A 144,179-nucleotide genomic window follows, 5' to 3' on the forward strand; every position below is an offset into this window, starting at 1 on the left:
CTCATTCCTTTATTCTGAGGCTGTGCACTTGGATCCTAGACTCTCTTACTAATGGAAACATCCTCTCTATGTTCACTCTATACAGGCCTTTCAGTATCCAGTAGGTTTCAATGAGATTCCCCCCCTCATCCTTCTAAACTCCATCGAGTACAGGCCCAGAGACATCAAACACTCCTCATACATTAAGCTTTTCATTCCTGGGGTCATTCTTGTGAATCTCCTCTGGACCCTCTCCAGGGCCAGCATGTTTTCCTCAGATGCAGGTCCCAAAATTATTCACAATATTCCAAATGCCATCTGATAAAGCAGTACATCCTTGCTTTTATGTTCTAGTCTTCTCGAAATGAATGTTAACAATACATTTGCCTTCTTTACTACTGACTCAACCTGCAAGTTAACTTTAAGGGAATCCTGAACTGGGACTCCCAAGTCCCCTTGCACCTCCAATTTCTAAATTCTCTCCCATTTAGAAAATAGTCCACACCTTTACTCTTCCTACCTTCCTAGAGATAGAAAGGGGCCCTGGAATACACATCTAGTGATCCTTAATATTGGCAGGACCGTCAATAGGTGCTTAAAAATGTACACAGGATGGTCTTTGTTACTAGCTGAAGCACAAAGTAGAGGTTATGTTGGAACAGTATACAACACTATTTATACCACAGCATTAGTAATGCATAGACCTCTGGTCATCACCTTATAATTGCACAGGAGAAGGTGCAGAGGAGATTTATGTGGATGTTGCCAGGATTAGAAAGTTGTAGCTATGTGGAAATAATGGATAGGCTGGGGTTGTTTTCATGCAACAGAGGAGACTGAAGAGAGACTTAATTGAGGTGAACAACATTATACAATATTATAAGGAGTCTAGTTAGAGTAAAGAGGAAGGACATACATCCCTTAGCAAAGGGGTCAGAAACCAGGGGGCATAGACTTAAGCTGGCTGGTTTGTTAGTGATGCTGGAGGAGGTTAAACCAGCTAGGCAGTTGGAAGTTGAGCAAAGATTCAAAAGTGATCAAAGCAGAACTAGAAATGGGAGACAGAAAATTATTGAGAAAGTTTGGAAGTCAAAGAAAATAAAGGTTAGAAAACAGACAAAAAAATCTAGTCTGACTGTGCTTAATCATTTTTAAAGGTTGATGAACAAGGCAGGTGAGCTGAGGACACTAATGGATGTATGGAAGTTTGATATCATATCTATTAACTGGCTTAAGGCAGGACTGGAAGTTAGACATTCCTGAGTTACAGGGTTTTCAGAGTAGAATTAGAGGGGGATAAAAAAGGAAGAAAGAGTTGAAATATTGGTTAAATAAACAATCAGCTCTGTGAGAAAGGAATCGAATGTTGAAGGATCATCAAATGAGGCAGCATGGGTTGAACTAAAGAACAAAAAGGAAGTGATTGTTCTGTTGGGAGTGTACTATGGACCTTCAGATAGACAGAGGGAGATGAAAGAGCAGATGTAAGCAAATTTCAAAGATGCAAGAACTCCATGGCAGTAAGGGTAGGGGATTCCAAATACTGTCCTACTGACTGGGATACAGTATGGAAGGTACAGAGGGGGCAGCATTTCTAAATTAATGTTTGGCAGCTATCTTTGTGACGAGTAGGAGTTCTGAAAGATTCAGTAAATACCCCTTGTCTTTTCGTAATATAAGTTACTGATTTAGACCAAGACATAGGGGAGATGATGGAGACATTTGCAGATGTCACAAAGATTGGCTACGTGGTTGACAGTGAGGAGAAAAGTTTCAGACAGGAAGATCAAAATGGTCCAATCCATTGGGTGAAAAAGTGACACATGGAACTAAATCCAGAGAAGTAGTTTGGTTATACATTTGGCAAGGGGCAGCAAGGTAAGGGAGTATACAATAACTTGGAGAATATTGTCTGGTGTGGCAAAATAAAGCAACCTAAGAATATACACTCTCGGATCATTAAAGCAAGTGAGACAGCTAAATAAGACAGATGGGATGTTTTCCTCTCTCAGCCACGGTGTAGGATATAAGAGCAGGAAAGTTGTGCTTGAACAGTGTACAACACTAGTTTGGCCACAACTTGAGTTACTGGATACAGCCTTGGTCAACACATCAGCACATTACAGGAAAGATGTGATAACACTGGAGGGGGTACTGAGGGGATTTACAAACCTGCTGCCAAGACTCAAAAAGTGCAGGTTTGAGGACAGGCATGAGAGGCTGGACTTATTTCTGTTGGAACAGAGGGAGCTGAGGGGATACTCATTTAGGTGTATAAAATTGTGAGGAGTAGATAGAGTTAATAGGAACGACCTATTATTCATAAGAAACTATATACAATAATAAAACTGTTTAAACCTTTACATTCGTGTACAGTTCAATTCTTAGTATTACCTTTTTATATATAAAAAACACAGCACTGATGCCACACGTGTGGTTCCCTGGGGTGATACCCCAATCCCATATTTACAACATTTGAGCAGCTTCCTCACCTGATCCCGCCCCTCCTTCTCCTGTGGCAGAAGAACCCGAAACTGTCGTCCTTCCCAGAAGGGTTAAAGAAACTAGTGGGGATGGCACAGATTTAATTTAATTGGTGGAAGTGTTGGAGGGAGAACCTTTTCACTTAGAGGGTGACGGGGTCTGGAACTCACTGCCTGACAGGGTGGTGGAAGCAGAAATCCCATCACATTGAAACAGCACTGTGGGCTTGAAGAGACATGATCTGCAGGGCTACGGACTTCGTACTGGAGGGTGGGATTAGACTAGGCAGCACTTCTTGACTGGCACAGTCACAATGGTCTGAATGGCTTTATGTGTTGTTAACAGTTAACCATTCTGTTCAAAATTTCTGTTCATCCAGTAAGTTAGAGGCAGTGGAAGGCACAAGAAAGATACTCATACTCAATAATTCTATCTTATTAAATTTAATGACCTGTCTGAGTTCTGTAAATTCTATTTGGTTCTTTATTTGTCTTTTACAGGCCTCTGCTTTCAAGTCTTTCCAGCAGATGCTCTCTGGCACCAACTGAGGCCAAGCAGAGAACTGCAACTAAAATAGATGATTTTCAACTCCAAAGCACTATAAATGAAGTGAAATAGTCAGCTACTGAAAGAAGATGATGATAAATATTTTATGCTTGTTCCTTCAGAACAGGTAGTGCAAGAGCATATAGATAAACAAGAAGAATCATTGGTTCAAATTTAAGATAGGTAATGGGGGTAATAGCCCAGAAACAATTTTCTGCAAAATTATTCTGCTGCAGCTCCTTTAATCTCCAGCAATGTCACTGTTGAGCACACAGCAACAACAGCAATATACTTCAGTAGCACCTTAAACATTGCAAAATGGCCCAAACTGATTTACGGGAGAGTTCGCAAGTAACATTGATACTGAGGCATCTAAGGTAATGTCTGAAGAGATTAACAAATGATCAAAGAACAAAAATCAAACTGCTGGAGGAACTCAGTGGGTCAGGTTGCATCTGTAGAGGGAAATAGATGGTCGATGTTTGGGGTAGAGACCCTTCATGAGGCAATATTTAGAGAAAGGTTAGTAGGTAGGAAGTGAATTCCATACCTTATGACATTAAGGTAGCAGCTGAAGGTACAGACATCAGTGTTGGAGTGATTAAAGTCAAGGATGGCCAAGAAGCCAGAACTGGAGGAGTACAGAGATCACATGGGTTGGAGGGTTGGAGGAGATTATAGAGGTAGGGAAGGTAGAGCTTTGGCAAATGGGGTTTAGAGTCATACAGCAGAGAAACAGGCCTCTTGGCCCACTGAGTTCACAGTGGGGACCAAGCACCCATTTATAATCCTACACTAATCCCATTTTATTCTCCCCACATTCCTGTCAATTCCCCCTAGATTCTAAACCTCAACTACACCCCAGGGGCAATTTACGTTGGACAATTAATCTGCCAATCTGCACACCTCCAGGAGAAATCCAGAGAATCCAGGAGAAACCCATGCAGTCACAGGGAGAACGTGCAAACTCTACACAGACAGCACCAGAGGTCAGGATTGAAAGTGTGTCACTGGAGCTAGTTATGCCACTGTGCTGAAGTGATGGAGAGTATTTTAAAATAGAGGAAAATAGCCATGGTCCATAAAATGTTGTGACCAATTTTAATGACTAGCTGGCTTTTCATAAAATTTCTACATTTTTCAAACATTATACTTATTGTTTGACTCCATATTAAATATAGGTGGTTGTGATCATGTCTGGCATTTTGTCTTAGTTTATTAGGTTAATATGTCCTCCTTACAGCCTTTCTATGCTAAAGTCAAGTCTGCAAATCTCCCCACCTCTCAGACTTTCTCAATAAAATGTGTGACAAGCTTGATTCCTTGTTTATTGCACCGATCTGACTCATGGTTACCAGGTACCCTTGCTCTTAATCAGCAAGGCTGTGGGTTGAAGCACCACTCCACTTGAGTGCAAGTGTCTGGCTGATGCACTCACTGAGAGAGAGCTGCATCACCAGAGATAACACCAGTCAGATGCCCTGTTAAACCGAGGCTCTGTTGCTCTTCTCAGGTGAGTCAAAAGATCCCATGACACAATTTTGAGGCTGAACAGAAGAGTTATCCTTGGTATTTTTGTCAATAATTATCTCTTAGTGAAACACACCAACTAAACAAAATCTGGCCACTATCATAGCCTGTTTCTGGGAGCTTGCTGTGCACAAGCTCACTAACATATTTCCTACATCACAACAGAGAGTTTGGAACATCCTACAGGTAGGAAGGCTCCAATCTTAACTTTGCCCTTCTTCTTTTTACCTTTGGAGGTTACTTACTTTTTACAGTGTGACCCTTCTATACAGTGGTATGGTTTGTCTGGAGGCTTTTACTATATTCTGGCAAGCATGTGTATGTCAGTGTTTCACTTGTTTGTCAAATGTCTCTGGCAGGCAGTTGCATTTTACAACTGAATCACATTGTGCAGAGCTGCGTGCTGGAAAAATAAGCTGCGTATTCCAATGGACTGGACTTAACCTACGTTCTCATCTTTCAGGTTGACCTGTTTGTCCTCCACTATCTGCTTTAGGAGTGAGCCCATTTGTAGTTACAAATATACCACAGACAGAAATAAGAAGCATTTTCCTGATCTGTAAATCAGCATTAAATCTCTGGACTTTTCTGTCTATCATTACGCTGACTAGCAGTTAAAACCTCCTCAGAATTATTCATCTAATTTAATTCAGTAAGTCCATAAAGGGCTGATACTGAAAGTGCTGTTCAAGGGATTGGGTAATATGCTGTTATCAGATTGTTTTTTCAGGATCTGGGGATTGTTGAAGAGACCAGATTTTAACTAACCATCCCCAACTGCCTTTGAGAAGGTGTCATAGAGTCATAGAGTTATACAGCACAGAAACAGGCCCTTTGGCTCAACTTATCCATGCTGACCAAGATGCCTTCCTGAGTTAGTCCCATTTGCCTGTGTTTGGCCCATATCCCTCTAAACCTTTTCTAGCAATGTACCTATTCAAATGTCCTTTAAACATTGTAATTTTACCTGCCTCTATCACTTCCTCTGGCAGCTCGTTCCATATACCCATCACCCTCTGTGTGAAAATCTTCCCCCTCTATCAGGTTACCCCTCAGCCTCCTACATTCCAGGGAAAAAAGCCCCAGCCTAACTACTCTTTCCTTATAACTCAAGCCCTCCAGTCCTGGTAACATCCTTGTGAATCTTTCCTGCACCTTTTACAATATAATGACATCCTTCCTACTGTTAGGTGACCAGGAACTGCATGCAATACTCCCAAGTGTGGTCTCACCAATGACTTGTATAATCATCACATGATGTCCCAACTCTTGTACTCAAAGCCCTGATCAACAAAGGCAAGTGTACCGATCACCTTCTTCACCACCCTGTCTACCTGTGTCTTGAACTTTTAGGGAATTATGTACTTGTACCCCTAGGTCTCCCTGTTCTACAACACTTTCCAGGGCCCTGCCATTTACTATGCAAGTGCTACTCTGGTTTATCTTACCAAAATGCAACACTTTGCACTTGTCCAGCTTAAATTCTATCTGCCATTCCTTGGCCTGCTTCCCCAGTTGATCTAGATCCTGTTGTAATCTTAGGTATTTTTCACTATTCACTGTACAACCAATTTTGGTGTCATCCACAAATTTATTAACCAATGTGGTAGTGGTGAGCTGCCTTTGTCAACTGTTGCAGTCCTTCAGGTGAAGGAACTCTCAGCTAGAGAAGGAGTTCTGAGATTTAGACCCAGCAATGATGAAGGAGCAGCAAGATATTTCCAAGTCAGGATGGTGAGCAACATGGAGCAGTAACTGCAGTAATGAGGTTCCCATGTACCTGCTGCCTTTGTCCTTCTTGGTGGTAGAGACCATGTGTTTGGGAGGTGCTGTTGAAGTGGTCTAGATGAATAATTGCAGTGCACTTTGTGGATGGTGCACACTACAGTCATTGTGGATCGGTGGTGGAGGGAGTGAATGTTTAGTGTGATTGATGGGTCTGCTTTGTCCTGGTCGAGCTTCTTGAGTGTTGTTGAAGCTGCACCCTTTTCAGGCAAGTGGAGGGTATTGCACCACACTACTGACCTGTGCATTGTGAGCAATTTTGGGCCACATATCTAAGGAAAGATGTACTGGCTCTGGAGAGGGTCCAGAGGAGGGTTACAAGGATGATCCCAGGAATGAAAGGCTTAACATATGAGGAGCGTTTGATGTCTCTGGGCCTGTTCTTGATGGAGTTCAGAAGGATGAAGGGGGATTTCATTGAAACCTACTGGATATTGAAACGCCTGGATAGAGTGGATGTGTAGAGGATGTTTCCATTAGTAGGAGAGTCTAGGATCTGAGGGCACAGCCTCAGAAAATAGGGACATCCCTTTAAAACTGAGATGAGGAGGAATTTCTTCAGCCAGAGGGTGGTGAATTTCTGGAATTCATTGCCATGGAGGGCTGTGGAGGTCAAGTCATTGGGCAAAGCTTGATAGGTTCTTGATTGGTAAGGGGTGTTAAGGGTTACAGGGAGAAGATGGGAGAACGGGGTTTAAAAAATCAGCCATGATTGAATGGCAGAGCAGACTTGATGGGCCAAATGGCCTGATTCTGCTCCTATATAATATGGCTTTGTATTTCGTGGAAAGTCCTTTGCCACAAGATTCCCAGCCTCTGGCCTGCTCTTGTAGCTGTAGTATTTGTGAATGTAGTCCAGCTGAGTTTCTGGTCAATTGGAGCCCCCCTAAATTGATGGTGAATGCTCCTTCTACATCAGTTTCAGTCATCAGGGTGATCAGTCCTAATGGGGATCCATAGACTCCCACAATCCACGTGCTAAGGGAAGAGAGGGCAGCAGTCAACACCCACCTATGACATGTTGGCTCTGGATAGTCCTCTCAGAAATCAGGGCTCTGACAGGAAAGAATCCTGCTTCTGGCTCAAAAGTTCCCTCTGTGCTTGCCAGTGACATCCCGTCCTTTCAGTTCTGGGATCTTGGCTCCAATTCTGCTCAGACTGTTGGCCTCCCTCTCTCTGCCTCAGAAAGGTGATTTCACACCTGCCCTGATCCACACATCCTCAGTGTCAATTATAGTTGCAGGGACTGGATACAGAGGGTGATTACAGAGGAGAGTGGTTAAGACAGACTGGGAAAGAAAGACTTCCATATCCGTTGCACCCTTCACCACGATCGGATGCCTTAAAATGCTTTGTAGCCAATGAAAAGCATTTTAGGAATGTAGGCAGTTGTAATGTAGGGAATTGCAACAGACAAATGGCACACAGCAAGCTCCCATAAACAATAGTGTGATTGTCACCAGATGTCATAGGGTCATACATCACAGAGACAGGCCCTTTGGCCCATCATGTCCAGGCTAACCTTCATATCTTTTGCGATGTTAATTGAAAGATGAATACTGACCAGAATACTGGGAAAATCTCCCCTGCTTTAAGACAGAGTCTTGAGTTTGTTTACATGGCTGAGAGAGTTGACAGGGCAACAGTTTATCTTCTCATCTGGGAGATGGCACGTCCAACAGCGCACACTTCCCAGGTATTGCACTAAGAGAGCCAGCCAGGGTTTTTTGTTTGCTCAGGTCTCCTGAGGTGAAATGAGGACTGGGCAACTGCACTCTGTATCTGGTTAATGGGTAAATGGCAAATGCTGCATTTGTTTCTGTGGATAGATGAAAAGTGTAGGGAAAATTCTTCATTTCCCTGTTTGGCATCCATCACCTTGATAAGCATACATCCTGACCTTGTCTCCTTGCTTCAGTGGGTTCCCATTCTATAAGGAGCTCAGCCTATTATAAGATGCCTTCAGGCCAATGCCTTCAAAGTCACTTGATGTTTATCCTGGCTGAAGCAGTCTAACAAGCACTTGCTGAAATATTAAATTACTTGGACCTGGGACTCCTGGTCAAACTTCCTGTCCCAGACTCTGTCTCGGCTTTAAAGATAAGTCACGGGTAGTATTTCTTCACTCTGAAACATGGGGATTGAACTGGTCAATTGCACTCTTGCCTCCAACTCAGAAGCTGCTGGTTTAAGTCTGAAGAGAAAGACTTCACTGCAAAAATCGAAGCCCCCTGAAGGAATGCTTCACTACTAGAATTGCTATCTTTCGGACAATGCATTAAGCTGAGTCCCTGGCTGTAGTGTTGCTATGTTACAGTTGTGCTGGTTCAGTACATTTCCTTCTTAAGAACGCTGTGTGTATTTTCCCTTTAAGACGATGTGTAGTTCTGACCATGCCCAAAATGTTGAGTGTGGCAACAGAGGGGAGCAGATACAAAGGCCAAACCATTGCCATTTAGACCTGCTCTCGTATTTGGGAGGATAGGTTCTTTTGGTACAATTTGAAGAACAGAAAAGGGGTTATTTCTGGTAACCTAGTCAACATTTATTCCTCAATCAACAGCATTAAAAGTTATCAAGTTTAGATGCTTGAGACTGTTGAAATTGCTGCATTTCCACATGACTGAGAGACTATACTTCATTGATTATAAAGAGCTTTAAGTGAATGCAAATCATCTTCTTTCTATTGTATCTTTGGTCTTTGCCAACATAGCCAGGAAAAGAAAACAAGAATGAATGATTGGCACTGAGTTCTGGCAGCAGCCTGGTTCAGGCCGACCATCTTAGACCCAATCATTGAATGTCCTGAAGACCTTATGGGCCCCATTTACTGCAGAAGCAGGTGCAATTTCCCACATGTCCAGCCAGTAGGCAAGGCACCCTGTGAGCCTCCTCTCTGCTGCATTGACTGTTTTTAATTTAACAAGTAGCTTCCTGACTTTGCATTTAACACTTTCCGCACAAAGCCCATTAATAGTCCTAGTCTGAAATATGACCCTGCACCAAAGGAGTAAAAGCCCTGTGTTATATGAGCAATAGTTGCATTGCTTTGCCTAAAATAAGTTAGTGCTTTCTTTTAAAGTTCCTGATATCTGACAGCAGTTGCAGTGTTACAGGTACATTCTGGCATTATGTTAAAGAGAATCAAGAGAAATGTGTTTTAATTTTAATAGGTAGAGCTAAACCTACAAAACCTCTTTAACATTGTTCACCTGTAATTCTTTATCCCTCCATTATTAATCTTTCAGATTTCCCCTTGACTTGTTCAATATTTATCTTGGTCAGATTTCATACATTATAGTAGGACCTCACTTTGAGATTTAGTTTGTTAGCTGCAAGACACTTCAGGATGAGAGGTGAAACCAGGAACATGTTCTTCACACAAATGTTGTTAATACTTGTAGTGCCCAATTACAAAAGATCAGACTCCACCAAAACCCAAGTCACATAGAGGAAGTGAACTTCTCGGGTTGCGTGGAGAAAACTGGTGGAAGCAAAATGTACAATTGTTTCATGACAGGTTTTGCAAGTATTTCTTTCTAAAATACAAACACAAGGAAAGTGATAAGAAGCACCTAAAATATCAAGAGAAAGATGCAGCTGGCATATCCCAATGACCCTGACCCCCAAGTAATCCAGGCTCAGGGACAGAGATATGAATCAGCTATAGAATGTATTTAAGCTTTATTCCATGGTCTACTGTCCTCTCCTATCAGATTCCTTCTTCAGTGCTACCTCTTCCACCAATCACCTCCCAGCTTCTCACATCATTCCCTTTTACCCCCACTCCTCTCTCTCCCCTTTTATTCTGGCTTCTGCCCTCTTCCTTTCCAGTCCTGATGAAGGGCCTCGGCCTGAAACATCAACTGTTCATTTCCCTCCATAGATGCTGCCTGACCCACCGAGTTCCTCCAGCATTTCATGTGTGTTGTTCTGTTTATATAACACCTTTAATATAGTAAATATCCAAAGGTGTATTATTAATCAGAATTTACAACCAAGGTCTCTCAGTGTCATAGGACAGGAAAGACAGGAGGACTCACTGTCAATCACAGCAGTGGAGGGTATCACAGCAACAACCCCTTCTTTCCTTATCTAAAGTGCATGTATGTGCATTTGCAAGCAGGTAATGTTGAGTTGACTCTTCCTCCTTAAATGGCTTTGGACACCAAGCATGGTGGCTCACGGGTGACCCACACCCCATGCACATGATTTGCAATTGTGACTTTCCATTCTGTTGTCTGATTGCAATGTTTATGTGGAATACCTGAGCTCTGAGTGCAGTCAGTATCAAAGCTATGGTGAGCACTGACAAGCCCCAATTTAATCAGAAGTATTTCCTTGGGAGGATTCCTCATAGAATGGCTGTCAGTGTGTCCAGCAGCATCTGCACTGTTTCTGTATCACAGCACAGGCAGACCATGGTGTACAGTCAGGAGGACCAGGTTGTGGAAGGCCAGATCTAGGTGAGACATTAGTTGATGCTTCATTTTCCTTCACTGAGGTGGATGGACGTCCAGAACAGCTGGCTGCTTTATGCAATGGGCATCATCTAAAGAGCTTGAATCTGCTGGCCAGATCTAGGTGAGACATTAGTTGATGCTTCATTTTCCTTCACTGAGGTGGATGGACGTCCAGAACAGCTGGCTGCTTTATGCAATGGGCATCATCTAAAGAGCTTGAATCTGCTGTTAGCTGGATTGGGAATTATCCGTTAGGTATTGCAAGAATTCCAGATCAAAGACACCTCCTAAATATTTGGATTGTCTACTGAAGTCAGAGAGCAACATTCCCTCAATCACCCTGGGGGTTTATTGTCTCTCCCTGGAAATTGTATGGTTTTGGATGGATATATTCTGTATAGTGGATTATGTGGCAGGGTGGCAGTGGGCAGCAAGTAGAGCCCCTGCCTCACAGCTCCAGCGACTGAGCTTTGATCCTGATCTTGGGCGCGGTCTGTTTGGACTTCTTACGTTCTCCCTGTGGTGATGTGGGTTTACCCACAGGTGCTCTGGTTTGCTCCCATGTCCTAGAGACAGGAGGATTGGTAGGTTAATTGGTCGCTGTAAATTTCCCCTAGAGTGCAGATAAGAGGTGGAACTGGGGAAGTTGAGGGAATGTGGTGAGAATAAAAATGTGATTAAATGGAGGGTTAGTGCAAACGGCGCGGCCTCGATAGGCTGAAGGGCCTCATTCCGCGTTGTACGACTCTATGTCTCCAAGATGGATGCACCTGTCATTCCTTGCTTGTTCGCCAACTGCAACCGTGTAAGTTTATTGTGTACAGAAATCGATGTGGACAGTCAGCCTACGTATATCAATCCTCTGCTGCTGTCAGTAAATCATGTCAGGTCCAGACTTACTGCTGCTTCTGGGACAGACTCATCATATTCCAACAGGTCCATCAAAATAACCAGCACTATACATTTGTTGTCAGGAGAATCAATTCACTTTAGAATCAACAATACACTCTTCAGCACTCTTTTGAAAACTATTTTGGCTAAAAATGATTTTATATCCTCTGAGGCAAAAAGAGATAGAATTAAATAAATATATACCGATTGCTCCATGATTTACAGAATGCAAACAGGAACAACTTATTTGACATCTGGAACACTTAAAAGGCTCAGAATCTGAATCTGAATTATTTATGGGCCTGGTGCGGAAATGTAACTGCAAGATTAATCCTTAATCCCGTAGCCTGCAGTATTACTGGTGCAGTGTATCCACCAGTAAAATCTTCATTATTCTTCCTCATCCTACCTTAGATTTCTCTCTGTAACCTACCAAAATAATCACATTGCTTTCGTGTGCAAAAAAAAAGCTGTTTTGAGAGGCACTGCGATTCTACTTGAAATGCAATAAAACAACCCTAATTGCATTGTAATAGGCAGATAATCACATCAACATTGAAACTGGGTGTGAGATGCGAACACACAGAAACATTCTGGCCCTCAGACTCTGCTTATCCGAGAGGCTACTCCGACATTTGGCATCTCAATACTTCCTTGCTTTCCACAGTTCCTTGCTGCTCTTACAGTTTGAATGACTGCTCACACAGCCCTATCCGCATTGCTCTCTTTGTTTTTCCAATGCTTCCTTGTCACCATAACCTTGTCTCTTTTGGTCTTTTTCAATACCTGCACGATTAAGGGGACTCTTTCCAGACCTTCAGCTCTGTTCAATTCCATGTCTTTACTGGACTTTGCCCCTCCCTTCCTCTCTCCCTTAATTGTCAATGTCCCTGTTTCACTCCACGCCTCTGATTGTCGTTATTCAAATGTGTGGACTTTGGGTGTCTCTGACAAGACCAGCATTTATTGCCCACCTCCCATTGCCATTGAGAAGATGGTGGTGAGACATTTTCTTGAACCGCTACAGTCCTTCTCTTGAAGGTACTCCTGCGGCGCTACAGGGGAGTGGGTTCTAGGAGTTAGAGCCAGTGACAATGCCGGTGATATATTTCCAAGTCAAGATGGTGTGAGACTTGGAGGGGACCTGCAGGTGGTGGTGTTCTAATGAGCCTTTTCCTCTTGTCCTTCTGGGTGGCGGAGGTTGTGGGTTTGGGAAGTGCTGTCAGAGTGGCCTAACTGCAGTGCACTTTGTACATGGTACACAATGCAGCCACTCTCTCTGAGTCATAGAGAGAGTGAATGCAGATAGGATGCCAATCAAATATTTATCTCCCTATTCCCTTCTCTTCATTAAAATGTTTTTATCTCTCCTTGCCCTATGTTCACTCTAACTAAATGTCCCCCTTCTCCAAGAACTTCAGTGCCCTTGTATTTAATTGTCCTTCCTCTCCAGATTCCTTCTGTTCCTCTCCCTAAAGATTTGCCTGCAAATCTCATTGACTTCTCTGTCCCTTCTAATCGAATGCCCAATCCTTATCTGTTCCCACAGCTCCCATTCTGTTCACCCTAATCCTCAGTCTCTTCTGTTCCTCTCTTTCTGATTATCTCTTCCTCTTCTTGCCCCAGCTAATTAAATTCGTGTTCCATTCTCTCTCTTACTTCTTCACTCCCCTCTTGATAAACATAACTCTTTACCTATCCGCACGCCCTCTGCTTTGGTCTATTTGTTAGCCTCCTTCTGCACCTATCCCTCAGTTCCTCTCTGTCTAATTTTCCCCTTCTTCCTCCCTTCCGACCCCCTTCGACCTAACTGTCCACCCCTTCCCAACCTGCCCCTCTGATAAATAACTGTCGGTCTAATTCCGTCTCTTGCACGCTGCGGTGTATGTTGGAGAGCTGAATTAACAGGATGCACATATCCCCCATGTCTTCCTGCCTTTCCCTGATGCTCTGTATTCCACGCACTATCCTCTAGTACAGCAAGGAACATGTGCGTCTGCCATACAGTACAATGTAAGGCAAGGATGCAAAGAATGGACCCCGAAGCAAGAGATAAGTATTGGACTTTGTATCCAGCCAGACTCTCTGTGAGCCGGGCTGACGACCACAGAAGCACCAGTCGTGCTACTTTACACAGCGGTGGTTCTCCCTGTGTAAACGCCGGGGAAAACATAAGGCGGGCTCTTCGTAGGAAGAGTGAGCAGATCGGCTGGACGAGAGCTTTGAGCGAGGACCAGCATGTTGGTTGCGGAGAGAGGGGCAGACAATGCACCAGTGCAGTGACTTCAGGTGTGTGCAGCAGGGGAAGGAAGCTGTCAATCATGTCAGCAAAGTGAAGTCATGCGAGAACTCACAATACATGGCCGATTAATTCAGGGAGGGCAGCCAGTGAGTTCAACAGATTGGAAACATGGGACTCATCACACGCCCTGGTGTGCAGAATCAACATCAGAAGGACACATGGATGCGTCGACTTGTTATATTGGAAGCATTGAGCATTGGTGGATATGGCAAGGAACATGAGTCTTGCGGTTGCATAGAAAGCATGGAAGGGTGTCTTAGAACAGTGAACATTGACAGTGATGGTGAGACTGCATCCGGCCAAAACAACGAGGGCATGAAAGATCCGTTCTTCTCACTAAAGTGGGTTCTAAAATGTAGAGCAACAAACAATCTGCCGGAGGAACTCAGCGGGTCAGGCAGCATCTGTGGAAGGAAAGGAATTATCGGTGTTTCGGGTCGAAACCCTGCATCAGTCCGCTGAGTTCCTCCAGCAGATTGTGTGTTGCTCCAGATTCCCGCATCTGCAGTCTCTTGTGTCTCTGCAAAATGTAGAGGACGCGAGCAAAACCATTTAACGTCGAAGAAAGGACAAGGAGTTCCATTTTGCAAAGTGGTACTGCAGCTGCAGGATCATTTCAACCCTAAAGCATCAGAAATGGTCGAGAGCCACAGTTACAGAAGCAGACTCGGAAATCAGCAAATGCATTCTCTCGCAGAAAGACCTGTCTCGCCACAGCGACTTCTTTAGGCAAAGAGCTCCAGGATAAAATTGCTCGTGGTTTAATTAATGAATAGACTCAATTAAATTCACTAAACAAACGGAGTTTCTATTTGATTTTTCTGCCGAATTGGGGCGGCGCAGTGGTGCAGCGAGTAGGACTTCGGCGACCCGGGTTCGATCCTAACCTCAGGTGCTGTCTGTGTAGCGTTTGCACGTTCTGCCTGTTATCGGATGGGATTCCCCCGAGTGCTCCAGTTTCTTCCCACCTCCCAAAGACATGCGGGTTGGTGGGTCCGTTGGTCAGTGTAGATTGTAGGCGAGTGAAGGAATCTGGGGGGTAGGGGGGTGATAGAAAGGTGGAGAGAATAAAAATGGGTTAGGGTAGAATTAGTGTAAAATGGGCAGATGATGGTTGGTTCAGACTTGGTGTGCTGAAGAACCCGTTTCCATGCTATATCACTCTATGACGGCACATCTGTGAGATGATAATGAGATCCATCACAAGACACGCTGGCAGTTTCCAGTGTTAGGGCGGGGGCAATACTTGGGCTCAGAGCAGGATCCGCAGCATTGAGACCACTACAGGCAACAGTGAAAAGCCGAGCAACTTCAAGAGTACCGACAAATGGCCAGTTATGGGTAAGGATACACGGCTACGTCAGTTCAGCCAAGTACCACCAATACAGTGAAATTGAAAATGTATTTGGGTGAAATATGGAATACTGTCGGCAGATGAAATGTTTCGTGTATCACACAAACAAAACCACCAATGGCTGTACCTGGCTACACTAATCGACTCACAGTGATGGGCATCAACCGGCTCAGGGAATTGAGGCTAGACTGGAGGAGGTGTCCTGTGTGGATGCTTTGAAATCAGGTCCAGACTCACTATTGTGAGAGTGTAGAAATATTCCAGGTCACCCACACGGTATTACATATTACAATGCCTAACTGGAAACTAAGCCAGGTAGAAAACCATCTCACTGTGACCCTCCACCTGTCCCACACACACTGAAGAAGCAGGTGGAAGAAGGGTTCCATAAACTGGAATGAATTGATGTTGTAGTGACGACAAGTCAGAGCGACTGGGTGGTGCCTTGGGGGAACAAGACTGTTTGACTATGGGGTGATTACATTGAACGGGCAGTTGACAATCAACAGAGCACACTGTCTATATGTGAAGTTGGCAGGAACCAAAGTCTTCACCAAAACAGATCTGTCATAAATACTGCTGAATTTGAAGAGTCAGTAATATCTGACAATTATTACATACAGGAGAGGCTTCATTCTCACACAAATCTACCTTATGGTGTGAAATTGACAAAGACCTTTCAAGCTTCAGTAGATACAATACCACCAAGTATAGCTCACTGCCTCTCTCATTGAGATGTACTAATAGCCGCAAGTACCAGAGAAGAAATATTTAAATATTAGAAAAAAGTGTTCAAGCAGGTACAGAAATACAATGCAATGCTCAAAAGAGCAAGGGTTCATTCACACAGAAGGAAGTAGTTTACCTTGGGCTAAAGGTTGAAGCAATTGGATCATAACCTGTCAAAGAAAATGTGGAAGCAATTGTGAAAACAAAGAAATGTGAAAACAGAAAGAAATGTGAAATGTATAGAGGAGATGTCAGCGGTAAGTTTTTTTACTCAGAGTGGTGAGTGCGTGGTATGGGCTGCCGGCAACGGTGGTGGAGGCAGATACGATAGGGTCTTTTAAGAGACTCTTGGATAGGTACATGGAGCTGAGAAAAATAGAGGGCTATGGGTAAGCTTAGTAATTTCTAGGGTAGGGACATGTTCGGCACAGGTTTGTGGGCTGAAGGGCCTGAATTGTGCTGTAGTTTTTCTATGTTTCTATGTCTATTACAGAACTGAGGTCATAGACATGGTGCAGTATCACATTAGATTTTGGCCAGATCTCACAACAGCACTGAGAAAAGACAAGAAATGGAATTGGGGCAAAAGGCAGTGAACAGCACATGACATGTTCAAAATTGATGAAGGCAGGGGGGTAGACATGGCTTACATGGACTTTAGCATGACTTTTGACAGGGTCCCATACAGTAGGCTAGTCTGGAAGGTTAGGGCACATGGGGTCCAAGGCCTGTTGGCAAACTAGCTTCAAAATTGGCTTGGTGATAGGAGGCAGAGGGTTGTGTTCAAGGACGTTTCTCTGATTGGAAGTCTGTAACCAGTAGTGTTCTGCAGGGATTGGTGCTGGGACCATTGTAGATTGCTACATGTATATAAATGACTTGGATGAGAATGTAGGTGGCCCACTTAGTAATTTTGCTGACAACACAAAATTAGGTGGTGTAGTAGACAGTGAAGAAGATTGTGAAAGGATACAGAGGGATGTGAATCAGAGGATGTGAATCAGTTGAAAAGTTGGTGGCAGGTGGAATTTAATCCTGACAAATGTGAGGTAATGCATTCTAGAACATCAAATAATAACAAGGTATATACAATAACTGGCAGGTACCTCAGGGGTGTAGAGAAAGACCTTGAGGTGCAAGTTCATAGTTCCTTGAAAATGGCAATATAGGTGCATAGGGTAGTGAAGAAGGCATTCGACATGCTTGTCTTCATAGGCTGAGGCACTGAGGACAAGAGTTGGCTTGTCAAGTTGCAGCTGTACAAAACATTGGTCAGATTGCACTTCTAATACTGTCTACAGTTCTGGTCATCACACCACGGGAAGCGTGTGGGAGCAATAGAAAGAGTGCAGAAGAGATTCACCAGGCTTTACTTATAAGGAGAGACTGGATAGGCTGGGTTTGTTCTCACTGAGTCGTAGGAGGCTGAGAGGTGAAGTTATGGAGGCTTATAAAATTATGAAATAAGGTAAATATTTAGGTCTTTATCCTAGGAAAAGAGAGTCTAAAACTGGAGGCCATAGGTTTAGGGCAAGAAGAGAGAAATTTAAAGGAGATCTGAAAGGTAAGTTTTTCACACAGAGTTGTGGATGTATGGAACGAGCTGCCAGAGGAAGTGGTAGAGGTGGGTACAATTACAGTGTTTAACAGACATTTGGACAGGTACTTGGATAGGAAAGGAGTAGAGGGATATGGGCCTAATATTGGCAAACAGGATTAGTGTAGATTGGTATCCCGGATGACATGGATGAGTTGGGCTGAAGGGCACATTCTGTTCTGTGAAGGGCCCACTCTGTGGGTCTGGGAGGTAAATGTTTGTTAGTTCACTCTGATGCAACACATCATGATTACCAGTGGATCTAATCTTAGATAGTGGTTCTCAATTTCCCTCACTTCTAGAGGATTTTATGCAACAAAATAGTTCTAAGCGCATACTTATTTCAGCTAGTGTAAATGACACATTATAGAGTCATAGACTTACACAGCACAGCTCTTTGGTCCACCACGTCCATGCCAACGTTTTTGCCCATCTACACTAATCCCATTTGCCTGCATTAGGTCTGTATCCTTTTGCACCTTGTCTATTCAAGTGCCTGTCTAAATGTCTCTTAAACGTAGTGATTGTATCTGATTCCACCACCTCCTCTGGCAGGGCATTCCAGATATCAACCACTCTCTGTGTAAAAAAAAACTTTCTCCTCAAATCTTCTTTAGGATCCGTTGCTCTCAACTTAAACCCATGCCCTCTTGTTTTTGATACCCCTATCATGGGAAAATCAATCTATTTACCCCATCTATGTCTCTTATAAGGTCAATGAGAATTGTCAAACAATCATCGAAGAAATAGATATTATTCAACTTTAACAACAAAATATCAATTCTCAAACTTTTTTGCCAGAGGTTATTCTCCTGTTGAGTTATTAATGTGTAAAAGACTCATTTCATGACTGAGTTTAGCTCAGTCAGATCTTCAGGGGAGAGAGGAAGAGAGGCAGTTGAGACAGAAATGAAATTATGACTCAAGTCATGACAACAATTCAAACAAAGTGACAGAGTTTTTATGTTAACACCACCTAGCAAACCTGAAAATGGGAAATAGGATGTTGTAGTGATAGTGGAAGTGTGGGCAGAAAGAGATACAGGAGCCGGAATTAGAAATCCACACATAAATCACGTAATTCCTACAGGAGAATACACAGGGAACATGGAAAAGCTGTGAGCATGTGATCCAGAGGTTGATCCAGTGGGGACTGTGGATGAAACGAGGCAGGAATCTACTGAAGTGAGTCAAGATACATTCGTTGAGTGTGAGTCTTCAGGCCACTCCTTGTCACCAACATATAATTGTCTGTTCCTCTTCCTGTCCTCTCAGTTCCTCTCTAATTCTCCCTCTCACCCTCTCCCCGTCACCTCCGCTGCCCTTCATGTCATCAGGGAGGAGGTACAGGAGCCTGAAGACTCACACTCAATGATTCAAGAACAGCTTCTTGCCCTCCACCATCAGAATTCTGAATGATCCACAAACCCAGGAACACTACCTCATTATTCCTTTTATTTTGCACTAATTATTTATTTTTGTAATTTAGAGATTTTTATGTCTTTGCACTGCACTGTTGCCGCAAAACAACAAATATCACGTCATATGTCAGTGATAGTAAATCTGATTCTGATTGTGAAAAGTACTCTTTATATAAAGGTATGTTAATTTTATGGTGAAGTAGGTAAGAGAGGTGGAATGGCCCACAGCTGCTCCTATTTAGACCGAGATCAGAGGGACTGAATCGTAGTTCTTTCATTGTTATTAATATTTAATATGTGTTTCCAATGAATCTAGAATCTACCTACATTCAATTGTTATCATCCTCTCTTATTTTAACAGTTGGGTATCAGTGGTTCCTTTCCATCCTTCCATTCTATTTACACCACCTCTCCTCCAATACATTCATTTGCGACAAATGTTATTATTTATTATTCTAAGAGATCTTAAATCCCTCACAAATGGAGTATTTGATACAGAAAGGAATGAAAAGATACTTTGATTTGATGAGATGAAGAGGGTTAGAGTAGACTCATGGGAAGCACCAACATCAGGTGGCACTTACTCACTAGTAACCTACTTACTAATGCCCAGTTTGGGTTTTGCCAGGAACATTTGGCTCCAGACCTCTCCACAGCCTTGGTTCACATATAGACCAAAGAGCAGAATTCCAGAGATGAGGTGAGAAGGACAGCACTTGACATCAAAGCATCCTTTGACCAAGGGTGGCATCAAGGAGCCCTGGTAAGACTGAAGTCAATGGACATCAAGAGGAACTCACTCCAATGATGATGGTTGTGGTTGTTGGAGGTCAATCATCCCAGCCCCAAGATATTGCTTCAGGAGTTCCTCAGGGCAGTGTTCGAGACCCAACCATCTTCAGTTGCTTCATCAAGGACCTCCCTTCTATCATAAGGTGGGGATATTCACTGATGATTGCACAATGTTCAAGTCCATTCACAACTCCCAGCAAATGGAGGAATGGGATTGATGGTATTGCATTGAGAAATGGCATAGACTCAATGCATGCCTGCATACAACAAGATCTGTACAATACTCAGGTACGGGCTGATAAGTGTAAAGAAACATTCATGCCACAAAGCTGCCAGGCAATGACCATCTCCAGCGAGACAGAGAGTAACCATTTTACCCTTGATATTCAATGGCATTACCAACATCACCATCCTGACAGTCACCATTGACCAGACTGTCAACAGGACCAGCTACGTAAATAATGTGGCAACAAGAGCAAGTCAGAGACTGAGTATTCTGTGGCAAATGACTCACCTCCTGACACCTCACAGCATTTCCACCAACTGTAAGCCACAGGTCAGGAGTGTGATGGAACACTCTCCACTTGTCACTGAGACCAACACTCAAGAAGTTTGACACCATTCTGGACAAAGCAGCCCACTTGATTGGCACCTCACCCACCACCCTGAGCATTCATTCCCTCTACCACTTGTACACACAGGTTTCAGTGTGTTCTATCTATAAAATGCACTGCAGTTACTTGCCTAGGTGATACTGACAAAACCTCCCAAATCTCTGACCTCCACCATTAAGAAGGACAAGCAGGTGCACGGGAACACCATTACCTTCAGGTTCCCCTCCAAGTTGAACACCATACTGATTTGTAAACATTTGCCGATCCTACATTGTCACTGGGTCTAACCTCAGAAACACCTTCCCTGACAGCGTTTGGGAGTTGCTTCACCAAGAAGGCAACTGCCTGCCACATTCTCAAGGGGAATTATGGATGGGCAATAACTGCTGGTCATGCCACCATCATCCATAAATGTGAATTAAAAACAAGATACCTACTCTCGAAAATACATAAACGTGTTGGATTATTTAACACTCCAGGGGAACAAGGAAATAAACGGAGGAGGGCTGCTCTAATTGTGAAGAAGTCTTTCTCTATTGAACCTGGCTTTGCTAATTTTTTATCTGGCCACAATGATCTTGGCTTCCCTTCCCCTTTCAGGACATCTACTCCAGAATATATGGAAATTATAGGCATAGATGTTTGGTGTGTTCGATAGTGGTAGTACTTAGATTTCAGGTGATTTACTTTCATTTATTGGTGGCAGCTCTTGTTGAAATATTGTATAATCTTCCGCAAGAACAGTAAAGAGAAGCAGCTGACCTACCCCAGGCCTCTTCTGTGCCAGTTCCCCATAGCCCTCAATTCCTTAATCTTCCAAAATTGAATCTACATCCTCTTTGAGTGGAACTGTAATGATTCACAACCTGACTGGACATCAAGAATATTGATTTTGAACCTAGCCTGTTTCTGCTGATTGGAACATCACAGGGGTGTGGAGGGCTTCACATGAATTGTCGAGATAAATCTCCATACATTGAAACATTACGTCTTTTGGTCCTGTATCATTACAATGTTTCCATCTCATTCCAATATTTTCTTTGCTGCCAGGAATGTGTGTGATTAACAGTGACTTTGGAGAGAATGCACTCAGTCATATTCATAACCTCTGGCAACATCGAAAGAGGCTGTTCGGCCCATTGAGTTTTTGCCAGCTCTCAATGCAATCCCATCAATCCCATTCCTCCACTTATTTCCCTGAACCTATTCTCTCTCACATGCCCATCAACTCCCCCTGATTCTCCTGCAAACCACCTAAACTCGGGGTAATTAACCTAGCAGCATGTCTTTGGGAAGTTGAAATCAGAGGGCCTGACAGAAAGCCACATGGTCACAGGAAGAACATGCAAACTCTTTACAGACAGCACCCAAGGTTAGCATTGAACTCAGGTTACTGGAGCTGGGAGGCATCAGCACTATTTGTTTTGCCACTATACCACCCAGTGCCATAATGATGACCCTTAACCAGGGAATAGTAACAGATAATCAAGAAAAAAGTGACTACACAGAAGAATATATTAGGCGCTCCCTATGAAAGAGTTGGTGGACCACTGGTGTTGTCATTAGGTGTCAACTGTAGCTTAGCAGGGAGGTTATAGTTATAAATCTCACCAGATAATTGACTGCATTATCTAACCTGACCCTCTAGTGTGGGAGGATTGTACTGATGGTAATGCCGTCAGTATGGATAAGATGTAAAACTGAAGCCCCGTCTATTTTCTCAGGTGTACATAAAGAATTCCATGGAGTGAAGAATTGCTACCTTGCCAACAATTCTCCCTCACCAACATCACTAAATTGGCTCACATGATCATTGTTGTCATGTTTGAGAGAACTTCCTGTTTGCAAATTAGCTTTCAATCGAACTTGGTTGGAACATTTAAGGAATAGTCATGAACAATGTTCCTCAGCTAAAACCTCTTAACCTTACACCTGTGGGATACATTGGCCCAACTGAGTAGTCTGTTGGACAACATGACAATTCCTTTCTGTTCAGATTAATAAAGGATGCGCTACAATATACTTCATAGATTACACTCACAGGGCATTATTCCTATGGTTCAGCCAACTGAACATAAAATTGTCATATAGCATTGCAGAGTCTGCTTTTACAGGATTATTTTTTATACAATAATGTCAGATCAAATATGCCTGTGTTAACCGCAGCCTGCGCCAGAGAGAGAGTAAATTTCCACTAGTATGCCCTATAAATATATCCTAGCAACCCACTTTAATAGAGCATGTGTTGCATCACAGGATTAATCCATTTTTGGTTGATCCATTTTCTCTTACTTCAGTGCTGCAGTCCTCCCACTACAGAATGCCTCTATCACCTGTGCCCTGGTCTTAATCAACCTTCCTGACAAGCTCGTCCATCTGTTGATAACTTAACATGTAAAGCAATACTTCCTGGAGCTTGTCTTTGAGTTGTCCTTCACAATCCCAAACCTTGTCTTGCTGCTTTGATGATCTCAGAGCGTTGTTCTAGGCTTGATTTCCCAATCAAACATGTTAGTATATCATATCTATTTCTGACATCAGCTATCCTTACCGTCTCCTGAACAAAGTTGTAAATAGTGTGGTATAGCAGTGTGTAATTTCACCTATTAGGACTTAGACAGGAATCGTGTGTCTATCATTAGTATGAGGCTCTTTCAGATCTATTTTCTTTCGCTTGCCATTGTAAATAAAACTGGTTTCTTACTTTTGCCTTCAAATGAAAGAAAAATCCCTTAGAACCTGTCACTGATGGATTTAAGCCAAGCTGCTGGTTTAGGATAGTAGATCTCTTGTGGAGTTATTCACTGTGGATCAAAGGTTAAACTGCCATCAGTGGGAGGCTATGTAAATTCTCCATTAGATGAATTTAAAATCAGATTTATATCAAGATTTCTCAGACAGTGGGTGAAGCCTTTGCCTATAAAATAACCAGTGCATTCCTCAACCACTGAAAAATCAAAAAAAGGCTTTCATTTATGAAATACTTCTCACATCATCCCACAGCCAATAAAGAAATTTTTGAAGTCTACTTGATGTAAGTTATTGTTGAAATGTAAGAAATAGAAACCAGAATGTTCTACTTAAAATATCACTTTAAAGGTGGGACTTCTATTTGAATTATTTTATTTCTTCCAAACTTTAACAATAGTCCAATCCTTCTGCCATTGTAACGGTCCAAATGAACAATAATTATTTTCTTTATCAAAAATGTCAATAAGTCAGCAGCTGCAGCCATCTAAAATAAGACATTCCTCTCCCTCACAGGAAGAACATGCAAACTCTTTACAGACAGCACCCAGGGTTAGCATTGAACTCAGGTTACTGGAGCTGGGAGGCATCAGCACTATTTGTTATGCCACTATACCACCCAATGCCACAGTGATGACCCTTAACCAGTAACAGATAATCAAGAAAAAAATGACCACACGGAAGAATATATTAGGCAGCAACTGTAGCCATTTAAAACAAGACAGTCCTCTCCCTAACTCATTGGCTGACTCCTCAGAAGCCTTCAAAGGCCAGTCAGTAGTTTATTTATTAACTATTTTTATGTTCGAAGGTATTAAGTGCTGCTTTTCCTTGGGATTTTTATCCATTGGAAATTTCCCATCAATGCAGTGAATCGGGAAAAGGTTCTAATGCCCAACACCTGTGGTGAATGGCCAACTTTCCAGGACAGCTATGAAAAGCAATCATGGAATCATACAGGACAACCAAACAGCAGCAAGTCATTCCGGTCCTTGACCCTGTTCTCTAGAAGGGCTCTTTTTTCCTTTATCTGGGATTTCCTCCCCTTTTTCTATTTCTATTAAAAGGCACAATGATCTCAGCTTCCCTTCCCCTTTCAGAACATCTACTCTATAATATATGGAAATTATAGCATAGGTGTTTGGTGTGATCAGTAGTGGTAGTATTTAGATTTCAGGTGATTTACTTTCATTTGTTGGTGGCAGCTCTTGTTGAAATATTGCATAAGCTTCCGCAAGAACACACAGGAAAATAGAAGCCTGCCCCACTATTCAATATAATCATGGCTAATCTACCCCAAGCCTCAACTCCTCTTCTGTGCCAGTTCCCCATAGCCCTCAATTCCTCATTCTTCCAAAATTTTACCTATATCCTCTTCAAGTGGAACTGTAATGCCTGACTGAACATCAAGAATATTGATTTTGAACCCAGTCTGTTTCTGCTGATTGGTACATCACAGGGGGATGGAGGGCTGTGGGGATTGCTTCACACCCGTGGATATTGAGCCAATTAAGATGAAAAGGTGGCACTGCAATAGGCATGATGGACAATCCTTGCAACAATTAAATGGAAAGAAAATTGGGAAAGGGGCACAGCTCATTGCTGCCTCAAACTATTGCCTGAGAATGCATGACTTGACTACTGAAAATTACATGGAAGATACTGCACAGAGACAGCCTGGTTAATCCAACCAGCTCCAGTGTGACTATCTATTCCAACCTCTCATTTCATCAACTCCTTCTTTCCCCCAACCACTCCATCCTCTCTCTATCCACTCCCACCTGTACTTATTTCCAACAACTCTTGCCCTCTTTTCATCTACTCCATCCCACTCATGATTGCACTCCCAGACCCTCTTCATCCACTGGTATCAACTTCCACCTTCTCCTGATGCACATCCAGCCACACATCTTCAGCCAATCCCACCAAGTAATCCGATCCTCCCATTGTGTGCTCCCACCTACTCCTTGCACAGTCCCAACCACTCTTCACCAATTTCCAACCTCCCTCCATCCACTCTCACCTACACCTCATCTACTGTCGCTGACTCCTCCAGTCCTCTCCTCAGCCACGGCCACGCTCTCTTCATCCAGTCATTGACCACTCCAGTCTCTCTTCAGCCACTCCCACCTACACCTCATCCACTGTCAGCCCTCCAGCCCTCTCTTCCTCACTCAGTTCGTCTATTGTGCTTAATCCCTCTGGCCATCTCTTCATCCCCTCCCACTCACTCCCAAACCATTCACTCTTCATTCACTTCCAACATCCATTCATCCAATGCCTCCATCTATGCATCCATTCCCAACCAGTATCTTCATCTGCTCTAAAGTATTCTTCATTGTTTCTCATCCAATACCATCCAGCCCATTTTGCTCCTTTCCATTTACATCCTCTCATTGTCCACTCCCACCTAATCTTCACCATTCTAACCCTCTCTGAAACTTCTGCTCGTTCTGTAAGCACTCCCACCCACTCCCATTCAATCTACTCTTCATCCACTCCCATTCTCTCTTGATCCACTCCCACCCCACATTTCTGTGGTGCTTATTGTGAACTTTGCCTGCTCATTTGCTGTGACGATTGTGTCTATTCAGGCAGTGGGACTGGCTAGCCTTGCATTGTTCAGTGACATGATCTTAAAACATTTGACTTATCAGGTATCAAACTCCCAAAGTATCTCACTGCCTCTAATCAAAGAGGCTGTCGTTATAATGAGCAGTTTGTAGCAGCAGTTGAATACTTACCTAGGAAATGTCAGATCACTAAAGTGCATCCTATTGGTGACACAGTGTCTGGTGCAGTCCTTTTTGTTTGGCTACAATCATCATTAGAAAGCTTATTAGCCTTTTGAATAAAATCTGAAATTGTTCCCTTGTGTTAAATGCCTATCCTGATATTCTCTATATTCAAAGTAAAAATAATTTCCTCCCATGACGTTTCACAGGTTGAAATAGAGCAAAAAAAAATTACTCTGAATGATAGTTTGGTGCTTGGAGCACAGCCATGGCTTTGTGGTCACTCTCTGAGTCTGTTCTTCATGTGTTCAGGACCCATGCCAGAGTCCTGAGCACTAAGTTTAGGCACGATGAGGTGGAGCTCCATTGTCAGAGATGCCATCTTTCAGTCTGCACTTTCAGATGGATGGAAATGATCTGCAGTACAGTTTCAAAGAAGGGATCCTCCCTGCTGCCTTTGACCAGGAGATTATCTGGTCATTATTACACCACAGTTGATGTGCAAAGTAGCTGTTGTATTTCTCCGACACAGTAACACTTCATTGGCTTTGAAGCAATTTCTGATGTCCTGAGGTTTTAAAGGTTTTAAAGAAAGTCTTTCTTTCTTACTATCCCTGATAACTATAACTGATTATCATGGATATATTATCTGTAACTACAACATCAAAGTAAGACTTGCATTTAGATGGCACCTTTCATAACTTCCAATTTATGGCCAATAAAGGGTTTAGTCACCATTGTGATTTAGGAAAAGCGGGAGCCAAAGTGTGCACAGCAATATCCCACAAATACTAATTAAAGCAGTAACATCCCGATAATCCCCTTTTAAGTTCTGGCTAGTGATGCAGCGTTGGAGTGACTATTGCCCCAATGGTTGTTCTGTCAGGGTTTGTGCACCTCCCCGAACTTTAATTTCCAAATGTGGCAATAAGGGTCTGGCGTATCTCTTTGCTGGAATATTATGTCCTTGGATTGAGGATGGGGGAGCTGGCATGACATGACTGCAGGGTGTGCTGATCTTCATGCACTTCAGAGAGCACGCAGGGCCTTGGTTTAAAGAAATAAAGAAGCGAAAGGCTACAGATGCTGAAATTCTGAAAGAAAAACAGAAAATGCTGGAAATACTCAGGCAGCATCTGTGGAGAGAGAAACAGAATTACTGTTTCACATCAATGACCCTTCATCAGAGACAGAAAAAGAAATTGTTTGTCTCTCCACAGATGCTGCCTGGCCTGCTGAGTATTTCCAAAATCACCTGGCTTAAAAACATCATCCCAATGATGGTACCTACAAGAGTAATACACCAGGGTAGCCTCAAATTTTGTCCACAGGTCTAAACACATCCCTTCTGAATCAGAGGCTGTTACTTACTGTACAAGAACTGAAACTAAGCCAACTGTATATTTAGTTAAATTACATGCAATTTTCTCCATTGATCAGATGATCAAAACAACTTATCCCCACGACAACCCTGGCCTTGCCCTATCATAGATACTCCTTTTGTTCCACCCATCCTGATCCCCACCGTCTCTGCAAATTAAAACTAACTTGTTTTCTCTCTTTCCTGCTTCTGACAAAATGTCCACAATGTGAAATGTTCTGTTTCTCTCACCACAGATACTGCCTGACCTGCTGAGCATTTCCAGCATTTTTGCTTTTATTTCAGATTTCCAGCATCTGCAGTTTTCTTGTGATTTTTTTTAACGTTCTCCATTTCCTGAAGACACTGAGTTATGTTAGAATACAGTTCAAACAAGCTGACCTCTCTTTAAGCATGAGGCTGCATGATATCAATGTGCTAGTTGACTGTGTGGGGCTTCACAACTGAGCAGGAGCCAACCACTGGTAATGATCTGGTTAGTAACCATTACTGGCTACTGTACAGTTGTGTTCAGAGTTAATCTTCCATGTTTCAGCAAGACTGAACCTCATGAGGAAGTCACCAGAGTCCTGTGTTACTTATGCTCTTAGATGGACTCAAATAAACAAAGAATAAACCTATTTCAAATTAGAGCAGTGACGTCTTCCCACCAACCACTGTAAAGCTAGAGCCTCTGGTTATTATTCCAGTCTGTGGGACCTTGCCATGCAATATTCACTGCCATACTCTCAACATTGCAGTGGTGACCACTTTTTGGTGTTCTTCATTGCCTACAGAGGTGTTATGGCTTTCCTGTGGTGTTAGGAGGTGCTAATAGAAATACTCTGTCAACTGGAAATTCCTTCCCGTGTATAACTCAGTTCCCCTTTGGCAACACATTTATTAACTGACCAACTACTTTATTAACAATACCCCTCATTCAGCTATTCTCAGATACACACACGAGCAACAGACGTGGCTCTCTGACCCCCTTTGCTAATTCTTGTGAATGTTGTGTCTCTAATGCTATGTGCTGTGATGCTGCTGCAAGTAAGTTTCTCATTGCACCTCTGCATACATGTGCTTGCTCATATGACAATAAATTCAACTTTGACTTTAAAGTTGTTAGGATCTTCAACAAGTGAAAAAACAGACAAGGCAACCCTTGTTCACCTTAGGTGGCCAACAGAAGTCCATGACAGTAGCAGGAGGGTAGGTATAATATAATGATATAAGGGACCTACTTCTTAACAAACTACTTTGTGCTGGGGTGGGTTGAAAAGGATTGTATGTTTATGTGCAGGTGAAAGGAGGCAAAATTTTTGTACGCACTTATGGAAAGCTCCCACTACTGGCAAAGTTAACATTTATTGCCATTCCTAATTGTCCTGGATTGGTATGAGTTCCAAACCAAATTAGGTGCTCAGGAAGCTTTGGCATCATTGTTGTGAGCCTGGAGCTGCACCAGACCTGGGGTCAATAACACGTCTCCTCCCCTGAAGGATATATTTGTTTTAAGACAACCGAACCATTTCATAATCAACATTAATGACACCAGGTTTCAATATGAAATTCATTCATTTATTTAAATTGCATGAAGGAGGGACTTCATCTCCCTACTTTCCATCAATAATCAAGGTCCTTGAATTTCTAAACCAGCATTCAGTTACCTTGTATTTATTGGTTTTGGGTTAAAACACAGGTAGAGTGGTGCAGCTAGAAGAACTGCTGCCTCACAGCTCCAGTGACTTGAGTTCAATCCTGACCTCCAGTGCTGTCTACGTGGAATTTACACATTCTCCCTGTGACCGCATGAGTTTGCTCTGGGTGCTTCGGTTTCTTCCTACATCCCAAAGACATGCAGGTTGATAGGATAATTGGCTGCTGTAAATTGTCCCTAGTGTGTAGGTGAATGGTAGAATCTGGGTGAAATTGATTAGAATGTGGGGAGAGTAAAATAGGATTATTGTAAGGTTAGTGTACATAGGTGCTTGAAGGTTGGCACCGATTGGTTGGGCTGACTTCTATGTTTCTGTGCTGTATTTCTCCTCCCTCTCTCTCTAAAATGGTACAGTTTGTAGACTGGGCATTGTTATTTTGTATAAGTTGCCAAAGTTGTAATCTGAAATGCATGTAAGTGGGCAGACCCAACCACACTTACAGTGCCCTCTGGAGTACTGCAGCCTGCTGGTATGTCTGGAGATTTCCCCACAACATAACCAAACAGGTTCTTTCCTAATGGGTAAATGCATGCCACACTGATGGTGTCTCAGAGCTACAGATATTCTTCACTTCAGCTAGGCTGGAGGATGTTATGCTTCAGTTGCCTGTGTCAGATCCCATCTGGTGCTCAGTTTTTGGCACCATTTCCTAAGCTGAAGCAATGTATCCGGCTTAGGAGGTGGGTAGCGTAAATCACCAGATTGACATCGATATACAGCAGGTTAACTTATGATGTCAGACTGTAGAGACTGTTATTGCCCTGAGTGTAGGGATGATGTGATTGAGGTGTATGAAATGTTAAAGAGCTCGTGGACTGACAGATAGGAACACTTTTAATACCACCCAATAGCAAATTGTGAAAGAGGAGAAATCAGATTTTGCCCACCTACATAAACATCTAAGGAGGATCTCTTCCACATGGTACTGGAAAAATGGAATCCTAGCCCCACAAAAGGCAATGGATGTTGGGGGCAAGAAGGTTTCATGGTGAGATAGATGGATGTTTGTTGTGTGAAGGAGGGAAGAACCAGGGAGCTAAGGTAGAAAGATGGAGCAGCAGCATGGTCTAGATGAATGATGTCATGGGCCCAAAGTGCTGAATGGCTTCTTGCTGACAGCAAGAACATTGCATGCTTTGCTTCTCCAGACTGTGTCAAGAAAACATCTGGTTAGCTATAGAGGGCTAAGTGGTCTTGGGCTGGACATGGGGAAACCAATCCTCTGCTTTCAACATTGATTACTATCTAGTCACCCCCTGATAGGCTGGAAACTAATAAGAACACGGTCAGGCAAACATGGATCCCCTACTCCTCAAAGTTCATGATCAGGATAGGAGAGAATAACTGGAGAGGCGGAAGTGCAATGGAAAGCAAAATATTTCCAAAAAGAAGGAGGTCGCTCACTTTATGACATGTAGGATTATGTGATACTTCCTCTTTAAGAAGTGAGCATCTAAATATAGTCTCAATAAAATGAAGTCAGCACTGCTGCAGTTATAAGTTCTGGTGAAATGACACCGAACGAACATGCAGTGAAGTACAGTACTCTCCCGTGCTACAGAAGGTTTGCATTCATAGAAAACCATATATGTCATGATTTTCTGTAACGTGAACCCTTGAAAAAAATTGATAAAATTTATTGTTTCCTTTTGTTTAACTATTTTTTTCACACATAAATTCAGTAAGAGTGAATTTAATTCTGTATTGGAAATTTTTTGGTAGTGATTCATAAATCCCAAAATGGTGAATTTCCATTACCCGAACTGCTGTGACGCGGGATACACTGTATACTGCAGGAAGGAACTTGACTATGTTAGGCTTCACACTGAGCAGAAACCAATCAGCAGTAGTGACCAGAGCAGCAGCCACCACTGGAGAGGAAGGTGTTACACTTAGAATGGACACCTGCGTGGAATGGGCTGCCAGAAATGGTGGTGGAGGCTGATACGATAGGGTCTTTCAAGAGACTGGTAGATCGGTATATGGAGCTGAGTAAAATAGAGGGCTATAGGTAAGCCTAGTAATTTCTAGGGTAGGGACATGTTCGGCACAGCTTTGTGGGCCGAAGGGCCTGAATTGTGCTGTAATTGTTCTATGTTCTATGAGAGCTGCAATTCAAGCCTTAAGGAAAAAAAAGAGGACCTCAAGAATGTGTTGAACTTTTACTGTATTATAGGGTAGATGAGCTGGCATCAGTGGAGGATAGATAAATGACAGCTTCATTGGGCAACTTCACACAACGCATTGAACTTTTAATGTCAGCTTTCAACTTCAACCTTTAATATTCCAAAAGTACTTCACAGGAGCATTATCAAACAAAACAAAATGGAACCAAGATACACGAGGAGATATTGCAGGCAGATGACTAAAAGCTTGGTCAAAAAAATAATTTTTAAAGAAGAAAGGTTTACAAAAGTATTTCCAGAGCTTAGGATCCAGCCAGATGAAGGTGCAGCTCTCAATGGGTGAGCAACTAACAGCACTTCAATGCCGATCATTTTCCCCATCTACACTGATCCCACTTGCCTACATCAGATCAATATCCTTCTATTCTTTGCCTATTTAAGTGTTCTTCTAAATGCCTCTTAAACATAGTTATTATATTTGATTCTACCACCTCCTCTGGCAGTGCATTCCAGATATCAACCAACCTCCGTGTACCCCTCAAATCTCCATTAAAATTCCTTCCTATCGCAGTAATGCTATGCCCTCTAGTTTTTGATAACCCTATCATGAGAAAAAGATTCTGACTATCTACCCTGTCTATACTTCTTATCACTTTATATGCCTATATCAGGTCACCCCTGAGCATCCTTCACTCCAAGAAAAACAGGTTTAGCCCATACAATCACTCCCCATAACTAAAATCCTCCAATCTGGGCAACATCTTGATGAATCTCCTCTGCACTTTCTCCAGCACAATCATATCCTTCCTGTAGTGTGGCGACCAGAACTGCACACAATACTCCAAGTACAGTCTAATCAGTGTTTTAAAAAGTTGCAACATAATATCCCAACTCTTATATTCATTGCCCTGACCAATGAAGAAAGACATGCCACATGCCTTCATTACCACTCTATCTACTTGTTTTGCCACTTTCATGGAATTATTGACAGACCCCTAGGTCTCTCTGTTCATTAATATTTCTTAGTGACCTACCATTTACTGTATACATCCTATTCCTCTTTGATTTCCCAAAACACAGAGCCATCTGTTCCATCTGTCAATGCTCTGCCCAACTTTCCATCTGATCCATATTCTGCTGCAGTGTTCAACAACCTCTCTTGCTATCCATAACGTCAGTTTTTGTGCCATTTACAAACTTGCTAATGTTATCTCCTACGCTCACATCCAAGTCATTTTTTAAATTTTTTTTTTATTTACAGCGTGGTAACAGGCCCTTCTGGCCCAACGAGTCCGCGCCGCCCATTTTAAACCCAAATTAACCTGCCCGTACGTCTTTGGAATGTGGGAGGAAACCCGAGCACCCGGAGGAAACCCACGCAGACATGGGAGAACGCACAAACTCATTAATATATATCACAAAGAGGAAAGGTCCTAGTACCAATCCCTGTGGTACACCACTGATCACAGGCTTCCAATCAGAAGGGCATCCTTCCACCACTACCCTCTGCATCCTTTACCAAGCCAATTTTGGATCCAATTAGCCAGCTCACCTGGATTCCACCTTCTGGAGCAGCCTACAATGCAGGACCTTGTCACATGCCTCACCAAAGTCCATATAGACCACATCTACCGCCCCGCCTTCATCAATTGCCTATGTTATCTCCTCAAAAAACTCAGTCAAATTGGTGAGACAGGAGTTCCCTGCACAAAGCCATGCTGACTATGACCATGCTGATCTTGCGCCACAAGCAAGCTGATGGATTGTTGGTGAGTTATGAGGGGTTTGCTTGAGTGAACTGTTGGCATTGGCAGGAACCAGAGTGGACAGATTTAAAATAACTGGTTAAAAAAAAACAAGGACAAGGTGATAGTTTACCTTGCAAGTTGTTACTAACTGGAAGTAGTAAATCGGAAGTAGGTTCAACAATAACTTTGCAGATCAAATTGTGCATTGGGAGAAATGGTACTTTGGCCTTCTCAGTGTTGGGGAGGGAGAACTGCAGGCAGAAGAGGGAATGGGACTGAATGGGGCACCTTCACAGAGTCAGAAAGGATAATGATGGGCTGATTGGCTTCTCTGATTCTGTTATAGCAGAAATGAAAAGTTTAAAATCAGAATTACAAGAGGCTTACAGGGCAGAATCTTCGTGACTAAACTTTTAGCCAGTTCTTGCCTCAAGAGTTTGAGAAAATGTAATGTGAAAGTATTAAAAACATTGAAATGGTCAATAGCATAAAGTTCAGCTCATCAGGTCTTTCCCCAGCTGAAAAGAGTTGTCTAAGATCCTTCTACATCCCTTTAAGAGACTTTTCTCACAAGGTTTCATTTCTAACCAGTCCAGAAGAAGGGTCTCAACCTGAAATGTCAACTGTCCATTTCCCTCCACAGATGCTGCTTGACCCACTGAGTTCCTCCAACAGAGCTCATTTCTTTGCTCCAGATTTCAGAATTTGCAATCTCTTGTGTCTCTGTTTCTATCTTGCTGGACGAGTACAACTATTTTGGTTTGTTAAAATCAGAATACTGCCTACAGAAACATACCTAATCTGATGTGAACTGTCCACTTCCCCCATCAGTTGACCATTTGCCTTTGTACATTTTAAAATAATGAGCTGGTTCTTCCATCAGGAATATGGAACGCTGACTGCAGTTCTCCCTCCCAATCAATGAGAGGCCAAAGCACCATCTTGACTTGGTACTTAAGGTTCACTCTGTCTCTATTGGATGCTTTTTTCATCCTTAGACTGTCAAGTGTAAAACCCTGGGTCTGGATTGTCAATTCCATCCATAGCCACATCCCTCTAGCTTTGCATCCCTCTTCCCATCCTCATAATATCAGTTGTGGCTCATTGAGTAAGACTGCTTCCGAGTCAGAAGGCTGTGGGTTTCGATCTCACACCAGAGCACAGATGTCTGGGCTAAAACTGCATACAGAATTGAGGAAGTGCTGCACTACTGGGAGATGCAGTTAACCTGTAATGAAATGTTAAAGTGAGTTCCTATCTGCTCCGTAGTGGATGTGAGAGACCTTCTGGCATTTGAAGAGGAGGGACAAAGTTCTTCCTGGTATCCAGACCAATATTTATCCTCAGGTAACATTACTAAAAGCAAATAAAGGAAACTGCAGATGCTGGGAGTCTAAAATAAAAGCAGTTCTGATGAAGGGTCTAAGACCCAAAACAATAACTCTGTTTCTTCCCTCAGATGCACTCTGATCTACTGAATATTTCCAGCGCTTTCTGTTTTTACATTATAAATCTAAAAGCATATCATTTGTTGGATGCCATTTCATACATTGCAAACATGACCACAATCCAGAAGTCAGATGAAAGTATACAGAGATATCCTGCGAGGGAGGTGAACGCTGCAAAGGTAGTATAGTTAGTTTTTCATGTTCCTTTACCCTCAGTCTCTGACTTTGACTATTTAGTTTATACCTCTCTCATGACCAGTTGATGTGCAGAACAGGGCAACATGGGACTTTGGTACCAGCTGAAACGTTTACCCACAACTTTGACCCAACACGACCTCACCAATGGTCTTCTCGTCAATCTCTGTGACAATCTCTACAATTTGTCCAGTTTCTTCGTCTCCCACTTGGAAATCGCCCCTTTCCCCGCTAACCTATGTTGTATGCCAGCTGTTCAACACTCTTTGTCCTTATTTCCCTTTCCTCCTTTCCTCATTCCACTCTATCTCTGTGGACTCCTTCAATCTCACATCCCACTTCCACAGAGGCAGAGAGTCATAAAGCACAGAAACAGATCCTTTGGCCCATTCAATCCATGCTGACCATCAAGTACCAACAGTCTGGTTCTTGGACTCTGGATTTCCCATGAGACTGAGGTCTGCCTGCCCTTTCAAATATATGACTACTGACCAGTGGCTCTGGCATCCACCATCATGAAGTGCTTTGAGAGGCTGGTCATGGCACGCATCAACTCCAGCCTACCAGACAACCTGGACCCATTGCAATTCACCTATCAGCGAAACAGGTCTACAGCGGATGCCATCGCCCTGGCCTTACGCTCAGCTCTAGAGCATCTGGACAGTAAAGACACATACGTTAGATTATTGTTTATTTACTACAGCTCTGCCTTCAATACAATAATTGCAAGCACGCTTGTCACCACACTCCGAGATCTAGGACTCAACACCTCCCTCTGTAACTGGATCCTTGACTTTCTAACAAACAGACCGCAATCAGTAAGGATAGGCAGCAATACCTCCGGCACGATTATTCTCAACACTGGTGCCCCACAAGGCTGCATCCTCAGCCCTCTACCCTACTCCCTATACACTCACGACTGTGTGGCCAGATTCTGCTCTAACTCCATCTACAAGTTTGCAGATGATACCACCGTTGTAGGTCGTATCTCAAACAGCGATGAGTCGGAGTACAGGAAGGAGATAGAGAGAGTGGAATGGTGTCATGACAACAACCTTGCCCTCAATGTGAACAAAAGAGCTGGTCATTGGCTTCAGGAAAGGGGGCAGTGTACATGCACCTGTCTACATCAATGGTGCTGAGGTCGAGAGGGTTGACAACTTCAAGTTCCTGGGCGTGAACATCACCAACAGCCTGTCCTGGTCAAATCACGTAGATGCCACGGCCAAGAAAGCTCACCAGTGCCTCTACTTCCTCAGGAGGCTAAAGAAATTTGGTTTGTCCCCTTTGACTCTCACCAACTTTTACCAATGCACCACAGAAAGCATCCTATCTGGACATACCACGGCTTGGTACGGCAACTGCTCTGCCCAAGACCGCAAGAGGCTGCAGAGATTTGTGGACACAGCCCAGCGCATCATGGACACCAGCCTTCCCTCCTTGGACTCTGTCTTTACCTCTCGTTGTCTTGGTGCAGCAGCCAGTGTAATCAAAGACCCCACCCACCCGGGCCATTCTCTCTTCTCTCCTCTTCCATCGGGTAGAAGATACAGGTGCCTGAGGGCACGTACCACCAGACTTAAGGACAGCTTCTACCCCACTGTGATAAGACTATTGAATGGTTCCCTTATGCAATGAGATGGACTATGACCTCACAATCTACCTTGATGTGACCTTGCACCTTATTACACTGCACTTTCTCTGTAGCTGTGACACTTTACTCTGTACTGTTATTGTTTTTACCTGTACTACATCAATGTGCTCAATGTAACTGCACTGTGTAATGAATTGACCTGTACAATCGGTTTGTAAGACAAGCTTTTCACTGTACCTCGGTACAAGTGACAATAATAAACCAATACCATATGGGGTATTATGTTGAGAAAGATCCAGGGATCTCCCCCCCTTCCCCATGTCCCTGAACTCTGCAATTCTCGAAACAACCTTCAGTCTAATTAACCTGACAACCTGTAGGTTCCTTGCCTTAGTTCCTCTGGCAACTGGTGCAGTCAGTAGAGTTCGTGCCTCACAGCTCCAATGACCCGGGTTCAATCCTGACCTCTGGTGCTCTCTGTGTGGAGTTCTGCACATTTTCCCTGTGATCATGTGGGTTTCCCCCAGGTGTTCCAGTTCCCTTTCACATCCTAAAGACATGCTGGTTCATATGGTAATTGGCCACTGTAAATTGTCCCCTGTAAATTGTCCCAAATATGTAGGTGAGCGGTGGAATCTGGGGGAGGGAGTTGATGGGAATGTGGGAAGAATAAAAATGAGATGAGTGTAAATAGGTTGGTGCAAATTCCATGAGTGGAAGAGCAAGTTTCTGTGGATGACAATATGGCTATCAGTGTAGCCCAGTAGACAGCTGTTCTGCTCTGAGCCAGAAGGTTGTGGGTCAGATCCTACTTCAGCATGCAAGTTGTGTTGGCCCTTCTACTGCAGGACTTTCTCAGGTAACATCGTGAAGTTCTGATGCCTTCACAGGTGGATGTTAAACTTTCCAGCGTACTGCACTTCAAAGCAGAGCAGCCCTGGTCAACTAACATCACTGGCAGAGGTGAGCTGGACATTTATTTTATTGATTTTTTTTTAAGGTCCATGTGTCACAACAATGGGTACATGTGCAAGGGGTTCCACTGGCTGTTAAGAGATAGGAGACCTTGGAAATGCTTAATGTTTGAGGGGCGTTTGAAGTCTCTGAGCCTGTACTCATTGGAGTTCAGAAGGATGAGAGGGGATTAATTGAAACTAACCAGACACTGGATAGAGTGGATGTGGAGAGGATGTTTCCAATAGCAGGAGAATCTAGAATCCAAGGGCCCAGCCGCAGAATAAAGGAAGAACCCTTCAAAACTGAGATGAGGAGGAATTTCTTCAGCCAGAGGGTGGTGCATCTGCAGAATTTATTTCCACAGAGGCTGTGGAGGCCAAGTCACTGGGTGTATTTAAGGCAAAGATTGATAGGTCGTTGATTGGTAAGGGGGTTAAGGGTTACGGGGAGAAGGTGGGAGAATGGTGTTAAAAAAATTGAATAACAGAGCAGACTCGATGAGCCAAATGGCTTAATTGTACTCCTGTATATTATGGTCTTATGGACACTCTCAAGCCCCTGTCCCTGTTCAATCCCTACATGTCCCCTACCACAGCTCCACAAGCCCTACCGTTAAATAGCTTGGAGGAATTCTACATTAAAGACACTTACATCAATCTAAAGTGTTATTGACGCCGACTGAATTAAGAGGAGTGGAAGATTCCTCTTGGAAGTTGGCCTGTATTCAGTACAGTGAAGATCTCAGCACTTGTTAGCCATCACCCTTTCATCTTTGGACTTAGGATCCATTGTATACACCAGTACAAAAGGATGGGGACTGAGTGAGTTTGCCTGACCTCTAGTCTGGTGCTCAGTTGTTCATTGGGGGTTGTCTGAGACTCATCAGTAACACCCTGAATCAAAAGATTGTGAGTGCGAGTTCCACTCAAGCAACATAGGCATGAAGATTTAAGCTGACTGCTTGCTGCAGTGCAGAGGGAAAGCTGCAGTGTCAGAGATCTCTCTTCCACGTGAGACTGAGGCCTGTCTGCCCTCTCATATTTATATGGTACTATGTTGAAGAAGACATGGGGAACCTCTCCCTGATGTCCTGGCTGACGTTTTAATACTCAAACAATATAATTCGTACACTGCAGTTTCTGGGATCTTGCTGTGCATAATTTGGCTGCTAGATTCCCTGATACTTGACAAGTGGTTGCACTTCAGGAAATGCTTCATTGGCTTTGGGGCATCCCAACAGGTGTAATATGGATGTAGGTTTTGCTGATCTTTGTGTCTGATGGTGGGGGAGACTGCGGATGGACTGTCTGTCTCCTGCCTGCTGCTTTGAAGGAATAAAATGCAAGAACAAGGGAATGTTGAGGGACACTGATGGATGAGTCACATCCACCACTGTAGTACTGCAGCCTTATGTGCCAATTCAACAGATTAATCGTCCCTCTCACTAATCCTATGGAGAAAACCCCACATTTCCTATAACCAGTGATGCTGCTGTTGTTGAGGCACAGGTCAGCAGAACATTCCAGCTTTTTCTAGAACAATCCAGCTGGAGGAATAAAGTTATAGTATCAGTATATATTAATTCTGATGTTGCTGCTGTGCCTGGACTGAATGTGTGAATGCAATCTCGACTGCTCTGCTTGCAGTATTTGCTGCTTATTAACTAATGAGTCCACAAATAACTAGTGAGAAAAAAAGTTGCAAGCTAAGATGGGAAAATAATTAATGGCACCACAATTTCATCAAAAAGCAAATTAGTTTTATTTTTCTCCTCCTCTGATGAAGATACTGCAGTGTATTACAGTTTGCAGCAGCTTTCCCCGGAGACCAAGGTTCACACACGAGCTGGGTACTGAGTGCCCAGGCTAGGAGTATCGAAACTCAACCTGAACCTGATACACACATTGTTCTGTTAGACACTGCAGGGCAGCAGCCAGCAGCTGGAGTCCTGGTTCATTCCAACCTTGCTGGTGCTCTCATACCACTCTAGACCAGGGCTTGAACACAAAATCCAGATTCCCACTTCAGTCTAGTACCAAAGCAGTGTCTCACTGACAGCTCATCTTTAGTAATAGTGACCACAAAACTTGAAGGAAGCCTGACCCCCTTACTCCTTCTGGGTTATATGTGTTGTGACTCCAGACCCACCAACCTCTGAAACATTCCAGCAAGATACCTCAGTTTAAGGACAATAACTATTGGATAAAGGAGAATGAACAAAAAATGTGGGGAATGTAGCAGCTAATTTGTACACAGCAGGTCCCCACAAACAATGAGCAGGTAATCTGCTTCTCAGGGCTGTTAGCTGAGGGATGGAATTTGGGCAGGACATTGGGGTTAATATTCAAACGTGTGTTGTGGCATATTTTACATCCACCAGAGGAGTAAGCTGGTCCCTCATTATAACATCTGATCCAAAACTCCTTTCAACCTCTTCTCTTTTATGCTCACATCTCTGAAGCAAGGTTGCTCCCAGAACCTTCACACTCAGAGATGGGACTGCTGAACCCACAGTGACATTCGCATGAAGAATTAGTTGGCATTTATGTTGACCCTTGCGCAACCTCAGCACATCCCAGACCTCACTGTTAACAATTCAAGAGATAATTTTGTAATGTAGGCTGTGAAAAGTAATTTGCACACACAATTCCACAGGTCCATGAACAGAAACGAATGTTGACCAAGACGTAGTGTCGGTCAATGGGTAGCACCTCACTAAAGGGAGATGTACCTATCCTGGAGGAGAGGAATCAATTAGAGCTGAAATGATGGTAGAAATCTGCATAAAGATAGCTTACATTGCCAAATATGTAATAAAGTCTACAGCCAATGTATGTTCTCGTGTTTCAGGCAGGGTGATTGCTTGTGACACATAGCCATTATTTCTAACCACAAGAATAAAAAAAATACATTAGTTCTAGAATCTGAAGTGTTGCCCTGACAACAGTCTCCCAGTAATTCATTATCATTCGGATAAACATCAGTTTCAGAATCAGAGGGATGACAATGAAAAGTTCGAAGCTTGGTGCACATCTGAAAACATCAGAGTTTGCAAGGTAGTGGCAAGTGCTTGCTGGATTAACAGCCTAACCCCAAAACTCCCCAACCTGGTCTTGCATTAGTCAACCACCTGTAGGATCGAATGTCAATACAAGCTTGGGACAGTGATTCCATTTTCTGGCAGTTATGTACCTGATGCTTAAAAGGGCCACACACTGGTTATTGACAACTTTGTTTAGATTGATCAGGATACAATGTGGGAACATCTACAATTCTGCTGGAGAAAAGGATGCTCATCAAAGACAGCATTATTCTGCATCCAACAGATATGCCTTTGTATCAACCAGTACCTGACCCAGAAGAGTTTGAAATTGACAATGATTGGTCAAGTGGTGCCCGTTCCCCAAAACACTTGGATGCAGATTCAAAGTCAAACACATGTAAAATTCAAAACCATAAAATGAAATGGTTTAGAATTACTCAGAAGGCCAGTGTAAGAGTCTGGAAAAAAGTTGATTTTGAGGACCTAAGATTAGAATGCAGCAAAATAAAATGGACAACAATATTGGCAAACTTTGATGCAGACTGCAATGAGGAAACATTTATAAAGATATCACCAGAGGTTGGGAAAAATATATATGAATAAAAAGGAATGAACTATGGATGAATAAAGAGAGAAAGAAAATTTGAGGGCAAGGAAGAGCATATACTAATGTTGAAGGAAGATTAAAGATGCAGGAAGGAGTTTATATTAAGAATGAGGGTGAGGGAAGGGAACCATATTAAAGATGAAGGCAAGGAAAGGAGATTATATTAAGGATGAGCATGAGGAAAAGGGTTTATATTAAGAATGAGGGTGAGGGAATGGGTTGCATTGCATACACAGCAGGGGAGAGTTTGACAACTGTGAATTTAAAGACAATGGCAGAGAAGTCATAAAATAATTACAATGGCAAAGATAAACAAGAAAATTAAATTACCAGGGAAGCTAAAACAAAACAGTTAAATATTCAATGAACATGTAAATAATAAAGGGAAAATCTGGATATGAGAATATTAGTAGAAAAATAATGGAATTCCCACCATGAGAAGAAAGTAGAATAACATCTAGAAATCAAAAGAACTAATGAAATGTCAACATGTTTCAAAGGAGTATGCCTTGTTTAACCAATTCCTTTTTTTTCATAAAAATTCCCTTTTATTAGAAAATTACAAGATCAGATCTTAATTGGAAATTAAATGGAGTAATGGAGCAAAGGGATCTGAGAATGGACTATCAACAAGTGGAAGCAAGCACAAGCTTTTATTTCTAGACAGATTGCTTTGCAAGGTGGAGATATGATGATACAAACTAACATCAAACCTTGGCAACACTTGGTAGATTGTTCACAGTTCAGGGTGATAGATTGTGGGAAAAAAAGTATATGGGCACTGGAAAGGCTAATAAAAAGCTACCAGATCTACAAGGATATTCTTTATGGAAAGGATGTACTGGCCAGATCTGTTTTTATGGGTCCTCCTCTCAGTCAATTCACAGTCTGACTGTCAATCAAGGCACAGGGAAAAGCTCCCAAGGGCTTATTAAAGCATTATAGCTTACTGACGTCTATAATAATCTGTTAAAAGATCACAGTCTTAATTTAAAAAGAAACAACAGATATTGGATAATTTCATTTTTTCAGGAAATCTCATTGTGCCAAAGTCCTTCACAGAAATGGTTTCTAAGAGCATCCAGTCTCAGATATAACAATTTTCACACTGAGTAATATGGTGGGCATAAGTCACAAAGCCAGATTTTAGGGAATGCTTTATTTTTTTAAGGAGGAACTCTTCCCACACAAGTCTTGTATGACACATTAGTAGGAGTTTATTCTTCTATTGAGGTAATTAGGAGAACAGCTTATTTTTAAACAGACAGCAGTTCAATTATATAATTTTCCTATATAAAAATCACTTAAAGCTAAAAATAGAGAAAACATTGACAGAATAGCATTCAGGGTTCTTAATAGCTCTTAATTCAATCATTTTAACACCTCACTCTGGTGTCAAATCATCGTTTTATCTTTAAACTCTGCCTATTGAAAAATATTTATAAATATTCCATCATAGCATTCGCTCTTTATTTTCTAATGCGCTGGAATGTTTTGGTTTATTTTCAGAGTCTTTATTATTTTGCAGCACCTGTTCGTTTTTTTTTAAACAGTGGTTTGCTTTCCGTGAACCATAGCCTTTTTTGGTTTAAAGAGTTCTTTGCCTCTTTTCCTTTCTCTTATTTCTCTTCTTGCCTTGTTTAATTAACTGAGACTGTTCATTTACTGAAACTGTCTGTGAAGAACAGCAGTCATTTGTAATTTCTATATCACAGTGACTGCTTCCTCATTCTTCCTCCTGGCTCTAAGAGTGGCTTGAGGATACTCACCTCTTTTGGTGTCTATCATTCTGTGAACCTTTAATACGTTCTGTTTCCTTCCTGTTGATGTTTTGACAAGGTTACAAGAATCCACCATCCTATTTCTCAATGCTGTCTGCCTCACTGTACTCGCCCCTGTGATTTTGTTCCTTCTCTCCTCCACCCCTCCATCCACAACCCTTCATACCCACAATGACATCATCTCCCACTTGCCCTTCAGGCCATTGCTCCTATTGGCTCAGTCCCAAGCCACGCAGGATCATGTGATCTGGAAGGCAGCGGGGTTTGCCCCCCAAAGACTCAGGTGGGGGGGGGGGGGGAGGAGGGTGAAATGGTGGTGAGAGCGGACGTAAAGGAGATCACCCGGCCCAACTCATCACCTGAAACGGTGCGGCTACAATTAGAAAATTCTTTCAGCGCGGCGCCTATTGACTGTGCCCTTTCTTTCACCAAATGCTGGCGTTCCCAAAGTAAATAAGGGCTGATGTTCGGAACTGTGATATCCAACAAGAGGGAACCGTACAAAAGACTTTTATTTTAACAAACCGATCTGCAACTTAAAACACAACTTAATGGCTCCATTCAAACGTCAAGATTGAAGATAAATGCAAGCTCTGAGATATATTTTACATTGGACTCAAATAACAGTGCTGTTTCGTTAAATATACCGGCAGACCCATCCATTTCCATTGACCCTAATACACACGCATTCTATACATAGAGAGGGAGAGTGAGTTTGGTGTATGTTCCCCTGATTAAGCTAATCGTCGGCTTGGACATTTTACGAATCATGTTTTAATTTTGGCGGAGATGATAATTTTCTTACAATAATCCCAAAATAATCGGTGCCTAATGTTATTGATCTGGAGTTAGAGAGAGCACTCTGCAACTTCAGCACGTTTAGTCAGCATTTGTAAGGGGAGCTACCACCACAATTCTGATTTTTTTTAAAGTTAATCTCAGCTTCACCTTCACGCTGATTCTTTTAAATAAAGGCTTTGCAATATATGTTGCGGTTTCTAATTTATATTAAATGAACGTGACAGCTAAAATAGTCAGCAGCTCATAAATAAGGGAGGCAAATCCCATCTGATAAAAAGGTGGGTAATTGTATTAAAAATGTTTCAGATAACGGGATCAGCTGGTACCAAACAGTCGAGAACTCCCCGCAATATTCTGCGTTTCACCGCCCGTTATTTAACACCGAACCCAGCTTTCGGCTGCCTAACTTTTGCTTTTCCTTGGCTGGGAAACGCCGGGCATTTAAGAATAATGTTAAGCATCTCCGGCTGCTTTAAAAGAAAATGTGTTGCAAAAAAAAAAGCAGGTTGATATCTTTTTTAATTAAAAGTGCGCAGGGCTGAAAGCCACCTTCACTGCAAACACTCGCCTTGCGGACACTAGAAGACCAATTCCACTCCGACCGTTCGCTCACAAAGTTACCGGATAATTTAGCAGATTAGGAGATGGCTTGTTTATTTTGGTTAATTTTTGGCTCACCTGCTTCGCCGACTCTCTCCCTCCGCCTCTTCAGACGGAGAGTGGCTGTGGTGGCGAAATGGCCCGAGTATTCCTTCTTTTCCAGTGAGCTGGAAGCATTTTAGGGACGGGGGCCGCTCTCGGGGAAGAGTCCGCTGTAAATCCCGCATCAAAACTTTGAGACTGCTCGGACCTGCTCATGGTAACACGTCGGACCGCTCCCTGGGGTTGGCTACAGAGGAGACACAGGGTGAATCCATGGCAAAGCTGCCCGTTCAGCGTGCGGCCGTCTTTCGGGAGATGCCACAGTTCCCGTGTGTGTGTCGCATGGTTGGACTTGTCAATTTCACTTGGAGTTTCACTTGGCGTCGCGGCTGGAGCGCAACCCTTCCCTCTCCCTCTCCCTCTCCCTCTCCGCTGCACAAGCGCCCAGAGTCTGGCCGAGCCACACTGTGAGGTTTTTATCCGTGCCCAGCGCTACCTGATCCGGCAGGAACCCATCGGATCCGGCGCACGGCACTGCGCATGTACACACACACACACACACACACACACTCCGACTCTGGCCAGGGTGGCGAAGCTAACGCCGAGAAAACTCCCGAGCCGGCTGCTGGGATCCGCAGTCCGTCATCCCGAGCGGCGCCGGGGCTGCCGGCTCCTGTCCGTCCGCACAGGATCCACGGCAGCGGAGTGGGACTCACCAACAGCCCGCCTGCACACTTCACACACGCATCAACTCAATATACCCTGTGTACACTCATCGACTCAACGCACCCTGCTCATACTTAACTGAACGCACCCGGCTCACACATATCAACACAACACACCCAGCACACACTCATTGACTCACCACACCCTGCTCACACTCAACACAACCCATATACACTCATCGACTCTGCACACACTCAGTTCAACACACCCCGCACACACTCATTGACTCAACACATGCTGCTCACACTCAACTCCACACACCCGGCTCACACTCAGCTATTCGGCACACCCCACTCACACTCATCAACTCAACCCACCCTGCTGACACTCACCAATTCAACCCATCTCACTCACTCTCAACAATTCCACATCCCGCCACTTACAGTCATCAGCTCAACACCCCACTCACACCCAAATCAATACACTCATCACTTCAACACACCTCAGACACACTATCAATTCAAAATGCCTTGGTCACACTCATAATCTCCACACACCCAGTTCACACTCATCACCTAATACACCTCACTCAAACTCCTCAACTTTATACTCATCAACAAACACCCCAGTCATACTCATCAACCCTACACATCCTGCTCACACACATCAAGTCAACACACCCTGCTTACACTCATCAGCTCTACACACTGTGTTCACACTCATCAATTCAACACCTTGAACACTTTCATGAACCCAATACACATTGGTAATATTCAACTGAACACAGTCACTCACACACATCAATTCAAAACACTCCACACACTCATCGACTCAACACACTTCACTCACACTCATCTACTCAATATACACTCATATTAGTCCCACTCTCTCAACTCAATATACACTCAGACACACATTCCACTTGCTCTCAATCAAGTCAGCACACAGCCATGCACAACCTACTAACAATCAACTCAGCACACACCCAGACATTTATCGAATCAACCCTCATGCACACTCTACTCACATTTATCAACTCAACACACTCATATACACCCTGTTCACTGAACTCAACACTCATATAATCAGACACACTCACGTGTGTGTGTTCACACACATTCATAGTCCACAACCTCACACTCTGAACACCATTGTACACTGATAGACACTCATGCACAATTGTGCATACTCATTCATTCCCATATCCTCACACTGTCAACGTGCATTTCTACACAGACACTCCCACCTTCACATATCCCAGAACAAACCAATACTCATTCCATAAAATTACATAGCACATACCTGTAACTTTCATTATATCACACACGTGCCTGTAAAAATCACACAAAATCTTAAAACACACATGCACAATCCAACATACTTATACATACCTACACACCCTCCATATACAGATACACAACCCATACATTTTTACCCATTACAGAAATAAAAGCACCATATGTAAACCCTCAGACACCCAAATTCCATACAGGTCTGAAACACATACACAGTCACTGATGCACTCTCCATACATATTACACTCCACACAGACCATCAAACATATCACACAGAACCCTCATACATACCCTTCACAAATTAATAATACCCCAGGTTCATGCATAACCACAAACTGTAACACACTTCATGTACATTAAATTGGCTGTAAATGCCCCAACCCCATGTGCATTCTGTTGCTGTCTCATTACTGTACCCCCAAGGGTATGTTCTGACTATGTGAACATAACTCAGCACCAACAACAGTGGCCTGAGTAAAAGGCCAAGGTGGCACTATACAGTATATACTCTCCTTAAACATGAAATTATTTAGCTATCATTCACAGAGATTCAACACAGACCGTGTGAGAACTCTGCAAATGGAGATGTTTATCAATTTTTAATGTGACTTATGCTGATGTCATAGAAAATCTGAAGTAGGATCTCTGTGGGGATGTTAAAAAAAGCAAAATGACTGCAAAAATATGTTTCTTTGCCAAAAATGCGGTGATAATCGAGCCTTTAAGCAGTGTGGAAGCAACGGGGAACTTCTGTACCTATAAGGTGGGGATGGGGCTGTCAGTACTGAGGTGCTTCCTCAGGACAGTGGGAACGATAGCAGATAGTAAACATCTGAGAGTGCGAGCATGATTCACTTAGCACCAGAAACAATCAGGCAGAGACACAAACCAGGCCATGCCATTCCCTTCCTCCGGGGAATTACTGAGTTTGTCCCAGACTAGCAGTCAGCTTGTATTTATACTGGGATTATGGTATTGTCAGAAAACATCATCCCTTTGCAATAACTGGTGAACAGGATCACCTAGAGCCCAGTTCTGATAAAGGGTCTTCAACCTGAAATGTTAACTCTGGTTCTCTTTCTGATGCTGTCTGACCTGCTGGGTGTTTCCAGCGTTTTCCATTTTTATTTCATATATGTAACACCTGCAGTTTACATGGATTTTCATCTCTAATCCTCCTGATCAAAGTGTTTTCTTAATGTTTGTAATGACAATGGTTGAAGCAGCCAAAGAAGATGGCAATCCCTTGGTAACTACACCGAGATTCCAACACACAACTCACCTCATGCATGCTTTTCATGTCATGTTTCTAATCCTCATTAATCAGGGAATACCCATCCCTCCCCACACTGTTCCCTCAAACTCCAGCACCATGTGCACCTCCCCTGTACATAATCCACTCAGAATCAAAAACTGATTGACCTCACTGTAACAATATTCAGCAGTACTTAGTCTTGACACACTAACTACACCACTTTATATCTCAGTGTCATTAATATTATTAATATCATTAATAACTTTAAGCCATTAATATTTCCTGCAATGTAGGTGGACATTGCAAGCTGTAGGTATGCTCCATCATTTGCAACACACTGCCTTCCAGGACAGAGGAGACTGCTTGGCCCAACATCCCTATGTTGGCTCTGAGTAAGAAACACTGATTAATCCCACAACTCTGCTCTTTACCTGCACCCATGTAATTTCTTTTTCTTTCAGGCATTTATCTTTTAGAGATTATGAGGGAAGCTGCTTCCAGTGCTTTAACAAGCACTGCATTCACATTGCCATAATGCACTGCACAAGGGAAATTTATCACGAAGATACAGAAAAGCAACATAAGAGCAAGACTAGGCCCCTAGTCCCTCAAGCCTGCCCCAACCTTCAATATGATCATGGCTGATCTGCCCTAGGCTTCAACTCCTTCTCTGTGCCAGATCTCCTTTTTCCACTTGATTTACCTCTCAATTCTTTTGGTCTTAGATCACTGGAAGCAGTTCATCTCTATCCACACCAGCAAACATGATATTGAATCCACTTATTAAAATCTCCCCTTCACTCTCTCCATTCTGAGGAGAACATTTGTATCTCCACCAGTTCCCTTGAAACGTTTTCTTTGACTGTTAATCTTTATCCATCTTCAGCCCCTCCCTTGCTGTACCAAATGAGCAACAGTTTAATGTTCACCCAGCTCCCTCGCTGTTGAGATGGTGGAGACTCTATGAGCTGCCACACTGTTGGACCATCACAGCGAATTCTTGTCTATTTATTAACGACAACTTGCATTTAGATGGTACCTTTAAAGTCATAGAACTTTCCAAGGCATTTCACAGGAGTGAGATCAAACAATATGTGACACTGAATTACGTGCAGTGATATTAGGAGAGGTGAGCAGAGGCTTAATCGGGGAGGCAGGTTTTAAGGAGCGCCTCAAAAGGTGGAGATAGTTAGAGAGGGAATTCCAGGATATGGCTGGTGAAATGACAATATACAAGAAGTTGAAATTGGAGGAGGGTAGGGATTTCAGTGAATTGTGGAGCTAAAAGAGGATAGAGAGGTAGGGGGGAGGGAGGGGAGACTGGATAAGATGACCTCGATCCAGTGTCAATGAAGAGCACAAGTAAAGATCTTTGAAGTGAGTTTCTAGAAGTACCTTTGTTTCCAGGTGTTTTACTCTTTTAATTTTTCCCATGGAAACTGGATTAGTGGTGGGTGGGAGTTAAGGTCAATTAACACTAAATTAAGAAAAAATCCATTTTCATTTCAAACAATGTTAAACTCAAAAAACAAGACACTAACAAGGCACATCTGAAGTGCATGACAACTGAATTATTAACACAACCACCACTCTTTTGGCCTGAATGTTAGTACTATATGTAATGCAATATGCTCCAATAATCACAAAAATCCTGCCAGGTTATTTTAGCAGGAAAATACATTCATAATATTTATGAATGGACTATATTGCAAGATACTAAAATTAAAGTATGAAACAACAGATCCCCACCATAGTATCATAAATATTCTAAAAGAAACATGAATTAATTGCTTCTGCAATGTAGTTTTGCACTTTGTGTAGTGAGCAATGTATTGCAATCTATGGAATGTACACATCCTCTTAATAACGTTGCCACAGTCATTGTGAATCCTCAGCTTTACAGATCTATTGTCCGTGCAGCCCCCAATCTTTAGTTTGAGTAAAGTGAGAGCATTTGGGTTTGTTTTTACTTTTACAGACAATGGTGGAAAAACATTTCTACATTTTTTGCCGGCTCAAAGAGGTTTACCAGTGGAAAAGAAATACTTTTAAAAATGAGTTTAAAAGTCCCTAAGAACGATTGATCACAACAAGTACCATTGGACAATTTGACCACTTGTTCTTCCCTTATTCAGCAGTTGAAAAAGACATCACATTTCAACTAGCTTTGATGAAAATATTACAAGTCAATAAAAGCAAACATCACAGGCAAATGGGGATTGCTGACAGGAATCATCTCAGGGCACCGGCATAACATGGCATTGGGTGCCCTAACCCCTAAACCTAATCCTAGCCCTAACCCTAACCTTTCTACTTTGGTCGCAAATATCAGGAGGGGAGTACAGCAAATTTATTCTAGCATTTTCTTTCTGGCCCTGTTTATTGAGGATGGGAGAAATTCTTTTGGGAATAATCATACTGAGCATGACAACATAATAGTGAGAAAGATTTGCATTTAAATAGAGCCGTTCATGGCCTCTAAATGCTTTACAGCCAATTAAACACTTTTTCAAGTGTACTTAAATGTTCTAATTTCAGATACACAGCAGCCAATCTGCACAAAGTAAGTTCCCACATACAGTATTGTTGATTGAATGGTAACTATTGGCCAGGACATTAGTGATGCCTCTTCTGCTCATCTTCAAAAGAGTGCTGTGGGATATTTTATATTCACCTGAGAGGGGAGATTGGGAATCTGACGGCACTACATTCCCTCAGAGGCAGTCTAGAAATGTGAAACCCTCCACTTTACCCATAGTGGGGGCAACCTCACGTCATCTGGGCTTGGTAACATGTAACATTGGTCATTGATAGGACTTGAAGCCAGGTTTAAGAAGTGCTCAGGTAGATTAGCTGGTATCCCACTCATTCCAGTCACTTAGTCCACTCTCCCACTGGGACAGAGGGATGAGATGACTGGCACAAAATGCAACAAACATTTTAAAGGTGATTCAAGATGATTCCTCTGTTAAAGGTGATTCAATTCAAGATCAAAACTCATTCTCAAGATGGTGGCAACCAATGGTGGAAGTACATTACGGTGTGACTTTGACTTTGTGCAACCCCCAAACCAAAGTACCATGTACCATATTTCCTTATGACATAGAAAGAGGCCATTTTGGACCATCAAGTCAATACTAGGTCACAGAACAATCCCTTTCCCCATTAATTTTCCTGTAACCCATTCTCTCCACATTCCCACTAACTCCCCCCAGATCCTATCACTCACCTACACACAAGGGATAACCCGGCTTCAAATCTGGTCCCTGTCTGTAAGGAGTTTGTACGTTCTCCCCGTGTCTGTGTGGGATTCCCCCAGGTGCTCCGGTTTCCTCCCACATTCCAAAGACGTACAGGTTAGGAAGTTATGGGCATGCTATGTTGGTGCCAGAAGCGTGGCGACACTTGCGGGCTGCCCCCCCCAAAATCACTACGCAAAAGTTGTATTTCACTGTGTGTTTCGATGTACATGTGACTAATAAAGATCTTATCTTATCTTAATTTGCAGTGGCCACTTAACCTACCAAGCTGCATATCTTTGGGATATGGATGGAAACCTGAGTACTTGGCAGTCACAGGGAGAATGTGCAAACTCCACACATAAAGCGTCAGGATCGACCTGGGTCACTGGAGCTGTAAGGCAGCAGCTCAACTTACTCTTCACTGAATGACAACAACAACTTGCATTTTTATGTGATGAAGTATCCGAAGATGCTTTATCGGAACGATATCAAACAAAACATGATGCCAAGCCACATAAGTTATATTAGGGCTTGTGAATATATTAGACTGATCAAAGGGATGTTCTGTTTAGAAAAATCTGGTAAGAGGGAAAATATGGTTGGAGAGGCAAGGAGGTTTAGGAAGGCATTTTCAGAGATTGGCAGCATCAGGCGTCAATCATGAGAGATCACACTGGGAAACATGCGAGGGACCAAGATTGTTGAACACTAGTGCTTCGAAGTGTTGTGGTAGGGATGAGTGAGGCCATGGAGTGAGGCAATTCTTACCCAGAAGCTAATGCAGGTCATTAAGCACTGATGGATGCTTTAGAATATGAGCGGGAGAGAATGGGACAACTTGAGGTTTGCAGACACTGTGATGAGGAAGGCCGCACAAGAGTACATTCTAACAGTATAACAATGTAGTACAACATGGTTGACATGTCTTTGAACCTTAGTTCGTTTTTCAGAGGGGGCTTCCTTCTTCAGTTCCAGGTGCCACACTATAGGAAAGACATGATTAAGTTAGAGAGGGTGCAGAAAAGATCCACGAGGATATTGCCTAAATTGGATGGCTTGAGTTATCATGAGAGATCGGATAGTCTGGGTATATTTTTCCTGGAGAAAAGGAGGCTTGATGAAAGTATATAAAATTATGAGATGCATAGATAGAGTAAATAGCCAGCATCTGTTTCCCATAGTCGGGGAATGTATAATTAGAGGGCATAGGTTTAAGGTGAGAGGTTTATAAGGGATCTGATGGGTATATTTTCACACAAAGTAGTTGGTATCTGAAATGAGCTGCCAGAGGAGGTGGGGGAGGCAAGAACAGTAACAACATTTAAGGGACATCTGGACAGGACTTGAATGAGCAGGGTGCAGAGGGATATGAAATTAATGCAGGCAAGTGGGATTAGTATAAATAGGCATGATGACTGGCAGAGACACGCTGGGCTGAAGGGTCTATTTCTATGCTGTACAACTCCATGACTCTATGTCTTGAGAGAGTACATCTCAATTAGCTAATTGTCACTTGTACACAATTGTCAGCCCACTTCTCCAAGGCAGACTGACAGTATATTTGTTTTAGTAACACAGAGTACAATCAAAACATCCAAATAAGCATTCTCACCACATTCTACTCCACCCTGTCCTTGTAATTGGCAAAAGTAAACTCACACTGTTCATGAACTAATTTTCACACTCACACACATACAGACACTCACTACTGCGTACACACACATACCTTTTCACACACAGACACATGCACTTGCATGTCTACACATGCACATACCCAGGCGTTTGTACACAGAGGCACATGTGTGCATGCACAGACAAATAAATGTACATACACTCGCACAAACACAGCATTCACGTTTGCACACACGGAGGCAAATACACTTGCATGGGCACAAATGCACAGGCACATACAAATGCACACATATGCATCCACTGACTAATGTACATCCCAAAGGGCAAAACGCTTTTTGGTTTAAAACAGACAAAATGTCTCAAATGTGAAAGAGAAGCACTCTTTCCTTTTTTATACAAGCAATATAAACAGAAGACATTTTGGGTAGACCACAGAGACTGTAAGCCACAACCAATCTGCTCTATTCCCACTCACCCTTGGTTCAATTATTGACTCTTGTCATAAAAAATCTTTGCAAAAACAAAACACTTTAAGTCCTTAAATGCAGTGCTTTACCACCCGATCTTAATCTTGCTTTTCTAAGCAGAACTTAACCTGCAACAATCAAAGGAAAACAAAAAAAAAAGTCACGCAGAAGCACATATTTGATATAGGTGCAATGCTTGTAGTCCTTAATAATAATAATTAGATTATATAAAAAAGTCTGGCAGACACATTCCTAACTCGCCCTATTTGCTGAGTACCCGTCTGATGCTGACTGTCTGCCAGTCTTTGGCTTTGTGTAACTTCAGAAATAAATCTACAAAATGTAGTTTTTAAAAAAAAAGCAAAAGTTACAAACCTGTGGTTTGCTGCTTTGCTGTGGGGAAAATTGGTGTTGCCTTCAACTCGATGTGAAGCACTCTTGGTGCTGGGGGGGGGGAGGTGGGTGGTGGTGGGTGCCAGAGTGGTGGTGGAGGCAAGAGGGCGGAGGGTGGGGGGGTGGGGGGGTGGGAATGGTTACGAATCTGCTCGATCAGGGACTGGGAACAGCAGATGTGACTGTCAGAGGCAGTGAGGACAGTGAATATCATTAACTCTTTAGAAAACAGCCACAAGCCTCAGGAGAGAGAAAATAACCGTCCCGTACAATTAACCATGCACTGACACTGATCTTGTCCCCCCCACCACCACCAGTGAGCATGTTAACCCACCCCCCCTCACCACCAGGAGCACATCCAACCCCCTCCCCCTCAAATCCTGCCACCATCTCTTCCCCATATAGAATGAATGAATGTTTGATCTTATTAGCATTGTGTTATGTATTCTGCTCCTGGCACCAATTAGTCTGGGAGCAGGAATGTTGCTTCTCATTTCTGGTTCATCAATTCCCTGTTACTATAACAGGACTGGGAAGGGGTGGGACTCCTGTATTGTGTTTCTGATTGATAATTTCTCAGACCTCATTATCTCCATTCCCAATGTCCTACCTTTTTGATCCAGTTACTTCGATCCAGGGTGGTACTAACTCCCCCCAGTATCTCGGAACCCATCTGACCGAAACACGTCCCTGGCCTGTAGCTGTTGCCAGTCCTGATGAGGTTCCTGCAGCTGGTTAACTGTGCTGCCAGTCTCAACGAGATTCTGCTCCAAAAGAGTCAGGGCACTTGGGCAAAAGTGGATTTGAAAAGGTGATGGTAGTGATGGGGATGGGATGGAGGTGAAGGTCATGGGGAGGGGGTGGATGTGGGGGTGATGGGTGGAGGTGGGGCCATGGAGAGGGGGTGAATGTTGGGGTGATGGGGAGGGAGTGGAGATGGGGTGGGTGATGTGGGAAAGGGTGCAGATGGGGGTGATGGAGAGGGTGTAAGTTAGGGTGGAGGTGATGGGGTGGAGGTTGGGGTGATAGGGAGGGATGGAGGAAGTGGGAGTGATGGGGAGAGATGGTGGAGGTGGAGGTGGGGGTGGATGGGGAGGGATGGAGGTAGAGGTGGGGGTGATGGGGAGGGATGGTGGAGGTGGAGGTGGGGGTGGATGGGGAGGGATGGAGGTAGAGGTGGGGGTGATGGGGAGGGAGTGGAGATGGGGTGGGTGATGCGGAGAAGAGTGCAGGTGGGGTGATGGAGGGGTGGAGGTGAGGGGGAAGGTGGTAGGATGGAGGTGGGAGTGATGGGGAAGGATGGAGGTGGAGGTGGGGGTGATGGGGAGGAGATGGAGATGGAGTGGGTGATGCAGGGAAGGGTGGTGTTGGGGTGATGGAGAAGGGGTGGAAGTGAGGAGTGATATGAAGGGGTGGTGGCAGTGGAGGTGGGGGTGATGGGACAGATACAGGGAGGGGCTGGTGTTGTGGGTGGGAGTAGGTGGTGATGAGGGTTTGGAGGTTGGGGTGGTGTGGTGACCATGTGTTTGGGGGTGTCAGGAAGGACTAGAGGTAGGCATGGTGTGATGGACATGGGGGGCTGCAGGGAGGAGGCATTGGTGTGGTCACTTGAGTGGGGGGTGATGGGTAGGGTTGGAAATAGGGTGATGTAATGGGAAGGAGAAGAGTGGTGGTGGGAGGGGAGGGAGATGGGGGTAGTGTGGTGGGTGGGTGTGGTGGTGGCGGGGACTAGGAATGAAAATAACAACAAGATAGGAACAAGGGGAGACCGTGTATTCCTCTGACCTGTTCCACCATTCGGTAAGATAGTAAATCTGTGACCCAGCTCCACGTGCACCTTTGCAGATAAGTACTCATGTATCATCAGTCTCAGGTTTAACCCTAACAGTTGATGTCAGCATTAACTGAAGATCACAGATCTGGAATCTGAAATAACTACAGAGAATGTCAGAAATACTCAGAAGGTTGGGCAGAATATGTGCAAAAAGAACGAAGTGCTTTCCATTGATGCTGCAGCACCTGTGGTGTGTTTCCAGCTTTTTCTGCTTTTAGAGTCATAGTCATTCAGCTCAGAAACAGGCCATTCAGCCCACCGGGTCTGTGCCAACCATCAACCATTTACAGTAATCCTACACTAATCCCATTTTTCATGTCCCTACATTCCCAGAAAACTCCCCACAGATTCTACCACCCTACCTATGCCAGGGGCAATTTACAGTGGCCAATTAACCTACCAACTGGCACGTCTTTGGGATGTGGGAAGAAACCGAAGCACCCACAGGAAAGCCACTCACCCATATATTTTAATTAACAGCCTAATTGCAATTTGTTGCAGAGAATTACAGAACTCTACAACCCTGTGCATGTAGCAATGCTTCCTATCTTCACCCTGAAAGATCTGGCTCTAATATTTAGCCTGTATCCTTTGGTTCTGCACCCGTCCCCCCAGTCAGCAAAATCTGGCAAGAGTCCTGATGCGGTTTCAACCTGAAACAACAACAATTCCTTCCCCCCCCCCCCCCCCCACAGATGCTGGATTGACCTGCTGAGTTCCTCCAGCAGATTGTTTGCTAGCAAGAATATATTTGCCTGACACTGTACAATTGTGCCAAGAGAATATTCGTTGACATCCTTGTTGGAGTGGAATGGGTTAATGGTAGGGTTGCCAATGTGTTCTGCTGGTGAGGAGTCTCAACTGTGGCATAATTCGGACAATTCAGCCACGTATATTTCACGTCCTACCAGCAAATATGATTTGGAACAACGTGGTATGCATGCAGCCAGATTTCTGACTGGTTATGCCAGTGGACAATATTCCTCACTGGGACCACAGACTTATAAAGCTATCTCATTGTTCATACAACAAAAACAATGCACTTCGTTGGTTCAATATCAGTTACCTGAAACTAACAGGGTTATCCTATATCGACTGAGTTTGGTTGAACTCATGTCATTACATCCAAACGCAATGGCTCTCCAGTCTCCTCTAATGTATAGCCCAGGTTTCCTTGCCTTCGAAATTCCGATCAGTTCTCACTTTCAGCTCAACAAACCATTTTTTCAAATAAATTCTCTGTGTTTCTCTTTGTAATTTGGTTTTAAGTATGAGCATTCAATCAAGCTTCAGCTCTCCAACTCATCACCACAGAGAGAATAGCAAGAAAAACAAGGGTATTGTATTGCCAACTGACCTTAAACAATCAGATTGATCTTATTTTAAGAGCAACAATGATAAGAAATTGTGATATTTAAAGTACAGTTAAAAGCAGAAAATAGCCACGTAAAGCCCAATGTGATTAAGGGTCATCTTCGAGATACAAGTATAGAAATTGTTGTTGGTAGTCTTTGTGTACAGATGCTTAACACACTTGTATCAAATTCCTTCCTTGGCTGTTTAGCAGAAGTGTTAGCCTGTTTTAAAATAAAGAGATGTCAACCAATTTTAAAAACCTGTTAGCACAAATCAGAGAAAAATACTATATTTGAGGTGAGCAAAGACCTGTTTAATTTGCCCAACCATCCCGACAAACCATGCCAACAGAGCAAGTAGAGATGAGATTACAGACAGATGGGATTGTCCAACAAAAAGCTCCTCTTTTTAAGAATGGGCAACTTACCTGAGTGACTTCACCAATGTAGATGTGAAGCATGTGGATGTCGTCAAGCAACCTCTCAGCAAAGTGTCCTATTTTCCTGATGAGCTGCCTTTATATTTTAGAAGTCGATGACATCAACAGGAAATAGAAAGACAAGCCTTCTCTTTCCCCTCCATTCAACCCCACCCACCTCTCCACCCCCCCACCCCAGTGTACATGTACACATTTACATCCTTTCTATTCCAAGTTTAAATAGCCAGGTACTTTAAGTGCAGTGTGAGCCATAAACCCAGAAGTGGGTGTGGTATTGGCAGGTGGTGCCACAGAATTGGATCAGGTTGACTGCAATGTGAGATTTCAACCAATTAGACTGGAAACTCTTCACGGGTTTGGTTGCAAGTATGTTGTGAATGGGAACAAATGAGCTTTCAAAACAGCAGAGAAGAGGGAAACAGGAGGTTTACCTTATGCACCTGTTGTGGGAACATTCATTGTGGAAGATGAGAGAAAGTTTGCATGTTCTCTTTTAATTTGGGGGGGGGGGTGGTGTTTGAGAGCCCGTAAATAGACTGAAACGCTGTATGGTCTGATTGAGTGACAGGAATGGGCGTTGTGTGTAAACAATGTACTTTTTTTGTGAAACTAATGTTAGGCAGGAAGATTATCACATATATTTCTTAGTTCCCTTGATACATGATCCTGCCTGTCCTCAAAATAAGAAGACAATGCATGCATTGATCCATTACTGCTGGTTAATGGTCTACACTGTGCATTTAAAAGCTCGAGAGGGCAAGAGGAGAAAGCCATTCTGTCTCCAAACCACCATGCCCGAATGGAATTGGTTGGACTTGGTTTATTAATGTCACATGGACTGAGATATAGTGAGAAGTTTAGTTTTGCATGTCATCCATGCAGATCATTTCAAAACATAAGTACATCGAGGTAGTATAAGGGAACAGCAGTAGAGAATGCAGAATATAGTGTTACAGTTACAGAGAAAGTGCAGTGCAGATAGACAATAAGGTGTAAAGGCCATGGCTGCTGCCAAGTAGATCTCGAGTATATTACCTGTTAGGGTGAGGGATGTGGAAGTGAGGTACAAGTTCTAGTCATTTTATTGATAGAATGGAGCAGGTACAAGGGATCAAATGACAAAGCACCCTATCTCGTGACCCCATCACACAATCCTCATGATGGAGTCAGACTATGCATCTCTCTTGGGGCATCAGCCAATGATGTCTTGGTTATGGAGCAACATGTAGCCCTTTGAAATAAAGCGAGAAAATGATGGAAGCACACAGCAATACATGGAGAAAGATGAACATTTATCAGAACAGTTCCAATGAAGGACTTTTGACCTGAAAGATTAACTTTATTTCTCTCTCCATAGATGCAGCCTGCCCCGCTGAGCGTTTCCAGCATTTTCTGTTGTTATTTCAGGTTTCCAGCATCTGTGGTGTTTTGCTTTTCGATATATGGTTATTGTCTGAATGCAGATACCGAGCAAAGCGGGAATTCAATAAAAAATACAGCCAAACTCCAAAAGAGTTTTTAAATCAATTTTTGCGTAACATCTCAGACCTGCTGCCAAATTTGGATATTTACTCTATAGCAGCTTAAGATGAAGATTAGAGAAAAGCCCAATGATGCTGACTCAAGCTAACGTACACCTCAACTTGGGTAAATATCAATTATTATATAATTATATGAATGCATCAAGGTTTCCAACATACAGTGTCTATATTACTGGCAGTAAAACACTATGGGAGGTTCTAAGGTCATGAAAGGTGCTGTGTAAATGCAAGTTATAACATACAACATTCTTACAGGACTTGACAGGGTGGATGCAGAGTTGATCTTTCCCATGGAGACACAAGAGACAGCAGATGTTGGAATCTGGAACAACAAACAATCTAGTGGAGGAACTCAGCAGCTCAGGAAGCATCTGTGGGGATGCAGAGTTTTGACCTGAAACATCGACAGTTTCTATCCCCCAACAGATGCTGCTTGAACTGCCGAGTTCCTCCAGCAGATTGTTTGTTGACCTTTTCGATGGCTGGAGGGCAATCTCAAAATCATAGGTAGTTGACCAATCAGGGCTGAGAAGAAGAGAAATTCTTTCACCCAGAGGCAATCAGAATTCTCTGTCCAGGAGAAATTTGGAGGTTTTAGAAGTGTGTATATTCAAGATAGATTTAGATAGACTTTTGGATATTAATCAAGGAGGATGGCAAGAGAGTGGTGTGGAGATAAAAATCAGCAATTATCTAATTGAATGGAGGAGCAGGCATGAGGGGATGAATGGTCAAGTCCTGTTTCTATTTTATGTACTTTTTATTATAGAGTCATAGAGTCATACAGCACAGAAATATGCCCTGCAGCCCATTGAGTTTGCACGTGCCATTAAGCACAAATCCTACACTAATCATCTCCCCCCAGATTCTACAACTCACCTACACTAGAGACAATTTACAGTGGCCAGTTAACCTACCAACCCGCACGTCTTTGAGATGTCAGAGGAAACCAGAGCACTCGGGGAAAACCCATGCAGTTACACGAAGAACATGCAAACTCCACACAGACAGCATGGGAGGTCAGGATTACTCTACTATCTGCTTCACAGTGACATGCTTCCTTCTTTTCTTCAGAGCGATCGGTAGTTAGGTCCCCTTGCTTAAGAAAGGGTTTACTGACATTAGAGGCAGTCCATGGAGATGCTCTAGGCTAATTCCTAGGATGAGATGGTCGTCTTATCATGAGGGGTTAAGGAAATTTATATTTTTGAAGTTCAGAAGAATGAGGAATAATCTTATTGAAACATATAAGATCTTAAGAGGGTATGACAGTGTGGACATTGAGATGTTTCCACTAGTGTGAGAATTTTGAGTAAGAGGACATAGTTATAACATAAAGTGGAAGTCATTTAAAACTGAGGTGTCTTGGAACTTCAACTTGCAGAGGTTGGTGAATCTCTGGAATTCTCTACCCCAGAGGGTTGTGGAGCTTGGATCATTGGAGGTCTTAAAAGAGGAGATAGAGAGATTTTCTTTTGAAAATTGATGGCTATGGGGAACTGGTCAAAAAGAGGAGATGAGACCTGGGGCAGATCAGCCATGATCATACTGAGTAGTTGGGCAGGCTTGAGGGTCAAGTGGCCTACTCTATTATATTCTGGTTGAGAATAAATGCTCCAGATTCTTGCAGAAGATACATTGAGGAAAGCCAAGGAGGTGGTGCTGATAGCCTCTTTTCACTTTCAGTCTCCAAAGGTGATTGCTCATTGAGTGTCCAGCAGATTGAAACTCCTATACATGTCTTGAAGTGCTTGACAGGTATTCCCTGGGATTCAACAATGGTGCTCCAACATGGTGCAAACAGGAATTTCACTGGGAATCTGCCTGCTGAACTTGCCCCCAGGCTACTCCTGATGCAAGAAAAGCAATTTCAATCATTTCAATTAGAATGAGTGACTGCCAGGGACCAAGGTAAATTACTTATTTTTAATTAATTGAATTTACCAAGCTTGCTTTTGTTCTTTTTAATCACCTTGAATGATGTTAACTTTTAATTTTTTTTAAATGCTGTTATTTTTTTAAACTTCCCACTAGCTTGATTAACCTTCAGCAGTTTATGAAAGGGGACAAAATCAGGGGCATGACTTAACCAGTTGTCAAAGATATTTTCTGCATTTCTGTGGGTTTTTCTTGTTTTCTTGTTCTGCTCCCATTCTCCTACCTTTGTTTTGCTGATGGGGATCAGGGTAACTTCCACGTGGGGTCCATGGAAAGGAGGCACCAACCTAACAGTCTGGGTGAACAGCTCTTACTCATTGAGAAGGTTACTTTTAATTGTCTGAACTCTTTTTGTTCTTGTACATTGTTGTTCATATTGGCCTCTCAGGTACAATCTTCATTTTTACAGCCATCAAATCACAAAGTCAAACAGCACAGAAACAGGCCCTTCAGTCCATCACATCCATACTGACCTTTCTGCCCATCTACACTAATCCCATTTACCCATATCCTTCTGTGCCTTGCCTATTCAGATGTCTGTCCAAACGCCTCTTAAATGTAGCGATTGCATCTGATTCTTCTGCCTCCTCTGGCAGCGCATTCCAAATATCAACCATTCCCATCCCATTTAAAACTCCTGCCTCTTACAAACCTTTTCCCTCTTGCTTTCATGGGAAAAAGATTTTGACTGTCTGCCCTATCTATGCCTTTCATAATCTACTAAATATCTACTGCCTATCTACTCTCTACCTGCTCCACTCAGGGACACAGTTCGAACTCAGGTTCCCCTTGCCAGCTTACAACTGGCCTGGTCATTCACGGGCCAGTCTGCCTCAGACATGTTAATATCACATATAATGCGATACAAACCGGCGCAGCTTGCCGATGCCCTCTGACTGCCGCTTTGAATGGAGGAGGCCCTGCCTTCAACTGCAGTCCCTGAGGCCCACAGCAGTGACAGCCCTCCTTCCTGTTGAATGGCTGGGATCCTCTTCCCAGGAGCTTTCCAGGCCCAGTGATCTCCAAGGTAACAGCTTAAGCCCACAAATACAGGGAATGGATTCTTAGTCCTGGTTGGCAGACTGGGCACTGGCTTTGCCCTACCAGTTGTGCCTCCACATCTGGCGGGAGGAGGAATATTGCCCTCAAGCCTTGAGCTGCAGTTTTCCCACAAGTCTTCCTGATCTGGCTGTACAAATGCTAAATCATAGCTTGTATTGATAAAATCCTCCTATAGCCACTTCTGAGAAACTGCTTATGAAGTAGCTTGCTAATTTATTAAATCATCTTCATTGAATTACAGTTACACAGACCAGAAATGGGTCCATGGCCCTCTGAGTCTGTACTGACCATCAAGCACCCAATTACATTAACTCGACATTGATCCAATTTTTATTCTCCACATATTCCTTTCAATTCTTCCCAGATTCTACCACTCACCCACACACTAGGGACAAACTACAATGGCCAATTAACCTACCAACCCACATCCATGATGGAGGAAACCAGAGCAGTCAGAGGAAACCCACGTGGTCACAGGGAGGACATGCTCACTCCACAAAGACAACAGTGGAGGTCAGAATTGAACCTGGGTCTCTGGAGCTGTGATGCAGTGGCTCTAAAAGCTGAGCCACTGTGTCACCCCCACTCACCCCTTCCAAAGTACAAAATATAAATCCAAAAAGACCATTGCACTAAATAGAGAAATGAAACAGTTCTTTTGATTGGAAGGAAGATGGAATGTAATGATTTATTTCTGATGAAGGATTATTGCCTGAAACATTGAGTCTGTTTCCCTCTCCACAGATGCCACTCAATCTGTTGAGCATTTTCATCAACTTGTGTTTTATTTCAGATGTCCAGCATCTGCAATTCTTTGCCTTTGGAATAATCTAGTACTGGACTGTTGGAACACTGACAAAAAAGAATGAGTTACTCATTCTAACTTCCCAAAATGACTGATTGTGCAAATTGTCCTAACTGCCTACTTAGTTTTACTGAAAAACTGAAGAGCTCACCCATTCTTAGTTCTTGCTCAACACCCATCTAGTTAAAAAAGTACAGGAAATCTAGGAAATGCATCCAAGGGGTTATAGATAAATGAGTGGAATGGGAAGTTCATTGACAGATCCAATGTACCCAAGAAGGAGACCTGGGGTAGAGTTGGTGGCATTGAGGGAGCATCAGGATAGGGGTACATAATTCAATAAACAATCTGCTGGGGGAACTCAGCAGGTTGAAAGGCATCTGTGGTAGGAAAGAAATTATTGATGTTTTGGGTCAAAACCCTGCATCAGGACAGGACAGTTCTGATGCAAGGTTTTGACCTCAAACATCAACAATTCCTTTCCTCCCACAGATTCTGCTCAACACACTGAGTTCCACCAGCATATTGTTCGTTGCTTCAGATTCCAGCATCTGCAGTCTCCTGTGTCTCCAGTGGTAGATGGTGTTGATGTAGGTGATGTCTAATCACCAGGCACTTGACTGATCAATAGCGGTGTACAGAGAACTTGCCACAAGCATGGCAGTCCTTCATGCAACCTCATTTCAGACTCAGCTGGTGAAATGTATTCCATGTGCATTAGGAAGCCAAGATCTTAGAGAGGGTGCAGAAAGCAGTTACAGGAATACTCCTAGAGAATGAGGAACTTGAATTAAGTGGAGAAAACAGAGGAAGTGAACTGTTTCATGTAGTGCAGGGAAGGTCAAGGGGAAAAATGAATGGAAATGTTACAGTTTTGGACAGGTTTGATGGAGTTTACAGAGAGAAGGCATTTTCACTTGCCTTGAAGTTGTTTATTGGTGAACATAGTTTAACCGTGATTAAAATAGAGGAAAATATTTAAGCTACATTGTGTTATGATAGAATTCATTTCCTGAAGGGTTGGTGGGAGCACTTTATTAAAAGGCGGAGGATAAATTCTCTGAAGGAAATAAGTACACAGCAGAATGGGCAAAGAGAAGGAGCTAGGATTGATTGGGAATTTCTTCCAAAGGCTAGCACAAGCAAGATGAGATGACTCACTTTCTGTGCCGCATGATTCTATGAATGCATTAAATCTAAGTGCAGATGGAACACAAAATCAATTGAAAGAAAATCCAGTCTCAATCTCTCAAGCAAAGTTTCAATTCACAGCAAATTCTCAAAACGATCTATATGAGAACCACACCAGGAGCTTACCTCAGAACAAACCAAATCCAAATTCAACAAATCCTGGTCCATCCTAAATCTGAACCAAAATCACTGAAAGTAAATCAGTCTCAGTCAAAACAGTCCAAACTTTTCCCAAATTTATTCCAAACCAAAATCTAAATTCAATTTATGCCAGGTACAAATTCAATTTCAATTTCAAATTGCAATCATACCAAATCACAATTCAGTCCACTTGCAGATTGAATCAATGCCAACTGGTAGTTCAGACCAACCAAAACCAAGACTCAGTCCTTTTTAACCCTCAAAGCAATCCACAGAAATTCAAACTAACTCTTCACCCAATCCCAATCCAAACTCAAACTCAATTTAAATCAAAACCAAATTCAATGATAGTTAGAAATACTCCAATTTAATAAACAAATAATGATTAATCCAAGCTGGATCCAAACTCATTCTAAAGTTTACATCGGCAAGTAGTGAAAACTCAAAGCAATTTCAAACTCAGTTTGACCTCACTCCAGGTTAAATCATATTTCAACATAATTCAAACATACCTTGACCGGTGACACATGCGTTCACCGCAACTGATCCCAATTCAGATCAGTTCTCCGTCTAAGTCAAAACCCAGACTCAGATATAATAAGGCATATTTTCAAACAACATGCTTAAAGATGTAATATATTAAAAACCCATATAAATCTAATATAAACACAACTGAAAACTGATTCTAATATAAATCAAAAGATGTTGCATCCAATTCACCTCAGAACTTAGTCAAATTCAGTCCTCACTTGAAATCCATTTCAGTCCAAATAAATGTCAACTTCAATCCAAGCCATGTAACAATACTCCAAAGACAATCCATAACACATCCAAAAAGAATCCCCAGCAACTCTAAAGCTAATCTAAAGTTAAAATATGAATTAGAAATAAAGCTAAAACAAATTCAAACTCATTCAATACCAAATCAAACCATCCCAAAGTCAAATTCAAGGCACGATAAATCTGGGTTTAAACTCCAAGTCAAATCTTTCTCTAAACCACATTCAACCATAGAACCATAGAACCAATAGAACCATAGAAACCATACCGCACAAAACAGGCCCTTCGGCCTACCATGTTGTGCCGTCCATCAGACCACCCTCACACTACCTAACCCCTTCCTCCCGCATATCCTCTATCTCACATTCCTCCATATGCCTATCCAACAAGCTCTTGAACCTGTTCAATGTATCTGCCTCCACCACCAACCCAGGCAGTGCATTTCCCATGCACCAACCACTCTCTGGGTGAAAAAACCTCCCTCTGACATCTCCCCTGAACCTCCCACCCATAACCTTAAAGCCATGACCTCTCGTCTTGAGCATTAGTGCCCTGGGAAGGAAGCGCTGACTGTCTACTCTATCTATTCCTCTCAATATTTTATATACCTCTATCATGTCTCCTCTCATCCTCCTCCTTTCCAGTGAATAAAGCCCTAGCACCATTCAACCCACATTAAATCAGAAAACCTAATCTAAAACCACACTAAATCAACAAAATCTCCACATTCAATCCCAACCAAATCTAAATTAACCAAATCCAAACCAAATCTCAATCAGAATTCAAATGATGCAGATCAAAAACAAATTCATAAAATAGATACATGGTCTAAACCAGGGTCAAACTGAATCCAGGACTTCATGCATTTAATTACAAAATCAACTCCCTTCAATAATTTTCCCTATTCATTTAGATCAGGCACAAAATGCCATCATGGTCCTTATAGACAGTGGTCTTAAGTCTCATGAATATTTACAGACTTCCTGATTGACAGTCACCACATTCTTTTGTCATGACAATTAGCCATGCTTTTCTCCACTTTGTTACAATTGGAGTCCTTGAGATTTGGAGTTCTATTCCTCTGCATTTCAGAGCTTTGAGGCATACACATCTGGTCAGATGACGGAAGCTGACTAACTATTTGCTTGGCGGGGACCTCAATGAACATGAAGTCAGAAGGAGGTCAGCTGGTTTGCCTTCCTACTTCATCACTTTACACTTTAGGTCAAGCAACCCTACTTATTGGCCTTTCCATCAATTGGTTTTCATCCCAAGCAAAACATTTAAATCCCGGTCCAGATGAAGGGTCTCCACTATTTCCCTCCATAGTTACAACCTGACCTGCTGAGTTCCTCCAGCTCCTTCCTGTGTTGCCTTAAATCCTACAGCATTTTCATTGTCTACTTGGACCTTTCAGTTCTGATTTGATCTTTCAATTTAGTCCTGATGAAGGGTCTCAATGAGAAATGTTGACCGTTTATTTCCCTCCAATAGATGCTGCCTGACCTCCTGAGTTCCTCCAGCATTTTGTGTGTTGATCCAGACTTCCAGCATCTGCAGTCTCTCTTGTGTTAGCTTTCAATTGCTGCGTTCCTCCTTGGTTAGTCCGCCGTACATACCAGGCAGAGATTTCTGTTTTGCATACAAGTTTCAGGCAGTTGCTGTCAAATTTAACCTTGGGTGACAGCACAATTTCGACACTCAAAGTCTGTTGTAGCATAATTGATATTCATTTCCATTGCAGCTGATCTTGTCCAATTTGGAACACCCAGCCAAATTCATCCCCATTAAATATTTGCTGCATTTTACAGTTTCATATTCCATACAGTCCACTGTGCAAGAAAATTCATGGAATGTTTGCTGTTAAGTTTGCAAATTGGCCCAGTTGTCTTTCTTTGCACCACTCATGGAAACCTGCTATCAGTTCAAAAGTCTGTGCTGTTTTCTTTTCAATATGATATTAGAGTAGATTTAGCAACATTTTTACCTGTGCATTCAGGGACAATAGGAGTTGCATCTTCCATTAGTGAATTTACAGTGATAATCTTTCACTGCTAGTTTTGGAGTGCATGAGTACAGCCTATCCTTTTTATCATGGTTCTGTAGAATCTTTACATGCAGTTTCTGTTACTCATGCATCTTTGTGTGGTATCTATGATGCTAGTTCTGCTTCTCTCACAGCTTTCCCACTGCCACAGCTCTATATTGATGCTTCTGTACTAAATCAAATGGGCAAGCATTGCCTCCTGTGCTCCAGCTTGCAGACATTCCTAACTCGTGGTGTCTACCATACTTCCAATCATGTAGAATTTGAAAAGCTTGCCTTATCCATCCCACATTATTTTGCCATTGTTTCAAGGGTTTTATTTTTGACACTTAATATTTTGCTTTGGTAAAATGTGTCACATTGATGACCTGGCGGGATACTAAACCAAAGGTCTTATCTGTGCTTCTGGGTAGATGAGATCATGTGATGTCTCGGTGCCTTTGGAGACATTTATCTCAAACCAGCAGATTATCTTGCTAATAACACATTGTCTTTAATGTCCATATTGGATTCTATATTTCCTGCATTACAGCAATGTCCACATGTCAATATGTAATTAATTAGCAGTAACATACTTTGGGAGATTCAGAGTATGGAGAAGGAAATGCTACATAATGCAAATCCTTCTTTCCAGCTGATTTCTTACATTCCAGGTGCTTTCATTCAGTTGCAACCTAGTTAATTCACAATTTGCTGTGGGCGAAATGGGAAACGCTAAACCTCCCCTCGATTACTATTCTTTAAATGAATTTACAGGAACTGAATATATTATGACTCCTGAACCAGGAGCCAGCTAAGAGTCAACCACTTTTACTTTGGTGGGTCTGACTGAGTTAGGGTTTTCTTTTCTGAAGGACATTTATGAACTGGAGGGGGATTACAATGTCCTAGCAATTACCATTGTTAAAATTGGATCTCTGTAATTCCAAATGTATTTACTTGCTAAATTCTTAACCTTACTTAAAGTTAAATACCCACCATGGTCAGATTTGAACATGTGCCTCTGGGTAAGTAGTCTGGAACTGGCTGCCAGTCCAGTAGCCTAACTACTACACGACTGTACCAACTCAACTGATTGGTTGATAATCAGATAACCCTCTCCAATTTTTGAATCCTTGCCATGATTGGGGTTAAATAAGTCTGGAAACCAATTCCAGGGCTGTCAAAATGTGTGGGCAGTCACTGATTGTTGAATATAATCACCAATCCTTTCAGTTTAACAGAAGGCATGAATCTAAATCCTATGCACCTTAAAATTAGAATCTGTAACTATTAGTATACCAATGCCTGATCTCTTTACATGAAATTCATTCAGCTATTGGCTTTGCTGTGGCTTAGTGGGTAGCTCTTTTGCTTCTGAGTCAGCATGCTGTGGGCTCAAGACCCATGCCAATGGTTTGAGCCCTTAATCTCAGCAGATACTGTAAGTACAGCACTGAGAGAAAGCTGCCTCATTAAAGGATAGTGTTTCAGGTGTCATACCAGTGCAATGATCTTACAATGTCCTTTTGAACAATAAGCAATTCATCCTGGCCAATATCTTTCCATTCACTAACACTTAAAGACTGATTACCTGTTCATTATCACACTTTTGTGGGAGCTTGCAGCTTGAAGGTTCTCTGCTTTGTTTCTTTTTTTTTAATTTTATTTACGGTGTGGTAACAGGCCCTTCCGGCCCAACGGGTCATTAACCTACCCGTACGTCTTTGGAATGTGGGAGGAAACCGGAGCTCCCGGAGGAAACCCACGCAGACACGGGAGAATGTACAAACTCCTTACAGACAGTGATGGGAATCGAATATATTACAACAGCGCTATACTGCATTGCAATACTGCATTTAGGTATAAATGGATTTGAGGTACTCTGAGGTTGTGAAGGGAACTATTAAAAATCCTAGCTTTTCCTTTTAGCTTTGTGTGTCTACATTCACCTCGTTCAACTTCAGTTTCACTGGAACAGACAGCTCTTGTCTGGGAGGCAGAGGATACCTTCCAATAATTGGTAGCGATTCTCATAAAAGAGTTGCAGGCACATCCCTCGGTTTTGATAACAATGAACGGCTTTACAGAAAGGATACGGGGGCCAGTCCACGGCTTGTATGTTCGCCCATTAATGCTGTGCTCAGTGTCTCTCACACAGACAGAAGGCAGATTTAACTGAATCATGCACTCCCAGCCACATTATATAAAAGTGTTTTTTCTGAGGTAGGTTTAAATCAAAAGGGAGTTTAATTTGACGTGACTCACACATACTTAGGTACGAGTCTCGTTCCTTCTTTGTCTACTGTGTGCTTTTGATCCTTTTTTGCATCACGGTTAAATTATACCGCTATTATCTTGTTTATCACTGTACTGTTTATGCAGTGCTCAACGTTGCCATTCCACCACCAAGTATTTGACGTGTATTTTTTGATTGGCCTAATCGGCTAAAATTTTTCTGACTTCCTTTGAACTTACACCCTTGCCCTACATTACAGAAAATGTCTGATGCAATCTCTATGTCATTCACTAACAACAACTTCCATTTGTATCGTGACTTTAACATTCCAGGTGCTTCTTCTTCATCTTCTGCTTCTTAGACGATCCCTTGAGATTGACAATTTACTTCCACTCTGGTTGTGGAATGTGGAAACCACAAACTCTTCCACAGATAGGATAGGAAGTGGTTGATGGGGTGGGTGCACAGGTAGTTTGTGAGGTGCTGCAGTCCTTTCACTGCTCATACAAGACCTTTGTGTGCACCTGATGTGTGGCCTCAGGATCTCAAAACCCTGCCAGCTGCTCCTTCCCTACTTTGAATGGTCATAGGCCAGAGATTCCCAGGAGCGATGGGGACATTGCACTTCTTCAAGGAACCTTCACAGGAGTGTTATTAGACCAAATTGATATGGAGGAACAAGAGGGAAGAGCAGGGCAGGTGGTTGAAAGGCTGGTCAAGGAGCCAGCTTTAAGAGCAGCTTAAAGGAGAAGAGGTAGAGAGGCAGAGAGTATTTCAGGGCATTGGCCAGCTGAAGGCAGGGACACCCATGATGAGCAATTAATGTCAAGGCTGCTCCAGAGGCCAGAACTGGAAGGGGCACAAATATCTCAGAGGTTTATAAAGCTAGAGGATTTTTTGATTTACTCATTTTTGGGATCTGGGCATCACTGACAAGGCTAGCATTTATTGTCCATCCCTAATTACCCTTGAGAAGGTACTGGTGAACGGCTTTATTGAACTGCTGCAGTTCTTCTGGTGAAGGTACTCCCACTGTGCTGTTGGAAAGGGAGCTCCAGGTATAACTTAGATTCTGTGTGTTGTCTGTACCTACATTCCTTGTGATGCTGCTGCAAGCAAGTTTTTCATTGTACCTGTACCTCACCGTACTTGTGCACAATAAACTCGACTTGATTTATAACCGGCGATGGTGAAGGATGAGTGATATATTTCCAAGTTAAGATGGTGTGCAACTTGGTGCGAAATCTGCAGCCAGTAGTGTTCCCATGCACCTGAAGCTCATGACCTTCTTTGGTGGTAGAGGTCATGGGTCTGGGAGGTCATGTGGGAGTAGCCTGAGCAATTAAACACAGGGCAATTTGCAGATGGCAAACTCTGATTACAGAGATTACAGGGATAGGCGAAATAGTAGGATCAGAAAATAAGGAGGGGAATTTTAAAATTGAGATATTCCTTAACCAAGTGCCAGAGCAGCACAATAGTGTAGCTGGTACAGCTGCTTCCTCACAGCTCCAACAACCCAGATTCAATCATGAGCTCAGGCACTGTCTGTGTGGAGTTTGCACATTCTCCCTAAGGCTGTGTGTGTTTCCTCCAAGTGCTCGGGTTTCTTCCCACATCCCAAAGACGAGCTGGTTGGTAGGTTAATTGGTCAGTACAAATTGCCACCAGTGTGTAGGTGAGTGATGGAATCTGGGGGGGAGTTAATGGGAATATGGGGATTAGTATAGGATTAGTTGTAAATGGATGCTTGATGGTCGACATGAATTTAATGGGCCGAAGGGCCTGTTTCTGTGCTGTATGACTTTGTAACTGTGGGTCAGCGAAGATAGGAATAATGGGTGAAGGGTTCTGGTGTAATTTAAGACTTGGGCAGTAGCTGCATCCCTTTCTCTCTTTAGAATTATCAATCTGACTAAATGCACTCCTGGAGGTTTCATTGCATAAGCAAGGAGTTAGACAACGAAGAGTGAGAATGTAAACTGGGCTAGTGTTCCCCAAAAATACTAGTGGTTAAGAGGTAAATTGACTGTGACTTTTAGGATCTGGAAAGGGATGAATAGATAAAGAGGGAGGAATATTTTCTACTGGTGGGAGGGTCTAGGGCAAGGGGACATGGCCTTGAGTTTAGAGTCAAGATATTTAGGAAAGAATCTAGAAAACACTGCTTCACTTGCTGGGAAGGAGAAATATGGAGATGTCTGCCAAAAAGAGCAGAGGATGTTTGCTCGGTTAATAATAACAGACCTAAGTTTATACCAACTGTTATATGGGCAAGGAACCAAGGTGATTGAATCAAATTTGGAAATTAATCATTCATGATCTTCAATGAACAACAGAACAGTCTAAATGGGCTGAATGACCTGGTCCTGCTCCTATGCTGTTGTGAGGTCCTCCAGCCATGATGCCTTGTCTTTTCTACCCTCTTTTCCGGTATATTTTTAACAAAGCAACTATAAAGAATAGTTTCTTAGCCCCTTCCAAACCCATGACCTCTACCAGCTAGAAGGGCAAGTGCGGCAAAAGCATGGGAACACCACCACCGGGAAGTTACCCTCCAAGCCGCACACCATCCTGACTTGGAAATATATCCCTGTTCCTTCGATGTTGCTGGGTCAAAATCCTGGAACTCCCTCTCTAACAGTATTGTGGGTATACCCACACCTCAAGGACTGCAGTGCTTCAAGAAGGCAACTCACCACCACCTTCTCAAGGACAATTAGGGATGGGCAATTAAAAGCTGGCTCAGCCTGTGAAGCCCACATCCCTTGAATGAATATTAAAAAAAAGAAAATGGAAAAACACAATAATTTGTGCCTTCTGATGTTTCTCCTGGGTGCAGCCTTCAGCCACATTGAGCCAATTCATCTTTAATTCTTGGAAATTACAAGACAATCCTAGAGGGCTGGCAACGCCCCTCTGTCTGGACTTCTCCCATCAGGGTCAGGAGTCTCCTTTCCTGACTCCATGATATTCTGATGTATAATCCTTCTAGTACATAGGAATTGTAATGAAATAAGATCTGGAAATTAAAATAAAGTTAGTCATAGAGTCATAGAGCATGGAAACAGGTCCTTTAGCCCAATACGTCTATGCCGACCAAGATGTCTAACCGAGCTAGTCCCATTTGCCTTTGTTTGGCCCATATCCCTCTGAACCTTTTCTATCCATGGTACCTGCCTGTAATGGTATAAGTAATGGGAGCCATAAAACTACTGAATTGTTGTTAAACAATCCACGGGTGCACTGATATTCTTCAAGGAAGAAAATTTGCCATTCTTGTCTGATCTGGTCTATATGTGGCTTCAGCCTTACCAATGTGGTTGACTTTTAAGTTCAAGGGGCAGTGAGGAATGTAAAGTCATGTAAGGCACAGAAGGCACAAAGGCTTGATGGATAGCTTGGCAGTTCTTCAACAGTCTCTTTCTGCAGGCACTTCCTCTGTTCTCATTCAGGCTGGTAGATGAAGGAACATATTCACATCCCCTGAATACATTTTGTTTGATGTTTTGTCCTTTGTTATTGCACATTGCTGACATTGAACCTGTCCTCTGAGGTGAGGATGGAAGATTGCATGACTGTGTTGTGATGAGAAGCAAGGTAGTTCCTAGTTTTCTGGGCAACATTTGTTCCTCATTCAACAGATTATCTGGCCAGTGGGAGCTTCCTAGGAACAGACTAAAATTTCTTCTCTCAGAGGGTGTGAATCTCCAGAGTGGTGGAGGCCGGATCATTAGATATATTTAAGGTGGAGATAGATAATAACTTGAAAGATTGAGGAACTAGGGGTTATGGGGAACTGGCACAGAAGACAAGTTTTGAGGCCGGCATAGATCAACCATGATCATATTGAATGGTGGAGCATGCTTGAAGGGCCAAGTAGTCTACTCCTGCCCCTATTCTCTTGTCTTCTTGTGTTTTAAAGTAGTTAAATAGTTGTAAAGAGCTCTAGCTTATTCTCAGGTCATGAAGCATGTCATATTAATATGTCATTTATCTAATGCAAGGCCTCCTCAATCTTAAAGAAGTTATTTTACGAATAATGTGGTTGGATCCCAGTAGGTGATGTTTATTTAATTTTTTTTAAACAGCTTATTTTCTGCTCAGTGAATGTTCCAGAGATGGCTTCTGGTAGCAATGAATCATCAGCTTCCGCTACTCCCCAGTCTGCCTCTCCCTCAGGCCTAAACTGATTTGCTTGTGATTTTAATACTCATAAGCCTAATGCTCACATTTCCTTGCACACTGTTCCAAGTTGGTCCTACCCTGGTTAAAAGGAATAGGTTGATGTCTGGTTAAAATAAGGTTTGGAGGAATTTTGCACCTAAAATCACAGAAAGTATCCTCTCAACATTCACGTTCTGTTATGATCTTCCCAGCTGCAGCAACCTATTTGCAAACAGTTGCTCACTGCACCCTGGTTATACCTCTCCTCCAGTGCCTAGTAAAGCAGTGAGAGTGTCAACAACCATCAATGCAGCAACATTACCGACGATGATGGTGATTGCCAATGGCAATAGCCATCACTTCTGGGTTATATTTTCAGCAAGGTTGAGGAGAATCCTCATCAGAGTTTTCAAGGCACTAAACATTGATGGAAGCAAATGATTTCAGATAGCAGGAGAACCCATGACTAGGGAACATCAGAAAGAAAGTGGGAGCCAGACCTTCCAGTAGGACCCCTAGGGAACAGAGGATGGTGCAAGTTTGGAATTCCTCTGCAGGAGGCAATTAACTCAGAGTTGTTCACTTTAACTCTGAGGTTAACAGGTTTGTATTTAGCGAAGGAACTTAGGCACATTGGAAGAGTTGTGGAGCTGGAAGAAGGCCACGAATGGATGGATAGGGTGAATGAACAGACTCGAAGGGATAAATGTCTCAGTTTCCTGTCTCTGATTCGGTTCATGTTGTGGGTCCTTGCAACTGATCTCAGATTAGATTAGATTAGATTAGACTGGTTTATTGTCATATCCTCCAGGGTGCAATGAAATTCCTTGTTCACATGAAGCCCACAGAGTAAACAATACAATAGTAATAATAAATACAACGACAAGCGCAAAACAGCAGAATGGTGGAAAGACTGTAGTCCAATCTGAAGTAGTGCAAAAAGAAATGCTAACCAAAGTAGCAGAATAACTGAGAGAGGTAGAGTTAAGAGTCCAAGAACATGGCAGCACCACCAAGAAGAGGAACCACAAAAAGTGGTTCAGGAGTTTGATAGCAGCGGGGAAGAAGCTGTTCTTAAGTTTGGATGTCCAGGCTTACAAGTTCCTGTATCTTCTCCCATAAGGTAAAGAAGAGAAAAGGGAATGCCCAGGATGGCACTCATCCTTGACAATACTACTACCCTTCCTGATGCAACACACCATGAAGATGAACTGGATGGAAGGAGGTGATGAGTGATGGACTGGGCATTAGTTACCACTCTCTGCAGGTTCCATCGGTCCAGGGCAGAGCAGTTACCACACCAGGCTGAGATGCAATCCGTCAGGTTACTTTCTATAGCGTATCTGTAGTAGTTCAAGCGAACCCTCGTGGACATGCCGAATCTTCTCAGATGCTGAAGAAAGTAAATCTGCTCTTTCTTGATCACCGCGTCAGTGTGGAGGGACCAGGTGAGGCCACTGGTGATGTGGATGCCAAGGAACTTTATAATCTTTATACTTTGGCTGTGTGGAATGTGGGATGTTGGGCTGAACTTTCCTTAATTTCCACCTAGTCAGCAATAAGGATCCACTTCAGGCCATGGAGAGAGTGATAGAGAGATACAGCACAGAACCAGACCCATCAGCCCATCAAATCCACACTGACTATCAATGACCCATTTACACTCATCCCATTTTATTCTTCCCACATTCCCATCAACTGCCCCCAGGTTCTGCCTCTCACTTACACACGAGAGGCAATTTACATTGGCCAAATAGCCTATGTCTTTATGAGGTGGGAGGAAACTGGAACGCATGGGGGAAATCCAAGTAGTCACAGGAAGAACGTACAAACTCCATGTAGGCAGTGCAATTTTCCCAAGGTGAGGATTGAACCTGAGTCCCTGGCACTGTGAGGCAGTGGCTTTACTAATTGCTCCACTCTGCCACCCATAAGCCTCCACCATGTTGGTGCCAAATATTTTCCTATGTTGGCAACATGCTCCGACACCCCATTTTCTTTCAATTTTGGTTTGATCTCTGCTTGATCCCTTGAATTGAACGACAAAGGCATTGTGTCAACACACATTCAATGCCAGTGCAATTATTGTTCGGGGAAATTATTCAGGGGAGTCAGGCAAATGCAGCCCACAGATCACTTGGAGGAGCACTGTCCAGAGTACTGGTGCAATACCCACAGAAAGCGACTCCATATACAAGGTACTCAAGCCTGCCAATAACTGCAGTAACTGCTCTCACTTCTGCTCCTGTTGGCATATGTGAAGGGGTGTGCAGATGGTTAGACCACAGATGGTGGAACTGGGTGAAGGCAAAGACTCAAGGGGGTGAATGTCTCATGTTCCTGTCTGCCATTTGATACTTGTAATTGATCTACACACCTCTTCCCATGTCCCATTTTCTTTCTACCCCTAATATCATTGCAAATGGTAAATCAAAGCATTCTGAGATAAGTATGTAAGCGCACAGCTTCCACGTCATAGAGTCGCAGAATCACACAGCATGCAAACAGGCCCTTCAGCCCAACAGGTCCATGCCAACCACGATGCATATCCAAGCTGGTCCCATTTGCCTGTGTTAGGCCCATAACCTTTCTTATATATGTACCTGTCCAACTGTATTTTAAAAGTTGTTATTGTACCTGCCTCAACCGCTTCTCTGGCAGCTCTTTCCATGTATGTATTATCCTCTGTGTAAAAAAGTTGCCTCTCAAGTTCCTATTAAATCTTTCCCCTCTCACCTTGAACCTAGGCCCTTTAGTTCTTGATTCCCCAACCCTGGGAAAAAGACTGTGTGCATTCAACCTATCTATGCCCTTCATGATTTTATACACCTCTATCAGATCATCCCTCAGTCTCCTACACTCCAAGGAATAAACTCTTAGCCTGTCCAACCTCTCCCTATAATTCAGTCCCTCAAGTCCTGGCAGCATCCTTGTAACTCTTTTCTGCATCTTTCCAGTTTAATAACATATTTCCTATAGCAGGGTGACTAAAACTGAACACAATTCTGTTCACTACCATCTTGTACAACTGCACCATGATCTCCCAAATTCTATACTCAATGCCCATGTGAAGCAGACTGCAAGTGCAGTGTACTATATGTGTAGCTATAATGAGTAGGTGTATAACAGTGGAGTAGGGTGTCATACAGTGGAGTATATAACAGTGGATCCTTGGGTTTAATGGAAGGATGTGTCGCTTCTCACACATCCAAAGTTTCAGTTATCACCTGTTACTGAGCACAAACCTAAAAGGGGTTTTCCAATAGCACATGGACACAGATTGGGCAGAAGTACCAGAGGGGAGATGGAAGAGTCTTTCTTGTCACAGCCAGTTATTGTGATCTGGAACATACCGTCTGAAAGGGGGTTGGAAGCAGGTTCGGTAGTAATTTGCAAATGAAGAGGATGTATAGTTGAAAAGCAGCAGTCTGGCAAAGCTGTGGGGAAGAGCAGGGGGTGTGAGACTAATTGGGAAGCTCTTTCAAAAAACGGGCAAAAGCAAGATGGGCTGAATGATCTCCCTGTGTGCTGTAGGATTGTGGGAGTATTTCCCTGAAGCAAGCAAGCTCCCATGGTCAGAACAGGCAGGCTCCTCCTGGCAGACAGGGGGACCATCTGGGTTTGGGCAGTGTGTCCAGATGAATCACAGGCAAGTCGGCAGTGCGACACTCAGGAAACCCAGCGACAGGTTACAGAAGGAGCAGGCGAGCAGCAGTAACACGCCGCATCAGTTCCTGGACCACAGGCAAGTCTGGCAGCACTGTTGCCTTTGGTAGGAGTTTGACAGATGACACTGTGATCTCCTGTCTTCCCATCTCAGGACCCCAACCTTGTGCACGGTACTCTCGGTGAGCTTTGCATTTCACTTCGCTCCTTTACAAGGATTGTGCGACTGCATCAGGGTCTGAGGATAAAAAGAAGAAGCTTTCAAGAGGAAAATGAGGTGAGAAAAGGTTATTCTGATAAGCAAGATCAGTGTGTGTTTAATTGATGTTTATGTTAAGAACAGAGACAGAATTGGTGGCACCTTGACTTGTTAACTATTTACAGTGGTGCTTTCACTAGGGACCACCCGTCAACGAAGGTGTAAAATAGGGATCCCACAACACATGGTGGAAGATTCGATAGAAGGCTTCAAGAAGGACTTAGGGCTATACTTATTGGGGTGGGGGGGGAAGTTGCCCACTTATAGGACTAAATAGTCAGCTGTCTTTGAGTCAGCACAGGGACTATGAACTGAATGGACTCTACCAGACAGTGATTCTCTGACCCACACTTCCATCACCCATGCAATCCCAGGGAGAATGTGTGAACTCCACACAGCCAGTACCTGAAGTTAAGATCGAACTGGAGCACTGAGACAGCTGTCCCAATGTGCCACCCAATGCAATGGACAGCTTTTCTTCCTCTTCTTTTTTTTCTTTTTCTTCTTCTTTTTCATTACCCCTATCAGTACCCCCATTAGACATTCTCTTGAGATAGAAAGTGACTTGATTTCACTCTAATTCTGTGGGTTCTGAGATGACTGATGAGGCTAATGTGGGAAATGCAGGCTCTCCCACAGATGGGGCAGGATGTGCCTGTGTGGTGGGTGGGTTGTTTGAGAGCTGGTCAGCTCCTGTTGTAGCTTACACAAGGCTTCTGTGTGTTCCTGATTCACAGACTCAAAGTCCTCAATGCAATCCCGTGTGGTCCCGCTCCACTTTGAATGGGATTGGGCCAGAGGAGCCAGCGCACATGTTTCAGTTCTTGAGGCATTGAGCACATCCTTGTATCTTTTTCTCACCTTCCCATGACAGAGCTTGGAATACACTGTCTCTTTTGGAACACTGGTATTGCATATGCAAGCAACATGGCCTGCCCAGTGGAGTTGACTGACTGTAATTAGAGCCCCGTTGATGAGGTCATTGGCCTGGGGAAGGATGGCAATATTGGTTTGTTTGTCCTTCCAGTAAATTTGGAGTTATTGTGTGGGTAAAACATTGGTGGTATATTTCCAGCAATGTATGGAGTCTGCTGTAGATAGTCCAGGCCTTGGAAGTATGCAGGAGAGCAGGGATAACTGCTGCCTAATGGACCATAAGGATTAGGTTAGGATTTGGGTATCCAAATACCCTTTTTCCTCAATCAACCAAAGATTTTGGCCAATGCGGGAACTGCAGACTCTTCCAAATTGAACACATACCGTATAGGCAGCACTGTTTTCGATAAAAGCGCATCCCATCTGAAATGTGCAGCATGCACGGTATTTTGCCTTTTGTACTGCTCAGAAATGCAATGAAAATGCCCAAATTAGGCAGTCCCTCTGCAGAAGAACTCCTTAATGAATCATAAGATAAGGTAAGATAAGATATTTATTTATTAGTCACATGTACATTGAAACACACAGTGAAATGCATCTTTTTGCATTACTGAGAATGTGCTGCTGGCAGCCTGCAAGTGTCACCACTCTTCCGGCGCCAGCACAGCATGACCACAACTCCTAACATGTATGCCTTTTTGGAATGTGGGTGGAAACCGAAGCACCTGGAGGAAACCCATGGATACACACGGGGAGAACGTTCAAACTCCTTACAGACAGCGGCGGGAATTGAACCCGGGTCGCTGGCGCTGTAATAGGGTTATGCTAACTGCTACACTACAATGCCGCATCGGCAGAAGCTGGTGAAACTCTCCCACTCTGCTTCTCCTGTGTCATGGAATGTTGTTCTTTATCTAAGGCCAATGCCAGGTCTCCTTCAGTGGCAAGGTACCTTCTACATCACATTGTTGTTTTGACCAAAAATCCCTCCAAGACCAACTTATATTAAGTCTATGAATCAGAACCACTACTTGACCAAGCTCCATGAAACTTTTGTATCTCAGACGGATTTTGCCAACCAAAAGTACAAGAAGTAGTTCAGCTTTGGCCAAAGTTCAATGCTGGAAGAGGAGTGCAATGGGTTGCTGATCTTCTGGTGCCCATTTAAGTTCAAGTTTATTGTCATGAATATTAATACCCAGGGTATAAATGCCATGAAAATTAGCTGCAGCAGCACAGCGCATTACAAACATGATGAATGTAAATTACATACATTTAAATTAACATAAATTATATATAACTTACATGACAAAATAAACATTATGACATTAGTGCAAGTTGAGGGAAATATAGCCCAAGGTTGAATTAGGGGTTTACAGGTCTGTTCAAGAATGGGGAAGAAGCTGTTGTTGAACCTTGAGGTGTGGGTCTTCAGACTCCGGTACCTCCTGCCTGATGGTAGTATCGAGAAGAGGGCATGGCTCAGATGGTGGGGCCTTTAATGAGATATTCCTGAGGCATTGCCTCTTGTGGATGTCATTATGGTGGGGAGAGCTCTACCCATGATGGAACTGGCTGAATCCACCAAATCTCTGTAGCCTCTTGTGTTCCTGTGCATTGGAGTTTACATACCAGGCCGTGTTGCAACCAGTCAGAATACTTTCCACTGTACATCTGTTGAAGTTTGTTACAGTCTTCGATGACATACCAAATCTCCTTAAACAGCTAAGAAAGTAGAAACACTGGTGCACCTTCTCTATGTGCTGGGCCCAGGCTAGAACCGATGAGTAAAGATAAGTTTCTATCCCAAGTGGTTCCACCATGCAGGTACTGTAGCAATCAGGAAAATTTGCTAGTCTTTATTTGGAAGCAAAACTGAGAAAGTTTTGTTGCCCTTTGAGTTGGACTTTAGAAACGCCATACCTGGAATACTGTGTACAATTTGGTCTGTGTACTAAGGAACAATAATCACCTTGTATTGAAGGCTAATTTTGAAATGTTTGTGAGGAGAAAGATCAGAAGGGGCTATTATTCATTGGCATTTAGAAGAATGCTCTTCTGTGTAAAATCCTGAAAGTTTGCTTTCTCTGGCTGGCGAACATAAAGCTAGTGATACACAAGAGAGACTGCAAATACTAGAATCCGGAGCAAAAATCAAATTGCTGGAGGAAGTCAGCAGGTCAGGCAGTATCTATGGAAGCAAAGGGAAAGTCGATGTTTCAGATCAAGACCCATCATCAGGACTTAGATTTAGATGTAAAGCAAAGGTTTGTAGTTCCAGGCCAAGGGAACAGACATTTAAGAGTAGAAATCTCTTGATTGGTGGGTTGTGGATTTTTGGACAGCTCCACCTCAGAAGGTTGTGGATGTTCAATTGTTCAGAACTTTCTAGACTGAGATCAATAGATTCCTGGATACAAAGGGATTAAAAGAGACATGGGGGGAGGAGGACAAGAAAGTAGAACTGAGGTAGAAGATCAGTCATGAGCTTATAGAACGGTAGAGAAGGCTGGACAGGACATGTAGTCTACTGTTTGTAATGTTCAGGAAATTTGCATCCGACAAAAAGCAGTAGGTGCTACGTCAATTAATATCCTTATATCTGAGATCAGTACATTTTCACCAACCAAGCATATAATAGGGGATAGAACTTGAGCAGGTGACAGACATTCAGATGTGTATCAGTTGTGGACGAATGGTGGAAATAACTTGACGGACCAATGCCCTGCTTTATCTCCCTGAGGTGTTGTGGTGACTTTCATGGGACAGGTTTTGAGAAAGATTAACATAGATAGGTACTTGATGGTTAGCATGGAGATGGTGGATCGATAGGCCTGTTTCTGTGCTGTATGACTCATTGACTCTAAGGCAGAGGCTGAGGGGAGACCTGATAGAGGTTTATAAAATTATGAGATGCATAGATAGCGTAGACAGCCGATTTCTTTTTCCCACGGTCAAGATGTCTAATTGTCTAATACTGCAGGGTGTGCATTGAATATGAGAGGGGGATAGTTTAAAGGAGATGTACAGGGCAAGTTTTTTCACACAGAGAGTGGTGGGTGCCTGGAATGTGTTGCTGGGGTGCTGGTGAAGGCAAATACCATATAGGCATTTAAGGGGCTTTTAGATCGGCACATGAATGTGCAGAGAATGGAGGGATATGGACCATGTGCAGGCAGAAGGGATTAGATGTCATTAGCTTCATTAGTTCAACACATCATGGGCTGTAGAACCTGTTCCTGTGCCGTACCGTTCTATCTTCTATGCAACACTTTTCCTAGAGGAACCAAATGTTCAACTCATTTTTATAACAGGAGTAAGCGTGGTCAATTTAGATGTGGACATTTTGAGGGTCTAGAGGTGAACATTTTGACTTTCATTATGTGGAGGACGTTTGATTGGTCCACTGTGTACTGGGAACATCGCATTTTCCAAACATGTTCTTGGATTTTCTTGACTTTAATTTATTCAGCAATGTTTCATGGAAGGATATAATAATGCTGTCACCAGGATTATAGGTAAACTGACTGACACTTGCTTAGCCTCCTGCCATTGCCAGAGGGGAAAAAAAGTAAAGCTCACAGCGAGCTGGTGATGTTTGACTCTTGCCCACAGGCCTGCTTCCAGGCAAAGGCTAAATCCATCCAAAGCTTCCTTGCTGAGCCTGGAGTTTTACTCTGCTTACCATGGCCCCCAGTCTTTCTGCACACATGTCGTAGTGGGAGCGGCCTCTGTTGGCATCCCTCACCAGAAAGGTGCCATCTCTGTCCACTTGCCAAAGTGCCTATGTTTAACCATAGTGCCTATAAAATGATGCCCTCTGTTGGAATGCTGCCTTACTTATAAAGAGCAACACCAGTAAACTCCTACATTACACAGCACACAAACAAGCCATGTGGCCCAGATGGTCCATGATGGTATTTATGCTTCACACAGGTCTCCTCTCAGCCTCTCCCTCCCACTCTATCAATGTGATCATCATGTACTTGTCCAACTTTCCCTTCACTCTGTCAATATCATTCACCAGAACCACTCACTACTGGTGCATGCTGTCGATGTACCCAAGGAAATCAGTCCCATATTCTCACCGCTCTCTGAGTAAAGAATGGTCTTCAATTCTCCATTGGGTATTTTGCTAACATATTTATAGTCCCTATTTCTGGTCTCCCTAACAGTCTTTACTGCATTTGCCCTGTCCACGTAATTGTAAAGACCCCTCTCAGGTTACTTCTTGGGCTTTCTTTACTGGAGGAAGGAGCCAAGCCTGTTCTACCTTTGCTGGCGGATAAACTTTCTTCTATGGTTTCAGCCTTGTAAATCTTCCCTACACATTCTCTCATGCTGTTATACTGATATTGCAATATGGAATCCCAAGCCACGAACCTATTCAGTGATAGCAGCAACGAGCTGGGTACGATGGGATTGTGGGTCAGAGGGTCCATTCAGCCTACTATCTCCATGCTGACTCTCCCTAAGAGCTGTAACTCTCCTCTGCTCCTTTTCCATAGCAATGTGGCTTTCTCCTCTTGGAATACGGACCCAATCCCTTGCTAAAAGTTTCCACTCAAATCTCTTTCCATCAGCCTCGGCTTGCAGGAATTATTATGGGATCATGGAATCACTCCCGCAAATAATTATTAACAAGTCAAAACACCACTAATGCTGGCTCTGTATTGTCTCACACATTAAACACTAAAAAAAATCCAGGGAGCCTGTTAGTGTTAATGCATCAAATTACTCAATGTTGATTTACACTTAGCATGTGTGTTAACTGTAACACAAGGTAATTTTCACCCGCATACAGCTAATTTTAAACCTAATAATACCAGGACTCAGAGTAATAAAGTAGAAGCAGCTTCAGAGGAGAAAACAATGGTTATCTGGTTAAGCCAAAGTTTGTGGCTTGTCTGAGTAATACCAATATGACTCAATAAAACGTTGAAGACTCTGTTGCCTACTGTGGCAAATCCAGCAGGTGAATCCTATGACTAGCTGCTGACCAAGATGTTCCCAGGTATTATATATGTTCCTTTAGTCACTCCTTCATGTATTTCTCTAGGTTTTTGCCCTCAGCTCCAAATGCCCCTTCAGGGTCAGTTCCTCTTCCTCAAATTAGCCTCACCCCTGATAATAAAGGTAGGATCATCCCCAAACAGTCTGGCCTCTGTGCTGGAACAATCGCTTCACATAATTGGCCAGTTTCTTCCTCCATACCAGGATTTGGGACATCTCCAGGCACATTGACCAGTGTAGGTCTCTCCATCTGTGGAAAGAGAAACAGAGTTAACATATCACCTTGAAGACAGTTCATCTGTTTAACTCTGTTTCTCTTTCCATTGATGCTGTCTGACCTGCTGAGTGTTTTCAGCATTTTATATTTTTATTTCAGATTTGCAGCACCTGCAGTATTATAGGTTCTCATTGAACGATTCTGTATTGGTCTTAGCTTCTCTCAGCACAGTGGAGACAAACCACATCACATCTTAAAACCAGCATATAATTGCTAGATTATTACATTCAGAAGTTCCCAAAAGGTCAGAGAGACCTTCAGCTAGTATGAGTTAACACTGGACCGAGAAGCCGAATTACTGGCTTTCAGAAAGGTTTTAAAATAGAGCATTATCTGAACAGTATTCTTTCACAAGTCATTGCAAGCTCTAGGAAGCTCTATCAGCATGCCTTATAAATGTGGAAATAAGTACTCTCTGCTGTAAACCATTTGAAACAGCATCATAGCTTTAAATTAGGAGTTGTATGAGAATAAAAGACCATAAGAAATAAAACACGTTGACTGCACAGCCCCACAAGCCTGTTCCAATTTCATCAAGATCCTCTGCCTTGTTCTTTTTCCTACATAATCCCCACAAACCATACTTCCAGAAATCTAAAAATCTATCAACCACAGCCTTGAATACAGACAACCACAGGCCTCCAGTGCAAAAAAATTATGACGGCTCAAACTGTCTGACTTCTGGAGTCCCTATGAACCTTGATCCTCGATTTTTGAACCCTTTACCAGGGAAATTCCCTTTGATTCCAGACTCCAATCAGAGGAGACAGCCCTTCAGCATCTGCCCAGTTAAACCCTCTGGTAATCTTACATGTTTCAATGAAGCCACCCCTCTTTCTTCCAAATGCCTGTGATTTTAGGATTTGTCACCCATTCTCCCTTTGTGGGACGGTCCCCTTGCCCCTGGCACCAATCTTGGGAAATTTACAGTCCGCTTCCTTCAAACCAAATAAATCCTTTCTTAGGTCATCTTAGGCAGCCTCTTGGGATTGAGAGGGACTTGCACTCTGGTCCAGTGGGTTCTGAAATTACTGATGAGGCCAATGTGGTACCAGCAGACTCTCCCACAAATGGGCAGGTGGCTGGGTAGTTTGAGAGGAGTGCACTCATTCCACTGTTTCAACTGGGCTCCCATGTGCTCCCAATGCACTTGCTTTTCAGCATGTTCCACCTCCACTTGGAGCAGTTATGGACCAGGTGATGCTGCATTTTTTTCAAGGAGCATCTGAGCACATCCTTGGGTATTTTCATCTGTTCACCTGGTAATCTGTTTGGAAGAGAACACCTGTTTTGGGAGGTACAGAGACCAAAACCACGCACAGTACTCCATGTGTTGCCTCCTCACAACCCTATACTTCCTTACTCTTTCACACCAATTCCATTTGAAGTAAGGCCCATTGTACCATTGCCTGCAAGTTTAGTCTTGGCTGATAGCGTTAAACACACCATGCGATAAAACCAGTGCAGTGTGTGCTGACTGAGAAATCCATTCTACTGGCTTCAGTGGAAAGACTGTGGGATCAGTAGACAGGAGGTTGATGCTACTGTACACCTTACCAGCTGGGCATCAAAGGCTAGACAGTATTTTCTTCTAAATTTTTCTGTGAACTTTCATACTAACTTACTCGTCAGAAAGGTTATTAAGCTTTTGTGTATCTCTAGCATTATTTGTTCTTCTGTCATTGTCTCGCATCTACAGTATTTCACTTTCATAGAGTCATACAGCATGGAAACAGGCCCTTTGGCTCACTGAGTCCATGCCAACCATCAAGCATCTATTTACACTAATCCTACATATCCTATTTTATTCCCCCTCCACTTTTGTCAACTGCCCCCATATTCTACCATTTACCTACATACTAGGGGAATTTACAGTTGCCAATTAACCTACCAACCAGCACATCTTTGGAACATGGAAGGAAACCAGAGCACTGCAGGAAACCTAGGCAGTCATGGAGAGAATGTACAAGCTCCACACAGACAGCACCAGATGTCAGGATTGAACCCAGATCACTCTCATATTAACTTCTTTGCTCCATGTTCCAGTATTCCTTTAGCACAGACATGTAGGTATCCGACTACTTAAAATGTGTGTATTCTCCTAATCTTCCTACTAACATGAATAACCACATTTTCCCAAATTATACTCCAACTTGTACCTTCTTGCACTTTTGCCTAACCTGTCTATGTTTCCTTTGCGTTTGCTTAGTTTATAGTTTATAAAAGAGCTGAATCAGCACCAGTTCTTCAACCAGCAACCGCCTAATACATGAACATCAAGACAGGTTGGAACTGAGGGAAATGTCAGTAGAGTGAGATGGCTGGAGATGTAAGGAGCTTTGAGTGGCATATAAACTAACCTAATCTTGTTGGGCCAAATTGCCTGCTTCTGTGCTGTAATATTCAATGCAATTTTAGGCTGACAATTTTTGAAATTTAGAAGATTAAGAAAACACCTGCAGACGCTGGAACTTTGAAACAAAAAAACAGAAAATGCTTGAAACACTCTGCGGGTCAGGCAGCATCCAGAGAGAGAGAGAGAGAGAGAGCAACTCTGTTAGCCTATCAGATCCAAAATCCTTCATTGGTGGCAGGAAAGGCAAGTTAGTTTTAGGTAGCAGGGAAGGTGGGAAAGGGATGAGTAGAACAAAGGGAATATCTCTAATAGCGTGAGACCAAATGGATTAATGTGGCAGCCAGAAGTGTTAACTCTGGTTCTCTTTCCACAGATGCTGCCTGACTTGCTGAGTGTTTCCAGCATTTTCTGCTTTTATATTAAAGTTTGGGTTTGAGAGTTCAGTTTGTTTCTTACAGTGGTGGGGAGCTCCTTCCCTATTAGCCTGGACTTGAATTAAAGCAAAATCCCTGAGATGAAAGAACAGTGTGCCAACTCATTCTGATGCTGAATCAACTTCATTGTTATGTTATCAAAAGTATGACAGAAAATAAAGCCAGGGTTAGCCCGTGCCAATACAGGTGCACACATAACAAACAGATCAGTGAAATGGTGACTACATGATCGAGCAGCTAACAATCAGTCCTTTGATGACTGATTTTCCTTATTATTTAGCAAAGTGTTAATCTATTCTTTATTGGCTAACAGCTACAAGAATGCGAATCAATAGAACACCCAGCGGAGAGACAGATTTGTGAAGGAGAAATACAAATGAGCCCAGGCACATTCACGAAGCAGAGTCTGAAAATCAGATCAGCCTTCTTATTGCTTTATAGGGTCCTGTTACTGGTATTTTTCATTATCCAGCTGGCGGCTAAAAGTGCTAAGCAATCAGCTGAGTGGTTTACACAGTTTTTGCTGCCATCAAACTAGTTACAATCAATTAGGTGTGCCTTAATGACCAGGAGAAGCCAGACTTCCTGTGAATGGTCTCAGGGTTCAAACCTCCAGCTCCTTCCTCTACATCTATCAGGATACGAAGATAGCAGGAGGTACCGCTGCCATGGATGATCATGTTCTCTTGCTTTACAATTCCATGTCAAATGGCTGGGTGTGATGTGAGCAGTCAATGTTAGTAGCTGTTAGGGCTTATGGAGAAAGAGACAGGAACAAACAAAAGCAGAGCAGATGGAGAGACTAAAAGATTTGTCTGGGAAACAAAATTCCCTTTCTTTGTCCATTTTTGGGATATTAGGCAAGCTAGCAGTTCTTAAAGGACTGTGGAAAGTCATAGAAAGGGAGAGAATCACAGGACAGTGCAGCACAGCACCATTCAGCAGTGTCCTTTTTAGTCTGACTTGCATTTCATAGCTTCTATATGCCCCCTTGTTTGTTTGCATGCTCTCTAACTTGCCCTCAATAATCTATTGGCTACATAGACAACAGGATCATGTGAACAAGTCCGGCCTTACCCTCTCAGAGAGATTCCCTTCATCCTTCCTCCACCTTCTCTGCAACTGAAAACTGATGTCTTCTCACTTTCCCAGTTCTGAAGGAGGGTCTTCAACTGTCACATTGACTGCTTCTCCCTCCACCGATGCTGCCCGACCTGCTGAGTGTTTCAAGCATTTTTTGAATTATTTCAGTGAAGCACACAGTTGAAAAAGTTGAGAAAGTTATCTAAAGGGAAATGACCATTCCCTTCTTTGACTCCTTGAGGAGAGAAGGGAGATCTGGGAGGGAGTGGGTATAAGGACAGGACAAGTGCACTAAGTGAGAGAGGGAACTTAGAGCAAGGGGAAGGGTGCGGGGTCTGACAAATGGGTTGTGGGCTAAACTATGAGTGTTCTGTATCCATCTGTGCATGATGGCAGAGTATGTGTGTGGGTGGGCAGAGTGTGTGTGGGTGTTCATGTCCATTATATGTGTGTGCCAAGTCCATTCTACAGAGCCATCACCGAGGGATCTGCTTGCCAATGTACCAAGACCTCACTTTGTTAACAATCCCACATTAAAAGAATTCACAGACAGGTACCTCTCACTCCCCATTATCGAATTTTAGACATGGATATTTTAGAACCCACGTGGACAACAGCAGCAGCCCGACCATGGATGAGGAACTCATATCTTTGATGGCAACATCACTGTGCTGAGTGAGACATGACAGGCAGGAGATGGCCAGCTCAGAGACAAGTTGAGCGCACCGCTGCCTGGTGGAAGAGCAAACTAGATGAGGGATGTTGCCTTCATGCTGTGGGCTTCTCAATCAACAATGATGTAGTCTGGTGACTACTCGTGCAATAAGTCAACATCTCATGAGCATTCAGCTCACTCTAACACAAAACTAGCATGTTAGATTTACAATGAGGCCCAACACAAGCTTGAGGTACAGCACCTCATCTTCTGTCTGTGGACGATGCAGTCTTTTGGTATTGATATTGGTACTGGTTTAGTTTTGACACATCTAGATGATACAGTGAAAAGCTTTAGTTTGTGTGCCGTCCAGTCAGATCATGCCATACATAAGTACATCAAGGTCATTAAAAAAAAACAGAATGCCGAATATAGTGTTGTAGCTACAGAGGAAGTTCAGTTCAGGTGACAGATGAAGTGTAAGGGCCACAGTGAGGTAGATTGGGAGATCAAGAGTTTGTCTTTAGCATATAAGATGTCCGTACAAGAGTTTGATAACAGTGGGATAGAAGCCGTCCTTGAGCCTGGTGGTACATGCCTTCAAGCTTTTGTATCTTCTGCATAATGGGAGAGGGGAGAAGAAAGAATCGGAACGGGAGGGGTCCTTGATTATGTTGGCTGCTTTCCCGAGGCAGCGGGAAGTGTAGGCAGAGTCAATGGAGGGGAGGCTGGTTTGTGTGACGGACGGGGCTGTATTCACAACGCTCCTCAATTTCTTGCGGTCTTCAGCAGAGCAGTTGCCATTCCAAATGTGATGCATCCGGATAAGATGTTTTCTATGGTGCATTTGTAATACAATTTGTAGCTTGATTTCTGTCCATATCACTTGTCCATCTGTGATTTTGGCTCAGTTTGTTTGTCTGTTTTTCCTTTATTTTCTTTTGGGATTAGTGGACGTGCCCAGCCTGACCTGCTGGGCATGTCTTCCTGCTCTGCATTTTGCTACTCCTCCACTCTTTAACCTATGTTGTTTTCTCAATGTTCTCCCTCTCTAACTGCTCCCATTCACTCACTGACCAGATAGTCCCGTATACAGCTTTTCCCTATGGTCACCCTGTTTTACCCCATTGGTGACATTGCCCCTTGCCACTCTGCCTACAGCCTAACAAGTTTCTTTTTTCTCCTTCCCAGTTCTGATGAGGAGTCTTCGACTTCAAACATGAACTTTGTTTCCCTTTCCACAGATGTTGCCTAACCTGTTATATATTTCCTGCACTTTCTGTTTTTATTTTATATTTCTAGCATTTGCAGTTTTTTTTATTTTCATGCAATAGTCAACAACTTGCCCCAAATGTAGAAACTATGGATGCAACCAAGGTGGATTTCTACACTGATCTTGAAAAAGCTCTGGCTCAGATCTCAGAGAGAGGGACAAACTGATATCCTTCACCTGGATCCACCTATAACCTGCCGGCTCTTGCTTCAGCTCTTCCCTCCACCTTTTTATACTAGCTATCTCCCCTCTGTCTTTCCAGTGCAGATGAAGAGTCTTGACCCAAAACATCTACTGTCCATTTCCCTCCATAGATGCTGCCTGACCCATTGAGTTCCTCTAGCGCCTTTGTGTGTTGCAACTGAACATCCTGGGTTACTTCAGCGCCAGACTTGGAAAGGACATTAACCACAATAAAGGTGTGATTGGCAAAGAGGGAGGTGAACTTCAACAGTGTCCTCCTTCCAGAAAGATGCTTGAAGTTTGGCCTTGTTATAGCCACCAGCGAGACAAGCACAGGACCTGATATCAAAACCCTCAGTCCAGACACTGACCTGTTACTTATATCTTCATCAGGGTGGGAGACCACAAGACATTTGCATCACCCAAGCCATGACATGTACCGATGACTGTTGGACCGACCAGTGCCTAATCTAGTCTACCATCTCCCATAAACAGTGGCCACAGAAATATATCAAAAAATCATTAGTTTTGAAGTCTCAAGGACCTTCTCAGATAATACATCACAGGCCTGACAACCCCCAACCAACAGGAGCCATAGAGTGTCCTTAGGGTCTGGACTGCCCTGAACTTCCTCATAATGAGCATATTTGAAGAGTCTCTTGACTCTTATATCAGAATACACCTAGGCTGGTTTGATGAGAATGGCTGGGTTATTGAGTTATTGGACCAGAAGCTCCATCATTCCTAGAGGGGAAAGAAACAACGCTACAGGCACCTAGAAGATACAAGAGCCTGAGGGCACGCACCAACAGACTTAAGGACAGCTTCTACTCCACTGTGATAAGACTATTGAATGGTTCCCTTATACAATGAGATGGACTATGACCTCACTATCTACCTTGTTGTGACCTTGCACCTTATTGCACTGCACTTTCTCTGTAGCTGTGACACTTTACTCTGTACTGTTATTGTTTTTACCTGTACTACTTCAATGCACTCTGTACTAACTCAATGTAACTGCACTGAGTAATGAATTGACCTGTACGATCGGTATGCAAGACAAGTTTTTCACTGTACCTCTGTACAAGTGACACTAATAAACCAATACCAATACCAATACCAAACAGGAGACCTGTGACCTAAAGAGAGCAGGAGACGTGTTAGCCAAGACATGTGCAGATTCTTCAACAAGGTTAAGACCATCTGTAGTCCAAACCCATCCTGCAGAGAGCCAATGATGGAGGAAGAGCTTATCAAGGACAGAGAGATATCACTGCCTAAGGGAAGAGCACGTCAAATCACTCCACAACTGGGATTTTTACTTTGATGAATTCTCTACCTCGGAAGGTTGTGAAGGTTTGATTACTGGAGGTATTAACAGGAGAGGTAGGTACATTTTTGAAAGACCAGGGAATTGAGAGCTTTTTGGAAATGGAACAGAGAAGGAGTTGAGGCCTGGGGCAGATCAGTCATGATCACATTGAATGGTGGAGCAGGCTTGTGGGGCCAAGAGCCTACTCCTGCTCCTATATTCCCCTCTCTGACTCCAGCAAGCTATCCACCGTGACCTTGGCACTACCCCAGAACAACAAGTAGTTGAAAAAGCCCTCCTGGAGCTGACAAATGCTGGCTGAAGTACTGAAACCCAGAGGAGGAATACTTTTGGCACAAGTCCATGCCTTCATATCCCTCAGCTTGAGAGGATCTCAGAGACTCTTTAATCGTGGCCACATTTGAGGAAGGAAACAAATGCAATGACAGAGGGAAAATCATTGCCAGGATCCTGCTCAACCTCCCCTTCCAAGGGGCTAAGAAACTAAAGAGAGCAGGAGATGTGTTAGCCAAGCTCCAGCCCTAGTCTACAAGCTGCAGTATGCTGGTAGTGCTTGTGTGTATGTGCACTCAGTGGCTGGATGCTAAGTTGTTACTGACTTATTCACTGAGGTGTATGAGAGGACGGGACCTTCATTAAACACTCAGAAGAGAACACTCCTACCTACAACATCCTCCTATAATCAAAAACTGCAATAAGATGCTGAAAATAATGGACTACTTTTCATGCCTTGGGAGCCACCTCTCAGTGAAGGTAGTCATTGACGATGACATACTCTGGCACTTTCAGTGCACCAACGCAAAATGTGTTCATTTGAGGAAAAGAGTGTTTAAAGACCTCAAACCCAATGCAAAATTCGTGATGTACCAGGCAGTAGTGAACCCTGCCCTCCCATAGGCTTCTGAAACTTGGATGATTTATAGCAAAGCATTGGAGCAATGCCACCAACCCTGTCTCCAGAAATTCCTCCATTTCCACTGGCAGGACAGGCGAACTAATGTTGGCACACTTTCCCAGGCCAATGTTCCCAGTGTTGAGGATCTGATCAGGCTCAATCAATACCAGTGGGTGAGCCATATTATCAATGTGCCTGACACCAGGTACTCCAAGCTCTGTCACAGCAGCAGATTACCAAGAAGACAGGGGAACCATTGAAAAATGTTCTCAACGCTGCCTTGGGGAAAAAAAAGGTAACACCCTCACTGACACCTGGGAATGGCTGACTCATGGCCACTCAAAATGGAGAGCGAGTAGTCAGGATGGCACTGAGAACCTCAAGTTTCTCTGAGGGGAGCACACAGAGGAGTGCACAATATACTAAACCACACTACCAGCATCTCCCTGTCTGCGTGGGTTTCCTCCGGGTGCTCCGGTTTCTTCCCACGTTCCAAAGACCTACAGGTTAGGAAGTTGTGAGCATGCTATGTTGGTGCCAAAAGCGTGCCGACACTTGCAGGCTGCCCCCAGAACACTCTACGCAAAAGATGTATTTCACTGTGTGTTTCAATGTACATGTGACTAATAAAGATATCTATCTATCTATCTATCTATCTATCTATCTATCTATCTATCTATCTATCTATCTATCTATCTATCTATCTATCTATCTATCTATCTATCTATCTATCTATTTATCTATCTATCTATCCTGCCCCTCCTGAGGCAGAATCTGAGGACCCCAGGAAGGGAAACGTAACGCGGAGCACAAACAAACAGCTGCAGGAACTCAGCGGGTCAGGCAGCATCTGTGGACTACATCTGTGGACCGCCAGATGAAGGGTCTTGACCCAAAACATCGACTGTCCATTTCCCTCCACAAATGCTGCCTGACCCGCTGAGTTCCTCCAGCTGTTTGTTGTTTTGCTCCAGATTCCTTCATCTGCAATCTTTTGTGTCTCTTGGGAAATGTAATATTGGCTGTTAAATGTCATTGTTGTTCTAAAGCTGTACCATCATTGAAGGATTAGATCTACACCCCGTGTTGTACATGTAATACAAAGAGATCAGGAGAACAATCATGGCATAGACAATCATAAAGAACAATAAAATATAAAAAAAATCTGTAGGTCCAACGATCTCTTAGTAAATGAATATAATATAAAAGAAAGGAAAGAAAAAGATTTATTATATATATAAAAGAAAAGAAAGAAAAAAAATCCCCAAATCAATAAGAAAAATTATAAAAAATATATCAAACCAAACTAAACAGAAAAATTTCAAAAAAAACAAAAAAAAAGACTGGACTAAAATTTCTCAGTAGAAACAGAGCAATATTATGTCGTCAACTCTGTTCCTCTAGGTTGGAAAGTTATTGAAAGGGGATATATATCATGTGAAACTGTTGAATAAATGGACTCCAAATATCTTCAAATTTAAGCGAAGGATCAACAGTACCACTCCTAATTTTTTCCAAGTTTAAAGATGATATAGTTTGAGAGAACCATTGAAAAGTAGTACGGGGTATTGGATCCTTCCATTTAAGCAAAATGGATCGTTTGGCCATTAATGTAACAAAGGCACCTGATACTATCAAGAGGCTGTTGTAGGCAGCCTGGCAAAGGAGGCTTTCTGCCTTCACAGGAGTCCCTCCTCCTGCTTCAGGACATCAGGTACCTGGGAGGAGATTACATAGAATGTTGTGTCCAAGGTCAAGAATACCTGAGAGTGAATAGTAAATGTCCTGTGGCATTGGTGGAGATGCTTGTGTAAAGATACTGACTGACATAGAAACTCATCTTTCGAGCAAGCTGCAAGTTTATTGTCATTTTCCTTGTCCTTTGAGGTGCAAAATCTGGGCAGGAGTGAGATTGCAGGAAGAATTACCCACCACTTAGAAACCAGGCAGATTGGCATCCGTTGAAGGGTACAGCTGACCACTGAAAAGTAAACATGTGTCATCTTGTCCTCTTAGTGCATTTGGCTGCAGCGCATTGCAAGAGACTGCACCGTGTTGCATTGATTGCATTGCAGGAGATTGCATTGCACTAATTATATTGCAATTTATTGATTGCATTGCGAGAGATTGCTTTGCATTAATTTCATTGCAATAGATTGCATTGCATTAATTGCATTGCATCACATTGATTACATTGCATTGCTGAGCAAGAGATGGATACTACGGGACAGGAGACCTGGGAAGAGACAGCTATGGTCACAGAAGGGGCAATCGAGTGCTGGGTGCTCCAGGCAGATGAAAGCTGAGAACAGGAAAGGGGTTGTTTGGGGCAAAGAAAAGGGGCTATTTGCATATTAAAGGAAGCAAGGGGGTCTTTTAATGATGTACGTGTAAAGGCCAGAAGGCAGCCAGTTGTCCCCCATTCCTTAAAATTATGAGAGGCATAGATAGGATAGATAGTCAGAATCTTTTCCCCAGGGTAGAAATGTCAAACAGCAAAGGACATGCTTTTAAGGTTGGGGGGGGGGGGGCGGGGAGATGTTTAAGGTGATGCAAGGGGCAAGTTTTTCACGCAGAGAGTGATAGGCGCCTGGAATGGGTAGTAGTGGAAGCAGGCAATCTGGTGGAATTTAAGAGGCTTTTAGAGAGACACATGAATATGAAGGGAATGGAGGGATATGGATGATACACAGGAAGAGGACATTTAGTATAAATTGGCATCAAGGTACAACATTGTGGGCCGAATGGCCTATCCATTGCTGTACTGTTCTATGTTCTATCTCAGTCCTGACCAAGGAAGGGTGATCCAGACCAATCCACTCTCTGGATATTGATCGAGGCAATTACTGGTGACAACACAATAGGACCTTTCTTTCTAAGTGCACCGAGCATTTCTGCCCTTAATAGCCTTTCCGGCAGAATGTCAGATCTCACCTCAGAGTGAAAGTACATTTCCTCACCTCCCTGGAATCTGTCCCCCAGCTGCTTTAAGTCTACGCTGGGCAGGAAGCAAGATTCCCAGGATGATTTACCACCATCAGAAAACTGCTGAAGGAAAGAGAGACACTGAACGAGAAGAGAAAAATCAGATATAGTACCTCATGAGGACTATTCCTTATTGTTTATTTATGTGGAAGCACATGACCACAGTACTTAAGGATTAATTGCTTATTAGTTTCTTCTCTAGGAGAGAAGCACAAGCATTAATAATTCTTTTCTCAGCTACTGTATACCTATCACTCCCCAGATATGAGACATGTTGGTAATTTTCATGAAGACAATATCAGTAATTAGGTGCACTTTCCATGTAAATTGTGAGTTGAGAGACAGTCCATCAACCTTTTTCCATTACAAATCCCAGCAGGGCTGAAGAAAAACGGTCCCTCCAGTCAGTGCCACCTGTCTGTGTATTACAAAGCCATTCCTTCTCACTGACAGGCAAACAGCCCCAGATTTTAGCATTGCTGTTGCATCTTGAGGCCAAGAAGGACACGTGGTCAAGCTGTTAGTCTTAGTGGGCTGCCTAGATGTGTATCAAGAAGCCTCGAGGGCCATGTGCATAGTTGAAACCCACGATTGCACTAACAGCAGTATCTACTATCCTTTCCAAACCTTCAGGCCTGTGAATCTTAGCTCAAACAAGGCCAAATATAACTGGCTTGGCTGTTGGAGCAGGTACAACAAGTCAAATTGACCCTATTTCTAATTTTTCTCACAGGATGTGGGTGGTACTGACACTGTCAGCATTTATTGGCCATTCCTAATTGCCTCAATTCTGAAGGGATTCAACCAATCACATTGGTGGACATGGTGTCACGAGAGGCAGAAGTGGTAAGGATAGCAGATTTCATCCCCTGAAGAACATTAACATATCGGATGACCTGTCCTGAGCCCAGCACATAGATGCAATCACAAAGAAGACACGCCTGCATCTTTACTTTCTTAGAAGATTAAGCAGGTTTGCCTTGTTACTAAACACTCATACAAACTTCTACAGCTGTACTGTTGAAAGTATATTGACTGGTTGCATCATGGCCTGCTACAGCAATTCAAATGTGCAGGAACGTAAGAAGCTGCAGAGGGTAGTGGACTCAGCCCAATACATTATGGGCACATCTCTCTCCACCATCAAATGTATCTACCTGAAGATACTGCCTCAAGAAGAGAGCATCTGTCATCAAAGATCCCCATTTTGCAGGCTATGCTGTCTTCTCACAGCTACCATCGGGCAGGAGGTACAGAAACCTGAAGTCCCACACCACCAGGTTCAAGAACAGTTACTTCCCTTCAACCATTTGGTTCTTGAACCAACCTGCACAACCCTAATCACTACCTCAGTCTGGCAACACTATGACAACTTTGGCCGCAATGGACATTTTTTTTTGTTCTAATTGTGTTCTTCTTTGCATAATTTTGTATAATTTATGCTTAATTTATGTTTTCCTTGTGAACGTTATGTCTCATGATTTGTGCCTGCGATGCTGCTGCAAGTAAGTTTTTCACTGAACCTGTGCATACATATACTTGTGCATATGACAATAAACTCAACTTTGACTTCGATTGATGAACCAGATGGGTTTTAACAATAACCTAGTAGTGGTTGCAAGCTATTCCCAAATTTTATTTTAGTGAATTTATTTAATACTCAGATCTATATTCCCCAGCTGGAATAATGGAATTTGAACTCATATCTCTTGGTCAATAGCCCAGATCACTGTCTTATCAGTTTAGTAACTTAACCACCATAGTCCTGTGCCACTTGTGCTCTCTGCTCTATTGTGAGCAGAGCAATAGAAAGTGAGCAGCAGGTGATAGCAAGCTCAGCTCCCATGACTGGGGCTGGAACTGGGCTACAAGCCATGCTCAGTTGCAACAGCAACTTGCCTTTACTAGAGTAAAATGTCGCATGGTGCTTTGCAGGAGCAACTATCAAATAACATTTAAAGCCACATTAGAAAGAGATTTTCTGGGCACAGTCACGAGCTTTAAGGAGAACCTTTATGGAGGAGGGGAAGGTAGGGAGCGAATTTCAGAGCTTGTAGCTTGGACAGCTGAAGGCAGGACCATGGATGGTGGAGTAGAAAATGCTGGAAGTGAGCAGGAGCACAGATATCCTGCATGGTTGTAAATGCTGGAAAAGATTCTAGTAGTGGAAATTAAACCTCTCCCTTTGAGGTTAGAGTGTGCAGTCCACAAATATATTGGCTCAGTCTGCCTCAGAATTCCTCACCACACTTTTGTACACTTGAGTTCTTCAGAAATGGTTTTAAATTCCATGCAGTGTGGCAAGACATTAGGAGGTGAATTGCCTTGAACATCCATTTATTTGCTCAGCTGCAATACCCCACATGGAAATTCATTCCCATTTCTCTTTGCCAAGGTACTCTCTCCCCCCATTGTGTTTTGCCTAATGAGAGTCATCAGCAACTTAAGACATATGATCAAACAACTTCCTATTATGTGACACCCTTCCTGCAGTTTTTAACAATGTTAGATGCACATATCACAAAATGTTGATAAACGAAGTAGAATGTATAATTTCACTATTCTAAACCGAATCTAAAGTTCTTGCAGTCTTCTGCATCATGTACACCTAAATGTTGCCATTTTTATAACTATACTTGACCAATACAGACAGGTCACATCCCAATTATTTTTTTAAGATCTTTATTAGTCACATGTACATCGAAACACACAATGAAATACATCCTTTGCGTGGTGATTTTGGGGGGCAGCCCGCAAGTGTCGTCACACTTCTGGTGTCAACATAGCATGCCCATGACTTCCTAACCTGTACGTCTTTGGAATGTGGGAGGAAACCAGAGCACCCAGAGGAAACCCACGCAGACACGGGGAGAACGTACAAACTCCTTACAGACAGTGGCCAGTTTTGAACCCGGGCCACTGGCGCTGTAAAGCATTGTGCTAACCACTATGCTACCGTGCCGTCAATGAGCCTGTGTCGACATTTAATTAGATCAGAGCTGGTCTGAATTCTTAACTATCGCCTTTGGTCCAATAACCTTCAACACCTTTGCCAGACAAGAACAGACCACAACAAACTTATAGCACCTCGTGTAATATACAAGAGACAGAGAAATAATGGAAGAGCAAAGGATCTTGTTATTGACAGATCAGGTAGTAACATAGAAAGTAATTAAAGAGAGAAAGAGTTAGGGACAGATACAGACAAAAAGATTTGAAAGGGGAGTTGATTTGCCATCAGGAGAACTAATGGCTTAATGATACACTAAAATTCCAATAATCCAATGCCATGGGACCTTCGTGGTCCCAAATTAACAGATTTTCTGGACTATTGGATGTTACTCCTATGAATACCCAAACACACTTTTATTTCACATTTTAAACATAATACACAGTAGTACAATAAGATTTCCACTGAACCTAGTGAGGCTAAAGCAGGGGACATATACAAGCAATAAGGAACCCTGCTTTGGTTACAGACCTCCTCATCTTCCTGACCCATTGTAATCCAGACTCCAAGCCTGTCCTGCCACACACCCAGCCCGTGGTCTGGACCCCTGTCTCACATTCCAGACCAATGAGGAAGTCAGATGCCAGACTATCATGATGTCCAAACAATTGGACGCCGGATTATCAGAGTATTATTCTCTCACTGGACTGCTTGCAGAGTGAAGCTGTGGTAACTATGCCAAAACACACAGTGTTCTATTCAGCAGTGTTCTCTGCCAAATCCAGTAGCATCATGGAAAACACACTGTTTACTTTGCTCTTCATTTATTTTGTCAAACCAGAGCAAGTTCATTATACTCAGGTAGGAGAGGGTGTGGAACTTAACCTGCCAACCCCTGATGGTTAAGTTCACATTGAATGGCAATTGACATTGCCACAATAAGAGGGTAAACTTACAGTGAATTGGGTAAAGGTGGACTTGAGCAGGAAGCTATGAATGCCTATTGGCACTTATTGGCATGCGAAAGGATGCCCCCTCAAAAATATTCACAAAATTGGTCAAACTCAAGTGCGCAGCAGCAGTAGGATGTTCCACACCCAGAAAGAGGCATAAAAATGTCTACTGCAAAAACCCCACCCAATTCAGTGTAACTGCTGACAATTGGAAATGATAATTGGTAATTGGTTTATTATTGTCAAATGTACCAAGATACCATGAAAAGCTTTTGTTTGCATGCCATCCAGACAGACATTCCATCGAGGTAGTACAGAAAGAAAAACAATAACAGAATGCAGAATATAGTGTTACAGTCACAGGTAAAGTGCAGTGAAGGCAGACCATAAGGTGCAAGGTAGATGTGAGGTCAAGAGTCCACCTTATCATACAAGAGGACCATCCAATAGCTTATAATAGCGGGATAGAAACTGTCCTTGAGCCTGGTGTACATGCTTTCAGAATTTTGTATCTTCTACCTGATGGGAGGGGGAGAAGAGAGAACATCCAAGGTGGGAGGGGTCTTTGATAATGTTGGCTACCTTTCTGAAGTAGCAAGGAGTGTAGACAGAGTCCATGGAAGAGAGGTAGGTGTCAGCCTTTAAAGGCACACACTCCAAGACAGCCTTTAAAGATATTCTTCATGACAGCCTTTAAAGGTACACTTACCATGGAAATCTTTAAAGCTGCATTCTCCAAGCCAGTCTTTAAAGGCACACTCTCCATGGTAGTCTTTAATGGCATACTCTCCATGATAGCCAGACACATCATGGCTGCTACTGAGGAGAGAGAGGTTGCAGGGCAGAGGGAGCCTCACAGAAAAGGATGTAGAAGTCCCAGTGAATGGAATACATGTCCGGGAAGTAGAGCAAGATAGGAAAGACACAGGGAGATCATGGAAGAGTGTGGCAGGAGGTGGTTTGAGTTGCTTCTGTCTTTTCATTGTCTCAATCGAAATTACTAAAATGTTGAAATTATGGAATGAGTCACCAGAGCAAGTGATAGAAGGTGGGTAGAATTATGTGTAAAAGACATTTGGACAGGTTCATGGATAGGAAAGGTTTAGAGAGATATGGGCCAAATGCAGGCAAATGAGACTAGCTCAGGAAGACAGCTTGGTCGGTATGGACAAATTGGGCCGAAGGGCCTGTTTCCATGCTGTGTAACTGTAACTCTATCTTTCATTCATTTTCTAAGACGTTGGAGAATAGTTGATTGTTTAAATGAGCAAAGGTATATTGTTTATGAAAGAAATTACATTAAAGTAACACTTTGTGCAGTGGTGTGGTCTACAGGAAAAGGTGGCCTCTTGTATTTCACATATCCACTGAGTATTCCTTCCACAGAATTGGCCTTGTTTAGCACCAGGTATATTGTGTCCAACTGGTACACTGAATCTGCCCCTGTCTCTGTCCCAGCACAGCTTATCACTTCCGCTCCGTAGACTTCCCATGTCCTCTTCATTGTGCACTGTTTGTAGAGATGACTTTCCAATCCACATTCCCACACACAGGTCAGTCCTTTACCAGCCTCTCACATTACCACCAATAATACTTGAATCATCTAATTCCCTCAGCCGCACCTTCCCCATTCTGTCTTTGTCTCATGCCTCACCACTTGTACCTCCTGTTGTTGGCCACTCGACATTCCGGCCTGGCTTGAGAGAACTTCGCAGCTTTGCGCATCTGCATGCATCTTTCTAGAGTGAAGTCTATCTCTCATAACAGCTGTTGGTTCAGGCTGGACCAGAGTCCACAAATCACCTGATCTCTGAAGAGCAAATCCTTAAAATCTGATAAATTGCAGTTATCTGCTAACAGTCTTAGCTTCATTAAGAAAATGTCAAAGGATTCTCTCTGCTGCAGGTTGCAAGTAAATAACTGGTAATGGTGAACTGTTACATTTTTAGGTGGGTTGCAATGTCAAGTGATGCAAACAATGAATTCTCTAAGGTCTTAGTGGAGTCTTTTAGTGTACAGTACAACTTTCTCCCCTGTGACCTCTAATGTACAAGAGCCTGCTTTGGTTTGTCTATTGTTACCAGCTCACTATATAGTGTGAGCTCCTTCAGGCATTGTCTCCAACTTTTGGACAGTTTACTAGCCTGGAGATCCAGTGGCTGGGCCACTTTATTTTCCCCATCTCATGCTCTCTCTCTTGAATCACGTAGCTTATACTCCTTCAAGGATTGTAGAATATGACCTTTCCTTTGTACATTGTTGCACATTCGGGACCCAGTGAACATCCACATGTTATCTCAATTGGGAGGCATCATACCAGGCATTATCCAAATCAGACACAGCATCCAAATTCCAAAATTCCATTAGCCAGCACACCAACACAACAATTCAGTACCTTATCTCATTCATTCTCCACAATACTGGAAAGCCAGTAAATTAATCTATTAAAGATACGTCATTCATGAAAGAACATACAAAACAGCGTGGTCTATAGATACAGTCAGCTTCTTAGCGAGCATACCTGGCATGGATAGTGTTGTCTCTCTCAAGAGCTGGTTTTCATATCTGTGACCCCCACTGCCCATGAGGAAGAGGAAGGTCTTCTGCAACTGGTCAGGAGCTGAACTTGAGAGTCCCATCCATCTGCATGGTCTTCCTCCAACTTCTTGCTGCTTCAGCCTAACTGGAGGAGGTGAAGAGAACTGAATAATCTTTACTGCTGGAGGAACTCAGCAGGCCAGGCAGCATCCATGGAGAAAAGCAGGCAGTCAATGTTTCAGGTCAGGACCCTTCTTCAGGACCAGAAGGGTCCTGACTCGAAATGTTGACCGCCTGCTTTTCTCCACGGATGCTGCCTGGCCTGCTGAGTTCCTCCAGCATAATAGTGTTTTTCATCTAGATTCCAGCATCTGCAGTCCTTTGTTTCACTGAATAATCTTTTCCTGATCCTTTCTTTGGAGGCTTGACCTCTGTGCGGGGAGTGGAGAAACTAGGCCAATAGTTGGGTGAGAATAGGGATGTGGGGTTGCAGAGAGCAGGGCATGATTTAGATTAGTTTATTGTCATATGTACCGGGGTACAATGAAATTTCTTGTTCATGTGAAGCTCACAGACTAAACAGAGCAACAAAAGTGCTGCTTTAATGTAATTTCTTTGATAAACAAGATATCTTTATTCATTTAAACAATCAGATATTCTCTAATGTCTCAGAAAATGAATGAGAGTCATGGAGTGATACAGCATGTAGACAGGCCCTTTGGCCCAACTCATCTATGCCAACCAAGCTGTCTTCCTGAGCTAGTCCCATTTGCCTGCATTTGGTCCACATCTCTCTAAACCTTTCCTATCCATGAACCTGTCCAAACGTCTTTTAAACGTTGTAATTGTAGCTGCCTCTAACACTTCCTCTGGCAGTTTGTTCCACATACCCACCACCTTATATGTGAAAAACTTGCCTCTCAGGTCTCCTTTAAATCTTTTCCTCCTCACCTTAAATCTATGCCCTCCAGTTTAGACTTCCTTACTCTGGGAAAAAGACTGTGACAATCCATCTTATTATGACTTTATAAACCTCTATGAGGTCACCCCTCAGCCTCCTTCGCTCTAGGGAGAACAGTCCCAGTCTATCCAGTCTCTGCTTATAGCTCAAGCCTTCCAGTCATTGTAACATCATTGTGGATCTTTTCTGAACTCTCTCCAGTTTAATCACAGCCTTCCTACAGATATCAGAGTTTTCCTGGTGCAGGGCCTCAGAATCCACTACCTGAGACCTAGTTATCACTCACTCCATTTTGCAGGACGTACATGGCAGACAGGGCCTTGAGGTTCTTCAGTATCAAGAAGCGTGTCCATGGGTGAAGTCCAGTGGAGGAGCAACTACAGATGATGTGGAAAATCGGATCAATCTCTTGGAATTCTGAACACCTTTCTTAAATTCATCCTTAATCCTCTCCGATCTAAAGAGTATAATCACAGCTTCTCTACTTCTTCATGTCACAGATTTACTTTAATCGCTCCTTATCTATGTGCTTAAGCTGTTGCACTGATGATCAATGTAGCTCTGAATAATTGCTAAACCCAGCCTCCAAAACTGAATAAGCTGACATCCCAGTTGTCCTGGAACACAGTATCCACACAACTGGTGATCCTGTACACCAGCAAGTGAGCAGTTTTAACTCTGGCACAAAATCCTCTGCACTTCCAGAAAGGTAATCAGCTAAGCATCAAAAGGTCTTGCAGTTGAGCAAGTCCAAGAGTCAGAGAGTAGTGGCTGACAGCTCTGGGAAGTGAATTAATAATTAAGAGGCAGAGGAGAAAGTGGCAGGTTGCACTCTCAAGGCTGACAATACCTGCAAGTCTTTTGTTAATTTATGATTTTTTTTTGCAGCTGTCTTTTAATATTTTGATTCACTGGATGGGAGAGATTGCCATTTTTTACCCTCTCTTGTTCCTGTAAATCAAATGCACGAAAGTAAAAGTGGAAAGTCAATAAATCATTAATGGCTTTCCAACCCGGATCTCTAATTAGTTCAGTATTTCTTTGGCTCAGCATTGGGTTTAGCTGCCCTGGTAAACTACCAAAGTGTTAGAACTAAACAACGGGTAAAAGCAATAATTAAACCTCCAATGGCAGTATAAATAGAGAGATACAGCAGCTTGGGAATCTTCTTAAACACTAACTGTTTAATTTTTCAAGATCATAATTCTGACAGGATATTGAGATAAAGTGATTGCATAATCCCATCTTCCACAATACAAAATACCAGTGAACTCAGACTATTTGTCTTCCAAAAATAAACAACCCATGGCTTTTTTAAAGAGGAAGTTTTCTTTTCAGCAGGTACTGCTGCATCTGTAGTGAGAGGAGTTAATGGAGGAATAAATCACATTTGGTTCCTAGAACTAAATGAAAAGATGATTGGCTGCAATTTATTCTCCCTCTTGATGGTTGGTTTTGTGCAGATAAACGTATCACACAACAGTACAGCTAATAGAGCTGCTACCTCACAGCTCCAACGACCAGGTTTGATTCTGACCTCCAATGCTGTCTATGTGGAGTTTGCACGTTCTGTCTGTGAGCATGTGGGTTTCTTCCAGTTGCTCCAGTTACCTCTCACATCTTAAAGACATGTGGGTTGGCAGGTTAAAAGGCCACTGTAAGTTGCCCCTATTGTGTAGGTGAGTGGTAGAATCTGGGGAGATGTTAATGGAAATGCAGCGAGAATAAAATGGAGACAGTAAAAATGAGTGTTTGATGGTTGGCACGATTTGGTGGGCTGAAGGGCCTGATTCTGTGCTGTACCTCTCTATGAGTTTAAATGTGCAGAGGTATTTGTGGCATGCTCTGGGCTTGGGATCAAGGATGGATTCCTCTCACAGTCTTTGCTAGCATTTGAAATATTGACCTCATTTCTCTTTCCTTTGTGGAGTGGCCCTCTGACCAATTCCAGCCCCATTTCTTTGGATCCGCAATTGTCATTTTTCCAGCTGTGGTTCCGTGACAGCAACTGCTGCCTCCCAGTCAGAAGGTTGTGGGTCCAAGCTTGGCTCCATGATCAAAGGCTGGCACTGTGCAAAGCCGCACTGTGGAAGCCTCAGGTGTTTGGATTGGATGTTAAGCTGTGGTTTCATTCGAGCTCTCAGTGAATACAAACATTTCCATAGGAAGAGAAGTAGAGGAGTTCTCTCTGGTGTCTGGCAACCGTGATTGAAAGAGATGATCTCATTGCTCTACATGGGAATTTGATATGCTTAAACGGATATTTCCTAAGCAAATGGTATTATATGGATGCAGGTTATTTCTTTTAAGTCAATTTGACAATAAGTCTCATTTATCTCTGATCACAATTGATTCTTAATGGAGTAGACTAAACCATCTCACATCAATCTCTAAACTGGTCATTCAACTAAACAGTCTTCTATATGATTCCATGGCAATGCTTGAAGAACCGTAGAATCTTTCAGTGTTCTGACCAGCACTTATTATTCAATCAGGATCCAAAACAAATATTCAGGGCAAGTAGTTGCTCTGTAGTTGCCATATTTCCTAGATTACAGGACTAAGTGTACGAATGTTTCAATATCTATGAAAAGCCGTGGAATCTCCAACACTGAAGAAAAGCAAGTCATATTTCTTTATGATAGTTTCTTATGGAAGTAGCTGGCTGTAAGGAAATGGATTTGATACCAGTCAAATCAATTTTTTTTTGTAAGGCATTCCAGTTCCTTATCCCATCCCCTATACAATAGAAAGTACTATTTGAAACAGATCATTTTCATTGTTTCCACCCTTAAATATTTGAGTCCTTTTTTATCTTCCTTGTCCCTTACAACAGTTGTTGCTGATCATTATTTCTTTGTCCACCAAGGTAGGACTTTACAGTAAATGGTAGATCCTGAGGAGTGTTAAGAAAAGAGGGACCTAGGAATACAAGTACACACTTCCCTGAAAGTGGTGCCACAGGTAGACAAGGTGGTGAAGAAGACTTTTGCAATGTTGGCCTTCTCAGTCAGGGCATTGAATTTAGGAGTTGGGATGCATTGGTACAAGACATTGGTGAGACCACACCTGGAGTATTGTGTACAGTTTTTGTCACCTTGTTATAGAAAAGAGATCATCAAGCTAGAAAGAGTGCAAAGAAGATTTACAGGAATGTTGCCAGGACACAAAGGCCTGAGTCATAGGGAGATGGTGGGCAGGTAATTCCTTGGAACATAGGACATTGAGGGGTCACTTTATAGAGGTATATAAAATCATGAGGTGTATAGATTGGGTGAATACACTTTTTTCCCAAGGAAACAAATCAAAAATTAGATGGCATAGGTTTAAGGTGAGAAGGGAAAGATTTAAAAGGGACCTGAGGGGTAACTTCTTCACATAGAGGGTGGTGCTTGTATGGGACAAGCTGCCAGAGGAAGTGGTTGAGACAGGTACATTTAAAAGACGCTTGGACAGGTACATCGACAGGAAAAGTTTACATGGATATAGGGCAAATGCAAGAAAATGGAACTAGCTTACATGGTCATCTTGGCATGGACGAGTTAGGCTGAAGGGCCTGCTTTTGTGCTATACTGCTCTATGAATCTATGAATCTATGACTCAGTTAGATAGAGCCTCCCTGCCCCAATGCCAGTGGTGGGGTATTCCGACATTCTCCACACAGAAAACCAAGAGCACTTGTCACACTGGGATTTCTCTTGTTCAAAGACACCAGAGCTGATCCATTCTCAGCAAATTCTCCACTCACTGGACTATGAAATGCCTGATCTCAAGTGCTAGCACTCAGTAAGACCATATAATATTAATGGCGGAAAACTAAAACACTTCTTCCTTTTATTTAGCCAGCAACAGGAATACTTTGTGAAAATGATACCAACACATGTTTGCCAGTTTAACACTAACTGACAGTATTGGTTTCCTCTTCACGGTGTGTCACATGTCAGGCAATGAGAGCTGATTAACGACTTCATGCCATTACATTTGTAACAGAATACTTAAGCAGTACAAAATATTTGGACAGTGTACCATTAGGAATGACTTTACCTATCCTGATGGCATGATACATTTGGTTTGGAAGTTACATTCATGAGTACAGTAAAACTCTCATAATCCAGCACACTTGAAAATTTGATCATAAGGGACTAGCAGATTTTCCAGATTATTCAAGGTTATTTCTATTAATATACCAACACACTTAATGACAGCAGAGTAATACATTTTCCAGTGAAACCTGTAACTTTCAAGGGAATGTGGGAAAGAGAATCATGTGAGTTTCAAGGCAAGTCAAGAACTGGGACCCAGGTGACTTTCAAGGGAGCATGTGAACCTGGGCCCCAGTGTGTGAAAGAAAGCAAGGGAACTAGGGTCCAGGTGTTCAAGAAACAGCGTGGGAGCCCTGTCCAGACTAAACCTCATCTACCATTTGTTCACCCAAATTTCCAACTGATCTATATCTTGTTGTATCCTTTGACCACCTTCCTCACTATCTGCAACACCATCAACTACAAACTTACGACTCAGACCACCTACATTTTAAGGAAGTGTGTGAATCACCACTTGATGAGCAGGTGCTCAACCACTGGGATATCCAAATGGCCGGATGGTGGATTGTTGGAGTTTTACTGTGTGTGACACTCTCAGCAGTGTGATTTGATTTCCTTTACCTTAATTATTCACTGGCACAATTTATCAATGCCCCTGTTTTGCAGGTGTATAATTTCACTGAACTGCACTGGTGCTCAAGAAAAGAACATCGTTTCTTGCTTTTCATGATCTCCTGACTATTATGGGTAAGGAGGATGAACCCAGAACCTGGATCAGTACATGGAATTACAATGGTGTTGCCATTACAGAGATTTGGTTGTGTGAGGGACAAGACTGGCAGCTCGACGTTCCTGGATTTCATTGTTTTACACGTGATAGAGAGGTGGATAAAAGGGGTGGAGGGGTTGCACTACTGATAAGGGAGAATGTCACAGCTGTACTCAGAGAGCACATACTGGAGGGCTCATCCACAGAGGCAATTTGGGCGGAGCTCAGAAATAGGATAGGTGCAATTATGCTGATGGGATTATACTATAGGCCTCCCAATAGCCACCGAGAGGTGGAGGAACAGATATGTAGACAGATTATGGAAAGGTGCCGAAACAACAGTGTTGTCGTAGTGGGAGACTTTAACTTCCCCAGTATTGATTGGAACTTCCTGAATACAAAAAGCTTAGATGGGGCGGGATTCCTTCAGTGCATCCAAGAGTGGTTCTTGAAACAGGATGTGGAGAATCCAAAGAAAGGAGAGAACATAGTGGACGTAGGTTTGGGAAATAAGCCAGGCCAGGTGGCAGATCTGATAGTGGGTGAACATTTTGGGAATAGTGACCACAACTCACTATGTTTTAAGATAGTCATGAGTAAGGATAAAATTGGATCTTGTGGGAAGGTACTAAATTGGGCGAGGGCAAACGGGATAAGACAGGAGCTAAGGGGAGTTGATTGGGAGCAGCTGCTGTCGGACAAGTCCACCTCTGACATGTGGGAGTTGTTTAAATACCAGCTGATCAGAGTTCAGGATCAGCATGTCCTGGTAAGGAGACCTTGGATGACCCGAGAGGTCCTAAATTTAGTCAGAAAGGAAAAGAAAGCATACATAAGGTTTAGGAAGCTAAAATAACAGGAAAGTGCTCAAGCAGACGATTAGGAAGGCCAAAAGAGACCATGAAATGTCCTTGGAGAGCAGGGTCAAGGATAATCTCAAGGCATTTTATACATGTATGAAGATAAAGGACAACTAAGGGGAGGGTAGGTCCACAAGGATAAAAGGGGGAAATTGTGCTTGGAGTCAGAGCAAGTGGCTGAAGTAGTAAATGAGTACTTTGTGTCGGTATTTACCAGGGAGAAGAAATTGGAGGATAGTGAAAACAAAGTGGGGAATGTTAATGTGCTGGGACATTTTGAGATTAAGGAGGAGGTAGTGCTGGGTCTTCTGAAAAGCATTAAAGTGGATAAGTCCCCAGCGCCTGATGGCATATATCCGAGAATATTAAAAGAAGCAAGTGAGGAGTTTTCTGGGGCTTCGACAAGGATCATTTTGTCCTCACTAGCAACAAGTGAAGTCCCGGAGGACTGGAGAGTAGCAAATGCTGTGCCTTTGCTCAAGAAGGGAAATAGGATAATCCAAGTAATTATAGGTCAGTGAATCTCACATCAGTGGTTGGGAAGCTATTGAACAGGATACTGAGAGATAGTATTTATGCGCATTTAGAAAGGCATAGCCTGCTTAGGGACAGTCAGCATGGCTTTGTGCGGGTTAGGTCATGTCTTGCAAACTTAATTGAGTTTTTTTGAGGAGGTGACAAAGGTGCTTGATGAGTGTAAGGCAGTGGATGTTACTTACATAGACTTTAGAAAGACATTTGACAAAATTGATTCAGAAGATAAGATGCATGGGATCTAGGGTAAATTGCAAGTTTGGATTCAGAACTGACTTGCCCATAGAAGACAGGGAGTAGGGGTGGAAGGCTGTTATTCTGGCTGGAGGTCTGTGACCGGTGGTGTTCTGCAGGGACTGGTGCTGGGACCTCTGCTGTTTGTGATGTATATCAATGATTTGGATGAAAATGTAGATGGGTGGATTAGCAAGTTTGCGGATGACACCAAGATTGGTGGAGTTGTGGACAGTGTAAAGGACTGTCAAAGAATACAGCAAGATATAGATCAGTTACAGATATGGGCAGAGAAGTGGCAGATGGAGTTTAATCCAGGCAAGTGTGAGGTGTTGCACTTTGGGAGGTCAAATGGAAGGACAAAGTATACAATTAATGGAGGACCCTTTAATAGCATTGAGGTACAGAGGGATCTTGGGGTCTAGGTCCATAGTTCACTGTAACCAGCTATGCAAGTGGATAAGGTGTAAAGAAGGTGCATGGCATGCTTGCCTTCATTAGTAGGGGTGTTGAGTATAAGAATAAGGAATTCATGCTGCACGTGATATGAAAGGAATGGAGGGATATGGATGATTAACAGGAGGAGGACTTTTAATATAAATCAGCATCAAACTTGGCACAACATTGTGGACTGAATGGCCTGTCCGGTGCTGTACTGTTCTATGTTATATGTTCTGTGTTCTATTATACAGCCAATTAAGCTCCTTTTGAAGTGTGGTCTCTGTTGAAGTGAAGGAAGTGTAACAGCCAATTTGCACACAGCAAGCTCTCACTTCGAATGGTCATGCAATCTGTTGGCTGGTGACATTTGTTGAAGCATAAATATTTGGGACACCTTGGAAAACTCATCTTCACCATAGCACCGTGGGATCTTCAGCATCTCTCTGAGAACAGCTGATGGGGTCGCGGGCTGTTTATCCCATCTGTAAAGTTCCAGCAGTGCAACACTCCCCCAGTGCCAGAACACATTTTATCCACAAACCTGCAGTAGAACTTTGAACTCAATTTTCTAACACTGGTACAAGATTGTTGCTCAATTGTTGACTTCACCATGCAGGGATAAGGGACCAATTCCACTGTTATCTCCATAGAACAGTACAGCACAGGAACAGGTGCTTCTGCCCACAATGTCTGTACCAACTATGATGCCAATCTAAGCTAATCCCATCTGCCTGCACTTGGTCTACTCCCTGCCTGCTCATGTGTCTGTCAAAATGCTTCTTAAACATTGTTATTGTATCTGCTTCCACCACCTCCCCTGTCAGTGCATTCCAGGCACCTACTACTCTCCATGTGAATAAGTTGCTTCTTAAATCTCCTTTAAACTTTCTCTCTTTCACCTTAAACCTATTCCTTCCGGTATTTTACATTTCCATCCTGGGAAAAAGACTCTGACCATTCACCCTATTTATGCTTCGCATAATTATCCTCCTGTCAGGTCTCCCCTCAGCCTCCAATGGTCCAGGTTACTCATACTATCTAATCCAGGCAACATCCTGGTGAACCCCTTCTGCATCCTTTCCAAAGCCTCCACCTCCTTCCTAAACTGCACACAATTCTCCAAATGTGGCCTAACCAAAGTTTAATACAGCTGTAACATGACTTGCTCACTTTTATACTCCATGCCCCAACTGTTGAAGACAAGACTGCCACATGCCTTCTTTATCACCTTATGCGCTTGTGTTGCCACTTTCAGAGAGCTATGGACTTGCACACCCCAAGATCCATCTATGTATCAGTGCTCCTAAGGGTCCTGCCATTTACTGTATACTTTCCTCTCGTATTTGTCCTCCCAAAATGCAACACTTCACACTTGACTGGTTTAAACTCCATCTGCCATTTCTCCTCCCAAATTTCCAACTGGTCTACATCCTGTGGTATGCTTTGACATCCTTCTTCACTATCTGCAAATCTACCAATTCTTGTATTGTCTGCAAATTTACCAATCATCCCACCTACATTTTCTCCCAAGTCATTTAAATATATCACAAATAAAAAAGGTCCCAGCCTTGATCCATGTGGAACACCACTGGTCACAGAACTCCAGTCAGAATAACACCCCTCCACCGCTACCATCTGTCTTCTATAACCAAGCTAATTTTGAATTCAAGCTACCAATTCTCCATGGATCCCATGTGACTTAATCTGGATCAGCCTACCATGAGAGACCTTGTCAAATACTACTAAAATCCAAGTAGAAAATATCCACTGTCTGACTCTCATCAATCACCTTTGTTACCTCCTCAAAAAATTAATGCAGTTTTTGAGATATGATCTCCCCTGTACAAAGCCATGCTGACTATCCCTAATAAGTCCATATTTTTCCAAGTGCAAGCAAGTCCTGTTCCTAAGAATCTTTTCCAATAATTTCCCTACCACTGATGTCAAGTTTACTGGTCTATAATTTGCTGGATTATCCTGACTGCTCTTCTTAACTAAAGGAACAACATTGGCTATTCTTCAGTCTTCTGGACCTCGCCTATGGCTAAAGATGTTACAAAGATCTTGACCAAGGCTGCAGGAATCTTCTGCCTTGCATCCCTCCATATCCTGGAATAGAAGCCATCAGGCCCTGGGTATTTATCTGTCATAATGTTCTTCAAGACATGCAACATCTCCTCCTTCTTAATATCAACATGCCCTAGAATATCAACATACCCTTCTCTGATTTCACCACCATCCATGTCCTTCTCCTGATGTGAAGTACTCATTTAGTATCTTACCCATGCATAAGTTCCCTTATCTTTCACCCTCACAGGAACATGCTGGTCCTCAACTCTAACCAGCTGGTCTTCAAAAGATGCCCACATGTCAGATATGGGTTTACCTAGTAATGGGTATTCCCAGTCTACTCTCCCTAGTTGCTATCTAATAATGTCTAGTCCAGATGAATGACCCAAAACATTGACACTCCATTTCCCTCCATAAATGCTCCCTGTCCCACTGAGTTCCTTCAGTTTTTTGTTTGTTGCTCCAGATTCTGGCATCTACAGTCCCTTGTGTCTCCGATCTAATACTGTTGCAATTAGCCCTCCTCTCAATTTAGCACGTTTCATAGAACCATAGAACTATACAGCACAAAACAGGCCCTTCGGCCCACCATGTTGTGCCATCCATCAAACCACCCTCACACTATCTAAACCTTTACTCCCGTATATCCCTCTATCTCACATTCCTCCATGTGCCTAACCAACAAACTCTTGAACCTGTCCAATGTACCTGCCTCCACCACCACCCCAGGTAGTGCATTCCATGCACCAACCACTCTCTGGGTGAAAAACCTCCACCTGACATCTCCCCTGAACCTCCCACCCATAACCTTAAAGCCATGCCCTCTCGTCTTGAGCATTGGTGCCCTGGGAAGGAGGCGCTGGCTGTCTATTTTATCTATTCCTCTCAATATTTTATATACCTCTATCATGTCTCCCCTCATCCTCCTCCTTTCCAGTGAATAAAGCCCTAGCACCTTAAGCCTCTCCTCATATTCCATACATTTTAATCCAGGCAGCATCCTGGTAAATCTCCTCTGTACCCTCTCCAACGCCTCCACATCCTTCCTATAATGCGGTGACCAAAACTGAACACAGTACTCTAAGTGTGGTCTAACTAGAGTTATGTAAAGCTGCATCATCACTTCGCGGCTCTTAAACTCAATCCCACGACTTATGAAAGCTAACATCCCATAGGCCTTCTTAACTGCTCTATCCACCTTTGAGGCAACTTTCAGTGAACTGTGAATATGAACCCCCAGATCCCTCTGCTCCTCTACACTGCCAAGTACCTTGCCATTTACCCTGTACTCTGCCCTGGAGTTTGTCCTTCCAAAGTGTACCACCTCACACTTCTCCGGATTGAACTCCATCTGCCACTTGTCAGCCCAGCTCTGCATCCTATCAATATCTCTCTGTAAGTTCTGACAGCCCTCCACACTATCCACAACACCGCCGATCTTAGAATCGTCCGCAAACTTACTAACCCAGCCTTCCACCCCCTCATCTAAGTCATCTATAAATATCACAAAAAGTAGAGGTCCCAGAACCGATCCCTGCGGGACACCACTAGTCACTGCCTTCCAATCCAAGGGCAGTCCTTCCACCACAACCCTCTGCTTTCTACAGGCAAGCCAATTCCTAATCCACACAGCCAAGCTTCCCTGGATCCCTTGGCCTCTGACCTTCTGAAGAAGCCTACCATGAGGTACCTTATCAAACGCCTTACTAAAATCCATATAGACCACATCCACTGCACTACCCTCATCAATCTTCCTGGTCACCTCCTCAAAGAACTCTATCAGGCTTGTGAGGCAAGATCTTCCCTTCACAAATCCATGCTGGCTGTCCCTAATCAGTCCATTATTCTCCAGGTGTTCATAGATCCTATCCCTTAGAATCCTTTCTAACAGCTTACCCCCCACAGACGTAAGGCTCACCGGTCTGTAATTCCCTGGACTATCCCTATTACCTTTTTTGAACAAGGGGACAACATTCGCCACCCTCCAATCCCCCGGCACCATCCCCGTGGACAAGGAGGACTCAAAGATCCTTACCAGCAGTTCAGCAATCTCCTCCCTCGCCTCTCGAAGCAGCCTGGGGAAAGTCCCATCAGGCCCCGGAGATTTATCCGTCTTGATATTATTTAACAACTTCAACACATCCTCTCTTGATATCTATGACCTCGAGAACATTACCCTTACCAGCACTCCCTTCCGCGTCATCAAGACCCCTCTCCTTGGTGAATACCGAAGTATTCATTGAGAACTTCTCCCACTTCCGCTGCCTCCAGGCACATTCTCCCACCTTTGTCTTTAATCGGACCTACCTTTACCCTAGCCATCCTTCTGCTCTTCACGTACGAGTAAAAAGCCTTGGGATTTTCCTTAACCATACTAGCCAATGCCTTTTCATGTCCCCTTCTAGCTCTCCTCAGCCCTTTCTTAAGTTCCTTCCTCGCTACTCTATATTCCTCACAGGCCCTGTCTGAACTTTGCTGCTTATACCTTATGTATGCTACCTTCTTCTCCCTAACTAGTCGTTCCACCTTTCTTGTCACCCACAGTTCCGTCACCCATGGTTCCTTCACCCTGCCATTCCTTCTCTGCCTCACCGGGACGTATTTATCCCTAACATCCTGCATAAGGTCCCTGAACATCGACCACATCTCCATGGTACATTTCCCTTCAAAAAGGACATCCCACTTTACACTCCCAAGTTCTCTCCTTATAGCCTCATATTTCGCCCTTCCCCAATTAAATATCTTCTTGTCCTCTCTGCACCTGTCCCTGTCCATGACAATTTTAAAGGTTATGGAGCAATGGTCACTGTCCCCCAAATGCTCACACACCAATAGATCCTTCACCTGTCCCAGTTCATTTCCTAAAACTAGATCTAGCATGGCATTCCCTCTAGTTGGCCTGTCAACATACTGCGTCAGGAATCCCTCCTGGACACATTTAACAAATTCCGTCCCATCTAAACCTTTGGCACTAAGCAGGTTCCAGTCTATATTTGGGAAGTTGAAGTCTCCCATTATAACAACCCTGTTATTTTTGTTTCTCTCCAAACACTGCCTGCCAATCTGCTCCTCTATATCTCTACCGCTACCGGGGGGCCTATAGAATACTCCTAGTAGAGTAACTGCTCCTTTCTTATTTCTTACTTCCACCCATACAGACTCTAGAGATGATCCTTCTACAACATCCATCCTTTCCACAGCCGTAACAGTGTCCCTGACCAGTATCGCCACCCCTCCTCCTCTTCTCCCCCCTTCCCTATCCCTCTTAAAACACCGAAAACCAGGAATATTCTATTTCCACTCCTGCTCTGACGTCAGCCACTTCTCAGTAATAGCCACAATATCATAGTCCCCCATACTTATCCAAGCCCTCAGTTCATCTCCCTTATTCCTGACACTTCTTGCATTTAAGTAAACACACTTCAGTCCACCTACCTTACTACTTTTACAGCCTGTATTCTGCTTCTCCTTCCTCAAAGCCTCTCTACCTGTTTGATCTAATTTTTCCCCATCCCCTTCTTCCTCTGACCTACTCCTCTGGTTCCCTTCCCCCTCACAAACTAGTTTAAACCCTCCCGAACCACCCTAGCAAACCTAGCCACAAGGATATTGGCCCCCTTCTGGTTCGGGTGTAACCCGTCCTCTCTGTACAGGTCCCACCTTCCCGAGAAGAGATCCCAATGATCCAGAAATCTAAAACCCTCCCTCCTGCACCAACTTCTCAGCTACGCATTTATCTGCCACTTCCTCCTACCCCCAAGGTCCAGTCTTGACTATCTTAAAACTTTTGAAGTAGCTTCTTGGTAATATCCATTTCAGTTGTATACCTGAAAGTATTTGCTTACAGTACATCCACCATAGGGTTAATTCATTGTAGGATTCTGCTTGACCTGCTGAATTCTTCCAGCTTCTTTTGTGTGTTGCTGGAGTTAAAGGACACACAGGTCCTGGCTAGAATACACCACTGTATCTTTAGCACTCTGTTCATGTTGCCTTTCACTATGAATGTCAACAGATTGTGAATAAACAGTCTCTCCCAAGTTGGTAGACCATGACTAATGGGGTATTACTAGACTGGTGGTTGGGCCACAGTTATTTGTGACCTATATCAATTATTTGGCCGATGGCATCAAACGTTATGCTTCCTAGTTTGTGATGATACAAACTAGGTAGGGTTATGAGTGGGAAGAAGCACATAAACAGGTTTAAGGGGATATGGACGACCTCCCTCTCAGTCTCTCCTGAGGTCCCTGATCTCCCTCTCAGTCTCTCCTGAGGTCTCTGATCTCCCTCTCAGTGTCTCCTGAGTTCTTGGACCTCCTTCTCAGCTTTTCCTGGCATCTCTGGGCTTTCTTTCAGCCCCTTCCAGGGTCTCTGGCCTCTTGACTAGTCACAGGGTCTCCACTCTCAGGAAACATTGCATAACACTGCCTGGGAATCATACAGTAGTCACAGATTAGGACCAGTAGCTGTAAGTTCAGCAGCATAGACATAGTCTCTGTGTGTGTGTGTGTGTGTGTGTGTGTGTGTGTGTGTGTGTGTGTGTGTGTGTGTGTGTGTGTGTGTGTGTGTGTGCATATGTGGGGGAGAGGAATGAAAGGAATTGGAATTGGTTTATTATTGTCATTTGTAAAGAGGTACATTGAATAACTTGTCTTGCACATCCTTCATACAGACCAACTCCTTACATGGTGCATTGAGGCAGTACAAGGTAAAGCAATACAGAGTGCAGAGTGGAGTGTCACAGCTGCAGAAAGAGTGCAGTGCACGTGGTTAATGGGGTATGGGATCGTGATGAGGTGGATTGTGAGCTCAAGAGTCCATCTTGTTGTCCTTGAGCCTGGTGGTGCGTGCTTTCAGGCTTTTGTGTCTTCTGCCCGATGGGAGGGAGGACAAGAGAGAATGTCCAGGGTGGGTGGGGTCTTTGATTGTGCTGAATGCTTTACCGAGGCAGCGAGAGGTGTGGACGGACTCCATGGAGGGGAGGCTGGTTTCCATAATGTGCTGAGATGTATCCACAACTTTCTGCAGTTTCTTGCAGTCCCAGGCAGAGCAGTTGCCATTCCAAGCCATGATGCATCCGGATATGACGCTTTCCATGGTGCATCGATAAAAATTGGTGGTCAAAGGGGACATGCCAAATTTCTTTAGCCTCCTGAGGAAGTAGAGGTGCTGGTGAGCTTTCTTGGTGTCTACGTGGTTGGACCATGACAGACTATTGGTGATGTTCACTCCTAGGAAATTGAAGCTCTCAACCCTCTCGACCTCAGCTCCGTTGATGTAGACAGAAGCATGTGCACTGCCCTCCTTCCTGAAGTCAATTACCAGCTCTTTTGCTGACATTGAGGGAAAGGTTGTTGTCATGACACCATGCCTCTAAGCTCTCTATCTCCTTCCTATACTCCAACTCATTGTTATTTGAGATACAGCCCACTACAGTGGTACCATTTGCAAACTTATAGATGGAGTTAGGGTGAGCTAGTAAGGGAGAGTGTTCCCCCCCTGTGTGAATGTGGAAGTTATACTCAAGTCTATGGCTTTAAAGGTAATTAGGAGCTACCTGTGGGGAAAGAAGTACTTGTTACTTCCAAGGCAATAGTATCCCAGTTACCAGGAACAACAAACAAGATGCTGCCAGTAAGGTCTTGACCCAAAACGTCGACTGTCCATTTCCTTCCACGGATGCTGCCTGTCCCGCTGAGTTCTTCCAGCATCTTTGTTGTTACTCCAGACTCCAGCGTCCGCAGTCTCTTGTGTCTCCCAGAAGTCATTTCCAAAATAAGGGACTGGCCATTCAGGACAGAGCTGAGAAGAAATTTCTTTATCCAAAGGGTGGTGCATCTTTCGAAGCACATTCACTAAGTATTTTCAAGACAAGGATTCATCAGTTTCTAGATATTAAGGGAATCAGAGGTTATGGGGTTAGTGCAGGAGATTTACAAGGATGCTGCCTGGACAAGAAGGCCCAAGAAGGGAGAGGTTGGCCATGCTGGATCTTTATTCCTTGGAGCATAGGAGAACGAGGGGTGACCTCATAGCAGTTTACAAAATCGTGAAGGGTATGGATAAGGTGTACTTTCATAGTCTTTTCCCCAGGGATGGAGAGTCCATAACTAGGCCGCACAGATACAAGATAAGTGGGGTGAGATTTAAAAGAGACCTGAGAGGTAACTTCTTTACACAGAGGGTGGTGAGTACCTGGAATGAGCTGCCAGAGGAAGTGGTCGGGGTGGGTAAAATTGCAACATTTAAGAGGCATTTGGATAGGTACATGGAGGGGAGGGGCTCAGAAGGTTGTGGGCTGAACGTGGGCAACTTGGACTGGCAGGGAGGATGCTGTGGTCAGCATGGACCAGTTGGGCCGAAGGGCTTGTTTCTGTGCTGTATTACTCTATGATTCTAAGTGAGTGGACAAGAACATGGGAGATGGAATATCTCATGGAAATATGTGAAGTTATCCACTTCAATGTACAAAAGATGTAAGATCAGTCTTCCAGAGAGTGAACCCATGGAAAGCATCTGGCCCAGATGGTGTCCCTGACTTTGTCTTTAGATCCTGTGCCAATCAACTGGCAGAGGTAGTGTAGACATTTTTAACCTCTCCCTGCTTCAATCTGAGGTTCCTGCCTGCTTTAAGAAGACCACTATCATCCCAGTACCTAAGAAAAACTAGGTAACTTGGTGGCTCTGACATCCACCATCATGAAGTGCTTCGAGATGCTGGTCATGGCACACATCAACTCCAGCCTCCCAGACAGCTTCGACCCATTGCATTTCGCCTACCGTTGAAACAGGTCTATGGTGGATGCCATCACCCTGACCCTGCACTCATCTTTGGAGCATCTAGACGGTAAAGACAGTCTATTTTTTATTGACTACAGCTCCACCTTTAATACTATAATTCCAAGCAAACTCACCTCCAAACTCCGAGACCTGGGACTCAACACCTCTTTTTGCAACTGAATCCTTGACTTCCTGACCAACAGACCGCAATCAGGAAGGATAGGCATCAACAACCTCTGCCACGATTATTCTCAACACTGGTGCCTCACAAAGCTGCATCCTCAGACCTCTGCTCTACTCACTATACACTCAAGATTGCATGGTCAGATTCTGCTCTAGTGCCATCTGCAAGTTTGCAGATGATGCCACTGTAGTGGGTCGTATCTCAAATAACAATGTGTCAGAGTACAGCAAGGAGATAGAGAGCCTAGTGACATGGTGTCATGACAACAACCTTTCCCTCATTGTCAGCAAAACAAAAGAGCTAATCATTGACTTCAGGAAGGGGAGCAGTGCACATGCTTCTGACTACATCAATGGTGCTGAGGTTTGGATGGTGGAGAGCTTCAAGTTCCTAGAAGTAAACATCACCAATAGCCTGTCCTGGTCCAACCACATCAATGCTAAGGCCAAGAAAGCTCACCAGCACCTCAAGAGACTAAAGAAATTTGGCATGTATCCTTTGACACTCACCAATTTTTATCGATGCACCGCAGAAAGGATGGCTTGGTATGGCAACTGCTCTGCCCATGACTGCAAGAAACTGTAGAGAGTTGTGGACACAGCTTAGCACATCACAGAAACCAGCCTCCCCTCCATGGACTCTGTCTATACTTCACGCTGCCTTCCTAAAGAAGCCAACATAATCAAAGAGCCCTCCCACCCCAAACATTCTCTCTTCTCCCCTCTCCCATTGGGCAGATGATACAAAAGTTGAAAGCACATACCATCAGGCTCAAGGACAGCTTCTATCCCACTGTTATAAGACTATTAAACAGTTCCCTAGTACGATAAGATGGACTCTTGACCTCACAATCTACCTGGTTATGTCCTTGCACCTTATTGTCTATCTGCACTGCACTTCCTCTGTAACTGTAACACTTTATTTTTTATTATGTTATTGATTTACCTTGTACTACCTCAATGCTCTGTGTAATTAATTGATCTGTATGAATGGTATGCAAGACAAGTTTTTCACTGTACCTCGGTACTTGTGACAATAAGAAACCAATTTATAAATTTACCGAAAGACAAAAGCAGTGTATTTTTAAAGTGGTGAGAGATTGGATAATGTTGATGTTCAAAGGAACTAGATGCATGCAACTGACTGAAAGCTGGCATAGAAGCACGGCAAACATTCAGGAAGGTTTGTATGTTGGCACTTATTGCACAAGGATTTGGGTACATGGTGTAAGAATGTATTGCTGCAATTATATAAGACCTTAATCAGGCTGCATTGGAAGCATTGTCTGGAGTCTGGGTCTCCTTATCGAAAAAGGAATATACCTGCCACAAAGTGAGTAGAATGAAGATTCACCAGACTGATTCCAGGACGGAGAGGTTTGCCTAGTGGAGAGATATTGAGGGGGTATTAAGTTTAGAAGAATAGGTGGTCTCTTACTAAATTCTTTCAGAATGGATTCAGAGAGGATTTCCCGTGGCTGAGCTGTCTAGAATTGAGATCAGTCTCAGAACAAGGGAAAGGCCATTTAGGACTGAGATGAGGAGAAATATTTTCACATGGAGGGTGGTGATTTTTTGGAATTCTCTGCTCCAGATGACTGTGGTGATTGGTAATTTGTAATAGGTTTATTATTGTCACATGTATCAATATACAGTGAAAAGCTTTGTTTTGCTTGCCATCCATACAGATCATTTCTTTCACAAGTACATCAAGGTAGTGCAAAGGGAAAAGTAAAAACAGAATGCAGAATATAGTATCACAGTTACAGTTACAGGGAAAGTGCAGTGCAAGTAGAGAATAAGGTGCAAGGGACACGTCAAGGTAGATTGTAAGATCAAGAGTTCGTTTGTGGAGACTCTGTTATCGAGTTCACTCAAAATAGAGATCAATACATTTCTAGATATTAAGGGAACCAAAGAATGTGAGGAATGTCCAGGGAAACAATGCTTAGGTAAAACATCAACCATCATCTCAATGAATATGGAACAGGCTCAAGAGGCAGGATGGCCTATTTCTGCTCCTAATTCTAATTCTAAAAAATGAATTACTCTGTTTTAAAAAAATGCCAATAAATCAATGTTAAATTGTCTGCAAGAAGAATGGTGCACTATGTAAGGAGCATTTCAAACTTGGTCAACAGAGCATGGGAATGTGGAAAAGAGAATGTGTGATGTGAAGCAAATTTGAAAGGCATGGGAATTCATACTGTACACAAGGCTTATATTATGTGGTAGATACAGATTACACGAGATAGATTAGCAATCAATAACCTATGATTATTAAGTGTAGGGATAATTGCACATCAAGTTCCCAGAACAAGCTATTAATGCCTGCCCTCAAGTCACAAGTCCAAAAGTAAGAACAAAAATGGAATAAAATCCCTATCTCACAATAAATTGATTTCATTTTAGGAGGCTATAAGTCACTCACATTTTGTTTCTGCAGTTTATAGTATCATCTAATTCTCTTTATGATCATTCTACCCATTCTACCAGGGCTGTTCCAATGTATATTACACATGTTTCCCATAGCTCTGTCCCTCCCCAAGTCACAGCCCAAGGGGCTGGAATTACTCACTATGTGCAAAGTGTGGATTAGGTAGAGAGGAACCCTCTGATTTTCTGTGTAATATAATACGTTATGAGTAAAGAGGAGCTGACTAGCTAACCCCAAACCTATAATAAAGCCTCTGGGTCATGCTTTAAGTGGTCACCTAATGAACTCAACATCTGCAAAGAGAAGTTCATGCCACAGTGTAATATATATATATCCCTTAATTGCTCATTACTGCTTGACTCAGTCAGGTGTGGGGGAATCAGATACATCCTGAGGGCACCATTAGCTTGAGCCTGTCAGTAGCAACTACTGTGCAGCTTGCTTATAGAAATAATCATTTATGGAAGAGTTCCCAGCACTCACCCTCAAACTCACCCTGCTGTTTCTCAGAAGTTATTAATCTTGCTATGGCTATGGTTTTCCACTGCCTCTCACTGCTGCAAGTATTGACACATTCCCTGCGATCCTCTGCAAATACCAAACCACTTCTGGAAGCCCACTTTAACTGCTGGCACTTCACCAAGGTGTCAAGTCACATGGTCGAAGATTCTCCTGAACTACTGAGGAACAGCAGCCACGGATCAAGAAGGAGTTTAGTGGCGAACTATGATAGGTCGAAGACACAAGAGAGGCTGCAGATGCTGGAAATCTGGAGCAACACACACAAGATGCTGGAAGAACTCAGCAGGTGGAGAGAACTCAACAGTCCTATGGAGGGAAGTGAACAGTCAACATCTCGGGCCGAGATCTTTCATCAGGACTGGAAAGAAAGAGGGCAGAAGCCACAATATAAGGGTAGGGGGAGGAGCATGAGCTGGTGGGTGATAGGTGCGCCCAGGTGAGAGGGGGAGGGGGGAAGGTAGGTACGTGGGAGAGGGGTTGGGTATAAAGGAATAATGTGAGAAGCTGGAAGGTGATAGGTGGAAGAGGCAAAGGGCTGAAGAAGAGGGAATCTGATTGGAGAGGACATTAGACCATGGAATAAAGGGAAAGAGGTGGGCAGGACGAGAGGGCGGAGGAGGGGAAAGAGAAAGGGTGAAGGGGCCACAGGAAAAGGTAAAACAAAGGAGGGCGTAAGGAAAACAGAGGGGAGTGGTTCCCCATGGTAGAATGAATTCTGCTGCCTGGACAAATGAGGAGCTTCCTGTAGCATTTTCCCGAGAAGGTCATTCACCAGGCAATCAGGTAAAATTCCTGCTCCTGCCCAGGGGGAGGGATAGGAGAACGACAACTACTGGGGACAGTATGCTCTCATGTATATCTTACAGCCCTGATTTTCACATTAGGACCTCATTTCATTAGCTCAGGTCCTGTATGTAAATCTGCCTCGATCTTGCTAACATTTGTGCTCAGTAAGAAGCAGGTCACCATCCTGCCGCACCAGCGACTAGCAATTGCCGTCTACAGCAAACGGACATTTCACCATTTCCCCTTGTCATTTCCATTGTCCATTTCCCCAGGGGAACATAACTGAAAAATTAAAACAGGGACTGGAGACACAAGAGGCTGCAGATGCTGGAATCTGGAGCAACAAACAACCTGCTGGAGGAACGCAGCAGGTCGATCAGCATCTGTGGGGGAAATGAATTATCAATGTTTTGGGTCGAAACCCTGCATCAGGACTGAGAGTGAGATAATGGGAGGGGAAAAAGTAAAAGGCAGTTCTTGCATTCCTGTGGATTGTCATAGAGTCATGGAGCACGACAGTACAGAAACAGGCCCTTTGGCCCATCTAGTCCAATGCCGGCCTGGTTTCTGCCTAATCCCATCTATCTGCACCTGGACTATAGCCCTCCATACCTCTCTCATCCATGCACATATCCAAACTTCTCTTACATGTTACAATTGAACCCGCATCTACCACTTCCACTGGCAGCTCATACAACACTCGCACCACCCTCTGAGTGAAATAGTCCCCCCTCAGATTCCCCTTAAATAGTTCACCTTTCACCCTAAAACCTATGACCTCTAGTTCTAGGTCTCACCCAACCTACTAGTTACTAGTAGGCTACCGGTTACCAGTGATTTTCCGCAGGGGTCAGTGTTGGGGCCGTTTCTTTTTATCTTGTACATTAACGATTTGGTTGATGGAGTAAATGGTTTTGTGGCTAAGTTTGCGGATGACATCAAGATAGGTGGAGGAGTAGAGAGTATTGAGGAGACAGGAAGGTTGCAGAAGACCTAGATAGTTTAGGAGAATGGGCAAGGAAATGGCAGATGAGATTCAATGTTGAGAAATGTGCAGTTGTACACTTTGGAAACAGAAATAAATGGGCAGATTATTATCTAGTAGGGGAGAAAATTCAAAGTACAGAAGTACAAAGGGACTTGGGATTACTCGTGCAGGATACCCTAAAGGTTAACCACCAGGTCGGATTGGTGGTAAAGAAAGCGAATGCTATGTTGGTATTGTTTTTGAGAAGTATAGTGTATAAAAATAAGGAAGTGTTGATGAGGCTCTACGGGGCACTAGTGAGGCCTCATTTGGAATACTGTGTACAGTTTTGGGCCCCATATTCTTAGGAAGGATGTGCTGATGTTGGAGAGGGTTCAGAGGAGATTTACAGGATGATTCCTGGAATGAAAGGGCTTACATATGATGAACGTTTGTCGGTTCTTGGACTGTACTCACTGGAGTCCAGAAGAATGAGAGGGGACCTCATAGAAACATTTAAAATGTTGAAAGGACTGGACAGAGTAGATGTGGCCAAGCTGTTTCCTTTGGTGGGTGAGTCCAGGACCAGAGGGCACAAATCTTAGAATTAGAGGGTACAGGTTTAAAACAGAGATGAGGAGAAATTTCTTTAGCCAGACGGTAGTGAATTTATGGAATTCCTTGCCATGTACAGCAGTGGAGGCCAGATCATTGGAGGCGTTTAAGGAGGATATAGATAGATATCTAATTAGTCAAGGTATCAAGGGATATGGGGATAAGGCCAGAAATTGGGATTAGAATAGTTTTTTTCTCATTGTCCCCCCCTCCCCATTTCTCATTTCTTTTTCTTTTTTTCCCCTTTTCTTTGGAGCAGACTCGATGGGCCGAATGGCCTACTTCTGCTTCCTTGTCTTGTGATCTTGTGTTCATATTTCCAAATACCTCCCACTGATATCACCACTAGATGTACTTTCCCCTCCCCTTTCAGCATTGCAAATAGACCATTCCCTCTGCAACTCTCTGGTACACTTTTCCATCCTCACCTAACATTACCCAACCTCATCTCACAGAACCACAGGATATGCAAGATCTCCCTTTTTCTTCTTCCCCTCCCATTATCCAGGGACCCAAACTTCCAGCTGAAGTAGCGCTTCCATTGTCTGCCTTCCAATGTAGTGCTTTGTATTCGATGCTCAAGGTATGGTCTCTTCTATACTGGAGAAAAGCCAACGCAGATTGGGTGAGCTCCATTCAGTCTGCATGGATGACACAGAGCTTCCATTCTCTGTCTCAATCCTCCATCCCATCTGCCACTGTGAGCTTTCTGCATTTGGCCTTTTAGATTGCTCCTATTAAGCCTACTGTGTCCTTGAGGAACAGCACCTCATAGAGTCATAGAGTTGCATACAGCATGGAAATAGACCTTTCGGCCCAACTTGTCCATGTTGACCAAGGTGCCTATCTAAGCTACTCCCATTTGTCCACATTTGGACCAAATTTCCTATCCATGTACCTGTCCAAATGTCTTTTAAGTGTTGTAATTGTATCTGCATCTGCCACTTCCTCTGGCTGATCGTTCCATATAACCATCTGTGTGAAAAACTTGTCCTTCAGGTACCCTTTCAACCTTTTCCCTCTAACATTAAAACTAATCCTCTAGTTTTAGATTCTCCTGGAAAAGAGACTGTGATCATCCACCTTATCTATGCCCTCATGATTTTATAAAGGTCCATAAGATCACCCCTCAGCCTCTTTCATTCCAGGGAAGACAGACCCAGCTTATCCATTCTTTCCTTATAACTCAAGCCCTCCAGTTCTCATCGGTCTGTCTGACTCAGTTCCATTTACAAAGCCACATATACGGAAATGTCAATGAACTAAGAACATAGAACATAGAAGAGTACAGCACGGAACAGGCCCTTCAGCCCACAATGTTGTGCCGACACAGCTGTTCCCTCCTACCTACAGAATGCCCATATCCCTCTATCTTTCTCTCATTCATGTGCTCATCCAAACCCTTCTTAAAAGCCCCCAATGAATTTGCCTCCACCACCCGATCAGGCAACGCATTCCAGGCATCCACCACTCTCTCAGTAAAAAACGTATCCCTCACATCTGTTCTGAACCTACTCCCCTCTCACCTTAAATGCATGCATAACAAAAAATTTGTTCAATCTCCCCACCCACTATGCACATTGATGAAGAACTGACAAATACAAAAATTTTAAGAAGTGTGCTTGGATCAATTTTGTTTCCTGAAGCCAGTTTTTGCCTGCATTCATTTTGTACAAAAAACAGTTTTTTTCTCTTCTGTCTTTTAAGTGTTCTTACTCTTTTAAAATAATACTGATGAAGACTTTCATTCAATAAAGAAAAGAACTCCTTTGTTGGTCTCAAAGATAAATAGCCACATTGAGTCTTCTTACTTTGTCTAAAGTCTAAAAGACAATACTTAAAGGACAGAGTAGATCTAGCTGGATAACAAAACTGCATGATGTTCATCAGGACCTATGTTCACAGATGACATACCTTTAACTAGATAAGTTCCAGTTTCCTCTTCCAACTTGACATGGTACAGTATTCAGGTCTCAGCACTGAAGCCCACATTTCCTATCATCAGCCATTCTAACCTTTTACATCACCTTTCCAACATTCGGTTTGTTTCCTCTCTCCTCTTCCCCTGGATCAGACTTAACTTGTCTTCTCCTATATACAAACTCCTCCAGTCATACCTCAGCATCCTCTCTCAGTCAGCAGCACCACCACTGTGCCATTCAATCTCTCTTGGTCTCCAGCACATCACGGACCTTCTCTTTCATTCTCTCTGCCTGTCCTCCCTTTTACTGCAACTTGAAAATCGTTTCACTTCCCTGTTCTGCTGAAAGTTTATGAACCTGAAACACTAACTCTATTTCTTGCTCCGCAGTTGCTACCTGACCTGCTGAGTGTCTCCAGAAATTTTTGTTTTTTTATTTCAGACATCATTGAAGAACATCATCAGTTGAGCAATGAAGCAAGTATGCAGAACCATAGGCTTAGGTGGTGGTATCATGCGATGGCGATGAAGAAGCAGGATGACTGAATAGATCCCTTTCTGGAAGAGTGAGAGGAATCAAGGTGTCAGCTGGTTTATTATGGAAGTTTTACTAGACTATCCCTGGAAATGGTTTGAAATTTTCCATTTTAGGTCAAGAACTCAAACTGTCCTCAATTTACTGGGAGAAGAGGAGAAGCAGAGATCCTGCATAAAGCTGAAGCAAAGGATGTCTCAGGTGTTCTACAACTCTAGGTAGAAGTAATGAACACCCATGGCACACATCTCTTATTGAAGAAGAAGAACCTGGAAGCAAAGAGATATTGTTCAATATGAGAATGGTTAGTCAGAGGACATGGTGGTGGAAGAGGCCTTTGTTCAGTCAAGAGTCAGGGGCCAGAGAGCTATGCTGGCAGTATGGAGGTGTGAAGAAATTGGCCATGCATGGCAGTACTATGGCAGTCAGGCCCAAGAAACTGTTGATGGGATAGAAACCATTGGAAAAGTCACAGATATAGACAGCAGGAGAAATATTATATTTGAAATGGGCAGAAATTAATTCGCTAGGCTAAGAACAGGTTGAAACAGAGATTCTACCAGTTGGTTACGTCTGTGAATCTTGGGAATTGGATACACCCACACAACTCATGGGGTGGCACACTGGCACAGTTAGTAGGGCTGCTGCTTCACAGCTTTAACGACCCAGGTTCAATCCTGACCTCATGTGCTCTTTGTGTGGAGCTTTCATGTTCTCCTGTGGTTGTCTGGGTTTCCTCAGAGTGCTCTAGTTTCCTCCAACAACCCAAAAATGTGCAGGTTGGTAGGATAATTGGCCACTGTAGATTGCCCCTAGTGCGTAGATGAGTAATAGAATCTGGGGGTTGATGGGACTGCGGGGAGAATAAAAAACAAGGGATTGGTGTGGGAGTAGCATGAATGGATGCTCGATGGTTGGCATGGACTCGGTGAGCCAAATGGCTTGTTTCCAAGCTGTATGACTCCATGACTCCAGCTCAGAGATTGGAGGCTGGCAAGGGAAGGTCTCCAGATGGTCTGATGCTTGCTTAAGAGATGATAGTCAGGAGGGAAGGATGAGGGAGTGTTAGAGAGTTTGTGTTCAGCCTCTGCCAATCAGCAGCAGCACAGCCCTGGTCAGCAGGTGATATCAGGGTTGGCCTTAACGAACACTCTGCTGCAAGGTCAGGTCAGAGTAGGTTAAAGAGGCTGAGCAGAATAGGAAGACTAAACCAACCAATTGAAAGATTTAGAGAGGGTAACCATGAGGTCGTGGTGAAAGAAGAGTTTTCACTGAGGGATATTGAGAGAGCAACTTAGCCAAAGGAATGGGTATGGAGGAGGAAAAGGAAAAGAAACCCCAACGTTAGGCCAAGCTTGTAACTCACTGAGGTGGGTCATTTGCTGTGAGGTCCACGGAAGGAATGACAGAGTAAGTAGCGAATATATGTGGGATTGAATATGGATACAGAACCTCATCCCATAACTGAGGCAGATGACTAACCCTTTCATGATGTAATGAATTCTCCTGCTGCTGAATAATCGACCTTTAGGGTCCCACAGCACTATTTTGAAGATGAGGATTTCTCCCTCGACTTGAACAACTTTACCCCATGGTCAACATCATTAAAACCACTCACCTGGTTACTCTCAGCTGCTGTCAGTGAACCTTCCTGTGGCAGATTGCGAGCATAATTTTCTGTATTACAACAGTGGCTACACTTCATAAAGTATTTCATTGGCTGTGAAGCCCTTTGGAATGTCCTCAGATAGCAAGCAACACAAAGCAAATCTACTTTGAATTCAGCCTTTTCCATAGATATTAACATTTATACATGATCTAAGAGGGTAAGAACCAGGAAATGGGACAGGAATACAATAGGTACTTAGCCCTTCTGTGCCTGCTCCAACTTTCAATGAAGTCACAGCTGATCCAGTGCCTTATCCAGTTTCACACGGTCCCCACACCTTCTGATTTCCTCAGCATCCAAAAACCAGTCGCTCACAACCTTGAAGTTACTCCATGATTGAGCTGGCAGGAAGGGAAGGATGGAGGATTCCAAAAATCTACACCTCCAAAGGCTTAATCCTTTTTACTTTGAAACCACTTTTGGCAAGAAATATCAAATGGTCTCAACAGTTATTTTCTAAGTTTCTGGAATGAGAATTAAGCCCACAACCTGCTGACTCAGAGACAAAAGTACCACCCACTGAATCATGACTGACACTAATAGCAGACAACCATAAATGCACAAAGGATCTAGCTGTGTTTCAGGTGCCCAGTTCTGTCTCTGAAGAAGGCTCCCACCAGCTTCAAGCAAGTGCATTGGACACCAAAATCAGGTACATTCCAAAGTCTTATCAGCTGGTCCAAGGAAGCAGTGGTTTCCTTTATACATCTGCGTTCTCACTCATAGAATCATACAGCCCTTCAACCCATGCTATCAACCATGCATTTGCACTAATCCTACGCTCATCCCATTTTATCCTCACCACATTCCCATCAACAGTTCCTGGATTCTAGCCCTCACCTACACACTGGGAGGTCAGTTACAGTGGCAAACTAACCTATTAATCTGCATGAGTTTGGAAACCGGAACACTCGGAGGAAACCCATGCAGTCACAAGGCAAATGTACATAGACTGCATAGGAGGTCAGATTTGAGCCCAAGTGTAAGGCAGTGGTTCTGCTAGCTGTGCCATTGTGCTGCCCTCTTATGCACACTGCAAAATGGGAGGCAAGGAGAAGGAAATATTCCTTGGCTTCCTTCCCAATAAGCACATGACAAGAGTGCAATGCCAAAAAGAAAAGGAATGCTTCAACTTCAAATAACTGCAAGGCAAATTTGTTGAAAATATTATTGATGCAGTTAAGGGGAAACGTGCTGGTTAGATGAGAGAGAAGCAGTCTGAGGGTTATGCACACAAAAGTGGTAGGAAACTGAGACACATTTAAATTCTGTAGATTTTATGTAATTCTATTTGTACAGATCAATGTCATTGTTACATGCTTTGTTCTCAAGTTGATAATGGAGGGAGAAGGACACTGTGTATCTTCGTGATGTTCCCAATCATAAGTCATTAGCCTGTCACATTAGGAATAATTTGTGTCATGTAAGCAAATGTTGTGATTTAAGCTGCCTCAAACCTGTCCTGCAGAGAGTGAAGACATCATAATGGAAGTGTGCTAACTGGAGTGCTAAACATGCACAGCGTGGTTAACCTTCTGTGTGGGTGGAGTTAGGACTTGGAATTCAGTTGTGATCCCAGTGAGAAGTAATTTGAGTGTACAGTGTGTTGTTTCCTTGGTCGGTGAGTGGTTCACAATGATTAATGGTTCTATACCATGCACCTATCAACCCATTCATGCATTGATTGACATCAGGACTCCAGCCCTTAAGCATCTGTCCGTCAAGCCACAGCACTGCTGGATGTGTAAACGCACAGACTTGGCTGCTGAGACAGAGGAGAAGGTGGGGTATCTTGTGATTCGTTGACGTGAGCCATCATATCCCAATGGAAGAGTACAAGATGGTGAGCCATGATCTGTGCACCAAGGATAACAGGAGGACACTAGGATCAGAGACAGAAAGATGAATCAGGCGGCAACCAATTAAGGAACAGATAGAAGTGAATCCCTCCCTCTCGCCAATCCACCAAACCTGAGGGGAGTGTTGGAAGATGTAACATTTTCATGAATTCATTGAGACACAGCAGTTACAGGACAAAATGTGGTGGTGTTTATTCAAGAGACAGCACACTTATATTTACATGTTGAATCTCTAAGCTGTTGCTGCAAGCTGAATGTCTGTAAGACTGTTACATTGTTAAGGAGCAAGCACAACACATGACTCTAAATCAGGCTCACACGACACACTCATACGTGAATACACAGATAGTAAGATGTTCCACGCTTACAGATGCATTACAGAAGAAATTCCACAATCTTACTGGACATGTTGGAATTGGAATTAGTTTATTATTGTCACATGTAGTGAGGTACAGTGAAAAACTTGTCTTGCATACTGTTCATACAGATCAATTCATTACACAGTGCATTGAGGCTATACAAGGTAAAACAATAACAGAATGCAGAATAAAGTGTTACATTTGCAGAGAAAGTACAGTGCAGGCAGACAATGAGGTGCAAGGTCATAACGAGGTAGATTGTGAGGTCAAGAGCCCATCTTATCGTACTAGGGATCCATCCAATAGTCTTACAACAATGGGATAGAAGCTGTCCTTGAGCCTCATGGTACATGCTTTCAGGCTTTTGTATCTTCTGCCCGATGAGGGATGGGAGAAGAGAGAATGTCTGGGGTGGGTGGGGACTTTGATTATGTTGCTGCTTTATCGAGGTGGTGAGAAGTGTAGACAGAGTCCATGGATGAGAGGCTGGTTTCCATGATGTGCTGAGCTGTGTCCACAACTCTCTGCAGTTTGTTGCGGGTCCGAGCAGAGCAGTTGCCATACCAAGCCGTGATGCATCTGGATAGGATGTTTTCTATGGTGCATCGATAAAAATTGGTGAGGATCAAAGAGGACATGCCAAATTTCTTTAGCCTCCTGAGGAAGTAGAGGTGCTGGTGAGCTTTCTTGTCCATGGCGTCTACGTAGTTGGTCCAGGACAGGCTATTGGTGATGTTCACTTCCAGGACCTTGAAGCTCTCAACCCTCTGGACCTCAGCACCATTGATTTAGACAGGAGCATGTTCACCACCCTCCTTCTTAAAGTCAATGACCATCTCTTTTGTTTTGCTGACATTGAGGGAAAGGTTGTTGTCATGACACCATGTTTCTAAGTTCTCTATTTCCTTTCGGTACTCCGATATTTATTTGAGATACGGCCCAGTACGGTGGGGCCATCTGCAAACTTGTAGATGGAGTTAGAGCAGAATCTGGCCACACAGTCATGCATGTATAGGGAGTAGAGTAGGGGGCTGAAGACGCAGCCTTGTGGAGCACCAGTGTTGAGAATAATCGTGGCAGAGGTGTTGCTGCCTATCCTCACTGATTGCAGTCTGTTGGTCAGGAAGTCAAGGATCCAGTTGCAGAGGGAGGTGTTGAGTCCCAGGTCTCGGAGTTTGGAGATGAGTTTGCTTGGAATTATAGTATTGAAGGTGGAGCTGTTGTCAATAAACAGTAGCCTTAAGTGGGTGTCTTTACTGTCCAGACGCTCCAGAGATTTGTGTTGGGTCGGGGAGATGGCGTCCACTGTAGACCTTTGTTGGTGGTAGGCGAATTGCAGTGGGGCAAGGGTCAGGGTTAGTGTCTGGGAGACTGGAGTTAATGCTTGCCATGACCAGCCTCTCGAAGCACTTCATGATGGTGAATGTCAGAACCACTGGTCAGTAGTCACTAAGACACGTTACCTTGTTTTTCTTAGGTACCGGGATGATAGTGGTCTTCTTAAAGCAGGTGGGAATCTCAGATTAAAGCAGAGAGAGGTTAAAAATGTCTGCAAATACCCCCGATCTGCACAGGATTTGAGATCTCAGCCAGGGACACCATCTGGGCCAGATGCTTTCACTCTTCGGAAGACTGATCTTACATCCACAACGGTGACTGTGGGTTCAGGTGCCATAGTGGCTGTTGGGGTGGGTGGTGATATACAAATCCCCTTCTGTTTAAAACGTGCATAGAATGCCTTAAGCTCATTGGGAAGGGATGTACTATTGGCAGCAATGCTGCCCAACTTCGTTTTGTAGCCCATTACAGTATGATGTCAAATCTAATGTTCAGATCCTTGGGACCAGGAAGTATACATATCTCACAGACTGTGTACATGTGCACATACACCAAGCACACATACACAAAATGCATGCATATAAATGCATGCATACATAAACACACAATCAGAGAACATTCTTCGGTGCCTCAACATTTCACATTACATAGCTCAAAACACACATTATTCATGCAGTCACAACAATAAAACAACAGGAATCATGTATCTACAGCATTTGAATATGACCTTTCCCACATGTCTTGTCGGAAAAGCTCACCAACAACAGAGACTGTCCCTACAACCAGAGGGGTCATTCCAACACCAAAGGATCATGGGTCTGAAGAAGGGAATCCTTCTCCTTGTGAGCATTTGATGACTTGAGCCATGATCTGCAGCTGATGATCTGATACATGGAAAGAGTAGGTAACTACCAACAGGACCTTCAACAAACCTCTTCCCCTCATAGCAACAGATGGTCTGCTGTGTATCTGTACGTCTGCTGGGCATGGCTCCTATGAAGCCTTCTTCCAGGCGTTAATAGGTAGATAGAGGGATGATGCTTCTCCTGGCTGAGGTGTCTAGAAAGGCATGGCACCATCTCAAATGAGTTGACCATTCAAGACTCATATAATGAAGGAATTTCTTCAGCCAGAGGGTGGGGAATCTTTGGAATTCTTTACACAAGAGGGCTGCAGAGGCTCATTTTCTGAGTATATTCACAAAAGAGACCGAAAGCATTTTTGATATTAAGATAATCAAAGGATATGGGGTTAGTGCAGAAAAGTAGCACTGAGGTAAAAGATCAGCCATGATCTCATTAAATGATGGGCCAAATGGCTTAATCCTGCTTCAATTTCATAGGTTCTTACAGAGAGGAACATGGGGATCTGGGAGAGCATGTTCGCAGATCCCTGAAGGTAACAGGGCAGATGGATAAGGTGATTAAAAGGAACACAGGAAACTTAGCTTTATTAGTCAAGGTGTAGAATAAAAGAAATCATTGCTGGAACTATCCATTACTGCACACAGTCAGAGCTCCTGGCATCGAGGGTAAAATATATTAACCTGAAGAAATGATTGGCTGACTACCAGAAAACAAAGTTGGGAAACATTGGTCATTTCAGTTTGTTAAACCGTAACTCATGGGGTGTCACAGGGATCCGTGCTGGTACCTCAGCTATTTACAAGTGACATTAATGATTCAGACGAATGGTTTGAATGCAATGTTGGCAACTTTGCTGAGGGTAGAAAGATAAATGGGAAAGCAAGTTATGAGGAGCAACAAAGAGTCTGCAAAGGGATATAGATCGGTTAAGTGTCGTAGAGTCATAGAGTAATACAACATGGAAACAGGTCTTCGGCCCAACCCATCTATGCCAACCAAGGTGCTAGTCCCACTTGCAAAGAAAATAAATAAAATGTGGTGGGTGGAGTATAGTATGAGGAAATATGAGCTGATCCACCTTGGTGGCTTGGAAGTGTAGGAAGTCAGAATATTCTTAAATGAAGAAAGATATAGAATTCGATGGTATAGGGAGATTTTAATGTCTGTGTACAATAAATGCAGAAGGTGAGCATGCAGATAATTAGGCAAATGGAAGGATAACCGTTCTGACAAAGAGCCTTTGACTTAAAGCATTAACTTCGTTTCCTTTCTCACAGATGCTGCCTGACCTGCTTAGTATTTCTAGCATTTCATATTTCTATATTTGGCAAATGGAATATTGTTCTTTATTGCAAAGGGGTATAAAAGTAAGAAAGTTATCCTACAACCTTTCAGGGTGCTGGTGAGGCCATACCTGGAATACTACATATAGTTTTGGTCTCCCTTTTTTACCCTTTTATTATTCAGGGAAGGTTCAGTAGATGATTTTTGGGATGAGGTTGCCAAGTAATTGATTAGAGAGGGCCTATAGTCACTGGTGCTTAAGAGAATGAGAGATGATCTTATTGCAACATCTAAGCTTCTGAGAACCTTGACAGGGTAGATGCTGAGGGAATGTTTCCCTTAGTGGGTAAACCTCAAACTCAAGGACACAGTTTCAGAATAAGTGGTCACCTATTTAAGATGAGGATGAGGAGAAATGTCTTTGTTTAGACGGTGATGAATCTTTGCAGTCCTCTGTATCAAAGAGCTGTGGAACTGAGGTATTGAATGGTGAAGCAGGCACAAAGAGCCAAATAGCCCACTCCTGCACGTTTTTCTTCTTTTCTTCCGCTCCCACATAAACATTAGTTCAACCACAGCTAGACTTTTGTGCACAGCCCTGCTCACCGTACAAGGGTGTGATTTGCAAGGATGTCGCCAAGTCACTGGGAATTATACTTGTGAGGAGAAACTGTGCAAGTTTGGTGCTTCTCTTTAAACAGGAGACCGAAGGGAGATTTATAAGACAAGGTATCTTTATCAGTCACATGGACATCGAAATACACAGTGCAATGCACCTTTTTGCATAGAGTGTTCTGGGGGCAGCCCGCAAGTGTCGCCATGCTTACAGTGCCAACATATTAAATTCGAAGAGGCCTCAACGGGTGAGCAGAAAGGATCTATTTTCCTAAGCGGAGAGGTTGGTAAATGGGGGGATGTAGATTTAAGTTCTGATGGAAAAATTTGAGTGGAGTTGAGAAATAAATTATTTTACTCTGAGATTTGAGTCAAGAGTAAACTGTAAAGAGTAAACTGACTCTCTTCTGCCTGCTCATGATCCATATCTTTCCATTCCCTGCATATCCCCGGATCTATCTAAAAGCCTCTCATATAGCACTATCCTATTCCATTCCTAGTTTCTCTCACCTCCATGGCAGCTTGTTATCTGCTCCAGTGTCAAGAGTGTTCTGCAATGTTTGACTCATTTCTCTGTGGTCACCATGTTAATGACTTGCCAGCTGCAAGCTTCTGGCCACTGTCTGTAAGGAGTTTGTACTTTCTCCGTGTGTCTGCGTTGGTTTCCTCCGGGTGCTCCAGTTTCCTCCCACATTCTAAAGACATATGGGATAGGAAGTTGTGGGCATGCTATGTTGGCGCCGGAAGTGTGGCAACACTTGCGGGCTGCCTCCAGAACACTCTGTGCAAAAGATACATTTGACTGTGTGTTTTGATTAATGTGTGACTAATAAAGATATCTTATCTTATCTATAGGTAGCTTCCACTGGGAAAGGCACAGGTCAAATTGTGTGCATGATTTAGGTGAGTTTGTCACCAACATCTTGTGTTTTCTTTAATGGATCTTTCTATATGCAGTACCCAATTAATCCCCCAAAATGCGAGACCTGATTTGTATGCAAAGCATCCTTTGCTTTCCATTGTATTAAAAAAACTTTCGAATACAGCATGCGTTTCAGAAGAATGGCATTCCCTAGCTCTTTTATACTGTCAATTTATGCAGAAACGTTCTCATCATCAGCTTCAATTTCCACTATATTATTTCCTCTAGGAAAATATTTACATGCATTCTCTCTGTCGACTGAAAGACTAACGTACCCAATTATATCTGTCAGGCCTTCAATGGAACAGCTTGAGTCCAAGCAACAATTTTGCCCTCTTTCCACTATTGCAATGACCCAGTTGATGCTTAAGACCCACAATGGCATTATTTTTCCCGTATTTTTTATCTGATTATCATTGCTCCTTGCAAAGCAGGATTTAGTATGGACTGAAACTGATCCCTATGTGAGGCCAAACTCGAAGCAAATGATTGCAAGTTTCCAGTTTAACCCTGGATGCTCATCCATGGACTTGAAACATTCACGTTCTTCAGATGATCTTCTGTCCTCGTGGCCAGTCTTAATGTATATACAGTGTAAGCACATGTTCCTTGTGTCAAATCCAAGCTTTGCAGAGCATAGAGAGAGATGCAAAGAACACGTACAGCTGGTTCATTTGACTCTCTCTCTCACATGTGCATGCATCATACATGTACATCATATGTTTACATACACCAACATACATGTAAGTACTGATTAGCCTCCATCATCCACAGCCATGAAGCAAATCATGTTCCAGATTTCTGCTAAGTTTAGTGCAAAAAAAAAGTGCTTTCAGATTTCACTCCTGAATAGCCTGACTCTGATGTAACACTGTACCAGAATTCCCTCACAAGAGACAAGGGATTCTGGATACCATTGAATCCCTGCTGAATTGTTCCATATGCACTCTCCTATTATCTAATGTGGGCGGCAGTGAGAGTATGGGAGGGTAAAATAGAAAGAAAATAATGCAAATGGATTGGAAATGAGGAGGGTGACAGATGGTGGCCGACCTCCAGACTAAAATGGCTCCTTTCCAGTCCTTGAGGTTCTTACTGTAAATAACCTATTGTTAGGCAGAGCTGTTATTTGTTTTCACGGCTGAGTTTTTTTGAGTGAAAGAAAAGCAACAAAACAAATCAATATTCCACTTGGAGAACAGTGAAATATTGCAGGCTTTTTCACCAGTTAAGGACAAGCAAATGCCAGTGACCCAAAGACTTAAGACACCGAATGGTGGATCAGGAGAAGAGAATTAATTGGCAGTATAGAAAGTCAGGGGGTGGGCTGAATGGAGCTTGATGGATGTTTTCTTAACAGATGAAACACCACGCAGCACAGAAGGAGTCCATTCAGCCCACATGCCTGTCCTGGCTCTTTAAAAGATGTGTGGTTTGGGAGGTTAATCGGCCACTGTAAGTTGCCCCTGGTGTGTAGGTGAGTAGTAGAATCTATAGGGAGCTGATGGAATGTGGGGAGAATAAAATGGGATTAGTGTAGGATCAAGTGTAAAAGAGTGTTTGATGGTTGATACGGACTCAGTGGGCTGAGGGGCATATTTTCCATGTCGTATCACTCCTGCTCCAGAATTTAAATGTAGGACAGTAGCAAATTTGCTGTCGCCTTAACAAAACCCTGTTCACATCATAGCTGGAGACATGTGAATGGCTCTGACTGAATGGGTTGAAGAAGTACAACAACTCAATTATATGAAAGACAGCAGAAAGCAAGAATAAAATCAATGGAATCCGCATGGTTAATAGTACCATTTTTAAGAACATTAAGGGAAATAGGGGTAGATGGAGAGAGACAAAGATTCATTAAGCTGGAAGGAGCGCAAAGAAGATTTATGACAATGTTTCCAGGGATCGAGGGCCAAAGTTATAGGGAAAGGTTGGGCAGGCTAGGACTTTTTTCATTTGAGCGTAAGAGACTGAGGGGTGACTTTATAGAGGTGTATAAAATCATAAGGGGCATAGATAGGTTGAATGCACACAGACTTTTTCCCAGGGAAAGAGAATCCAAAACTAGAGGGCATAGGTAAAATTGATAAATTTGTAAATGGGTAAATTGGTTTATTATAAGGTGAAAGGGGAACGATTTAAAAGGGACATAAGGAGTAACTCCTTCATGCAGAGGGTGGTGCGTATATGGAATGAGTTGCCAGAGGAAGTGGTTGAGGCAGGTACAATAACAACATTCAAAAGATATTAGGGCAGGTACATGGATAGGAAAAGTTTAGAGGGATATGGGCCAAACACGGGCAAATAGGACAAGCTTAGATGGGCGTCTTGGTCGGCATGGACAAATTGGGCCGAAGGGCCCGTTTCCGTGCTGTATTAGTCTATGACTCTATGACTTTTTTCTAGGACCAGTCTATAGATTAGAGCTTGATATTTCATGAGGAAGGTTGGGAAACAAAGAAAGGAAAGTAGAAATTTGGAAAGCTCTTCTGCAATCTTAGATTGAGAGGTTTTCATTAACCAAAGATGTTGAGGCAAACCTTAGGTGTGGATTCAGCAATGGCTTACAATTGTCAGCAGATTCAATTGTCAGCAATTCAATTGTCAGCAGATCTCACATCCACCATCTATGTACTGCCCAATTCGGTGCCCGAGTGATAGGTAGATCCACCTGGTGTCCAATGGCAGAGCTCAGCCTTCCTAGAATTCCTAGGATTTTGCCTCTCTAATCCTGCACCAAGCCAGAGGTAGCACTGGATTTCCACAGGGAGTCTGGACCTGTGGAATAGCAGGCAAAAACGAAGGTAGTTTATTTTATTGTTTTACGTCAGTTTATTGTTTGAAATTATTTCTGAATGCTTTATGTGTTTTTAATTAACTTATTTCATGTTTTAAGTTTTATGGGTTTGTTCATTTACTGCAATTTTAATATTTTAACAGCTCTGAAGACTTTAAAATTGCTGCAATCTATGGCAGCTTTGACAGAAAGCAAAGCTCCACCCTCCACAATTGGAGCAGGTGAGTATAGGTGGATGGGGTTTACAGCTAGCATCTCCGGGCAGTGGGACTGCATCCAGCAAGGTCCGATTCATTAAGGAGTAAGGGACAATGATGGGATTGTGGAGTCCAGCTAGTACCTCACTGAATGGAGTAATTGTTTCCAGGGAACTTTGTTCTATTGCACTGTTGTTTCTAGGCTCCTATCCTGCAGCCCTTCAAAATATGCTTTTGTTTTCCTTTGCAAAAGCTTCTTGAATGTTTCTATTGAATTTGCTTCCTCCTCCCTTTTGCCTAGGTCCTTGTAGATCCATGGGAACTGAGGAACAACGAGCAGAGTGGGACTTCTTTGCCTGGTTCACCCATGGAACACAAGTTGTTTGAGCATTTTACCATCTGGTATCCAGTGAAAGAACCATGACAGGAGGGGGTGATGAGTGGGTCTAAAAATAACTCTTCCTGCTTTTCACACGAGGAACAGGCACTCACACATTCAAATGAAAAGCAAAACACTGGAGTGCTGAAATAAAACCAGAACATGCTGGAGGCAATTAGCAAGTCAGGAGCATCGACATTTGACAAAAGTTCTTCAACCTGCAATGTTAGCTCTGTTTCTCTTCCCACAGATGCAGACTGACCTGCTGAGTACTTCCAGCATTTTCTTTTTTTATTTTAGGTCAGGAGCATCTACAATTCTGATAAAAGGTCCATGACTCTGTTTCACTCCCTTCAGATGTTGTTGCCTGACCTGCTGAGTATTTCCAGCATTCTCTGTTATTGTTACATTTAGGGACAGAATAATTTTTAGGAGGAGAAGAAAGGGTGTCAAGTCAAATCGAGTTTATTGTCATGTGCACAAGTACAGTGATGTACAGTACAATGAAAAACTTACAGCAGCATCACAGGCATGTACGTACAGACAACACACAGAATATAAGTTACACAGAAAATTACACTATACCGTGAAAAAAAACTGTGCAAAAGGAAGAACTTAGTGCAAAGAAAAGCTGAGACAAAATCGAAGGCAAGGAGTGGTCCCTCCTGTTCCATTGCTGAGGTAGGGTTAGAGTTGTACAGGTCAGTTCAAGAGCCTGATGATTGTCCGAAAGTAGCTGTTCCTGAACCTGGTGGTGTGGGATTTTAGGCTTCTGTACCTCCTACCCGATGGTAGTGGTGAGATGGAGTGAGAGGGGAGGAAAGGAATGGTCAGTGGTGGCGTGGACTGGAGTAACGAAGACAGGTGACAGCTATCAACAATGGGACATGAAACAAAACATTAGCCTTCTGGAGAAACAAAGGACTGCAGGTGCTGGAATCTAGATCAAAAACACTATGATACTGGATGAACTCACCAGGACAGGCAGCATCCATGGAGAAAAGCAGGCGGTAAATGTTTTGGGTCAGGACCCTTCTTCAGGACTGAAGATTGGAAAGAGGGAAGCCCAATATATAGGAGGGAAAAGCAGAGCAGTGATAGGTGGACAAAAGAGGGGAGGTGGGGTGGGCACAAGGTGGTGATAGGTAGATGCAGGTAAGAGATAGTGATAGGCAGGTGCGGGGGAGGAGGGGAGATCAGATCCACCAGGGGATGGGTCAAAGGTGAGGAGAAAAAAAGGGGGATAGAAAAAAGAGTGATAGGCTAGGAAAGAGAAGAAGAGGCATGGTTGGGGGGCTGTGGGGAGGGGAGGGGTGTGGGGATTACTTAAAGTGGGAGAATTCAATGTTATGGGAATAGCAGAATGGGAGGATCAGGATATGAAGTTAATGAATTAAAATTGGAGTCCAGAAGAGGCAGCACAATGGTACGTAATAGTAGAGCTGCCCCCCCCCCCCACAGCCCCGGCAACCCAGGTTCATTCCTGCCCTCTCATTCTGTGTGGAGTTTGCATGTTCTCCCTGTGACGACCTGGGTTTCCTCTGGGTTCTCCAGTTTTCTCCCACATTCCAACAATGTGTGGTTGGTAAGTTAATCAGTTGCTGTAAATTGCCCCTAGGGTAAAGGTAGAATCTGAGGGAGTTGATGGGAATGTGGGGAGAATAAAATTGGAGTATTGTAGGATTAGTGTACATGATGACTCTATGATTAATGTTAGAAAGTGTCTAATCAATAGACTCAGCTGCTCCTTGATCTTCTGTTCAACTTCATTGCTTGGTGACTGAGGATAGAGTGGGCATTGCCATCCACCCTACCACACAACTTCCCTTTGATCCCTCTGCCTCTCTCCCATCTCTCTGCAACAAAATTTCTCTTCTCCTTAACTTGTCCCATTTCTGATGGCTGAAAACGTAAATTCTGCTTCTCCTTGCACAGCTCCTGCCTGACCAGTTGAGTATTTCCAATTTTCACTGGTTTTATTTCCCAAGTTTGATCAAATGACATATCAACCCTCACATGCTTGCAGTAAACTTAGTATTAGTTTAATAAGGTCAGCAATTTTCAGTTTTGGTGATATGTTTAATTCTTAAGTTAATTTAACAACACCAAAAATGATATTATGATCAGGGTCATAGAGTAATACAGCATGGAAACAAGCCCTTCTGCCCAACTTGTCCATGCCGACCAAGGTGCCCATCTCAGCTGGTCCCACTTGCCCGCATTTGGCCCATATCCCTCTAAACCTTTCTCATGCATGTACCTGAAGTGTCTTTTAAATGCAATGCACTGCATGACCATTACATCAAACAAAACAAAGAAATATTTCATACTTTATTCAGAAAATATAGATTTTCCCTGGCAACTTCCAGTAAAGCCTTATATCTGGCATGTAACAGGTTAAAAGCATCAAAAGTCCAAGAATGTTTAATGATAAAAAACATTTGCTGCTTCAATTATTTAACCTCAAAAGCAAAAGTCATTATGGATTTAAATAAGGTAAGCTGTTACATAAATTCTGCCCTAACATTTAATGTAAATTTCATTGAGGTTCAAAAACAGCTTCTTCCCCTCCACCATCAGAATTCTGAACAGTCCATGATCCCATGAACACTACCTTGTTATTCTGTTTTTTTGCATTAATCACTTCTGTAATTTATAGTAATTTTATGTCTTTGCACTGTACTGTTGCTGCAAAACAACTAATTTCTCTTCATCTAAGTCGGTGATAATAAATCTGATTCTGATTCTCTTGATTCTGACGTTACAGCATTGGAAGACTGACGAGGATGTACTGGTTTCATAAATAGTACCTACAATTTAGGCTCTCATTGAAAGAAAAGTAAGATTTGTTTGAGGGAAAAAACTTAGATTCCCATCACCTTCACAAGTTAAAGGCACAGATCTGAAACCTTTAATACCTTATGCATAACATCTGCACAAAAATAAATGTTCAGCCTTGATGCCAACAGAAAACAACATACCTTCAATTCCTCAAAACATCTTCGTAGCTTTGTATGATTCCATAAAACTAATTAATTACCAGAATATTCATTCAGGAAACCCGTTTCATAGCCATTTGGGTTATGAAAAAAAATCACCTTTACAGAATTCACAAATCACTGCTCAAGAATTTGAGTTACACTTTCACGGAATTTATGTGGAAAACAAAGTAAATAAATAAACATTTTTTTAAAAACTCGCATTTCTTGATGCATTTGCAGATGATGAAACTTTGCACTATGGAAAATTGTGATGCAGGCCATTTTCTAGGAACACAACCATCCCTAACATGGGGGTTGCCTGTATATTGATATTTGGAAGTAACTCAAATGACACATCTTTCCACAAGTAGTTTATAGTTTACTAGAAGCTATATAATATGATCCATTTACATATGATATTAGTGGTTTTCTGCTCCTACATTTCAATGCATTTAATCAGAAAGCACAATATCTGTACAATCCCTGGTACCAATTTTTAAGAGCTTTTCTGGGTGTCTCTGTACAAATAGAGTTGCAATTGCTGCATTCTCCATCGACTGAAGGATGATTTTGTAATTGCTGCAGGCCTCGTGACAAAAGGCCATTTGATGATGTACTCCTGTTAAAAGAACATTCTTTCATTCACTGTGAGATATGTTTCTTCAAGAAAGCAAATACAACAGAGAGGGAGTGGAGCCATTTTATCATTTTCAACCCTTAACATGAAAGAGCAAAATTAATCAAACGTGTCACACAGATCCTCCCTCACTGATTGTCAGTTGCAACTCACCTTCTGTCTTGCTCATTTGATATTACTGTTCACTGAGTGAGAGGGTGGTGGATTTTGCAAAAGCAACAGAGGTTTCAAACACTGGTTCTCTCCAACATTAACTCGAAACTGAGAATCATTGCAAAGCAATGCAATAAATAATTACAAACCAAATTGAACTGAGTTAATGATGTTTAATTAAATTTCAGCAAATAATACCAGTCAAATTCAGCCTTTTTAAATATAAAAGTTAACATGAATTAACTCTGGAATAACACTGATGACAATTAAAGTACAAGCCATTTTTCAGCTCCCCTGATGGCCCAGGACGGAACTTCCACTGTACAAGCCTTAAAGTTGCCATTTTTCATCCATGGTGACGGAGTTGATCTTCTCCAGTGTGCCATCAGAATGCCATTAAAATTGGCAGAACAACCCAATACAGGAGAGAAAAATTACACAAAGTTTCCACCCCTGATCTCTGCTACATAATGTGTATGTGGATATGTGTGGGTGTTCATTATGAATTTATGCTTGCGTCAACTTATAAATTATTTCTCTGAGAAGAAATTCCTGACAACCTTATTTTACTCAGAGAGCTGAATTACATTTTGCAGCCACAGCCTAAATATTAATTAGTTCATTGTTCCGATTAACTGGAATCTATCAGCGTAACTCAAATAGTTTATAATGTCAACTGACCCTCTCTGTTAGATTTGCCTCTTAACTTCACAACAACTTGCACACATCTCCTGGTTTTAGTTAATGAGACAAGAAATATTTCAAGCCCTTTGTACAGTGGTGGTAAAAGTGGCTGATGTCAGCAGCAGAGATGTAAAGACAATGTTGAAGAATTCGCAACCATCTTCTGTGAGAAGTGCCAAGTGGATGATCCTCCTAAGACCCACCATCGAAGAAGCCAACCTTCAACTAATTTGATTCACTTTGTGTGATTTCAAGAATTAACTGAGACCAGTGAAATAATACAAAGACTGTGGGATAGGTGACAGACTAACTATAATGTTTAAGACTTGTTATTTAGAACTAGCCATGTCTTTAGCCAAGCATTTTCAGTACATTAACAAAATTGATATCTCCTGACCCAATGTGGAAAATTGCCCAGCTCTATCCTATCCAGAAGAAACAGGTCAACTCTTTTCCTGCTAACTACCATTCAGTCTGCTGTCAATCATCAGCAAAGTGATGGAAGATGTTGTCAATAGTGCTGTCAAATGGCAAGCAGTCATCTGCTCACTGATGCCCATTTTGGGTTTTACTAGGACCACTTGGCTTTAGACCTCAACACAGCCTTGGCCTATTCATGGACCAAAGGATTAAATTTCAGAGGTGAGGTGACACTGTCTGCCCTAGACTTCAAAGTGACATTTGATCAAATGTGGCATCAAGGAGCCCTGTTAAAACTGAAGTCAATAGGTGTCAAGGGAAAAACACTCCAGTGGTTGAAGTTATACCTTGCATAAAGGAAGATGGTTGTGATTTTCAGGGCTCTGTCTCAGCTACTTCACCAATGACCTCCTTTCTGTCATAAGGTTAGAGGTCAGGATGTTTACTGATTGCATAATGTTCAATTCCATTCACAGTTCCTCAACATGTGAAGCAGCCCATGCCTGAATGTAGCAAGACCTAGACAATATTCAGACATGGACTAATAAGTGGTGAGTTACATTTGTACGACGGAAGTGTCAGGCAATGACCATCTCCAACAAGAAAGAGTCTAACTACCCACCCTTGATATTCAATGACAATGGCCCCCACCTTCAATATCCTGAGGTTCACCCTAGAGTGAGTGATTCACTTCCTGACACCCAAAAGCCCTTCCACCATCTACAAGACGTGTAAGAAGTGTGACATAATACTCTCCACTTAACATGATGAGTGTGGCTCCAATGTCTTTCAGGAAACTCAACACATCCAGTTCAAAGCAGCCCAATTCCCAAGGCCAACCTCACGTATCAAGAAAGACAAGGACAATAGTAAGGGAACACCACCACTTAAAGGTTCCCTTCCAAGTCACACACAATCATGACCTGGAAATATATTGCTCATCCTTCAGCAGCGGTGTGTCTAAATCCTAACTCTAACAGAACCTTTGGAGTAACTTCACCAAAAGGACTGCAGTGGTTCAAGGCAGTGGTTCACCACCACCTTCTCAAGGGCAATTAAGGATGGGCAATAAATGCTGGCTTACCAGATTCCTAAACAAGAATGGCGTTTGAGGCTTTTTAGAACAGTTACAGAACAGTTCAACACAGAAGGGACATAATCGGTCTACCTAGTCCATGCAAGCCCTTTCAAACAGTAGCTCAGGTAGTCCACAAGTCCTAGCTATTGCTGTATACCTCTACAATTTTTCCCCCTTGAAGTTTTTATCCAAATCTTTTTTGATTTTTACCATTATATCTGTATCCACTGATATATCAGAATGTCCATTCTACATCCTATGCATGTGGTCATACTTGGATCCCAATATGTGAATATATGAACATACATATGAGGAGTGGGAATAGGCCTTTCAGCCCCTCAAGCCTGCTCCACTACTCGATGAGATCATGGCTGATTGGATTGTTATACGAACAGCACATTCTTGTCTACCCCAGTAACCTTTCTTATCAAGCATCATTTAATTCTGCCTTAAGATTACTCAAAACCTCTGCTTCCACTAGTCTTTGAAGAAGAGAGCCAATTAATTGCAATTATTTGTTTAAGCTTTAATTCCATTAATATTTTTTCCTCATTTGACTTCTGGTCCTTTTGTCAATCACATTAAATCTATGTCCTCTGCTTCTTTAAGCCTCTTTTTATTAACTTTGTTTAAACCCTTTGTGGTTTGAAATACCACCGTTAAACCTCCTCTTAGTCTCCTCCGTGCTAGGGATGACCCCAGCTTCTCCAGTCTAATCTTGTTGCTGATATCTCTCACTCCGGAGCCATTCTCGTAAATTACTTTCCCATTCTAGCCAAAGCTCTTGCATCCTTCCTAAGATGCAACTCCTAGGACTGGACCCAATCTTCCATTTAAAGCAAAACCCATGTTCTCTGCAAAAAAAAAACAAACATTGAATTCTCCCATTTTGGATAACCTGCTCCCCCTGTGTCCCTTTTCTCTCTCCTCCTGATCTACCATTCCTCCTACACCCACCCCAGCCCCCATCACTTTATTTCTTTCCCCTCCTTCACTCAATCCACCTGCCCGTCACCTGCACAATTCTCCCACTGTGTCCCCTCCCCCCACTGTTCCCGTCTGCCCTCCTCACCTCCCTTATTTGGT

The sequence above is a fragment of the Pristis pectinata genome, chromosome 8 (genome assembly GCF_009764475.1).
Source record: "Pristis pectinata isolate sPriPec2 chromosome 8, sPriPec2.1.pri, whole genome shotgun sequence".
Classification (NCBI taxonomy): domain Eukaryota; kingdom Metazoa; phylum Chordata; class Chondrichthyes; order Rhinopristiformes; family Pristidae; genus Pristis; species Pristis pectinata.